Genomic DNA, 144,179 nt, shown 5'->3' with positions numbered 1-144,179 from the left:
CATCCCTCTCGTGTCAGTTTTCTTTTTCTGCTTTTAGCCAAACTATTTTCAGCCATAAGCAACTCAGGAATCACTTTCTTTTTTTCTACTTTAAAACCTTCTTTTGAGCAAAGAAAATATTTCCACTTGACACCAATTTTATCTTTTGTTTCAGTCGAACTACGTACACTAAAACCAACTGCATGTGCATAATTTTTATAAAATACTCCCCCTTCTACTAAAGTATCAAATACCTTGCCAATCACAGGTTTGAGTTCATCAGCACATACAGGAATCCATTCCTCCAATGTGTGTTCTTGATCATTGACGTCTTTTAACGGTGAGGCTAAATCAACATCACTATCATTCATCTCCATAAAAATATTCCTAATAAAAACAACAAAAAAACTATTGTAAATAACCTAGCAATTAAAAAAATAAAACAGTCTTCATGAATATAGTGTAAAGTGACTGAATGTCGTATGTAATTACTAGTATATATAAATTGACTAGTATTGTGAATTTCTAATTCATTTGCGAACATTTTTTGCTTGCAATTAATATTAAATTATGTGTTTGATCATGGATGTAAACAATGTTCAGGAGAGAATACCATAAAAGAAAAGTAGATATAGTATTCATGTGTTCTCATAAATCAATATTCATGGTGAATTAAAATATATTCTTCATAAGAGTTGTCTTTTAGTATTAGGTGAATGAGTAGTTTAATTAAAATATAGTATTCATTTCCTATGAATGAATAAAATATACTAGTAATGAGTAGTTCAATTAAAATATAGTATTAACTTATGAATGAATAAAATATACTAGTATGTAAAAATAGAAGAATCTAACAGATAGAAAATGTAGTACCTCTTAGACGAACAGTGCGAATGATCCAAAGATATTCTATGAATGTTGTACCTTACACATACACTGAAAGGAAAATGTAGTATACCTTACACGTACAGTGAAAGAATCAACACAGAGAAAGAAAATGAGAGAAAGTTGAATAGTGGGAACTACACGTAAAGCGTAACAGTTGGATGTGTGTTTCAACTTCTGTCTTGGAAATAGAATTGATTAATTAAATTCTGATCTCAACAATAGTCATTAATCTATTTTAGTTGAATGGCTGAGATTTATTCCTTTTATTCTCACATAAGAAATGTATTCTCATATGATATATTATATATATATATATATATATAAAATGAGAATGAGTAAGTTATATGAGAATGTGAGAATTTAATAACAATTATTGAATTTATATTTAATTTTTGAGTTTAAAAATATTTTTAAAATTTGATTAATAATTTATCTTTCTCCCTAATGACACATGATTTTGTAAAAATAACAATTAATATAAACCTTTCATTTTTAAATTTGATGATCCTTATTCATTAATATAACTTATAAGCGATGGATTTTTGTTTTTGTATGTCTTGTTACAGACACGGGATGAAACTTCGTTTTGGGAATCTCTCGTGACTCTGTCTAATGAGACGACAACTAACAACTAGCTAACTAGTAGCATATATATACATGTAACGTTGACAGAAAGGAACAAAACCTCGACTATTTCTCATCTGGCTGATGTCTTCATGGATTTTATTATGTTCCTGAGTCAGAGATTCCCCGCACAATAAGGCTAAATTGTTGTCACTATAGCATAGGATATATATACATAGCTATTTTTTGGCTACTGAGATTATCTGTTCCCAGCCCTTATATATCAGAATAATAGAAGCTCTATATTATTATATATAAACATATTTCAGTTTTATCTTATGGTTATTTAATTATGATAGATTATTAAAAGTTTAACCATGATATTTATTTAATATTTTTCTTAAAAGATATATCAATATCTACCATCCTTTAATCTTCAGAAATCAGTTTTACTTCATTATTTTGATTGAAGAAAATATGAAATATTGTACTTTTAGTGATGAAACGAAAATGAAAGAATATTGGACTTCATATGTCCCAATTATACATATATCCTCTAAAACACATAAATGATAAAACAAATCCTTGAATCTAATAGTTTAAAAATGTTTAAAAAAACAAAAAAACAAATACCACATATCAAATTATCAGAAGTTTTAAAAGAAAAATAAAAGATCCGGTATAATATTCATAGTTTTGAATTTTCTAATCTTTAGTAAAAATATTGGAGAAAAAAATTATAGTGACATGTCAAAATTTTCAGTAAGTCTTTTTATAGACAAAATTAGGGGTGAGTGAAACAAGATATATATATTATTAATATTTTAGGAAAAATATCTTATCCTTTCTTTTGGATCTCTCACCCACCATGCGAGTTGTTAAAATTGTTTCTCTGTTTTTCGTAGATGTATTTCGGAAGGATTTTTTTTTTAAATTTAGTTTTTTGCGTAGGTGCATCTACGTAAGCGTTAAAACATAGTGAAATTTGGAAAAATCTCAAATTAATTAATTTCATGAAATCTTCCGTAGCTACATCTACGGAAGATTTTGAAAATAGAGTATTCCGTTTATGTACCTACAAAACATTATGTTATATTTTCAAATCAACTATATTTCACTCCTAAACTTCAATTTTTTAAACAAAAATGGAACATCAAATTATAGTAAATCAAAGTAATTGGAAAAACTCAATTGCACACAACTTTGATTTACTATAATTTGATGTTCCATTTTATTTTGAATTCAGTTCTAATAACGAAGTATAAAACAAGAAAATAATAAAGAATAAGAAAAAAGAAGAACATAAGAATTGATTATAACTGCTATTCTTTTACTTTCTCTTAGAAAACAAGATTACAAGTTTACAAGAATAACAAATAACATCTCTCACCATAAATTAGGATTTGCAGTGCGCAATAATGAGAGACTAGTATGCTATTTATAATAAAACGTAACATTCTAACTAATGGGCTTTTTCCACAATGCCCATTACACAAGCTAACTTAACAAATTAGAGTTTAAACACTAAAATCTAATTTAACATGCTAACAACCCTAGCATCTTCGACACCTGCATGCTAGATCCATCTTCGACTACAACATGCACATTTCGACACCAGTTATCTTTCGACCATACTAGAGTTCGATCTAATATCTCACACATTTTTGATATAAAAATCGAGTTTTGGAGTGAAATGTAATTGATTTAGAATATAACAAAATATTCCGTAGGTATATCTACAGAACACTCTATTTCAAAACCTTCCGTAGATGTAGCTACAGAAGATTTCATGAACTTAATTAATTTGAGATTTTCCCAATTAATTTGGGATCTTTTCAAGTTCCACTATGTTTTAACGCTTTCGTCGATGCACCTACGGAAAAAATCATTTTTTTATAAAAAAAAGTTACTTTCGGAGATACATCTACGTAAGTAGAGGATATAAATGGAATTTCACCAAATAACTAAGAGATTCAAAGGGTAGATTGAGAAATTCTCTATTTTAATTATGTTGGCACTTCAATGAAACATCTAACCTCCAAAAATATTTTTAATATGAAAAAAATATGAAGGCATAGACCAAACCAAACAAATTATTAGTGAAAACTGAAAATGCTTAATTTACTTTTAAAACTTATTTCCTTAGCACTACTAAAAAAATATATTTAATTTCGGATGTGAAATGCATTTAATCTCAACTACAAAAGCGAAGTAACGACGGACGTCATAAAAAACTGTTACTTTATCTCTCGGTTATTAAAAAAATCAAAGAATAAAGTTATATGCACATGAGTTCGATCCTTAATATTTTTTTTATTATTTTAAAATTAGCGTCACATACCTCTCGATTTATGAGCAAAATTAAGGGAAAAGATAATTTTTTAAAAAATAAAATACTAATTACATTGTTTACAAAGAGTATTAATAAATTAATTTGTTTACAAACTACATTGTTTATACATAATATTACATTATTTACACAGAATATTAAAGTCAAAATTAATTTGTCAGTGAAGATTAGATGTTGGATCTTCGAATCATTGAATCTTGGGAATCAAATGCTGAATGCGAGTATATTCTCAATGGCTTTTACTTGAATTAATTTTTTTCTGATATAAAACAAAAAAATTAGATAAATAAAATATAAATATTCAAGTTATATGATTTTTTGCTCTAATAAATATTTAAGAACACAAACGTTAAATCCAAATAATTTCCTGCCATTGCAATCCAACATAGAGAACTTTTCCAAGCGTCTTTACGTTTCAAGCGCTTCATGTTTCATTATCAAATTTTGATATTCGATTATATGACTTTTATAAAGGATGTTTTTTATGTTTCACGCGGATCACTAATGGTAGTGTCTTGAGCGTTGATACTCGTTAAATGGACGACAAAGATTTGTTTAAGGACGGTGAATTTCCTCAATAAACACGCTTAAATATCTCCTCGGTTATGGCAAAAATTGAGGTAAAAAGGTTTTCTTAATTTCCACATACCCCTCGATTTCAGTTGAAAACTGAGATGAATAAGTTTTTTTTTTAATTACATTGTTTACATAGAATATTTAAATACATTGTTTACAACAAATTATGGTTTCATCATTGTCGATGTTATCCTTGAAGAACAATAAATCTTTGTTGTTATCCAGATTTTGTTGCATATCCTTTGTTTGAAGTTCAATGGATTGAATGCATCCAATTTCTGATAAGTTTTCTGTTCCAACCATAGAAAAATGTTTTTTCTGCACTTGCAATCCAAGTTTCTTTAAGTTCCAACCAGAGAACAATTCCAAGTTACTTTAAGAATGTAGATTTCATTATCTTAAGTAAATACTTTCACAAGAAAGAGAACAAGATATATAGTGGTGGATGTAGATAGTTTCTTGTGGATTGATGTATTGACAATATCTTAGGCGTTGTTCCTTTATGAATGTAGAGCATAAATGTGTTGTTGTAGTTGTATAACAAAACCACTCAGTCCTGTTTTAAAATCGAGGGAAAATGTATTTTCTTTTTTAATTAAAAAAATAAAATAAAATAAAATAAGGAAACCCCCTGGTTTTAGTAAAAAACCGAGGTAATACGTTTCAAGCAAAAAATGGTGAATGACAAAAAATTGAAAGTAACATGTCATGTTTTCATTTTTTTTTACCATTCACCATTATTTTTGTGCTTGCAATTTATAGCATGTTTAGGAATAAATTTTTCAATATTGTCAACCGAGGAAAGCAATGTTGTTTTCTTTGATTGATAACATAGGAAGGTTATTCCAAAAATATAACAACAACATCAACACTATTATGTGAGATAGATTGCAAGGGTAGAAAAAATATTTTGTTTAAGATAGAAGAACACAAAACATTGAAGATTTTTTATCTTACAATCCATCCCAAAGAATAATGCATAAGAGTTTGGACGGCTACATATAAGTTAAGATTAAGGTAAAATATATTTAACGAGTGGTTTCATAGTAAAATCTGATTATTTTATCCACTAGTTGTTACAAAAATCAAAGTGATAGATCATTTAATTTACATATAAAAAATAAATTAAAAAGAAAAGTTTCACTTATAAGAAAATAAAAACATAAAATACATTAACTGAGATTATTTAATTCACAGGTATTACGAAAACTGAAGGAATAAATCATTTAGTGTACAAATAAAAAATAAAATAAAAAGAAAAATACCTCAAAACGGATAGAATATATGTTATATTTATCTATGTTTTTTTTTTCATGTTACTAAATGCTATTGTTGGTGTACATAAGATTAGGGGAAGTTAGCACCTATTTTCAAACTAGAGAAGATGTCTGTGTCATTTTAACATATCTCGGAAGAGGTGAATGTAATTTGTTCAATTTATTTTTCATCATAAAAACGATAAATAACCGTATAAATATCAATTTCTTTTGATACCGTTTTATCACGGTCGTTTTTGCAATAGCATATTATTTTTTACTTTTTAAAACTTCAATTAAATGTGAATAACTATTTTAGCCTGAATTTAAACAAAGTTGATTCTCTCTTTTGACAGTCTAATCTTCAGCTAAACTCAACCTTGGTGATGGTGAGTTTCATTTCTTCCTCTAAACTCAACCGCCATGAATGGCTTTTTTTATAGCTGGGACCTTCTATTTAATTAAAGCATCGAGAATTTACACAACTCATTTAACATCTAACTTAGGTCATTCCCCTTGAAGAGGTGGAAGTGGGACCATTGCTATATATGCCATGCATGAACATATATTAATTGCAAGAGCAATGCTATACTTACACCTCAATTTTACACCAATACTTACACCAAGCACTATTCACCGTATTTATACGGTGAACAGTATTTTTTAAAATAAAATAATAATATTTATAAAAAATATTTTTTATTTTTAAAATTACGGACGACACTGTTCATATAAGGACGTGCATTAACCAACTTCATTACTGCATTAACCAAGTTTTTACACTGCATTAACCAAGTTTGATGACTGCTAAAAATTATTTTTAATACTTGGATGTTGCATTAACCAACTTCATTACTACATTAACCAAATTTTTACACTGCATTAACCAAATTTAATGACTACTGGAAAGTACTGTTCATGGGTGTAAGAATAGCATTACTCAAATTTGGTTAATGCAATGTAAAAACTTGGTTAATGCAGTAATGAAGTTGGTTAATGCAACATCCAGGTATTAAAATTGATTTTTAGCAGTCACCAAACTTGGTTAATGCAGTGTAAAAACTTGGTTAATGCAGTAATGAAGTTGGTTAATGCACGTCCTTACATGAACAGTGTCGTCCATAATTTTAAAAATAAAAAATATTTTTTATAAATATTATTATTTTATTTTAAAAAACACTGTTCACCGTATAAATACGGTGAACAGTGTTTGGTGTAAGTATTAGTGTAAGTTGGGGGTGTAAGTATAGCATTATTCTAATTGCAAAGAAGGAAAGTGTCAGAAAGGAGGTAATTTAGGTCATTTGCAGTAAATAAAGTTGTGTCGTTAAACTTCTTCAATCAATAATGGCTCGGCCTCATACCCTTTGGCTCATGAAAAAAAATAAGAAACTTAGAATATGACACATGTGTGGCTCTTTTGATGGAATCACCAACTAAGAATTCAGAAGATGTATTGAATGAGTGGAGCCACACTCGTACAAGGCCCTGTGGCATACCCTGACATTAACATGGAACTAGTATTCAGACATGTAGTTTTTAGGACAGTACGTTATGGTACAATAAGGTGATGTCGTTTTCTTCTACCGAGATATCCATCAATTCGCCTCAACTACACATTCGAAGAGTAATCATATTCAATGTTTTCTCTTCTTTGTTTTATTAAATAGTAGAAGTAATGGTAGAGCTAGTGTTGTACTATGTGCATGGATTGAAAATGAGATGGACGAAAATCATGGTGCTCAACGAAATTCATCTAGAGAATTGTAGTTGGACAAATTCAGAGAAGAAGTTTCATATTAAATTTACGGTGAGCCGTGGCCAATATTTCAAAATTGCTTAAAGGAGTAACTAATATTTTAAAAACTGGTTCGAACGAACTAGTTGAATCGGCCGAACTGAGAACTTGAGAAATGTTTTAAACTAGAATAAAAAATATATAGAGATCGAATGGAACACATTATGGTATGGTGGAGCGAGCTTTTGATGTGATACTGAAGTAGAAAATTAATTTGAAGTTGTGAATGAGAGCATATATGAAATTAGCGGTGTTTGCAAGTCGGTTTGGTTCGGTCTAAAATTCGTTATCCAAACCGATCAAAATATGTGGATTGGTTTGGAGTGACTTGTACATTTTAGCGATAACAGTCAAACTGAATCAAACTTAAAAACAACGAGTTAGTTTTGGTTGAATTCATCGGACACGAAAAACAATTGTGAAAATAAAATTTTAAAAAATAAATATTTTCATCAAATAATTTTCTATAATACTACGAAAATATTCATAATTAGACTAGCAAATTTTCTATAATACTATGAAAATATACATAATTAGACTAGCAAATTTTCTATAGTATATTAAAAATATGAAAAATATTTAACATAAAACTTTATGACTCTGCAATCTTTTGGTGTTTTAACAATGTCACCATCGCCTTTCGGGATAAAGGCCCTTTGGTAACTGCTACCCATCGATTTTTCTCGATTGATAGTAAATGTACATCTATGTTCTCTTTCCAATAAGCATACTCTCGTCTATAAAAATAGGTGCTCTATTATACACCAGAATGTATAGTGGTTCAGCTCTATCTTCCTCGCAGGAGCCTACTCCACTCTCCAATGGTTTGCCATTGAAAGTAGATCTTCCAATATGTTTTAACAAATATTACACAAGTTAATGGAATCACTAATCCACAAAAATATTGAGAAAATAAATCTCATATCTGGATCTTGACTTGTATACAACTTAATGTCAAACTCTTCTGCAAAATCTTTACTCGATTATCGCTTCTTGAATCTTCCCACCTTCACCAATTTACACCAAGTCTTTGTGTGTGGCAATCACCCTTGATCCCACCGATTTCTCGAGCGATGAGTTGTCCGAAGATTGAGAAAAACTCATATCCTGTCTGTAGGCTTCCACACAACACTATCAAGGTCAACATGGAGATAAGAACCTATTTCCATTCTCTAGAATTTGTCACTATCATTCATAACAACCACAATCTTGCAAGCTTCCTGAAAATCTTAACCAAACCTTCAAGAACGGTTAGTTTCAAGACACATCTTTCTCAGCAACTACAAATCTCCATGATCAAGATCTGAAATCAAAACTAGAGGTTGAAGACGAAATAAATTATGTTTCCAAGAGATTTTAAATTTTATAAAATGAGAGGTTATTGATTTCACAAAATCACAATGTAGATTATGAAATTTCTTTTTGAAAATATGGTGAACAAATCACCGCACCTACGGTTCATCCAATTGGGAGGAGAATCCATATATGTGTTGGAGATTATGCACAACAGTTGGTGAAAAATGGTTGTTAGATTTGAGTCAAGAGCTTTTGTTGATTTGAGTAAAACGAGCAAGTAGAGTGGAACAAGATCAACATAGAGAAAAGTGACTCATTTCCTATTATTCGATTCGTGTTGGACATTGCCAAAAGGAAGATGTGAAAAACTTTATGATTCGAGTCATGTACAAAGTTTGATTCAAATCAAATGAGGCAGTTGCTAACAACATATCTTTGATTCGAATCATGTACAACTTGTGATTCGGGTCATAGTGTTGCATGATTCGAATCATGTGTAAAATGTTATTCAAGTCACATACACCAAAATCTTCATGTTATCCTCTCTTTGATTTGATTCGAGTCATGGATTGTGAGTGACTCGAGTCATACACAACAAATCTATTTTTTTTTTCAAGTTTTTCAAAATATAACTTGAACCAACTTCAAATATGGTTCTTGTTCTATTAACTCAATAAACTTGACTAAAAACATAATGATCATACTCAAATACAAATAATTTAGTTTATGCATGCTAAAAATGAATGAATTGTAATTGTGAAAGAGACTCAATCACCATGATAAACGAAACGAAATCGACAAGACAAGTAACAAAAACGTATTGGGGTTCTCCCCTAAAAATATTAGAGACAGGAAAATTCAGTCGGGACCACTGAAAATGGCGCATGTTAGGCTTTATATAGTGTTTTGACGGTTAAAATTGTCATCGTGTGATATGGCACCTTGTGAAGGGGATTGTCCAATTACATCTGAAGATGGGTGATCATCTGAGGGCAAGGATCAAATGTGGGTCTCATGGTTTTGGGTACCCTGAGTCCCCAATGACTTGGTACACATGTTCTTATATTGAGACTCGTCATTATTAGACTTTCCTACCTTTGGACCCCCATGAAAACGTTATTATCCCTATAAACATGATCGAGAGTATAACTCGCCTAAAAAAATAAACTAAGTGAGACCCCTTGACCCAACAATCATCTCGCCTCTTCTGTAGAATCTACGATCTCGTCATTTAAATTGGTGGGAATCTCCTCAGTAGAAACTTTATCTAGTGGCTTTATCTCTGTATTTGTACTCACATTGCTTATACTTATTGTTCTAGCCCTCTTAAACTTTAAGCTTTTCATATAGCATTTTTTGACGACCTCTTGGTTTCCCAAGATAACACCTACCTGTCCATCAAGGAGCAAATACTTCATGCACAAATAAAAGGTGGATAGGGCAAATCCTAACTAGTTACATGCAAGTTGACTTATGATCATATTATATAATGAGAGTGCATCAATGACCAAATATGTTACCTTGACCTGCCTGGCTTTTACCCCTTCTCCAAAGGTAGTCTTCAATGTTATATAGCCCTTTCACTTTTACCGATTCGCTTGAGAAACCCAGAAATGATCCTTCGAATGGCTTTAGATCCTCCACATTCAGACGAAGCCTCTCAAATGCATCCCCATAAAGGATATATGTGGAGCTCCCCAAGTTGATCAACACTCTTTTAAACTCCTAATCGTTGCATGGAACACTGATAACCATGGGTTTATTGTTGTGAAGGTGAATTTCAGCGACTTCCTTCTCATAAAAGATGATCTTTTCCTCTAGAGCATTTGCCTTCCAGAGAGTTAATGTGCGACCCATCAACAGTCGGGACCCAGAGAGCTTGCTCCTTATGGGAGGAACTGGAAATATTGCACTCAGCGAATCCTCCCACGACGATGTTGAAGGTATGGTGAATGGATCAGTCCGTGCATCATTTAACTAGATCTTACATTTCTTGGATCTAGGACTGTCTAATGAATCTCGCATATGCGAATTTAATTCCCCCTGTCCTCTAGTGAGGATGCCCTTGATATATTTCTTCAGATGACCTTCTTGGATGAGACACTATATCTCCTATTTAAGTTAGTAACAATCATCTGTTTAATGTCCCTTGACCTAATAGAATTTTCTCCAATTGTGAGGATCAGCTCCCATGACATTCGTATTTTGAGGTGGCAGATGGGGGGATATTATGCATATGTAGAACCTCTCACCATATTTGTTTATGGCACGCATTCAAAGGATGACACTTTTGGTGGACTTTTCATTTAGCTTGAACGTTTTTTTGTCTCTCAAGGGCGATGTGTAGTAGTTCCCTTGCGAGTTGTCTGCGCTTGGAGTGTGCTCCATTGCATCACCATATTTATTCTCGGCGTTACTTTCCTCTCTCTTGATATAATATTATGATCATGTAACTAATTCAGCTAAGGACACTGTTGTTCTTTTGACGAGAGACTCGTTGAAGTGTCTTGCCATGAGACCGTTATGAAATGCTCCTACGAACACTTCTTTGTTTGGATATATTACCTTGATTATTACTTTTATTGAATAGGGCAAGGTAATTTCTCGACGACTCTAATGGGTTGTGACGTATATTGCACAGACTAGTGGCAGTCAGCTTCCCGTGCTTGCTTGCGACAAATTGGTGGACTGGCTTCTTCACGAAGTATTGATAGTTGGTAATGGAGAACATAGGGAGACCCACATATCATCTAAAAACCGTGTCCCTATTGGTGTCGGACAAGAGCTTGCACTTCATGAAGTCAGATGCCCTAACGATGTCCATCTGAGTGTTGATGGAGGCCACATGCCCATACGGGTCATTACGTCATTTCCTTATTGACGTTACTGAATATGAAGAATGTTATGTTTCGAGGTTTGGTTCTGGCAACGAAGGCCATCCATAGTGACACACATCTTTGGTATGACACTTTCCTCGCCGTCAGATTCTTCGATGGCCGGAGTAGTTGTCTTCTTGTTCACCATGATGTGGGATGAGCGCAAAACAATACTTTGGTTGAATGTTGTGAGGGTGACCCAAGTCAGTTTTACCGGGGTCCCACGGTGGACGCTAATTTTATTCGCTAAAAGTACAAATACTTGATAACTCTTATTGGATAAGAGCATTCAAAGACTTTAGAATTGTTATGGTATCGAGAGCTACCTGATGTGAGGTGAAAACCTACAATATCTGTGGACTTCTCTGTGTTATTGATTATCTCCCGGGTATTATAATACTAATCTATTTATAGTCCCAAGGATTTGAAATCAGGTCTTTCTATAATTTAGGAACCACTCCAGACATGAGTGATTGATTTCCTGCAATCTAGAAAATGAGGTTGAATTCCATAATACCTTATGCAACGTTCTTTGACCTCGTACACATTCCACACATATTTGCACATTATGAGAGAAGATGTTAAGGATTAATACGATACATCTGAATAAAGGATATTCAAACTGAAAGGAGGACACTCGAAATAATGAAAGGGCAAAATGGGAAGGACGGGGCTACACGTGTAACTTTTGCCTGCCCTCCAAACCGTTTTTATTTATACCTCTACAATTTTTTATAATTATCATTAAAAATATAAATTAAAGTAAAATAAATGTTTAAGTATAATAGAAAAATAATATTAATAATTTATTAATGTTACATGGTTTATAATTTAAGAGTTTTTCTTTTAAAAAAATACAGTAGCATATAGTAAAACAGAGAGAATATATAATTAACTTAGGTCTTTTAGGATTCTATGATGACCCTCACGACTCTCTTGCCTCTTCTATTTGGCATTGGGTTGCTAGGTTATGTCCTAAAGTCGTAATTATTAAACAAATTTTTTCACCAGCTCAATTTTATACTCAGCAGTCAGCACTTTGATTTTGAGTTTTGAGTAACCTTAAGGTTAACATTCTCTATAAATTATTAGTCCAAACTAAAATTAAATGCATTGAGTGGACCAAACTAACTACAGTATTTAAAGGCGTGGACCGTCATCAATGTTTAAATGGATCATTTATACTCATTTGTCCGTCTTTCCTTTTCACATGAAAAGTATAAGAAACACTACTTCTATCCTAAATTATATTACCTTCATCTCTAAATATACTATTTCCCCTAAAAAAAATCATGAAAATTAATAAAATTAGTTAAAATAATAAATTTAAATAATAATTTTTTTAAGAGTGAATACTCATTTTGATTCCTCACAAAAATTGCAAAATTCAAATTAATTCTCCGCAAAAAAAGACACGATTTAATCTCTTACAAAATTTAACCGGATCATATTAGTCTCTCATAATATTTTCTTCAAACGGGCTTACCATTAAGCCACATCCCACACATTTACCACTAAGTCAATGTACATTAGTGACAAATATTTCTCAAGATTTATAGTAATATTAAACAATTCTAAATTTAAAACAAGAAATGTAAAACATGTAACCGTGGGGTCACAAACCCAAATCTCTTCAAATTAAATAATAGTCACTGTATTGTAAATATGAAAAGTAATTAATCTAAGAGGAGGGTGAATTAATTAGATTAACCAATATTAATGAATTTTTCTCGATTATGAATGTTATAAATATTGTTCTTATTTTTCTGTAACTGTTAGGAATGTTAAAGCACCGAAAATAAATCTAGAAAAATAAAGAATACCAATATATATCCTGGTTCTCATTTCCAAACAAGGGTACTATATTATCCTCATATCTGTGAGAGATTTCACTGTGTCATATACGTTATCATCGATCCACTTAACTCTCTTAACTATCTAACAAAATCACAAAGGTATACCACTTTTTGATTTTACAACACACACGAAAAAGCACACTATTTTCACTTGAATACAATGATCACTTCCACTTAGTGAACAAAATAGAATTTGAATAATAGATTTGTACGAAGTTGTTGCATTTGTATCAAGCTCTATACAAAAAATGATCTTCTCTTTCAATGACCAATTCAAATGAATATAAGTTAGATTGCTCAAAAACTTTTTTAGAATATGATGCGAAAGTTATGCAGTAAAATTTTCACTTAAAATTTTTAATGATGAATACTTAACTTAATAATTTAGAATATACAGTTTTGTTAAAACTAACAATATTTTTGTTTTTAAAATGACAAGCTACTTGTTAAACATGTCAAATCATCGTATATAAATCTATTATTGAATTTTGTAGATAAAAATGTAAGTTAAAAGGTCCTAGGCTTAATATAACTACACATCATGAAAATTGTCTTTCACTAATGTTCATTTGTCTAGTGGTAAAGACATATGATTTGTCTTAAGGGATTAAATCAGGTCTTTTTTGTGAGGGATTAGCTTGGGGTTTGTAGTTTTTGTGAGGGACCGAAATGAGTCTCACTCATTTATTAACTATTAATATGATTTTACAAATTTATTTTTATAATAGAAAATTAATTAATATTTATATACATTTTTTTATTGCATACTCTCATAAACATCATTCTTTGAAATGAATTGCAAGACAGAATAATACTTTGGTTATATGTTGTTGTTCTTTTAACATCAACCTTGAACAAAACATTTTTTTGTTATTGTAATCTATCTCACATATTGTTGTTGTTTTTATTGTTGTTGTTGTTGTTGTTTCCACCTCTTGCTAATGTTTAAGAGTAAAAAGAAACATTGTTATATTTTGGAATAACTTTTCAATATTGTCAACCAAAGAAAACATTCTATAATATATTGCTTTCTTTGGTTGACAAAATTGAGAAATTTATTCATAATCCTACTGCAATTTATTTTGAATATAGTCATTTGTTTGATTATTATAACACACAAAGAAATTGGTGAGCGAAAAAAGTTGAGAAAAAAAAAACAATGCAAGTTTCTTTCATTTTTTTTCATTCACTAATTTTTTGCATCAAAAGTAAGCTATTAGCTCGGTGGATTTAAACACCAAGGGGAAAGTCCTCTTTTATTTAATTTTTTATTAAAAAAACATGTTATCTTGGTTTTTTTTTGTCTCAACCGACGGGAAAAATAAGTCAATTTTGTCTCACTATATATTTGTCGTCTATAAATAAATTTTTATCACCCATTTATTGAGGATCAACGCTCAAGGCACTACCAACATGTACATTAACCTACATGAAACCGTCACAACAACCATTGAGAATGCAAAAGCTATACTATATATTTGAATCACAAACATTTATAATAAAAACATTAAGAATGAAAAAAGTGAAACTTAAAAGAGCGTAGAAACAATCTTTGTTATGAATTCTAATACAAAAAATAGTATTGGTGTAAGGTTTGTGTTCTTTACATATTCTTTTTATTTATGTATGATTAATTATTTTTCCTATCTAACCATTGTTAATTTTATGACAAAAACAAATAAATCAGAAGCAATAGACAATATATTATAATGTATGAATATGCAATATATTTTAGCATTTGATATTTACCTAAATTATCAAGGATATGATTAGGATGGCAAAAAAAACACATATTCATGGGTATCCGCGGATAAAATCTATTACGGATACGGGTTTGAGGATTTGATGAATATCCACGGGTAAAATAATCGGATATTTAGTTATTCATTTTTTACGTGCACAGATACGGATTTGATGTATCTGTACCCACGGATATTCATATCTATTAATACTTAGTAAAATTACTTAAATATTAATTTGTTTAATATAAAATTATTATTATTATATATTAATAGAATTATTTAGTTGAATATGTAATTATTATTATTTTGTTAAATTTATATATTTGATAAGAGATGATTCATTTTTGTTATTATTATTATTATTATTATTATTATTATTATTATTATTATTATGTGTTAAATTTATAAATATTTTTTGTCTTTAATAGGGATAAAAATAATAATTATTTATATATTTTAAAAATATTTAAATAATAGTATCATGAATATCCGTTTAATATCTGTGGATATCTCAAAATTCAAGGATACCCATTTGATGGATATCCACACAGGAATGGACGGATACAAATATTATATTTTCTAAATAAAACGGGTAGAGGGAGACTAGTATCCGTATCCACGGATACCCATTACCATCCCTAGATATGATAAAAATATTTAAGATTCGTCTTCAAAATTATATTTGTAAATTAAAAATATATATATAAATTATAAAACATTATATATATATATATATATATATATATATATATATATATATATATATATATATATTGCACCTTGATTAGTTTTATTATTGAAATGTTAAACCTATAAAAAGACAATTATTTTTGTTGGAGTTCGAATCCATAGACATTACACTATTTTTTGGTTGAACCATAATCGAGAAAAAACTAAAAGCTTTTTACGAAATTCTTTGCTATAAATTGAAATAAAACTTTTTTTTAACTGAAGTAAGAGTAATTATTTTTAGCCAAGTGGTAAAAAAAAGATTTTTCTTTGTGGTTATAATTAGTTGTATTATTTGCTAGTAGTTAATTGACCTAATTAGTTAGATACATTTGACAATTAGTTAGGCAGTTGGAACAAATTTTCCCAGGTAATGTTTAATTCAATATTCATCATTCTAATTCAATGTTCACGTGTATCATTATGTTGATTTACATTCTCATAATAATTCAAACGCAAAGACATTGTAATTTTGTGAATTTCTCTCATTTTATTCTCTCAACTTATAAATATTTCTCTTCAATCCTTTATTATTAAAAAAATATACAAAATTACATTAAAGTCAAGATCTCTTCTCCAATTTAAACTACTGAATCTATATAGTTTTGTAGGGGTAGAAGTACAGCTTCAGCCTTGGGGTAGCATGTAAAATTTTCCAAGGTGAGGAAAACTTTCACTTAATGCAGCCGTTTGGACCATGACAGTAGTACTTTTTACCTTTCTAAATACTCATAAAATGGTACTAATGTGAAATCTAATGGTACTATCTACCTTATAAAATACTCATAAAATGGTCCAAAGTCTTTGTGTGTGTACAAAACAAAACCATTTTACACGTTTACAAAACCATCCATACAATTTGATTTCCCCACAAATGCATTAAAACCCTTCCATCAATTGCTATATTTGAGGTTGAAGCCACTCTTACTCAAGCGTACCTCTCACCTAGAAAGCAAATGAATTGGCAAATAGTATCCAAGTGTGAGTAAAGTCACCATCAATAAAGTAGAGAGGGTCTAGTTTAGGGATTTAAACATAGATCGAGATAGGTCGGTCTAATGTTGTATTTAGAGATTTATAACAAATTTTATAATAAAAAATAAAATAAATAAAATAAATGCGATTTTGTTAAAAAAAATTGTTGAGTTTAAAATTTAAATCTAACAAAAAATTAATAAAAAGATTATATATTGTAATAAAAAATATCCTTATAATATCTACTAACAACGCTAAGAAAGACAAGACACTTGTATTATCGCAAGAGATCTTACGTGATTGACATCTAATTCAGTAAAAATATTTAGAGTTTTCTTTATATAAAAATCATATAGGTATAAATGTCCAATTCTTATTTAGATAATTTCAAATTAGCTTTAAAAATTTAGTCTATGAAGATATTTGGATAGTTCTTCGCCACTAAATGAACGACATATATGGAGTTAGAAAAACACATTGTTTTCTTGAAGCATGCGCCCAACAAAGACTAGGCATATTATGTGGATCAACTAACAAAGTCTTGCATATTCTCAATGTCCATGTAACATTATCTTCTTTCTCAAATTCCAAAAAAGCGAATCCAACCGAAAATGTCTTACCTGTAGAGGTCAGACCAACAATTTCTAGAAACAGAAGCATATGCTTGTTGGTCTTGTATGTCGAATCAATTACAAGGACAGTTGAAAATGTGTTGAACAAGTTGATACTTTTGGGATTAGTCCAGAATATGTCACGAACAGTAACATTGTCCTCACAAGATCTGTACCTTTAAACGTATTGGTTATCCTCCAAAAGTTTCAAAAGTTGTTGCATTTCTGACCTCTGACCTTTTTTCGCGATGTTCAGTATGTAACGTTCATTGTATACCTGTTTGATATTTGAAACACTTTCTGGTTTTTTTCGTTTCAAATCGGCAAGTATGTTTCTCTGTGCAACTTTGATTATCGATAATTTTGCAATAGATTCCCTCTCTTCGGGATTTAGCCGACACACAATTGGATGTTTGTGTAGCTTGGTGTCCAATGCGTGATTATGAAGTCCCCAAACGACACTAAAAAATGCCACAAACCATCAACCCTACAACATACGCGCAACTTAAACGGACACACACATTTTCTCGATCCCCGTGTCATCATGTTTTAATTTCCAAATTTTTGGAACATATTTCCCACCCCTCTCGCATTTTATCACAACAAATGCTTGCCTTCTACTAGTGTCATTGTCGGGCATTGCTATCACAACGCCAAATCCAAGTTTACTAGTTTTATTCGGATCCACTCAAGCAAATGTTGACGAGAAATGAAAGTCATTTCGTTTGTAAATTTTTGTCGAACGTCTATCACTAAGACAATCATTTTAACTTCTTCATTCACCTCTTTTGCCTTAGCATCTTCGTTGACCTCCACTAGAACTTCTACAACATCTCTGGCAATGTTGTCGGGGTGCACCATTCCTAACATGTGCGTAAAACATACATTTTGTCAAAATTGTTTTTTTCTGTAACACACATTATTTCGGATATGCACTTCCAAAATAAATTTGGTGGATTTCGGAAGTGCATATCCAAAGTGACGCGGGTTTCTTCTCCAACAAATAAGCACCAATGCAAGGAAATAAGAGATGAAGAGATGAAATGAGGAGACTTTACCTCAGATTGCAGCTTTCTATGCTCTCTTTGTTATGATCAACCACTTGAAACTTAGTTTGGAGACGAAAAATGAATTGAAAATGGTTGAGGTTTTGGAGAGAGTTTTGGTTTTTGAGTGGAAGAAAATGAATTATGAAATAGTGAAGGTGGAAAAAATGTATATGAAAGGTTTTTTTTCTTGGATATGCATATCCGAAAAAACCTCAGACATTTTAAATTTAACGTTTAAACAAAAAAAATTAAAAAGATATTTTCGAACATACATATCCAAAACATCTTAAAAATATAAAAATAATACGTTCGAATAATAATATCCGAAGGATATTTAAGAATTTTCAAAAATGTTTATTTACCTATTTAGATGCACAAAGAAATTTTTAAAACTTACACAAGTTTTTTTGACCGTCTTGACCCACTTGGTTTATTATTATTGCTTAGATTCTCTTACAAAACGCATCTAGCGAATTAACAACTTTAAGCCGCCACTATTCCATAAGATTCTCTCTTCATGTGTGCTTGTTTTTTTTTTTTTTTTCATATATTTTTAATTGTGTGAAAATTTTACTGGTTGTTTTACACCGGTCTGAATAAGATGATTTATAATGAAAATATATTTTCCTTAATTATAGTGTATTAAATATGCCTGTTAAGTTTGTAGATAGCAAGTATCTAAGTATATGTGATATGAGATTCAATCTAGCCCAATAAATAAAACTATTTTAATAAGAAAAATAAAGAAGAAAAACAATTAAAATAAAATATCAATACGAGGAATTAAAAGGATGAGTACGAAATAATTGAGTTAAATTAATATCAACTACAAACTAATGATTTATAGTTTGATCATCTGAAGGCAACATTTATTTAAATGTGTTATGTAAAAATAATTGTTTATTTAGAAATTAATAATTAAAAAAAATAAAACATATATTTTTAAATATGTTTTGTCTTTCTTTTTATCTCCCATGTATAGCACCATGTTGTTTTTGTATTTCATAAAAAAAAAATTTCTATACTAATTGTTTATTATAATAACTTTTCAAAAATCATATCAATAATTATTAATATTAAAAAGTATGCATTTTTTTTTTCTTTTTTCATTTCAATTTACTCTTTTTAAAATTAATCTTTAATATTATAACAAAAATACTGTTAATGCTTTATCAAAATAAAAATATTTATTCCTTTAACATTATGCTTATTTGTAATTATTAATCATTACTACTACATTTTTTACATTAAGAAACTATTATTATAATTTGTTATGTTACTATGCATAATATTATTAAATAGCTAAATTATGCATTATTATAAATTTAATTTATATAAAAAATGCATAATTTAAAAAATCCTTATAATAATTGTTTATATTAAATAGCTAAATTATGCATGTTATATAAAATTTCTAATAATGCAAAAAAAAGTAAAATATAACATTTTTATAATATAAATTTATTATTTTAAAAAAATTCTATTTTGTATCTCTAAATATATTAGATCGCTCCTGAACATTATATACTATTTACTTTTGTAAAGAACTCGCTCGTATGCAGGTATTTGATAACAAAATTAAAAAAAAAAAAACATGTTCTTATCAAAATCAATTTTATTAAATGAATCATCACATACTAAATATAAACACTTTTTAATGGATGTTTAAATAAAAAACACATACTTTTTTTCTATAGAAAGAATTTAATTAACAAATAATACTCTTATATACTTATTATAAAAAAAAATAAATATTTTAAATAATTAATGTACCTAGACTATAAAATGGACAATATACTAGTTACTTATTATACCCTACAAAATGCCATTTTTTTCATATAATAAAGACAGGAAGAAATACTTTCCAAAAAGATTAAACAATGTACTTTGAATACTACTGTAGTTATTAGAGTCATTTTCTAATAGGTATGGTTAAGGGTAATTTAAGTACAAGCTAGATCCACTAATCATGATCTATGGTTGTACCATATTTTAACAATAAGACTTAAAATGGTCGAATTGCCATTATTTTGTCCAACATGAGTGTAATATCATATTCCGCATGTGGGGTTAATAAAACACATAAAATCACCGCTAATCTAAGGTTCGACAAATCTTAGTCGGTTTGTCGTTTATGACTTAACCAAATTTAGCCATGTGTTATGCACGTACTTGAAATTAATGCTCAATTTATAATCTTCATAAGCTTAATTATTTGTTAAGATTTGTGAAATTGCATGTTAATTGTGAGAAATGCTTGGGGTGATCATGATTTGCAATAGATCTTTTAATTTGTTGTTGCATATGCTTATTTGTATCTGACTGTACTGCGAGATCTACAAATTGAATAAAATATGAAGTAGTCTGAGATGTATTAGATTGTGTTATATTTAAGGATATTTATGATATACGTAGATTTCTCAAAATTTAAATTTAATAGGACGGAGAAAACAGGAAGAAAAAAAAAATATTTCCTCCATCAAAAATTGATTCATATATACATATATTCATATATACATATAAATGAGTGCAGTTACCGTACATAGATAAAAATCTATGCACCATGCATAGATTATTATGGACCTTTGGATCATTGGATCAAATTCTAGACATTCATTGTTATTATTCAATACTCAATACTCATCACTCAATACTCAATACTCAATACTCAATACTAGATTAAAAACATGATTTAATGGCTTATATAGACTTATGCATGGTGCATAAGTAAAATCCTTATGCATATTAGCCAAAGTCCATATAAATAATTAAAAGTGGTTAATAATAAGAGAATAATAAGGATTATAGGAGGTGGATCAAATCTTTTGTAAGATAGAGATTTAAACAAATCAAATCTTATCTCAAATAATAATATAATTAGTTGTCTACAAAAATATTTTTATACATTTTGCAATTAAAATTATGAGCTATATTCAATTTTGTGGACAGATAAAGAGTGAATATTTTAAAAAGATATTGTTGAAGATTATAATATTAAATTAATTGATATTCAATGTTCTATTTATTTAGATTCAAAAGAAATATAAATCAACATCAAACTCATTAGTAATTAACTTAATAAGAAGAAAATAATTCCATCAATTTAAAAATTAGGTCAATTAAATTTTTTATTTACACCTAAAAGTAAATTACATATTAGTCAAAATTGACATGACAAATGACTAATAGAAAGACAAATTTTTCTCAATCAATTGCAAATCAAGTGAATGTAAATACATACGAGCATGAGTTAACCGAATATTTTTCAAGTCTACTCAAGTCTAATGTTGTTAACTTTAGAACACAATAGAAAGAATAAGGCAACGAGTAAATTCATGACTTCATTAATCTATATTCTATAATAATGCATTGTCTCATAACAACGAGTAAATTTCATTTGCTATTATTTTTCACCTATTTATTCTTTTTTAGGATTTTCATGTCTCATAATAACTTCAATCAGTAAAATTATTTTTTCAATTTCATTTGCTACTATTTTTCACTTATTTGTTCTTTTTTAGGATTTTCATGCCTCATAACAACATTAATCCGTAAGAATTTTTTTCTAATAACTATTTATAAATTTGTTTATCTTATTGTTAAACTTCATACTCATTTATTCTATTTTTATGTAAAATACAATATATGTTTTTGCAGGTTTAACGAAGATAAAATATTGCAAACATTTATAATAAAAATTATATTTACTTTGAAAAACCTATATCAAAAGTGATTCGATGGGGGCATTATTGTGGGTGAACATTTAGATAAAATTTTCTGGAATCTCAGAATTAGAGGTTAAATTGTAAGCCACCAAATAAATCTTCGGTATATAAGAATAGTGGTCAAATTGTAAGTCACCTAATAAATCCTTGGAATATAAGAATAGTGGTCAAATTGTAAAGTCATTTAATTAAATCTTTAGGACATAAGAACAATGGTTAAATTGTAAGTCACTTAATTTAAATATGGTTTATTTACTTACATACAGTTAGACATAAATACACTGACAAATTCACAAACCAATAACATATCCTATAAAATTTTACATGATACATACTTAGATTTTCTAATTCACATTTTTATATTTTTCATCTTTTATTTGTTTTTTTTATTTGTTAATTTAGTGAGATAGATCACGCCCTCCCAATATTAAAATTTTTTTATTAATTTATATTGGATTTACAATATACCAAACAATATTATAAATTTTGTTGATAAGATGTATATGAGTTTATTATTAATTTAAATACAAATAATTCACGAAAAATATTGATATGGTATAATCAGTTTAATAAATAAAAAATTGTATTACTATAATTAATTCATAGTATTGAAGATGTTTGTATTAAATTATATTTAAAAAAATTATTCACTTTTTAAATTGATTGTATTGTACATAATTATATTATTTAACTTATATATTTTTTGTGCTTATTTTTTTAATAAATTACATTAAAATACATATCACACTAAAATATTATATTGTATAGGATAAAAAATTGAAAAAAATATGTGATTTTATTTTATTGTTTCATTTATTTCATTTTTTTCTTTCATTTGTTTATTTAGTGGGATAAGTCATGCCCTCTCACTATTGAAATTTTTTTTTTTTTTTAATTTATATTAAATTTATAATAAACCAAACAACATTATAAGTTTTGTTGATAAGATATATTTGAATTTATTATTAATTTAAATAGAAATGATTCATGAAAATATTGATATGGTGTGATCAATTTAATAAATAAAAAATTATATTACTATAATTAATTCATAATATTTAAGATGTTTATATTAAATTATAATTAAAAATTAGTCACTTTTAAAGTTGATTGTTTTGAAAATATTTATATTCGTTAACTTATGTACATTTTGAGTTTATTTTTTTAATAAATTGGATTAAAATACCTATCACACTAAAATAATTTATGGTATAGGACAAAAAGAATTATTTGAAAAAAATATTTGATAAAATTTTACGACAAATACTTGAGATCTATAAATATTATTTATTTCATTAAATAAAATTTATACTCTATGCTCTTTTATTTTGTTTTTAAATTTAACTTTTAACAAATTTGTCATTAAATTTTTTCTACAACTTATTGCTTTTATAAATGAGACATTATTATTCATTCGTTTTAAAAAGTAAACAGTATTATTCTTAATTAAGATGGATCACTTACTTATTAATTATAATAATTATAATTGATAATAAGATAAACAAATCATATTATTTACTATTACAAAAATTTAATTATTCTAATAGACAAAAATAAATATCATTAGTAGAAAATAAAAATACATTTTATACTTTTATAGTAAAAAATTTTATTAAGTCCTTCTCCAATTAAATTCTTGAGAAATAATATTTGAAGTAACAATTATAATCATACTCGTGTCACGCACGTGCCATATATCTAGTTGAATAGAATATTAAACATATGTAAATACAATTGAATAGACTATTAATCAAACATGCTCACTAATAAAATGTACTTGATGGTAATTATAATTAAATCTTAATAACTAATATTCCCCCAAAAATTGAACTATGAAGATCACACATGTCAAGTTTGGAAACCAAATAATTGACAGTTAGAGACATAAGTGGTTTTGTCAATAAATTTGTTATTTGAGCAGAAGATGGCACGAGTAACAGAAGAATGATACCACTTTAAATTCTTTCGTGAACAACATGACAATTAATCGTGATGTGCTTTGTTCTCTCATGAAATATTGGGTTATGGGGAAGATATATTGGTTGATTTATTGTCACAATATACTGAAATTGGTAGTTAAAAAGTAATGTGAAGATCTTTGAACAAATAAGAGAGTCATTGTAATTCACAAGGGAGGTTGCCCAAAGCTCTATACTCAAATTCAAAGTTGGATCAAGAAATAGTAGTTTGCTTCTTAGACTTCTAAGAGATAAAAGAGCCAAGAAACGCACAAAAATCCTGGTTTAAGGCAGCTAGCCCAATCCGAATTAGCAAAGTCTACAAGTTTAACAAGATAAGGAGAAATAGAATAACTCTTTGGCTATAGTGTTCTTGAGATACTTCAGATTATTTGTGGCAGCTAGAAAGTGGACTTCACGGGGATTGGAAACAAACTGACTAAGTTGTCGGACAACAAAAGCAATGTCAGGCCGAGTAAGTGTCAAATAGAGAAGTCTACTAATTAAACTTCCGAAGGAGAATTTATCACATGGAAGAGAATCAGAATTATGCAACTTTAAATAGGTATCATAAGGTTTGGAGCTATGCTTAACAACTATGTGACCACTATCTTCAAGAAGCTTGAGAGTATATTTGCGTTTATTCACAAAAATTCCATTGTTGGATCAGACTATTTCCAAGCCTAGAAAAAATCTCGGCTTACCAAGGTCTTTGATGCAAAATTTTGTTATCAAAGAATTGTTTAACATGCTGAATTTCTACATAATCATTTTCTGATAAAACTATGTCGTCCATATAAACTAATAAGAAAGTAAAACTGGTACCTTTTAGCTTATTGAACAAGGAAAAATCATAAATAAAAGGAGTATATACAAGATAAATCAAGGTTGTAGAAATTTTGGCATACCATTGCCTACTAGCTTGCTTCAAGACATAAAGACTCTTATTTAACCGACAAACTTTAAGAGCATTAGAAACTTAACTTTGAAGCTTCATGCCAGGAGGTAACACCATGTAAACTTATTTATTTAATTCACCATGGAGAAATGCATTATTAACATCAAGTTAATCAAGAAACCACCCTTTGATGGTTGCCAAAGAAAGTAGTGCTCTAATGGTAGTCATTTTTGCAACCATTAAAAAAGTATCAAAGTAATGAAATCCTTAAATTTTAGTATAACCCTTTGCAACTAGTCATGCTTTATGTATTTTAAGAGAACCATCAGAGTGGTATTTAGTTTTGTAAACCCACTTGCATCAAATTTAAAATTTTCTAGGTGGTAAATCAATAATTCACCAAGTCTTTGTGGCTGCAAGAACGTGTAACTCAGATTTCATAGCTTCTTTCCAACATTCCAACATACAATCTTGAATATAGATCTTAATTTTATGGCTAGAATAAATAGTCAAGTAAATTTTTTTATATGATGAAGTGTCATGATCATATGTAAAAATAGAAGAAAGAGGATATATAGATTTACCTGAGTTAGAGAGTAATTGTGATTCAGCAGAAGTAATGAGACTGTAGCGATAGTCTTCAAGAAATTTTGGTTTTGTTTTAGGCCATGTAGATTGACGATTAGGTACATACGTTGTTGTGTGATCTAAAATAGTTGCTGTATAAAATGTAGCATCACTAGGAGCATAATTATGTGTTGCAGAAGTAGAGGCAACATGTATTACTCAAGTATCAGAACTTTCAAGGTTTTAAGAGAGGTGAGAATGAGAATTCTTCATAGTAGATGATTGGATGGGTTTATGATAGGAAGACATATGAGAATTATCAATAGAGACATGAGGTGTAGAAGAATCAGAGGAACGTTGTTCATGTAATGAAGAAAATGGAAAAGATGATTCATAAAATATGATTCATAAAAGATAATATTTTTAGATAAGAAAAATTTATGTGAATGAAGATCAAAAAGAGGGCAATTCTTTGTACCTTATCTATATCCAACAAAATGCAAGGCAACCAGAGAATTTTAGGTGAATTAAGGAAGTTGGTTGTTGGTGAAAGTATTCATATGGGTATTAATTTTGTCAATAAAGAGTTAGGGTTCTATTAACAATATGGACTTCTTGTTGATTTGAAAAATGTTAAAAATTGGTAGGGATATGGGATTGAAAAGATAAGGCTCGAGCCACATTGAGGATATGTTGACTCTTCCTCTCAACTATACCATTTTTTGAGGAATTTAAACACAAGATCTTTGACGAAAGATGCCTTTAGAAATATAAAATAAAGGAATGATAAACTCGAGTTCATTATAACTTCTCAAGCATTTAAGTTTCTTATGGAATTAAGCATCAATAAAGGAAATAAAATTCATGAGATGATTTATTATTTCACCATTACTTTTCATAAAATGACCCTTGTAAATCTAGTAAATTTATCAATCAAGGCTAAAAAATATTTAAAATCATAAACATAAGAGGTAGCATAGGATCCCTAATTATCATAATGTAATATCTCAAATATTTGAGTGGAATGAGTAAGACTATAAGGGAATAATGTTTTCTTATGTTTTGCATAATGGCATATATCACGAGGATGGATACTAGTGTATTTTACAATATGGAAGTGAATGGTAATATATTTTTTGTATGTAATCGTAAATATGACCCAGTCAATAATGCCAAACATTGGCAAAATAATTTGACTTAGAGGATAAACTTGGAACAAATGAATTACAAATTAACGTAGAAACTAAACGTATATCTTAAGATTTATTTAGCCGTGAAGAATCCAACAAATGCAGTCTTCCAAACCTCTTAGATGTACCAATCATTCTTTGGTTCAAAATTTGCAGACTAGAATGTGTATTAAGATAAAATAGGAAATTTGCATTAGAAGTTTTCAAGAATTGAGATATTGAAAATAAATTAATGTTGAAATCAGGAATGTAATAAACATTATGAAGGATAAGTGAATTGGATAAGGATATTGTGTCTTCTATGGTGATCTATTTTACTACCACTTGATAGTGACATAGAGATATGTGGAATGTTATAAAATGAAGATTTATTTTTCTTCAAATAGTGAATGATATGGTCAGTTGCTCCTGAGACTATGACCCAAAGAGTATCGTTATTACCAATTATGGGAATGGATATGGAAGTAAAGGTTGCGAGATGGGAGATAACTAAATTGACAGTGGGCTGAGGCGTAATAGAAATTGTGTTTGACTTTAAAGCTTGTGAACTTGAATGTTGTAAAAATTGTAAAATCTGATTATACTGCTCTTAGATAGAATTCAATTAAGGAGGTTTAGAACTAGATGCAACATGTCCTTGGTTATGGAATAATGAAGAAGATTCATCAGATGAATCGATCAACGAGATGAATTGATGAATGAGATTCATAACTGATACTGTGTTAACTTTTAGAACACAATAAAAAGTAGAAGGTAGAGAAATCGACAATCATGGGTACTTAACATTAAGTCAAATTACAGTAGAACTCGACAATTAGACATTATGGCTATGTTTTGCATTAATAGCGCCACAAATCAAAGAAGGCACAAATTCAGGAATTATGATCTGTAAAAATTATACACATAAGGTTGTAGTCAATAAAAAACACCGAGAAATAAATTATATTATGACGACCCAAGAGAATACTCATGCAACACTCGCGTAAATAGCCTAATTAGGTAGCATTTATGTAGGTCATGGTTGTGTTCATTAAAAGAGTTTTTTCATTAAATACCATAACTTATAAATTAATTGATACATCTAATCAATAAAGATATTTCACTTTTTATATCTTATTTACTTTATTTTATTTTTATACATTTTTAATAGAGTTCAAAATCCTCACAGATCATAATTAACACTCTATGTCGTAGTTAAGGAAGCCATACTTTAGGGATATTGTATCTTCCTCACCGTAACCGCTTAAAGAGAATAAAATAATTATTTAAAACTAGCGTACAATCTTTGACTAATTATTAGAGCTTGACATCAAATTTGCAATGCTTGGTGGGACACTACGGCCAATACCATTGAAAACATCAATAATTAGTTAAAGACTTGTTTGGCATATGCACATATAGTCTTGAAAGAGCCATTGAGTATGAAAAATCCTCACCATCATCTATGAAAAGATCAAGCTAACAACAATCAAACGAGCCTCTCTTCACACAATGGAATTTTCAACAATTATATCTCTTTCCACCATTCAGGAAGTGTACCAGGTGTTTTACATAAAAAAAACCAGTGTTCATGGTAATGTATTTCATTATTCAACAATTAGACATGGAGATATATGAGATCATGTATCTGGTATCACAACAACTTGTTCAAATTGCAAGACCTATGATTCATGATGAAGTCCAACAACTCAGGAAGTTGCATATCGAATAAGTCAATTTAGATGACAATTGAGTCGCGTCAATCATGAAAGGATTTCAAGGATACTAAGGTCAATAAGGTGTTGCAACTCAAAGCTAGTCAATTAATAGAACTATAGGACCTTTGCAAGACCAGATGATTTTGTTGCAACATGTACCTTTTTCTCTTGGAAATTCATAGCCATAATTTCTCCATGGCAAATCTTGTGAAAAATCCAGTGGAGAATGATACATATAATCACAATAATAATTTAAACATTGGCATATGGAAAGGAAGCCACATAAAAAAATGAGATAACTTGATATGCGACAACTACAGTCAAAGCTAGACCTCATAGACAACGATTGCTAGACCCCAATCTCATAGATCATGTACTCAAGAGTAGTTTTGGATACATCTTAAACCCATGATATGCCAATGTTGACTAAGTCATACCCTTATTAGGTGGACAAGTTGATGCCTCTTCCCCAAGGCTATTAGATTTTGCTACTTTTTTTCCTAGAAGATGGCAAGTTAACTATAAAAGATATTGAAAAGTTTATTGTAGAGTAGAATGGGGGAGATTAGAACAAACTCCATGAACTAAAGTCGTACTTTTATCGATTTACTTGAATGTACACTATTTCCATGGTATTCTTCTCTCCTATGAAACTCAATAGAAACTTAATAATATATGGAAAAATATTCTCATAACTGTTGAAAAAGAATTACAAGTGAGAATAGTGTGGAGAAGTCTCATATTGATTAGAAATGTGGATACTTAAGCATTTATAAGTGGGAGAATCCACTCATCTATCACCTTAAAATGTTGGATCATGTGTCTCTTACAAAAATGTGTTGCTCAATAAAAATCCCACAAAGTATAACATGTACTTGAAGCAACATGCAGAAGAATTGACATTTTTTTATTGTTGAAAATAAGAGCATGAAGGACATTATTTTAAGAACATACTCAGCTTTAAGACATCTATCTAAAAGAGTAAGATAAATATGAATCCTCCACCCCCTCCTTCACCTTTAGCTTTACACGGTTGTTTCTTGTTGGTGCGATGGATCTTTGTTAGTGTCCTTACTTTCCCACCAAAAGTTACATATAAGGTTTTCAATCTTTTCATAAACGCTTTTAGTTTAGGAATAAACAAACAACTCGTGATATATAAGTAGGTAAAGCCCGGGCAGCAACTTTTATAAAAATAAAAATACTTATGCGTGCAAAAGATAAGTTTTATCTTTCCATCCCTTGATTTTAGACCAAACTCTATTTCTAATGACCTTAAATACTTCATTCTTAGCTATATATTATTGGTGATACAGATGGTCAACCATTATTTAAACCTATTGTTGGCTTTCGTAGTGAACATATAATAAGCACGTAAATAGTAACTCATTCTCAAATTAGAGTTGACAGTTGACCTTGACACGACTCACGAGTGCAGTCGTGGGTAGGTGGTTCTCCAACTCCACGAATCACGCAGCCATTTAAGAAAATTAACAATAGCACCATGACCGTAAATTACCACTATTTCTCTAAACATGTCCCATTTAAGAAAAGAAATGGTAATAGTAGTTATGAAAGTCCAAAAAATCAAAATCAGAGGAAGCAGCAAAACAAAGTACTGAAAATCACTACACTGAAGTACTACGGAGTAGTAGATTTATTAATCCAAAACAAGTTAAAAAAAAAACTGATCTTAATACAAGTTACAACTTACACGTCAAAATAATACAGCTAAAAAAGACCGTTAGCAAGAAACTAACGGCGTAACCTTACAAGGACTAGGTGGTAAACTAGACTTTCCCGTAGCAACAAGACGTTGCACAAATCTCTCAATTCTGTTACCGTTTGTTTCTTCTAGTAACCGCTTCCCACCAAACGGCAACGACTCCAACACTCTCTCCTTCAACACCTCCATTCCCTTTTCTCCTAAATTATAAGCCTGCACAAAAACACACTGTTAATTAACGCCGTTAAAAATAAAATTAATCAGTTTCAGTTACATTTCCTTTTCTAGTTCCTCTGTTTAATTCTTTTTAGATAACCAAACAAGGCAGAAAGAAAAAGAGCCATTGTTGTAGTACCTGAATTCTGGCGTAGTCAGTACGGTTCCAACTGAAGGCGTTTCCCATCATCTGATCAATGGTTTCCGAAACACCGTCGAGAGCAATGTCAACCACCGTCGACGTCGAGCATTCACGGACATCACGCACTCTATTCGCCGGCGCTCCGTTTCCGATCGACAGAACCATCAGATCCTCCACGCTGTTCACCGATGGAAAATCACGCTTGTTGTGGAGAACATGTGTGACAGCCGCTGCCGCCGGATTGTTCATCACAAGACCACCGTCCACGGCTGAGCAAGAGGTTTTACCGTCTACAGAAGCGAACTGGAAGGGTTTGAAGAGACCTGGAGTCGATGACGTGGCGCGACAGACCTTCCATAGCTCGAAGTTGAAACTCGGTGACTCGGACGCGTCTGCTCGTGAGAAAACGAACGGTGCTGAAGTCTTGAGATCAAAGCAAGGGATAAGCAAAGGCTTACACGTGTCCTTTAACGTCAACGATTTTCCCTCATTTTCTTTGCTTTGAAACACTTTCTTCAACAATCTCTCCATACTTCTGGAAGAGAACCCTCGTCTCCGGCGGAAAACGCCTACAGACTTCGGTTTGTATAGTTCATCATTCTTATCGGCGATGAAAGTAACAGCCTCTCTAGCAGTGTAGAGAGGCCTACCAAAGCCGTCATCAGCGGTGATCATAGCAGCGAGTATGGCGCCAATGCCAGTACCTGTGATGATGTCAAAGTAATCAGTGATTTGAGCGTGAGGATCTTTGGTTTGTGAACGGATCTGGTCCTCGAGATGGATTAAGGCCGCACCGGAGACAATGGCGGTGGTTCCTCCGCCGTCAATGCTTAGTATGCGGGTTTTGGAAGTGGCTCCACATTGTGAAACTGAAAGCCATTGTTGTTCAAGTTTTGTGAATATCTCTAATGTCACTTTACTAAGCTCCATTTTGTGAATCGCAATGTTTTTTTAGTAAGAATCAGATATTTCTACTTTCTACACCCCCTATTTGAGTTTGAGTTAGTGAGTGATGAAGCAGAGAAGTGAGAGTTGCAGTTACTCTTGGTTTGGGAATGGGGTAGTTATATGGACGATCCTTTTGTCTTTGTCGCTATTTTTTTAATTGATTTTTATTTTATTTTTTTAATTAATAAAATTAATAATTAATTTCCACTTCCCACTAACATAAAGTACAGTTATAGGACCGTGAGTGTGTTTACGTGTGAGGAAGAAGGGGTTGCACGTGCAAGTGCGCGTGTTGTTTAGCAAGAAGCGAAGCGTGAAATTCGGCTTGTCAGCCGGCTCGGCTAGCGCTTCTGAGAGTTATTCACTATCACTGTTCACTACTAGAGTGAAATGCTGTCACTGCCAATCTGTTTGTTTTTTGTGTTAGCTCTATTGTGTTTTTTTTTTTTTTTTAATTATGAAGGTTAGTACGGAACTGGTATTTGGGATGGTTCCAAGTTTCTTTCCTTGAATTAAATTTTTGGTCAGCTTATTTTGTGGTGTTTACTGCTCGGTTATCTAGGTAGGGAAGATTACTGGGGATTTCCAGTTGTGTTTCCGAGAAGGGAAGTTAAGGATTTTGAGGAGGAAAACAAGTGCATAGCTTGGGGATTATTATTTTTAATGGAAGCAAGTTGCACGAGTTCAACCCTCTCACACTACTCCTAAGGTGTTTAAAAATAAGAGTCTTGCTAACCAGTATTTTCAGAACAATAATTAAACATTCTAAAAAAAAGAAAATATTATATAGAAAGTTTAATATTTCAATTTTTAAGACATTAAATACGTAGATTATCGAGATAAATTTACTATTTTGGAATGCTTAACTATTGTCCTGAGGGCACTTGTTATCATTTTTCTAAAAATAATATAAATATCATAGGAGTTAAAAGGTAATGCATTCGCATTGTAAAATAGTTTTACATTATTAATCAATAAAAAGTCATTTATCTGTCATATCATTAATTTTTTTAAAATAAAAAATAGTTTAATTGAATACATAGTGTTGATTGATTGCTATCAGTCAATACCCCTTTTCTCATATCATAATATGTAAATATGTTATATTTGATATATATTACGGATAAAAGTGATTAATGTTGAAATTAAATTCAAACATTTGAATAATTTGTTATTGTTACACAATGATAATAGAAGATGGAAGATTAATGTTGAAATTAAACTTAAACATTTGAATAATTTGTTATCGTTACACAATGATAATAGAAGATGGAAGAAAAAAATTTAGAAAGAAAGGTGAATTAGGGTTTTAATAAGATTAAAAGGAGAAAGAAGATGGTAATTTTCTGCAGAGTTTCTCTCTGCCTACAAGTCTCGTTACAAAAATAAGAGTTACTCCGTCTATTTATAGTTTTAGATAGCTTTCTCCCTAAGTCAAAGTCCAAAACTACAAAAACAAAGAAAAAAAATACATATTTTGGTCTAAGTTGAAATCATGTGTGAAACAACATGCTTCGACACTTCGACGTCTAATACAACTCGATACAAATTAAACTATTTCGACACAACTTTCCTTCTGTCGAGCAACATGTTTCAACATAAGAAATTACAATTTTAACACACCACCTAATTTATTGTGTCTAAGCTATCTACATTCATCGTAGCTCTTAGTTTTTTAAATACTTCGACCTACACACCCTTAGTCATGATATCTACAATCTGATTCTCAGCTCTGCAGTGTTTCAATTGCATTGGGCTATAAACCTAACCATTCGGACATTAGGAATGTTTGGTCTATGTATTCGACAACCGTTATGGTGGGCTATCAACTCGATCATCCGGTCTCAAGCAATGTCTGATCTATGTACTCTACCTAGGGGTGGGAATAGGCTGGGCCGAGCTAGGCTTTGCCAAGCCTGAGCCTGGCCTGCTATAATATTCAAAGCCTAAGCCTGGCCTGTAGCCTATCATAGCCTTATTTTTTTGGCCTGGGCCTGGCCTTTTTGAAGGCCTGATTGGCCTATTAGCCTACTTAAAAGCCTATTTCATTTGAACATTTGTAAATAAGTCATTCAACTCGTCTTTATATAGACTAACAAATTAAAAGATCAATGAGATTAAATGTTTGTTTGCATTAGTTTATTTGAGTTTACCTAGTAGCATAAATTTTGTGATATTATTTGTTTGAGAGAACTTATCGAAACAACTTATGACGTTGTTCATAAGATTCTTTTCATCTAATTTTCATAATTTCTTCAAGATAACTAAAATTTATTTTTATATTTTTAATTCAAAGTAAAAACTATAATATAATAATAATAAAATTATTCATATGTATTTAAATAGGCTGGCCTCTTAGGCTTAAAAGGCTTTTTATGTGGCCTGTGGCCTAGCCTTTTTAGCTAAATAGGCTTATAAAAAAGCCTAGGCCTTTTCTATTTATCTAAAAGGCCTGGCCTGACCTAGGCCTATGTAGGCTGGGCCGTAGGCCCCTGTTAGTCGGCCTGGCCTATTCCCACCCCTAAGTCTCTACCTCGGGCACATACTTGACCAGAGCATACGGGCAGCAACTTGGTTTTTTTCTATTTAGGGAAATGCTTGCACCTCAAGTCAATCATCTCGACCAATACTCATAGAGGTATCTCGACTGAGCTAAAAAATTTGGGATGTATATAAGTCCTGCAAGCATAAAGCTTGAAAAGATGAAATGTTTGGAAAAAGAATTCTGGGATATATTCAGTTTTTGAGATTCTGGCGTGTTTGACTAGTAATGATTTTAAATATCTTACACATTTTTTTCTCTCCTCGCAATGATGGCTTTTATGGGAAAACTAATTTCAACATGATTCTGAACCGACACCACTTATCTAGTCGTTTCATAACATTGATTGAATATATATACCAAACATTCCATTTCCCATTCTCCATTGCTGAAACTTGGATTTTTTTTTTTAAGTTCTCTTAAAATTTGTCCTTGAAATCTTACGCTTTCAACAATTGACTACCAACAACTTCAAGCATTCTTGTTTTTTCCTTACATTCTTTTTGCTTACATTTTTATAATGGTTATAATATGTGAGTGTGATGATCAGGGAAACTCACCATTTCCTTGAAATTCATAAGAGATGAGAGAACTTTGGAATTTATGCATGAGAGGATGCAAAGATCACTCGGGACCAGTTGAATTTGATCAAATTATTAAGGAAGTTTATGGCGATATTTTTGTATCTGGTAGCAAAACTGATTCAGAATATTCATCATCAGGTTCTATAGAAATAATGATAGAGATAAGTGGATCTTCAATTGACCAATAAGTACTAAGCTACAATAAGAGTTCAGTCAATGACAAGGACATTTCCACACTCCGAGCTGAGAGGAAGATTCCCTCCATTGGTAATGTAAAAGATGTCATATTGGATCCATGTGTTCAAGGTGAACGAGTTTGCATTACTCGGCCGCGAGGAGTATAAGATGAATACTTCTATTTTTACTCTAGGGTGCTTAAGGATTTCAATATCCGTATCCCATTTACCTGTTTTGAGTTTGATCTTCTCAAAACTCTAAATATCACATCCTTTCAATTTTTCCCTAATAACTGGGGTTTTATTAAAACTTTTGAGACAATATGTGTGACCATGGACATGGATATGGGTGGATCAGATTTCTCTACCCTCTCCCACTAATACCATCAGCTCTACATATCCCCAAGGGCGAGTGGTCATCCAATTAAATACATGTAAATCTGAACCCTCGTATGGTATTAAGCTTATTCGGTCCAGACCCATCTTCTCGAACAATAATGAGTAGATAATGTTACACGAGCTTTCTCCATTTATCGGAATCCATGAGATGTCAAACAATCCTACACTAGTTATGATTACCAAGGAGAGAAGTTCGTTGGGGATTCCTCAAACCGTTTTGGAGTGTCAGAACCCCAACATAGATCAGTTTGAGGTGCTAGGAAATGAGTTGCCCCCATCCTTGTAAATGGAAATCATCTCAGTAATATTTCTATTGATTATTCCCTTAGAATGGGGCATTTGCACGAGGTGCTCTACCAATGATGACAACAATATACAGTCGTTTACCCTTGCTAGTTTTTCCTTTTCCAACGCCGAGACCAGACTCGGGAACTCTTGTGAGGGGTTTATTTTTGGGGCATCCTTATAGGTCCCGCTTGTTTCCTTGGACATATTTGGATAATCGTCCTCTTTTGGTCAAAGATTTGATCGCGTAAATGTAATCATCAATGTTGTGGCCATGTCCCTTTTGAAAACGGAAATACTTAGATCTATCTGTCCAGGAAGATTCTCACATGGTGTTAGGGGGTCGGATTCCTGCCTTTCTAAACTTGGTATTCACACACTCTTGGTAGATTCTTCTGAGGGAAGTTTTTAGGGGAGTATACCGATCGTACCGATTATATGTTCCTTTATCGGTATCCTCTCTTTGCCTACGTAGATCCTTTCTCGACGGACGCTCAAAACAAATATCGATGGATCAGGTTGTATTATCGAAGCGGCTGTTAAGTTTCTCCTCCAATGTTATATATGGTTGAGCCAAGTTCAACATCTATTAAGTTGTCCTTACCTTTTTCTTTCATAGTTTGGTGCGGAAAGGATGGTTACGAAGAAAGCCATTCTCGAAGATGCAACACTGAATAGATTCTTTGTTTCCTTCAACTTATATTGAGACTTGGGTGAATCGGCCTATGTATGATCGCAGACTCTCTTTTGCTCCTTGCATGATACAACTAAATGAGGCTATATTAACTGGTTATCTTTTCTGCACGGTTAAATGCATGGTGAGTCGATCACAGAAATTTGTCCACGACTTGATGCATCTGTCAAGAAGGCCGTTGAAGCATAGTTGCACTGGTCTGAAAACCGTCAATGCAAATAACATGCATTTGGAGGCATCTTCTGTTCAATAGTAGTTGAGTCGATCATTCATAAGTTGCACGTGCTTGTCGATAGCTTCTTTCTCACTGTACTTTACAACTTATGAGGTTTTTGCATGGATTTAGGGATTTTTGTCTCTCTAAAATTCGAGCACATAGAGGATGCTTAGGTTGTGTTCAGTTTGGTTGACATTCGTTACAGAGTGTAACTTCCCTTGTCTCTTATCCGACTCATTAGAGGAGAATTACGTTTACTACCTTTGGAGTGTTCTTTCGATTTATGGACTTTCCTTTCTTCTTTTGTTGCCAACGAATCCGGCCGCTCAGTTCGATTTTTTTTAAAATTAGCTTATTGCACTGTATTTTCTCGGGGTTGAATGTGTTGAAAGCTTTCCTCCAAACGAATGAACCTTTCTTTCATTGCCTTAGAGTTTTGTTTGTTAAACAATGTTGTAAATGTCGTTAATCAATTTGTTCATGCCTTAAGATTCGAGGTTTTCCTCAAGAATTCCAAAACCTCTCAAAATCCCAAGTCACTCTATATGACTTGTAGATGGAATCTGAAGTAGCGGTGTTTGGGTTGTTCCCGCCCGTGGTAGAGGAAGAATCAAGTTTGGTTGCTAAAGATCATTGTTATTGAGGTTTGCTTCTCCGGTAAGAGAAGTTGTGTTCGGTCGACTAGTGGTTGACAACGCCACACCAGCGGCTGCCAAAGCGGCTTCAGCATGGTGGCGGAACGAGTGGTCATCGATCCAGCTATTTCTTTGAAATCAATGACATTCAAAAGTATTGAGTAATGAAGATATCGATAATCAATGTCTCTTTATCGGCGTTGAACTCGTTTTATCGATCGTAACCGTATTTCCTTCGATCCAGGGTGTTATGCCTGGTGGTGACTGACTTAGAAAAAGGCGCATGCCCGTATCAGAACAATCCGATTAGTTCTTTCCCTATGGTGTTAGAATCTTTAAAGATCGAGCTAGATCACCGAAGATATGGCCAACTCATAACATGTTATTGTTAGTTACCAAATTGTGTTAATATCTTGGGTAATTTTTGGTAATTTTCAAGTCTTTTTGTGATTAATAATAGTATTATATTATCATTTTATATATTTATATTCTTATATTTATATTATTGTCAAATAGTGCTTATCTTTGCAATTGGTGTTGGATTTTATAGTTTTTGCTAGATAAATGGAAGCTTGGGCCATGGAAAATGAATAGAAGATATTTCAAGACCAAAAACCAATGATTGCTGGAACAAGGTACCGCGCTAAGCGGGGTATAGGCGCGCTAAGCGCGGTTTTGAAGAAAAGAAGGAAGTTTTGGCAGAAACTTCCGCGCTAAGCCCGGTATGGAGCCCGCTTAGCGCGGTTGGGCGGTTTAGCCATTTTGGGATAGCGCGCTTAGCCGGCTGCACCGCGCTAAGCGCGGTCTGCGTAATTCAGTTTGGTTTTTCTAGAGGCCAGAAGTGTTATTTTGGTGTGACATAATCCTAAGACCTAAAAGAGCATATTCTACTGTAGCAAGTGAAGAATTGGAGATTCGAAGCTTTGATCGTCGATTAATCGTCGTAGATGCTTGTTGATCTTCATCCTTTCCTTCTTGAGCAAGCTACCATTTTCATGGATAACTAACTCTCTTTTGTATCAAGATAAGATGTAATCTTCCTAGCCTTTTGTATTATGTCTTGTGAATATATTGTGTATGAACAAGTGATGATCAATATAGATGGTTTAGTTTGTTTATTAAAGCTTTTCTATGATATAAGTGTTTGAGACATCAATGTTTGTATCTAGACCTACCTTTATCATCTATCAAACTATAAGTTGCAGACATGGATTTAGCGTTTGATGTTTACTTAGTATCGGTTTTAAAACGTTATTTGTATTGTTTAAACGGTGGAGAAATCGTCGGTTAAACAATACGGTAAATCTAGCTATATCGTTGCGGACACGGACGATATAGACGTCGATACGTAGTTATATTGATCGTTAACAAGTTCATATACATATATTTATAGGAAGACATGCAAATTTAGGTCGATGAAATCGAATCTTGATACATTTTCTTTAACTTAGAACTTTCATTAATTTACTCTTTGCTACTAAAGTGATTGAATGAACTTTTGCAAACTCATAACTAAAGTAACATTAACTCAAGACAAAATAGGCTATAGAACGGCGGTGATATCGCAATAATCTCTGTGGATACGATATAAACGAAAAGTACACCACAATACTCTTTCAACAGGTATGTGTTTTATTTAAAAAGTTAAATTAATTTTGTTAGTTAAAGTAAAATAAAAGTACACATTTACATAATTTTTTGAATAGATTTATAGTTAGATGAATTTACGATGGAGAAATTTATTTACATATTTTATTTTTGTATTAAAATTTTTGTGTCAACCTATATTTATTCGATCAAAGTATTATATATTTATATAATACAAAAATAATTTATAAAATTATAATTCCTAAATCCTAGATTCCTAATTTGAATAAATACTAAAAATAATTATATTATATATAAAAAAAATTAATCTAACCATTGTAATAAAATTATACTTTTAATTTTTTTTTTATATTTACTATAAATAGCAAAATATATAAAATTTAATCTTAAAATATATATGTTACGTTTACTATATATTTTTTGTCATAAAATATAATTTTATATATTATGTTATAAATAAATACATTTTTTTCATTGTCTTTTATACAAAACTAATAAAAAAATTTAACCAAATAAAATAGAAAGAAATTAGAGACTAAAATGTCCTGATTAATTTTTTAAATAAAAAATTGAATACTGATCTTACTAAAAAAAGTATTGAACAATTTTATTATAAAAAATTTAAATATGCAAGAGTATGAGAGATAAGTTATAGAATAATTATTTTATAGTTTTATTTTTACTTATTTTAGAATTTGTTGGCCTCTCTAATGAAAAGTTATGGGATATATATATATATATATATATATATATATATATATATATATATATATATATATATATATATATATATATATATATATATATATATATATATATATATATATATATATATATATATATATATATATATATATATATATATATATCATATGAGAATGCAATCTTTATATGAGAGTGTGAGAATGAATCAGAACCATTGGAATTTAAAATAAATGGTGGAGATTATGTGTGAATCTTTTTTCTCTCTCCTACATCATTTATTTCAAAATGTAGGAGAGAAAAAAAAAAGATTCACCCATAATCTCCACCTTTTATTTTAAAATCCAATGGTTCACATTCATTCTCATATAAAAAAGGCATTCTCATATGATATGCCTTATTTATATATATATATATATATATATATATATATATATATATATATATATATATATATATATATATATATATATATATATATATATGTGTATATATGTTAAAATATTATTTAAAATTTATATATTAATCAAGAAAAAATTTAATTCATGGATTGTATTGAAATTATAACTAAAATATATTATTTATTCTTTTACTTTTTTTAAAGAATAATCATGTTATTTTATTAATACACTTTGTTCTTGAATTTTTTATTCATATCACAAAAATGAAAAAAATTTAATCTGCTACAATCTGAAGAAAAAAAAATCAAGGCTTAAATAGTTTTTTGGTCCTTGTAAGTTGGCGTGTTTTTATTTTTCATCCCTGTATTTTTATTTTTGGGGATAAAGTCCTCAAATGTTAAATTTCATTTGATTTTAGTCTCTAAAGTGAAAATCCGCAAGAAAATCTGCAAGTATCCTACGAATTTCCCTTGGAATTTTCCTACGGATTTCAATTTTAAGGACGAAAACTAAAAGAATTTTAACATTCAGGGACCATTTTCAAAAAAAATAAGATACATATATGGACGAAAATAAAAAACACGCCAACTTACATGACCAAAAGACTAAAGCCAAAAATCAATCTGCCACCTTTTGAAGTTAGGTTTAGGCTAATGGTTGCATTTTTCTATGTTGGGGTGCCGGCCATTGGTTAACGAATCTATGAATATTAAAATTATTTCATAAAAATTGGAAGAAAAAAAAAAAGAAGAAAACACTCTTTTCATAGGTTCGGCCAATCAATGACCGACTTTAGTATTAAAAAAGTGCATGCATAAATTCAACCAACCATTTATCAAACCCTAATTTTAAAAGGTGGTTTCAAATTGTGACAGACTTTTTTTTTTTGGCATATGGGTAAAAAAATCTATGTTCTTATCTTTTAGTTTCATTTTCTCTTATACAAAACAAATAAAATTTCTCTTGTTTTTTTCTTTGTTTTCTTTCCTCTATATTTCTTTCATGAAATAAATAAGGTAGAGACTAAATTATTTAAGTTTATTTATTTCAAAAACTTAACAGTGTTTTTAATTGTTTGAAGAATTAAATTTCATTATATTTATCTCAATATTAACAGTTTGACAGCATGTGTTTGCATGGTTAAATAATATCTATACTATCTGTTATTTATAAGGGTAATCCTAACAAGTTTTATAAGAATACATGTTAAGAGTTAAATGTAGAAAAAAAATTAAAAATTATATATTATTTTAATTAAAAATTGATAATTAATGTGTGTATTATATTTTTCAATATAAAATTTCTATCTTTTAATTTCTTAATATGTGCTGAGCCACCGCATAAAACCTCAATCAGGGACGATCTTAAAATTCACAATTATCAAAATATGAAAAACATTTAATCATGTCGATGTTATAGATAAGATGAGCAGAACCACCGCATAAAACCTCAAATATTAAGAAACTTCGCCTTGAAAAGTGTTAGTCTACAATTACACCAAAAAGAAATTATTGTTCAAATGTTAAATTGCTTAATCTTTATTTATTAATGACTATTCTTTTATTTTTAAATTAGAGCCTTATTTTCAAAATAAAAACAAGCTAATATATATTTTTTATGGTAAGTGTAAATAATATCTATACTTTCAGCTATGGGTGCGAGATCAAAAGCCATAATATAGACACAATCCTCTCAGCTACTAAAAAGTAGGACATTTGATCCTTCTATATTTCAGAAGCTCTGGCAGCGAAATGGACATTACAGTTGACCTTGGACCTAAAGATGGATTAGGTGGTGTTGCTTTCTGATATCTTATCAGTTCTTGATTGCTTAAACAATGTGACCTTTGATGTTGTGTTCAAACCTATAATTTTGGATTATTTGTCTATGATTAGCAGGTTTCAATTTGTTTCGGTTGTTCAAGTTCACAGGTCATGCAACCAAATTGTTCATCAATTGGTTGACTTAGACCATAGAATAGATTCCAAAACATGGTTACAGAGTTTACCCCCAAACCTGAACTTATCTCATGTAACATACTCTTCTTTCATCTTCTTTCACCTAATGAAATAATCTTTGAATTAAAAAAATGGATAGTTTAGATTAGTGGAAGTTATTATGTTGCATTCTATTATAATGGATAGTTTAAACAATGTGACCTATTCATCTTTCAATTATGAATGCAAAATGATTTACCCATCACGATACTATGCATGCGGTATCAACACAACCAATACGGTTTAATTATATGAACTTGATTTCCGTCGGAATCCTAATAAGTCTTAGGTGTTTCCCCGAATTACGACTTATCTCAACTCGACTCTACCCCGAGAGTCCGGACGAGACTAGGCACCCATCATGGATTCCCACCTAGACCTATCTTCACATACTATTATATGAATGTATGTCATACCACAAACATAAACATTATGACATTATGCATGCCACGATCCTCATTAATCACTCATGAGTCACATACTCACCGTAATTCTCCCTTCAAATTACTCCATCACACAAGAATATTATCAAATTCAAGTTATTACAACTCACCATAGAATAATTGCATATTCATCAAGTAAACATCACAAGTTCATCACATATTCAAACGAGGCTATTTCGTATTCCATCCACATACGCGTCGTAGTTCAACAGTTACGGAAACACACATTAACGTGTCTAAGAGTTGGGATTCTGACATGAAAATAATTTAAAATAAAGTTGAAATACCCTTTTGGTCCCTTAAGCATACCCTTTGGTTCACTTTGGTCCCTCAATTATTTTTCGTGCCAAATTGGTCCTTTAGCTTTTTAATAGACGCATATGAGTCTCTCCCGTCTACTCCGTTAGTCAAAGTCTGTTAAAAACCTACGTGGCAGTGACTGGTGGATTTGACCAACTCTTGTGATAGAATTAGCGTCTGAAAAATCGACGTTAAAAGTTATTTTTGGATTTTGATTATTGTTGTTCATGTTCTTCCCCAAATTTTTAATAGTGAAACCCTAACCATTGAGTCACCCACAAATTTTATAAATTTTACAACATTGAAACAATTTTACATTTCAACATTCGATAATTCTTGAAAAGCAACACCTTCAAATTTGAAACCTTAGAGGGAGATTAGAAATTAAAGGGTTGGATTTCCTGCGAAATAATGTTCAGAGATTGAAAAAGTACTTCTTGAAAAGCAACACCTTAAGCAATTGGAATTGCAGTGGGGGTACAATGTGGGTTTTGATGAGAATTTTTGTAAATTCCCATTATCCCCCAAAATTGACGAACAGGTAAACAAAAATTGGGTGGAAGGTGAGATGATTTTACAAGTTCTACAATCACACCAATCATGGAGTTACTTATGAATCTACTCTTATTTCAATCAACATTTTGACATTAGGATGATTGTGCAAATTTTTGTGATTAGGTAACTTATTCTGTGATGTTTTGAACTATATATGCCTTGATCTTATACTTACAGACTATATGCAGTATTAATATTTATCATTTGTTTTTCTGCTGGTCGATTTTACCAATTGTACTGATCTTGCTGCAAACTCTAGCAGAATGTCATTGACTACGAACAAGATCTCGACCTTTCCACACTCATGATTGGTTACTTTTGATAGTATAAATTGTTTTAATGTTGTAAAATTTATAAAATTTGTGGCTGATTCAATGGGTAGGGTTTCATTGTTAAAAATTGGGGGAAGAACATGAACAACAATAATTAAAATCCAGAAATAGCTTTTAACGTCGGTTTTTCAGACGCTAATTCCATCACAAGAGTTGGTCAAATCCACCTATCACTGCCACGTAGATTTTTAACAGACTTTCACTAACGGAAGGGACTCGTATGCATCTATTAAAAAGTTAAAGGACCAATTTGGCACGAAAAATAATTGAGGGACCAAAGAGAACCAATGGGTATACTTAAGGGACCAAAAGGGATATTTCCCCTAAAATAAAAGTACGTTAAATCAACCTTTCAACGGTTCAAACGATACTTCATTCGGACGTTCACATGCCAAGTTATGGATTTTTGAAGTTTAAAAATTTTCTTTCCGACTCAGTGGAAACCAGTTTCCTCAAAACTGGAAATTGGTTTCTGCACTTCCAGTAACCCAAAAACCTCTGTGTTCACTCAGGAAATCGGTTTCTCCTTCGCAGAGGAAATTTTCAACATAATTTTCAATTACGAAACCAGTTCTTATTCATCCAAAAACTCCATTTTTCCAGATTAAAACACATATTCGAATTACGGGTCTATTTCATATGAACATACAATAATCTAACACACATGTACACATCAATTTCATAATTCCTTGCATCATATACACATCAATTCAAACACACTAAAAGGAAACAACATGAATTTGAAATACAACAACACATTCATCATACTCATGCAATCCAATTCAAAATTTCATCAATCGATTATACAAACACACATACAATTTTAGAATTCAAATATAATCTCAAAATCCTAAGAGGTGAAGGAACCCTCGCTACCCTCTCATATTCAATCACCATTAAGATAACCCATTATCCCCCTTACCTTATGAAATTCTGGTATTCAGATCTCAAATGTCCTAAGAGATATCGAGACATTGATCTCTGAACAACATATGATGGCAAGGTAAACATGATTTAAAAATAAGACTGAGAAGTAAACAAACGCACAAAATTGTTAACCCATTTTGGTGTACAAACCTACTCTAGGGGCTACCAAGCCAGGAAGGAAATCCACTATTAGTAATATCGATTCAATGTACTATGCAAACAACCTCCGGTTTACTTCCTTCTCACTTAATCCCTACCCATTTCAACTTCTACCTAGAAACCTCCTAGATATGAGAAACCCCTCTCACTTCCAATCACCGCAGTGATGTCTCACAATAATAATCTTAGTTACTAATATTGATGGATCTTTACCTCAATCTTCAATTACAAGAAACATTATATTAAGATCCTCTTAATCAAGAATACTTGATCTTGCTTAAAAGCTTCGATCTAAAATAATAGCTTGAACCACAAGCAACTCACACTTAGAACAATGTATCAACAATACCTAAGTGACATGCATACATTCAATACCTAACAACTTATGAATGCATCTCAAAACTTACAACTTAAAAAAAATCATACTCTTCTATCAAGAATGATATTAGAGATGCTCACAATTTACACACAAACCTTAACATATCCTCCGTAAGTTCTAATCTTCAATTAGGTCTGTAATCTTCTATTTAAAGAACATATCTAGACTGAATTTGGGCTTCAAAATGCAGCGAGGAGGTTGCAAAAAATCTGCACAAGATTCTCCATAAGAATAGGTCTTCAATCATTAGTTTCCTAAATAATCTCCTTATTTAGAAACTATGAATACATTTGGAAAAACAGATAAAAAATTTTATCCTTAAATTAAGCGTCATATTGGATTGCATAATATTCTCCAAATATTTTGCATCTATAACAACTTAAATAGAATCCAAAAGCTCATCTTAACACTCAGTCACGATGTTGGATGATCCTACACAGGATATCTTATTCGACTTGTTATACCAATTGCAGTTGATAGAACCTCTTGTTCAACTTATATTTTCTGCAAGTTGAAACAATCTATCTAACATGTTGATGTCTAATTTGTTTTACCAAAATTAATGTCAATCATACAATCAGAGAGTTAACACCTTAGTTTTGAGCTTTGAACCTTCAAGATTGATAGAATTCCTTAGTCTCCCTGTTGCCTTATCTCTTCTTCCTTCTCTCTGTTTCTTTTTTCACGTGTTCTCTATTCTCCCTAAATCCCTTCTAACTTCTACCTAATATATTATTCATTATATTATCATTATAATATTATTATAAGCTTTTTATTTAAAATTAATACATTAAGACCAAATCCTCATATCCACCCTTTATACATACCCTTAATTATGTTAATATAATTCACAAACAAATACACAATGACTAAATATTTAAATGGGGTGTTACACAACATCCTTGGTTACGACTCCCTTAAATGCTTATAGCAAACCCTGCTGAATCAGTAGGGTTTGTATCTTCAAGCGCCACAAACCAAAATCATTAACACCGGTGAATTTCTCAATTTCATACTTTGTTGACGATATATTCTTCTCCACGCTCATCGCACCAGTTTGTTGTGTCGGAGTCCCGTTAAAAACAAATCAAAAACTATGAGAAAGATTGAGTTTCTTGAACAAACACGAGAAACCCTATTAGGTTACACGGAAGAGAGAGAAGAGGGAAGAAGAATAAATAATAGGATTGGTTGTAACTGTTTTTCTATTCACTTTCTCTATTAGGGTTTACACATTACAAGTTAATAAAAATAACCATCTCTCTCAACAACCTGAGAGAACAAGATTATTCATAGACTACTAAGCTAACTTATGCTACAAGCTAACTTAAATAATTAGGCTAAACAAGCAGACCCAATTCGATATGATAACAAACCTAGCATTATCCACTACTGCATGCTAGAACATATTTCGATTATAACATGCAGGACTTTGATAACAATATATGAACAGACTTTGACGCCATGCTTAAAATTTGTCGAACCAAAAAGCTATCATTGGCGAGATACTAGAGTTCGATATAAAATCTCACAAATCTCCACCTTAGAACAAACTCTATAACATCAAGGGAACAAACTGGATTTCTTCATGCAGCTTTATCAACTGCATACAATGGAAAAACTTGCAACTTGGCAATGTCTTGGTGATCATATCATCAATATTATCTTTTGTCGAAACCTTTTACATTTGGACTTCTCCACGCTCGGTTATCTCTCTGACGAAATGCAGCCTCTCATCGATGTGTTTGGTTCGCTCATGATAGGTTGAATTCTTCAACAGGTGTATTACATTTTGGCTATCACATTTAACATTGATTGCTTGACTTTGAAGTTTCAACTCCTTAACAAAATCTTCAAGTCACAATAGTTTTTTCAGAGCTTCAGTGAGGGCAATATACTCCGCTTCAGTGGTTGATAAGACAACAATCTTCTAAAGTGTCGCCAACTGATTGTTGTGCCAAACATATATATCCAAAAATAGCTTTTCTAGAATGCATACAACCTACATAATCAGAGTCGACAAATCCTTCGATTTCTGCTTTGCTATCATCACCACAGACTCCACCATAAATCAGAACTCTTTTTAGAGACCCACTTATGTACCTTAGAATCCACTTCAATGCTTGTTAGTGTGTGTTTCCATGATTCGTCATATACCTGCTTACAAGACTCACTACATATGTTATGTTTGGCCTCGTACAGACCATGACATACATCAAAGAACTTACTATACTAATATATGAAATGCAATTCATATAAGCTCTTTCAACTTCAGTACTAGACTTTGAGTCGTACACATACTTAAGCTCTATCGAACTAAGAAACTATCCATATCGAAATATACTAGAGTTCGATCCATAGTGAGTTTATAAAATATTTATTGTTTTTTTCTAATTTTTTTCACTTTCATCAAATGGTATTTTTGTCATTTATTAAAATTTCTTTAATTTTTACTTTTACTTTTACCAAACAGTCATTTTTATTTTTGTAAGATTAATGAAATTGTTGCGTCAACCTATCCTATCCTTATCCCTTTAAGTTTTATATATAGTATAATACCAAAACTAATTTCTTAAAATTAGAATTTCCAAATACCAAATTCCTAATTAGAATAAATACTAAAAAAACAAATTTAAAATTGTATAAATTAATTAACAAAAATGTTAATTTCTATATTTTAATGAAATTATAATTGTAATTAATTTTTTATTCTATTTAGAAAATGAATGTAGTCAATTGTACAGTCAAACGTATATCCACTTACCAGATTAAGTGAGATAATTTCAATGTCCTAAACCCAATAATATGGTAGAAATGCATGCAGTGGTAATGTTAAATGCACCTGTTTAACAACTTCCATAATAGTTACATTCCTTCACACTATTTAAGAGACACATCGATAGTTTGAAAAATCACAGTGAATCACAAGAACCAGTGCATCAAACAACAAATCTCTCTCTCTCTCTCACACTCAAAAAACAGTGCTCAATGGCTTCCCAAATCTCAGTTTGCGCTAGTGCCATGCTTCCTTTTTATGCTGTGAAACTCCCAGCAGCCAAGTCGAACTATCCTTCCAACCTATCCCTTCAATCATCCTTTCACTCCTTGAAAGGTATATTAGTTCATATCTTCAACCTATCTGGAAAATGTTTAACGTTGGTCTGCATGTCAACCATATTTACGACATGCAACGTAATATGTTTTGATGGTGTTTTCTGTGTGCTGAGATCTAATTTGTGTCCTCATAGTAATGAAAAGAGTTTTATCGTTTTGATCTCTTGTTTTTGTTGTTGTCTGATGATTGGCTGGTTGATATCATATATTTGTGGTTTTTTATTTTATTTGTTGTTTTTTTGTTTGTTTTGTACCTACTCGATTTCGTTTTCACTTATATCATTTTGATAAATTTTGTGCTAACGGATTATAATTTGTTATTTTATTTGTTGTTTTTTAGTTTATTTTGTTCTTATTCTTTTTTGTTTGGTTTTCACTTATATCATTTTGATAAATTTTGTGATAACGATTATAATGATATGTTCATGTATTTTGGTGGATTTTTTGTAGTCATTTATTTAATTATATACATATAATATATTTGTTGTTAAGAAACGATTGCATCTATTTATAAAAAATCATTTTTAGTAAATAATTAAATATTTAATTGTTTATTATAAAGTTTTAACTGTTTAAATCAATGAGTATTAGTTAATAACGAACCTTTTCTTAGATAAGATTTTTTTAAAAATTTAAATATGTATTGATTCATTTATTTAATATTTGGTATAGGTACCCGTCCCGTTGGAGCCATCAAAGCACAACATGATAAGAACTCTGAGAGTGGATTTCAGCCCATGCATTCACAAGGTAAAATAATAAGTACTCATTTATGTGTATAATATTATTGAATTAAACTTTTTTAATACAACATCAAATTAATGTAATTAATGACTATTTATCAAAATATCTTAATGAAGCTTCACAAGACAGTGTGCTTTCTGACGAGGCTGTGAAGAATGATGGATTTGCTGAATCATTTCATCAGGTATGTCATCACTACACTAGTTCTATAAAGAGTGATATAATAGAATATGAATGTCTATGAAATAATTAGTATTTAAGTTTATTTATTGCTTAGATTTTACCCTAAATATTGTGCTTGTTTTGACTATATTGCACTATGTATCATTTGATACTTTGATGAATCTATGATCCTTTCATCAAATAAAATTTCTAAAATGATTGAATATTATGTATATTTATAACCAAGCAAGATCTCGAGTATATTTTGGACTTGCTTTTCGGCTAATCATTCGTGCTCATGTAGGTTATGGTGACTAACAAGATTAGGGCACAGATCAATGAGGTGAAAAGGATGCTGAGGTCCATGGAAGATGGGGAGATAAGCATTTCAGCTTATGACACAGCTTGGGTTGCACTGGTGAAAAGTGCTGATGATGAAAATAAGCCACAATTCCCAACTTCTCTTCAATGGATTGTGGATAATCAACTTGCTGATGGCTCATGGGGAGATGAACTATTTGTGGCCCATGACAGGATTCTGAACACCTTGGCTTGTGTTATTGCACTAAAATCATGGAATGTGCACCCTGACATGTGTGACAAAGGTATATTTATACATGTCAAATTATATGCTTTTAGTTGTGATAGGGACTAAAAAGAACTAATTATGAATATATTGCATGTTCATATTTTACAGGAATGGAATTTTTTGTGGACAATCTAGACAAAATTCAAGATGAGAATGCTGAGCACATGCCCATTGGGTTTGAAGTTGCTTTTCCTTCTCTTCTCAATATTGCTAAAAGTTTGAATATTGAAGTGCCTGAAGATTCTCCAATCTTGAAGGAAATATTTTCTATGAGAGACCAAAAGCTCAAAAAGTATGTATTCTCATTCTTCAATCCAACAAACATTGTAAATAGAATTATCATCTTAGATGTAACTGATAATTTTGATCTAAATGACAGAATACCAAGAGATGTGTTGCACAAGGTTCCAACCACATTGCTTCATAGTTTGGAAGGAATGCAGGACTTGGATTGGAACCAACTTCTACAGCTTCAATCTCAAGATGGATCGTTCTTGTTCTCTCCATCCTCCACAGCTTTTGCTATTATGCAAACGGGTGACAAAAATGCTCTCAACTACCTACAGAAAATTGTTGAGAAGTTCAATGGAGGAGGTAAAATTCTCCAACAAAATAATATTTTACCACGTTTCTTAATCTATGTACAATTAGTTTTTTTTTTTATGATTAAATTTGGTGGAAATGTTTATTTTGCCAGTTCCAAATGTCTTCCCGGTGGACTTGTTTGAGCACATATGGGCTGTGGATCGGCTAGAATGCCTTGGAGTTTCGAGATATTTTAAGCAAGAGATTAAGGACTCTATGAACTATTTGTCAAGGTATACTCCACATATGATAAGTTGATTTAATTGCAAATACTCGATGAAAAATGTGTGAATTTGAGAAAATATACCTGCATTGTCTTCTATATAATTGATTATTCACTTGATTGATGTAATTTGTAAATTTTAGATACTGGACGGAGAAAGGAATTTGCTGGGCGAGAAATTCAGAAGTTCAAGATATTGATGACACGGCAATGGGATTTAGACTTCTCAGGTTGCATGGTCATCAAGTTTCGCCTGGTAAGTTCGATATCTGCATATTTTTCTCATATTGGTTTGAAGAAATATATATAATATCTCCATAAATAAACTAAAATGTTCGAATTTGATTCCTAATTTGGCAGATGTGTTCAAGAATTTTGAGAAAGATGGTGAATTCTTCTGTTTTGCGGGACAGGTGAACCAAGCCGTGACAGGCATGTTCAATTTGTATAGAGCTTCTCAAGTGATGTTTAAAGATGAGGAAATTCTTGAGAATGCCAGGAGCTTCTCTGGCAGTTATTTAACGAAGAAACGTTTTGCAAAACAGCTTTTCGATAAATGGATCATAACTAAAGATTTACCTCGCGAGGTAAGTTCTAATTTTAGCCGAATTAACCTTAAAATTTAAGCATTTTATATGCATATAGATCTATACAGTAACACACTTTCTAAATCACTATGTGCATACCAAACACTGCAGGTTGGTTATGCTCTGGATGTGCCGTGGTATGCTAGTCTACCCCGAGTAGAGGCAAGATTGTACCTTGAGCACTACGGTGGTAAGAATGATGTTTGGATTGGCAAGACCCTTTACAGGTAAGAATCTTAGTTTCGTCCCCCAATCCGTACTGTTTGATCTTTGTTTCGACAAATCGAAAAAACTTAGAATCTCAATTTTGATAGGATGCCGTACGTGAATAATGATGTTTATCTGGAACTTGCGAAATTGGATTATAATAAGTGTCAAGAAGTGCATAAGAAAGAGTGGGAAGAAATCCAAAGGTAAGACTAATAACCAAAGAACACTCTCTTACATGATTCATTCAACGAAAGCAACAATTAATAAACTTTCCAATATTTACAATTGCTTATTTATATAATAGGTGGTACCTGGAATGCGAACTAGAAGGGTTTGGAGTGGACAAAGATAGACTCCAATACGCTTATTTTGTCGCAGCAGCCAGCATATTTGAGCCTGAGAGGTCTTTAGAGAGACTTGCATGGGCAAAAACAAAAATTTTGATCCGGATAATGAAGGCGAAATGTAAAGTTATAGAAACTACAGATGAATTTGGAAATCAGATAAACGAAATCAACAACTTGAATAAGTAAATATATCATTCATATACTCTTTACCCTTCTCATGCCCAGTACTGGACATTTGATATCATTTGAAAATTTGAACTCTGGTTAATAACTCAATGTGGAAATTAAATTCCACGACCGATGCAACAAAATATGTTTTTGAATATGCATGTGTAATTTGATGCAGGTGGTTAAAGGACAGGTTAGATGAAAAACTCATGGGAGTTTGGCAGACAACCCTTGATCTCATTGGCTTCCAAATGTTTAAGCGCCATGACCAAGAAAATTCACATTATTTGACTCGAATGGTGAGTGAAAATCCTCTTGAGGCTTGTAACTTTAAATGCATTTGTAATTGTAACTTCTATGAACACAACTTAAATGAAACATGTAAGTGAATAGCAAATAGAAAGAACTTGAGAGTTTTATGCTAAAGATTTTCATTTTGTTAAATGATCAGTGGCAAAGTTGGTTCGCAAGCAGGCAGAGTAAAGGACTCAGATCCCCAGGAGATGCCGAATTAATTGTGCAAACAATAATTTTAACCTCTGGCAATTGGTCAGAAGATCTAGAGCTTGATCCTCGGTACCAGAAATTGCTTGACGTCACTAGGAGAGTTTGCCTGAGCATCTATAATTTCGAATACAACTGGGTTAGTAATGAATACTAGTTTTATGCCTAGCTTCCGTAAAGAGATTTAGTGCAAGGTTATTTTGACTTGGCTCATTCAATACTCTAACATTCAGATCCTGAATATTTACATTTTTGTTATCTTCAGGTACAGGTTGGCAGCGATTGCAAGGAAGTAGAGGCGGGGATGCAAGAACTGGTGCAATTGGTGGTTCAAAGTTCTCCAAATGATCTGCCCTCAAGTATCAAGAATACATTCCTCATGGTGGCCAAGAGTTTCTACTATACAGCTTACTGTGATCATGGGACCATTTCCTATCATATTTATAAAGTTCTCTTCCAAAAAGTGATCTGAAACACCTAGATATTAGTAATGTTTTAAAAACACGTTCACCATGTAATTGATTATTTTTACCTTTCTGTCTAGTCTTTTTATGATTAGAACTTTTAATAACCAAGATGGGAATGCCATTGCTTGGTGTCAAATACAACCATCTTGATTTTGTAAGCGGCAACGCAACAAAAGTGAATAAAAAAAGTACATCATTGTTATATTCTTGGTATATCGGTTCAATAGTAGGGATGTGTTTTCATTATTGTACTCGAAAAAGTACATCATTGTTACTCCATTGGTGTATGACCAACGAAGCTCGATCAATTTGTGAATGTCTTTTCCTCTCTTGCGTTCTCCTCCTTATATAGCAATTTTGGTCCACCTTACAGGAAAACTCATTAGAGGTCACTCAATGCCATTGATCTTCATTGTTATAACCTCTTAATGATGATTGGGAATCATGCTTGATTGTCCCATATCCCAGGTCATGATATCCTCCATTAGTAATAAATGTCTTCTCAATCATATCTTCATTAGATATTGACCTATGCCAGAATAGGGTTGGCATAACCAAATATTGACCCATTAGTTATTTCAGCCCGGTCATGCTCTTGTGGACAAATTACTTCGAGCAGGGAGAACTCTGCTGGATAAATCATTTTATCCCGGTCATTCTCAAAAAAGTTGCAAGCATAAGAGATAGTAATGAGATATGAATAAATTCATGGTATAGCAATCTCGAAGCGCAAGGGATACATCAACAAGATTGAATAACTTACACGATATCAAACAAAACTTACTAGAGGCATGGAATTAACAAGGATTGAACCCGTGTCTTACATTACAGAAGATTTTTATTTAGCAGTCTATTGGAGATAAGAAGCCATATTGAGCTCTATTTCTTCTTTGGCCTGTTTATCAAACGATTCCTCGCCAACATATAGATCTAGGACTGATCTACATAGGAGTTTACTCTGGATGCTTCCCACTTCTTGTCCGTCAACTACAACAACCAGGACAAAATTAACATCAAAGACTCTTGTTGCAATGTATAACAAGAATAGTATCAAGCATAAGCGACTAAGTGCTCTAAAGATTGGCATGGTTCATGAAGCGCAAAAAAGACTATACATACACTGCATTATAATTCTGAAAATTGAGAAGATGAAAATGCAAACACGGGGAAGGATATCTTACTCGTTGTACGAAGAACATGGCCCTTCTCCCTTACGAGATGAATTACAGACCCGCGAGGTATTTTGATTTCATCACTAAACTGTGAAGTAAACCTACATCAAAGCATCGCAGTCAAGTATAACCACAATACACAACATGAAATCTTCAATCCAATTAGATTCAAATACGATTTAACAAAGCATCTTACAAAGAAACTAAACAATCGGAATAAAATTTACAACGGTTTATTAGATCTATATACAAGTAACACAAGTTGAAGAAACTTTTTCACCTCTGAAGCAATTCCTTATTATCCGGTCCCCCATATTTTATCAGTCTGCTTCCAACAGACTCTTCAAACGCGCTACGCACCGAACGAATGCTCAATTTTCCATAAACAATCTGAAGCCTTACTGTCATATGTATATCATTCTCCAGAAGATCTTCAGTAAACTCCTTATTGCCCTTAAACTGATCCTCCGAAAATTTCCCATACTTGTCAGAAAGATATTTCTTTATTTCATCATCATCAGCATAAACACCTTCAACAAAGATCACAATTTTACCCAAATTAGAAATACAATAAAAGTTCAAATTTTTCCACATTGCACTAAATTGAAATCAATGATGAATAAGGAAGAAAACTGATTATGAAGTAACATATACCATATGCATACACATCAATGTTCTTTAAACCTAAAACGCACTTCCTCCTTAAACCAATTCCGCATAGTTTCTGAGAATCTTCTAGAATCGAAGGGAACGAGGATCCGGTCTTGGAGTCAACAACTGGAACCCCACTGTCAGCTAAACTGAGGGAGCCCCAAAGAGGCAGGGAATTGTTTGAAGAGAGGAACGAATTCAATGCATTCTGGAGAAAGAGGCGGTGGCGGTCATTGGAGGAGACGGCGATGACTGCGGCGGTGGCTCCGGCGGTGGCAGCCGCGGCAGCGAATTTGGAGAAAGGACGTGGGGATTGAGGGGGTTTGGGGTTGGGGAAGATGAAAGGGAAGCGCAGTGAAGCCATGTTTGTTTCGGAAGTTTCGATGTGTTACAGAGTTGGAAGACATGTTACACTGGAAAAATACTGACAATAAAAACAGTTGTCAGTTTCCCAATACATTCTAGTTCACGAGAATTAAAACTTGGTCAAAAAATAATTTAAACAATGAGAGAATAAAACCACCTAGAAAATTTCTTTACCCACCTCCGTATGGGGTCACCCCAGTGAAATTCTCCATTTGCCCCTACTTTAGAGATGCATTTCTGAAGTAATTTTTTTAAAGATTTTTTTAGACTTCGGAAATACATTTCCGAAAACACCAAAAAATTGGTGTTTTCGGAGATGCATTTTCGAAATGCATGAAAATTCAAAAAATACGTTGTTTTTTACAATCAGGTAATATTTCGGAAGTTCATTTCCGAAAATAAATCTGCATATATAATTTTCCCTCCTTCACTATTTCATCATTTTTCTCCAAAACTCCTCCAAACCCTCTCCAAAACTCAATCAATCTCAATCCATTTTTCGTCTCAAAATCAAGTTTCAAACCGTTGATCACATTAAAGGGAGCATAGAAAGCTACAATTTGAGGTAAACATCTCTCATTTCATCCCCTATTTCACTACATTGATTGAAGAAAATTGTGCTGAAAACTGCGATGGTTCGGAAGTACATTTCCGAAATAAGTTACCTAACAAATTTCGGAAATGTACTTCCGAAATAAGCCCTGGCGGTAAAAAAATAGTTTTGGCCAATTTTGCTAATTTTTGCATATGTTAGGTATGGTGCATCCGGACAACATTGGCAACGATGACGTAGTCGTTTCGGAAATGATCGGAGCTTCGGTAGTCGTGAACAATTGCTTGATCGATGCGGTTGATGTACGACAACAATTTACAAATGATCAGAGCTTCGGTAGTTGTGAACAATTGCTTGATTGGGTTCGTAACGAAGCTAGTAAACTTGGATTTGGAATTGTTATTTTAAGGTCCGACAATGGAAATAGTAGACGGAAAGCTTTTGTCGTTTTGAATTGTGAGCGGGGTGGGAGTTATGTACAAACAAACCGGGTGTTAAAACACGATGACACGGGATCGAGAAAGTGTGGGTGTCCGTTTAAGTTGCGCGTGACTCGGAGGGTTGATGATTTGTGGCGTTTAAGCGTCATTTGTGGAATTCATAATCATGCCTTGGATGCCAAGTTACACGGGCATCCAATGGCGTGTCGTTTGTCCCGCGAAGAGAAGAATGTGATTTCGGATTTAACGATAGTCAAAGTGGCGCCTCGCAACATACTTGCCGATTTGAAGCGGAAAAAACCGGATAGCGTTTCAAATATCAAGCAAGTTTACAATGAACGACGCAATCTTAAAGTCTTGAAAATGGGCCATCGGTCGGAAATGCAACAACTTTAGATTTAGGCGCCACCGATTGGTTCGGCGAATTTTAGTTTTTACCGGGCTGTTTTTTGTTTGTAATGACTGGTGTGTGTCTTTTTTGTATGTATTATCGTTTACCATGTAAAATCGGACTGATTCAATACATATATAATATAAGTATGTTTTATGTTGCCATTGCCTATTTTATGCCTATTTTGTATGCTTTTGGTATTGTGAACACAAAACAGAATGCAATGCACAAAATGCAAAATTCACCTCTGTTTCTGCATAATTCGGAAATGAACTTTCGAAATATACATGTTTTCAGACCAATTTCGGAAGTTCATTTCCGAAACTTCCACTGAATGCAGGATAAGGATTGTTAGGCCATTATTACTCCAATAAGTCTATAAATACAACACACTCTTCTTCATCCTCTTCACACCACAAAACACAAATGACACAAACCTACCCCCACCTAGCATTCGTCTACTTCACCAGTGGCTACCTGATGTCGTTCCAATTCCGCTTCTCGCGCGACACGCCGTTTGCAGACTTGATAACGTCGCTCAACACGCTATTGCAATATCTGGAAAATCGAAAGGTTGTCAAGCTCGAGAACCGCTCGCCATCGCTTAACGACGACGGAGACGTTGAGTTCACACCTTTTGAGATCAAGAACGACGAAGATTTAGCGGTTTTATGAACAACTTTCGACCAATTTTCTTCGAAGGGTTCGATCGAGTTGGATGCGAAACTTCAAAGATCGGGGGCCGACGTTATCAAAATGTTGACTCATCCTCACCTACCCGTGTTTAACAATATGTAACTTTAATCTTATGTAACGTGATCGATGTAATCTTCATCCGTTAAATAAATCGAGTCCTCGTTGTTTGTTATTTTTCTTCTATTCAGACCTTATTTCAGAAGTACATTTCCGAATTCACCTATTTTCTGGAAAAAAATATTATTTCGGATGTACATTTCCGAAATCAGTTTTTTTCATAAAAAAAAAACACGTTTTTTTCGGAAATACATTTCCGAAACCACCTTTTTTTTCAAAAAAAACACGTTTTCAAAAATGCATTTCCGAAACAGGGGGTATTTTGGAGATTTCACCGGGGTGACCAAGAAAGTAAGGAGGTGGGTAAAGAAAATTCCAAGTACCTAATATGCAACAAAATTTTGTTATATTAAATTCAACATCTAAAGAGTGTGAGTAGGAAAGAAAGTTGGTTGTTACTTGTTAGTGTGTCAATTTTTACGGAGAGTGTCCTAAAAAAATATTCTTTTTTTATTTATGAATATGTATGTACTTATAGATTGAGTTAGATCGAATTTGATCTAATTAGTTAATTAATGTTTGTGAAGAATTAGAGTTAAAAATGTTGGGTGAGAATATGGTCACAAAAAGTTTAGAAGGGGAGATTGAATATATCTATCTTTAATAAGATAATTTCAAAAACATTTTAAGTTCTATAAAACGAAATTAGAGATTTTAAAATACGTGGAAACAAATCACCACACAAAGATAACTTGGAAGCATCTCAATAAATTAATCTAATAAGAATGCTATAAGATATCACTAAACGAATGATTATTTCTATTGTAAATCAATTACAAGATAACCAAAGCCTTAAAAACTTTACATATAAGATCATTCAAAACATAATTGGATTTATGATTATCCAATAAGTTTGATGCATCGCAAATTTAAGCTTACATAGTAAATCCCTATAAGCAAGATCTAACTTAAATGACATACAAATGATGCAATGATGCAATAACTATAGTAATGAATGCAGAAAATTAAAGGAGATAAGGGAAGAAAAAAATGATACATAGATATATATAATGATTCGTTGTTAGTTCTCGCTTTGCCTATTCCACTATTCAATGGTATTAAGACCATAAAAAAATAATCATGATCTTCCACTATTTCATAAGTTTGATACAAGCATTTTGATTACAATGAAATATCACGCGGTAATTTCCTCTGTAGATGCATATACTCAAACTGCTAACAAAAACAAGATCCTCAATTATCTTGATCCAATAACCTTGTTATCCACAACAACTTACTCCAAGTCTTCGTATGTGACAATCTACCTTGATCCCACTGATTTCTTGTCTGAGCGATTGCCATTAGTCATGCGTTCAACTGGACAAATCTCAACTTCGTCTTACAAACAGTCTTTACCATACTTCACCAAAGTCTTCCATGGAGTATAGTGAAACTCTTATCTTGATATATAACACAACGTCCAACACTTATTTAAAAAACTAGATTATATAGTAGAACTAGTTCTCTTCTTCTTCTTTGGTTCCACAAACTTGTTTTCATACACCTTCCTTCCAAATTTTCCCAAATAGTAGTAAACACCATTTGAATTGCAGTAATGCCTCGTCATGTGGAGACAACAAATTTTTCCATAATTTTTGGAGCTTCCACCAAATCAACTTCCTTAGATACAATACCATTCAACTCAAAAATTAACTGAACAAAAGAATTAGAAAGACCTTTTTGGATTATCCTTGTAATGAAACATCCTCTCAATGGTAAACTTCACCCAATTGATGTCGTTGCAATGGAGAAGTTTCCACATCGAATACAAATCAAATTTATCATCCCTAACCGAATTACGTGGCTTTTGGTAGAAAGACTTTGACTATTATCTAATAAAGGATTCTTATTTCAAATTTAACTTGGCTTATGTGAAAGTTAATCATGTCAAGATGATCACCAAAAATAGACTTAGAAATAGATTGCACAAAAGATGTCTTATCATATTGTGATAATTTTGCAACGCATGCACTCATACCAACATACTTCAAATCAAAGTGAGCAGTGGAATTATTGTAATCAAACTTAATTACACGGTCTTTAAATATACTTGTTAAAGTAGTAGGATCTAACTCTAGGTTTCAGTAGAAAGCTTTGACGTGATCTGGATTGAATATCTTGTTCAACCCGATAAACTTTAGCAAACTATGTTTGGCGAAAGGTTGAAGAAATTTCACTTTTAAATCAATTTCAACACGCTTGTCAACATAGTACTCCGACTTAATCGGATTGTTCAGAAACTTTTCTGCAAACACATTCATATTTTATTCAGGTATCATATGGTTGATCTTGTTGTAGATGGCAGGAAGTGTATGATTCCGAGTGGAAGACTTTTTGCAAGCATTTTGAGCATCTGAACTTTGTTTAGACTCTTACATCTTTGTTCTAGGCCTCTTTGGACAAGGAGCAATGAGAGATGTAGAGCTTTATATTATCTTGAATTTTCCTTTGTTAGATGAAGTTGAATGCATGGGGAATGGAGGAGATAACACAAATTGAACTTGTTGATGAAAGAAGAGGTTGGGGCCAAAAGGGTTTTGATGAGATATGATGAAATGTGATGACGATTGATAATGGATGAATGATATTAAATGATTGATAATGAAGAGGTGATTTTCAAACATGGGTTTTAAATGAGAGTGTGAGTGTTTTGAAAGAAATTTGAAAAGAGTTATGATGAAATGAAATGAGTGGGAAAAAATAGGCTTTGAAACATGTTAAAGCAAGTGTGACCTTCGGTTTCATGTTTGAATCATGTATTAAAAATTTAAAGACAAAGAACTATGATTTGAATCATGTACAAGTACTGGCTCAAATCAATTTTGACAGCCCCAAATCTAAAAAAATTTAAACTTTGTGTTTTGAATTAGGTTATATTTGTGACTCGAATCATGAAGAAAATTTTTGAAAATATTTAATGGATGAAAAAGATTTAATTGAATGCAAAAAGGATTTTAATGGAAGACACCTTTAATGAAAATGCCAAAAAATACTTTTAATGTATGAACTAATGAATAATGCAAATGTAAAAACTATGCACGGACAAAATAAAATATAATCGATGCATGAGATAATTGAATGAACAAAACATGAAATGCACAAACATGTCACACACACATATTTCAAACAAACAATACACTTAAGCAAAGAAATAGTTACAAACATGTATACAACAAAGAGAACAGAGGAGGGTTGAAACAATCATATTAATTTAGACGACCTGGGCTTCATTTGTTGCACACGAAAATGATTAGTAATCAACAACAAGAATAACATAAGCTAAAGTACAATCAATAATAAATGAATTGGATACAGCTCTTCTTGCACGTATGAAAGTCACAATCAGAGTCTCCTTCATAAGAACTTGTACGATGAATGTTCTAATTATTTTTTATTGGCATATATTGACAATCTCAGGTAATTGATTCAACTCTTTGACGATTATCAGCACTTCAAGGAACACCTTGTAACCCTTGAATCTTTTGTAATTGTTGAGAACCCAGAGAATATTTCCAAATGTCACAAATTGTCTTCATCTTCTTTTTACGATAACCTTGGAATAATAGGTCACTAGAAGACTTTTTTGCTTATTTCTTTAATCTCCCAAAAACTTCAAGCATGTTTACATATGAATGCATATCCATCTTTAAGTAGGATTAATCAAGAACAAAATTTGAGAGATAGTGTCAGGTTTTCGCACTGCATATACCTCAAAATTTCGTCAGTTTAATTATGGATGAATCAAAACTTAAAGAATATCTTAAATATAATTGATAATTGAAGGAAATACAAATAAGTTTTTACTTTAAGTTAATATATGTAATGCATGCAATGAATGATCAGACATTAGGAAATCTATGTAATATTATTGGGATTCATTGAATCACATAAGCTTCTGAATAAATAAAAAACTCATACGATCAAAAAGGAACCATGTCCTCAACTTTTGGAGTCTCAAGACTTTGATCAAAAGCCTCGCTCTAATACCAATTGTTGGATGATAACATGGAATCAAAAGGTCTAGAAAAGAGGTTGAATATACCTATCCTTAACAAGACAATTTCAAAAACATTTTAGGTTCCATAAAACGAAATCAATGATTTTAAAATACGCAGAAGCAAAACACAATACCAAGAGAGTTTGGAAACATCTCAATGAATTAATCCAATAATAATACTACAAGATATCATTAAAGGCATGATTCCTTCTAATGCAAATCAATTACGAGATTTGCTTAGAGCTTATGTTTTGGAGCATGAAGGTTATTGGGACAATTACTTGTCATTAATCGAGTTTACCTATAATAATAATTTACATTCTAGTATTGGAATGACATTGTTTGAGGCTTTGTATGATGGGTGGCATAGGACACCTTAATGTTGGTATGATTCTAGTGAAGGTGCGGTGCTTGGACCTGAGATCGTTCAACAGTCTGTTGAGAAGATTAAGATGATTCAAGAGAAGATGAAAGCATCGCACAATATAAAGAAGAGTTATCACGATAACCTAACAAAAATTCTTGAGTTTCAAAAGGATAATCATGTGTTATTGAGAGTCACTCTGGTGACTGATGTTGGACGTGCATTGAAGTCTAAAAAACTCACGTCTTGTTTCATCGGTCCTTATCAGATTCTAAAAAGAGTAGGAGAAGTGGCCTACAAAGTTGCTTTACTACTGTCTCTTTCGAATCTTCACTATGTGTTTCATGTGTCTCAACTTCAGAAGTGTGTTGCAAATTTGTCTCATGTGATTCAAATGAATGATGTGCAAGTGATAGATAACTTGACTGTGGAAGCATCGCCATTGCAAATTGATGATCGAGAGGTGAAACACTCGAGAGAAAAAGAGATTGTGCTGGTGAAGGTAGTGTGGAGAAGACCTGCCTGAGGAAGCACGACATGTGAGCTGGAGAGTCAGATGAAAGAATTATATCCAGAGTTGTTTCATTTAGGGTATTTCAAGGACGAAAAATCTCTAAGTGGGAGAAAGTTATAACACCCTGAACTTTCAATTAATAATTTGATTGAATTTATAAATTTTTTATTTTATTTATTTTGGGATAAAATGCTTTATGTGATTTAATTGGTGTTTACGAGGTTTTATTGAGATTTATGAAAGTATTATTTAAGTAAAATAATAGAAAATGATAAATTTGTAAGAGATTGGATGGAAATTGGAATTTATTAAAAAAAAAAAGGATAAAATGGTGCTGATTAGAAAGGAGTTAAGGCCAAGGTGTAATTATTAAATTCAAAAATTAGGTTTATTATTAAAAAGGGATTAATGGAGCTTATTTGAGTCAGTACATGAATTGAAAATTAGAAGAGTGAGCTTTTGTGAGAAAGAGCAAGAATGAGGGTTAAAGAAGTGAAGAAAGTCCGTAGCTAGAGCTTGAATTACTGCTAAATAATTAAGGTAGGGAAATTACTCTAATATTGGTGTCAAATGCATGAAGGATAGAAAGGGATCCTCACCATCCTCTAGGTTTTTCCATCTTTTACCAATGTTGATGTCTATGTGTTCTTAAAGAAAAAATCGATGATAAATATATTGTGGTTGATGTTGTTAATATGAATTTCGTGCATTGTTTTACTTATGATTTATGTGTGCGTCTGTATGTTCAAATTGATTGGATTGTTATTCATGTTTAAGGTTTTTGGTGTGATGAACATATTCTCAGATTTGAGATAAATTGATGATTTAGAGATGAAAATCAGTGGTTAATTGATGTAATAAACATAGTATGATATATATGTAATGTTTTCTATTTGGTTTAGGAGATTGGGGGTCGAAATTTAAGCTTTAATAGAGCTTCAATGGTGGAATCGTGTTCTGATTTTATTGCAGGCCTGAACGCTTTCACTTAGGAAACAGGAGCTCACTTAGGGATTTTTGCTTGGCGAAAGAGAGTCTCGCTTATCGAGACAATCAAAGGGGTAGATGGTTATGGTTTGAGATTGTCGCTTAACGAGCTATGGCTTCGCTTAGAAAGAGCTCGCCTAGCAAGCTGTATGGTCGCTTAGCGAGTGATGGCAGTGGCAAGTTGGTTGTTTTGATTTCAATTTTTTTAGCTCTGTTCATCTGCGGTTGATGTTTGTCAGTTGTTTCGACATGTTTGATGAGTTAGTTTGTTGTAATAGAATAATGATGAGTTAAACAATATTCGATATTTTTATATAATTATATAATGAGTTTATAATTATATGTGGTTGATGTTGAGACATGTAGTTCGGAGTGAGAACTACTGTGATTTCCTTATATGCTATTGTGTACGGTTTGAAGTGGACATATAGTGTCGTTGCATCTGCATGTCATGCATCATGTGTTATGTTGAAAAGTGACGAGTCGCTTAGTCAGAAGTGGGGATCGATGATGAATTTGGGTTCGAAGAGGAACCAGGTTCGAAGAAGAATCAAAGCGAGTAGATGAATGTCAGTAACACAACTTCGATGTCCATAAAATTGTACTACATGCATTAAGTCGAGAGGTTTTTTGCATTGCAAACATAAACGCATGTGATTGGTTTATTGTTATGAATAAAACGTGTGATTGATGATTGTGTTGAATATGTTACCCTTGCTATATTTTGCACCATTAATATATTTGAGCGTATTCTCACCACTCTTTTGTTTGGTTTGTGTGGTGTTCTATATGCTATGGTACAAATACTCAGGGAAAGCAATAGCTGTTGTGAGTTGGAAGATGACATTGAGGCTTTTCTTCATTTATTTATTATTTTCTGTTATTTTAATTTTCGATTGCTTTGTTCTATAACACTAGGGATGGGATCGTTGTTTATTTTAGTCTGCTTATTAGTTGTCATTGAACTAATGTTTTATTTCAATTAAAGCTAATTCCTAATTTTGAGACCATGAGAAGATGTTAGTTATTAAATGTCTTAAATTCTGATGTGATATGTTAAATGATGAAAGATGTTTATGTTAAAAATGTGTGACACTCTTTGGTAAAAAATATACTCAGTTTTATTTTATAAATTGTGCGTCGGTGTCAAGGTGTTACAATCAAAATTTTAGAAATTTAGAAAAAATTTAAAACGATGTAGAATTCAATTTTGTGCCTTTTCCATGAACCATTATCATCCTAATGCCGCGCAAACCTTCATTAATCATCTTAAAACCTATGCATATGATCATAAAGGTTTCTTAGCATATATTTAAGGAACAATTATCATAATTACCAAATACCTCTTTTATTAAAAAAATTAATACAGTCCAAATCAATTTTTTAAGTATTCCGTTCATTTTTAAAAATGTTAAAACTTTGTGCATAACCTTCAAATCATTAAAAAAAGTTTCATAATATATTATGAGCACTTCAAGTTTATATATTATTGAATTGTAACATTGTAAGGGAATATCAATCTTCATCTTGGAATTCATTCAGGATTCAAATACTTAAGATTATTCAAAATAGTATGTTGTAACTTAATCATCAAGTTTGTTGTGATAAGTTGTTTGTTGTAAAAGGTTATTTGAGTTGGTGTAATTCAAATCCTAACATATTGTTTGTTGTTTTATGAACAAGGTTATTTGAATTGGGGTCATTTAAAGTCCATGATAGTGTTGGTGTTTATGTTAGAAGATTGTAAGAGAGATCTTGGTGTGAGATTTGTACAAAGATCTAACATAGAGTAAAATCCTTCAAAGTGTGAAGGGACTAGATGTACCCTCGGTTATAATGGGAACTAGAATAATTTATTGTATTCATTTATTTTCTGCAATTTATTTTTTGCACCATTCATTCTAAGAACCATTAAAACAAATAGTTACCTCGCTTTCAAAATCCTTCAATTAGCAAAGTAAGAAAAATCCAGCGAATCTAATTCGCTCCATCTTAGATTATACTTCATGGTTACAAATTCATCTATTTAGAAAATTTAGTAGAATGTTTGAATCATATTGACGTGCTAGTGAAAACTTTGTTTTGCCTCTTTGAAGCTTTATAATGCCATTGGGTTGTGGAGGTGAGCCACTATTGTCTGTCTCATAAAAAAATTCTTTGATTTTCTTCTTTTCTCCGTGTGCTAATCTTCTCCTTGCCTCTTCATCATAACCTTCATGGTGAAATACTATAAAATTTATCGGGTTAAGATGATTTTGACTTGGGTAGGTCTTTTCCACAAATTTGCATAATCTTCATTAAAACCATACAAAATAGAAATGCATCTACAGTAAAAGTACTTAAAAACAACGAAATTGGATACTAAAACATAGTGTGAAAGACTGTCGTCAATGTCATTTAAATTAAAAAATGCATGGGAAACTTACCAAAAAAATGGATGGTGATAGACCATTAAAAATCAACCATAGTTTGAGTCAGATTGGGATTTTCGGCCCGAACTCGTCCAACTTTATTCTTAGTTACCTATGAATTTTTGTTGGGTCAGTACTTTTTTTGAGTCACTGCATCTTACTGGAGTTGAACTTAGTTAAGTGAAGTCAGAAATACATGATTAATGGTAACCAACCAACCTAGTAGAGAAATTAGCCAATACCTTTTTTTCTATATATATTATATATAAATCAACTTTTAAGATTTCAAATAATAAATTCATTAACTTGGAATTAAAAAATATTTATTCTGTATTTTTAAAAAAAAAATTGTTGATTTATAAATATCAACAACTTATTTAAATTAATGTATAAATATAAATAAATACTGTTATTAAAAACTAAATCTTAGATTAACAATGTACACCTTGAACTATCTCACCTATTCCATTTATCTCTATCCTATATGGCTTGCTGAATTCATTTGTTCATAATAACATATTTCAGTATCCACATCCACTAAATGAATAATATAAGACTAAATCTAAGCATAAGAAATACCCAAATAAGAGTGAATCACAATACACTCCATTACACTTGCATCGGAAAAAGAATCCAAAAAGATAAAAAAGATATGAGATTTGTTTTTTTTTTTGTAAGCAAGGATTTAATATAAGGGAGAACTAAGAGTTCTTCAACCTTTTTACTCATAAAATCAGAAAAAATCGGTCAAAAAAGAAATTACAAACTAATTCGGTCTACGATAAAAAACCCATCGGGTCTTTGCAAAAATCATAAAGACAACAATTGGGGTGAGTAATTTCCCCACAAAAGGATCACCTCCAAACCAACAATTTAATATTCCAAATCATGTTGTTAATGCTCCAACCCTCATTCCGGAAACAAATGCCATTTCTAGTCAACCGTATAACCCAAGAAGTAGCAAGCCAAAAAACACCCAATTTGCCATCTTTTAACTTTTTTACACGACAAATTGAGTACCATCTCATAAAATGCGGAAGACACTCATCCTCCTCCATGACCAAAAAACCTACCCAAGAGGCTATCTCCCTCCAAACTTTCTTAATCATAAAACAATTTAAAAAAGTATGGCTCCTATTTTCTAAGTGAAATCACAAAAGACACACTTAATATTTGCCAAAGGAAAATTAATACCTCGAAAAATCAAGAGATCCTTGGAAAGAAGTCTATCCACAAAAAGCCTCCATCCAAAAGCTTTAATCTTGAAAGGTATTGATAAATTCTAAATAATATCCAAAGCCACATCACACCTATTAGGAGGTTTGAACGGAAGACAAAAAGAAGCATAATGAGCATAACACGATGACACCGAAAACCCCCTCTCCAAAGCAAGAGACCACGACACCTCGTCCTTTAATTCCGCCATACCCCCAAAAAGCTCCAAACAAGCCCGCAACTCCAAATAGAGGGGCAAAAGATTCGGTTCTTCCAACATCGCCAAGGGAATGCCCAAATCGCTCCACATCCACACACCATCACACCACCCACCCATTTCCGTCACTGAAACCTTCTTAAAAGAAGATGCCAAATAAAGATTCGGGTAAGCATGTTTTAAAATGGAATCCTCTCGTCAATTAGCTTTCCAAAAGAGAATGTTAAAACCATTGCTAACTTTAAAGCCACAAAAAGAGACAATAGGATCCAAATTCACAATACTCTCAATCTTTAATAAATCACTCCACCAAAAGGAAGAAGAATTATTAGAAACTCTTCCACACAAGACAAGGGTAGACAAATCACCATAACGAGCTTTCAAAATATCATACCACAACATTTTTTGGACTTGAAGAATTCTCCATCTCCACTTATTTAGGAGGGATAAATTAAAATCCGCTACATTTTTAATATTTAGACCCCCTTCAAAAAAGGTAAAGTGACAACATTCCAACTAACCCAATGGATCTTTCTCCTCTCCTCCGCTCCTCCCCATGAAAAATTAATTTGAAGACTTGTAAATTTTTTAATAACTTTTGCCGACATCTTGAAGAAAGACATTGTGAAAATAGTGAGGGAACTCAAAATAGATTTCAAGAGAGTTATCCTACCTCCAAGATTGAACAATCGATTCTTCCATCCCAATAAACGATTCTTCCGCTTGATTGATACATTCTAATATAATTATAAATGTGTTTAAATCTAAACCGGATCAAATTAAAACTACAAACTTTTAAAAACAACTGAAAAATAAAAAATAATTAAAAATTATGAATATCTTTTTTGTAAAAGCCATTTAAATTGGATCCGATTTTAAATTCATTTAATTGTTCGAAAAATAATTTTAAATTCAATTTTTAAAATGAGATTAAGGTATTGCACTTGTGTAAAATAATTTTACACCATATTCTAATAAAATTTATCATTCAATCATATTATATCACTAATTTAAAATATTAATATAAGATTGAAAATTCATTTTAGTTCTTCACAAAAATTATAGAATTCAAATTAGAGTATGTTTGGTAAGACATATTTTTGAGCTTGTAGCTTATAAGCTCAAATGATAATTTAGACCCGTTTGGTAATGTTTTTTCATGATAAGCTTGTAGCTTATTTTGCTAGCTTATCGTTTATTTTTCATACGTTATTTCAAATAGCGTTTTACCTTTTTTTAATCCTCATTATTTTAACAAAAGTCCACTTTTATGCTTTATAATTTATTTTAGTTAAAAATGAAATTATTATGTATTAAATATCTTTTTGTCATTTTATATTTATAAGTTAGTTGAACCGCTAATTTTACCAAAAATTTCAATTAACTTATTAGCTATAAGCTATCAATCATCAGCCATAGCCATAAGCTATAAGCTATCTGCTAACTTATCAATCAACCGCTATTTTACCAAATAGACTCTTAATTCCCCTAAGAAAAAAAGTTTATTTAATCCCTTGCAAAATTTAACTAAGCCATGTTAGTTCCTCTCTTAATATATTTCTCAAATGAGTTTTTTTTCCTACTTTTGAACCATCACTACAACATTTTAACTATACGACAACGATAGAAAAGTGTTGCGAAATCTAAAAAAACCGTTGCCTTTAGCTATAAGAACGGTTTTTATGCCGTGCCCGACTGAGGCGTTGCTGAATCTTTTCGCAACGGTTTTTTACCCAATGACAACGCCCTTGAAATTACCGTTGTTTTAATTTTCTTTAGAGAACGGTTCTCAACAGCAACGGTTCGGCACCGTTTTGAGATTAAAACCGTTGCAAGTGATGTATTTGTAGGAAGGGTTGATTTATTTAATACAACAACGGTTTTTAGTCGTAGTGTATTTTAAACCGTTTTGATAGGCATCCATCTAAATTTCTTCTTCAATGGCTGCAACAACGCTTTCTGACCGTTGCAACAAATGATTTGTTTTAATAAATATAAAATCAATTTATTTATAAACTTGGTAATTAACGTCAATCACCATTCACAATTTTTTTATATAATAATATTCATATACAAATTTTATTATGATCTTACATTTTAGAAAAATTACATAACAAAATAAAATATTCAATATACATATCATAATGTAAATCATTTTTAATAATCAAAATAACATCTTTAATCCATAAAAATAAACTAAAAACATCTACATCTCTACATCTAAGTATTTTTATCTTCGAATGACTGAAAAACCTTCATTGATATCATCATTCGGGATCCACAAAATAAAAATAATATAATTGAAATAAGATAATAATTCGAAAGCTCTAAAGTTATAATGTAAAGCATAAATCAGTTCAATCTCTATGGTTTCGAGACTCAAATCTCAATGGATAACAAGAAGATGGTTGGTCTGCAAGTAATTCATTCCCTTGGCCTAACAAGACGGCAGGAGATTCAGATCAAATATATGAACCTCTTCGAATGAGGGCCAATAATGATCTAGTTGATAGTCTTTTATTACAAGAGGTGCTTCACTTGGGATGAAGGTGTACTGAAGTATTCTTTCTCCAAATTTTGTTCTCCAAATTTTCTCTAAATTGCAAAAAATCGAAACGAAAGTAGATTGTACAGCATTTAGATTAATCCCATATGTCACAGCCAATCCCACAATGCCTTCACAAAAACAAAATTAATGTTTTAAGCCTAATGTCATTACGAGTGAGTATGATTAGTTAATGTATACAAATTAAAATAGAAAGACTCACGAGGACCGACTATTGAACTTGGAAGAGATACCAAGAAAACCAAGCTGAAAGCAAATATGGTAGAGGATAAAAGATCCAATATGAAACTCAACCACTTCATCACACTGGTGCTGTATAATTTAGGTTGTGAGTATTTGTCTATCAATTGCATATTTGTTTTCTTGCTCAAAACAGCTTATGGTTGTTGATCCAGAAATTGTTTCGGAAAAATGTTGTATAACTGGAGCTTGACATGTACCAGTTAATCGCGTCAATTCCCGTGTTGATGCTGAGTAGTATCACTGCATAATATGACATATTTATTTACAATGGTACTTTAGTAAATGAAACGAATTTTATGGTAAAAGTTAGTACACTCAATGATTTAGAGGGAGTACCTGGTAGCATATGCAAGCAGCCATGACAGGAATCAATACTATGAACACCTGCCATGCAGCTTGAGACATCACAACAATAATTCCCAAGAGCTGAACCAGATTGTAGGTCAATCCTCACACTAGATTTGAAATATTCATATCTACTGTACTTTGGTCTGTCAAAGCCTAAAACAAACCAGTAAAATTAAAATTTAGATAAGCAACAAATACTGTAGTGACTGTGAATCTGTAACTGCATTATGTATTTACTACAGCGAATCTGTTTCTGCAATGATGAGGTAAAAAACTAGTTTCTTCAAAATAAACAAGCAAACCAAAGAATTATCGACATGTCAAATACTAAATACCATTAAACATAGACATAATTTCAAGAAAATCCCCATAATCCTTAATCAATTTTTTTCATTAGATATCTTGAAGAACTTAAAGAAAATAATTTTAAAACAGCTTAGACCATTTACAATGGGGGTGTTGAAAAAATTATTCAATAGTTGAATGTCTACAATGGTTTGTTGAATGAGGTGTTTAATGTGATGTGGATTAATTGGTGTTGAAAAGATTCAACATGTTGAATGAGAAAAAAGTGGGGCCACATGCAACACTTTACACAATTTTATTGGTTGTTGTGATTATTTAGATTTTATTTTCTTTTAATCATTTAAAATTAATTATTTCATAGTAAATAAATTTTTTATTTATTTTTATTTTTATCAAAATTCATTATTTTTTTTCCTCTATAAATAGAGACTTGGTTCATTTGATTTGGACTCATAAAAAAAAATTCACTTTTAATTGATAATAGATATTAATATATAATCATAAAAACAAAACTTTAAAAGAAAATAAGAATATGATGTGGGGTAGGGTGTTGAATTTTATTAAACAAAACCATTGTAGTGAAAAAAAATTGAATAGGTGTTGAATTATTAGGTGGAAGAGAGAGAAGATGATGTGGAAGATAAAAAGTGAAAAAGTAGGGTGTTGAATAATGTAACCATTGTACATAGTCTTATGAATGTGTAATAAGAAGGTTCCATAAGATTAATAAAAAATTCCTACAAGTTTTTATGCTAGCATATATAAATTTTAATAAGTCAGTCTAAACAAACTTCAATGACATGTTTACTTACCTGATAAAGTTCCAAAAACTGCAACAAGCTTCCAAACAAGAGTGCAGTAATACAATTAAGGTCATTTGTGTCCCATCTCTTCAAACCTGTGATGAAGCTAAAACTATTATCATGTAAACTAAAAACTAATCTACTTAAACTAAATTACTAAAAATGATACATTGAACAGTTTGTACATAAGCAACTTAACTCTATAAATGTCGGACCTAAGTCACATATCAAACAAATTAATGGTCAAGTACATTTATTTAAAACATAAACCAGATTTACAGAGCAATCACTCATAAGTCTCTCACCTTGGTAGGCTTTAAATGGACTATAAACCAAATTCATAATAGTTTACACAAAAAGGACTATAAAGGGGTCCCACTATGAATCATCAAAAAGGAAATATCACAAGAGTTCTAGTGGTAGAAACATATGCTTTATTCCTCACATTTACCAATGCTTATGAATAATATATGTGGTTATGGAGTATGGGATTAAACTGATTTTTTTTATTAGCTTTTGATATCTTAAGTTTGACCATTTACACAAGGAAAATATAAACCTCAAAAAACTCAAACTTCATCTTGGGGGAGCCTTTGTGTTTGAGTGGTTACTTATCATTGAAATTAACTGAAACGTAAGAAAAAGATGGCACCTTATCAAACACAAACGTAAGTAATTTATAAAGTCAAATGTCAAATACTTTACCCAAAAATCTTGTCCAATAACTAGCCAAGATGTTGTCCTGCTACTAATGAAATTGCTTCAAATCAAGTTGTGAATCATCATGAAATCGTTCCTGTGATTTGAAAGAAACAAGTTAGTTTTATAAATATAGATATTATAACACAATTTGATGTTACTTTGTGAGTGTCCTGATCAATTAATTAAGTGACCAATTAGCTCAAGTAAGATTGTCCTAACTATTGAGAGAACTCTGTTTGTGTTCTTCACATCTTACTTTATGTTCTTTTTAACCATTGCACCATCGCTGCGGTTCTTGCCATTATCACTTATATTTCTTTTTACGCCATCACCGCACCGTACCTTGCTTGGTTATTGTTTTTGTTTTCATCAAACTCTTCTTACATTTTTGTCCTCTTGAAAAGTCTCTCTATCACCATTCAACACTTGCATCATCACTACCAGCCCTCAGTTTTACGTCACCTCTAGATTTGAACTAAGGAACCATTTACCTTCACCTTTAGATTTGTGATAGAAAACCAAGAATTGTACTCTATTCACAAACTTTCTCTTAAATCAAATTCAGATTCTCTACCAGATGATGTTGTCTCTATGGTTGGGGGCTTCTCCAACAAACCATCACCTTTACCTAATCCTCTAACTATAATTGTCATTACAAAGTCATAAGAGTGAGTGAAATAATGTAATGTTTATCACCCGATGTAAAGACAAAAAGTAATACCAAAATTCAAGCAAGACATGCACACAAAAAACTCACATGAGAACTCTAAATCCTCATTTCACATACATTAAGCATCTTGAAAGTTGGATAACATTATACCTTTCAGTAAGATTTGAATTTAAAATTCAAGATATGCACTTCCAGCAAAGATGAAATGTACTCTTGGAAACAGTTTGATAACTCATTAATGAAAATAGTTATATATAATGCCAATTGCAAGTAACATATAAGCAAGATGAAACTAACCTGTACTTGATGGTTCACGAGTAGTCTCGCGGTATCTTCTATGTGCATGTCTGCGAAGCAACATTCCTACTTTCCTTTAACAACAGAACACACCAAATTCAGATTTATTTTCATCTTCTGTAGCAGCAACAATCGATGTGTTTGTTTCTTTTGGCGTTTGAATGCCCCGTCACTTTGAGACCCTCCGTGTTTTATAATGACAAGCGTATTTAGCCCTGTTAAATTCAATGAAAACATAAAGACACAAAACCGTGTATGACATGAACAACCAATATAATTAAAACAATGAATCATCTTTTAAGATTTAAAATAAATACAGATAGCAATACCAAAACAAACAACTAAAACATGACATAATATAAGTGAAAAAATTGAATTATCCTTTTAGATTTAAAAAGAATAGAGAGAAATACCAAAACAAACCATGAAAACATAAGATACAAAAGATCTGGTACCTTCAACATGCCTAAAACATTTTAAACCTTAAAAGTTAAGGAAAATAAATGGGTTTGTGAGTTTGAGAAGAAGCAATTGAATGAAAGGTTGGTGATAGAGAGATTGTGCGATGCTCCGTCAAACCTATCTGCGTGAAGCTGAGGATCTTTGCTGCTCCATCAAACCTACGTAAAACCGTAGATCTGTGTTGCTCCGTCAAGCCCGCGTGTAGCCGACAATCTCTGCTGCTCCATTAACCAACAAAATTTTGTCACTCAAAGGTTGGTGATAGGGATATTTTAGCCGATAAACCTTACGGTTTTCACAAATTTTCTTCACAATGAAAACACAGTGACGAAATTAAGACGCGGATTTTGGGGAATTTCTGATTTTAGGATGAAATTGAGTTTAGGGTTTGGAAATTTTAGGGGATATGGGAGGGATGTTTCAATATGGAGGGAAGAAAATTTAATTTGTCGTAATTTTTGAGAGTTTTGATACACTGATATTGACCAATTGGGAGGGAAGACTAAGAGCTTCTCTTGTTTTAGCGGTAGACTGAAAAATTTCACAGATATATAGGAACAATTTTATTAGTTTTTTAATGAAATATACTAATAGTATAAGAGAACGGCCTTATTTATATATATTTATATATATTATATTAAAATAAATGAAAATTATATGATAACGGTTTCTACGCGTTGCCAAATTAAATAGTATAAGACCGTTCTCCTTCTCATCTTAACGAATGGTTATTGACCGTTGTTTAATATTTTTAAAAAATATATATGCTACTACAACGGTTAATAAATTTTGTTGTATATTAAACTCTATGAGAACGGTTTTTTTACCTTCTAAAAGTTAGGCGTTGCCGTAGAGTCAAAATGTTGAAGTGCATGATTGTACGGTCATATATATTATTATTTATATTATTTATGACATGGACTAAATTTTGCACTATGTAAGAGTCGAACCAAGGACGAGGCAATCTTCTCTACCATTAATCCAATTTATTTTCATGTTTTAACTTACAAATAACACTTATATTAATATATTGTCTTAATATTTTTTTAATTATTAGCAATACTTAATATATTTTTATAATAAATTTTCAACTAAAATTCACACCCACTAAAACCTCATTTAGATTAACAAAGGAAACACTTAGTGCATATGTCTGATATAAACAAACTTGGTGCATAATTTTGTTACAATTGGAACATACCACAAAATGAACATAGTACAAAAGCACAAAATGAATGTTAGAGATCCATAAAGTATAATACATAGGGCTATTACAACAAAACATCTATTCCTTAATCTCCATGTTTCTTTGTCTTCCATGTCTTCAAAGACCTTGTTGAAACTCAAAGCTTGACATCCTTTGAACATGGTTTCCTAAACCTCTCATACTCGGGCCTTTCATCATCACAAGAATCATCTGGATCAGAACTATTCAATTCATCACTGTAGTAACCATCTTCATCCACACTCTTATTGGGCTTACACAAAAGCCCAACCAGACTTGCATCTTCATTGATAGGCAATGTTACATCTATTCCTTCAAAGCCATCAACAAGAGCAGTAGCTCTATCATCTTCACTGCCGTCTAATCCTTCAACAACCTCCTCTTCTAACCCTTCAACAACATCCTCTAATAAACCATCCAATTCCTTTTCCTCATTAACACAGTTAGGTTCCCTATCACCAGGGTCCATGTTTCCCAGCGAATGTTCGACAAATAAATCTCCAATAACATTTATTGCACTAAAAAAAGAAGCATAATCGACAACATCATCATCCCTTTTTAGCAACATATATCCTTCATTAGTTTCTAAGACTTTTGCCCATAACCTAAAACTACCTTCTTTATACCCCAACCTACTCACCACCTTACCAATACTATCCATTGTCCAAGACGCAATATGAATCCCATTTACAGTCGTATCAACCCCCCTCTATAAATAATTTCATCGTGATTAACCATAATGAATTCACCCCATGGTGAAATGTAACACTAAAATGTTTCGAAACCTGTGAACAAATCATACCCACATATCAAATATGCATATTTCACTCAAATAAAAATCCAGAAACACGATTACCATTGATGAAGTTCATAAAGCAAGTTACCCGAGACATTAGTAGCTACTGAGAGTCGTACTCATCTTTTACCTCGATTATGACCGCCGTATTCAGTGTTTCTTCGTCTTCGTCGCCTCGCAGCAAGTCTTCGTCTTCGTAGTATCAAGTGCTTGTTGGAACTGAACATGAACCCTAATTTCTTAAGGGGGTATTTGAGAAGTATATATTGCCATATGCCAACTAAGTTAATTCAAATATTAAACCAAATTAACATGTGTGTAATACAATTAAAATAAAATGTCACGCGTGAAACTGAAGAGTAATATTCCATTCCACCTGGCAATCAGGGGGTTGTATGAGGGAATCTATAAAACATAAAGGGGTGCTTAAGAAAAACATTACCAGGGTCTAAAACCAAAACTCGCTGACATTATAGGGGATTTATATATTTAACCCTTTTATTTTTGGACAAAACTTAGGTACAATTCTTTAGTTGTGATTCTTACTATTTCCTAATGAAAATATGACAAATATATTTAAATATGATTTAGTGAGTGAAAATATGAGAATTTTACATACGTGTAAGAGGAAATTATACACTTGTCATATTTTTATTGAAAAATAGTAAGAACCACACCTAAAGAGTTGTACCTAAGTTTTGTCATTTATTTATAACACCAAAAATCTCCTAAAATGGAGAACTCTAAAATTGTATTGAAGGAGGGTTTTAGAGGACTTACATAAATTTTCTAAGTATCTTTTAGGTTGTTATAGTATTCTGAAAATTAAAAATATAATAATAACAATAATAATAATTACTCTTTTATCTTTCTAAAGAAAATCATTTTTTTAAAAAATATCAAATAATTTCCTATGTTTTTTTAAAATTTTCGTTTTCGGAAGCCTTCCCCTCTCTTTCCTTCCAAACTCGTAAACAAAACCTTAGGTACCTTACGAAATTTCATTTTTGCCCCCTTACTTTTGGAGGTGTATCTCTGAAAACGCTCTTTATTTAACGTTGAATTGTTTCGTAGGTGCATCTACGGAACCGTTTAAACAACGTTAAAAAAATTCCATAAATGCACATATGAAATAATTCAACATTAAATAAGAAAAATGCTTCCGGAGATATACCTCACAAAATATGAAACATTTTTGAAAATTTACATGGTGCTGAGGTGTGGGATGAAAGACTATTATTATTATATTATTATATTAAATTATACGATATATTTTTTTGGCAAATTTTTTAGTACTCTTTAATTTTAATTTTAGTTGGATACCAGTATTCTTAATTGATTTAAAATTTTAATTTTTTTAAAAATAAAAAATATATTAAAAAATGACATGGTATTGAATATCTTATCAATTCAGAAAATATATATTAAAAAATGACATGGTATTGAATATCTTATCAATTCAGGAGAACCGGATTTGTTCAATTTTTTTAAACTTTTATATACGCACTTCAAATAAAACGATACATGATTTTATTTTTACAAAACAGCGTCGTTCCATTCAAGTCTCCATCACACACCGGATCTTCAAAATCCCTGAATATTGAACCAAAATCACCACCGCATCGTCGTGCAAAACCCTAATGGACCTTCTGAAGCAAGAGCTTCTCAAGAAGCGCCAATCCCTAGCCGAAGAAACCGGCGGCAAGAGAGTCTTCAAACGCTCCGAAATCCAACAGAAACAAATCCAAAAGCTCCGCGAAGAAGAAAAGCGTGAACTCGAAGCAAAATCCAAAAAACGCAACTCATCTTCCTCCGACACCACCTCCTCCGTCCCAACCTCATCCACCACACCTTCCTCCTCCGTCACATCCGCCGCCGCCTCATCCAGCGCCTCCCTCCCGGACCAGCAGAACATCGACAGCCTCGTCCTTCCTAAACAGGAGGTCATTCGTCGTCTCCGGTTCCTCAAGCAGCCGGTCACGCTATTCGGCGAAGACGACGATGCTAGACTCGATCGTCTCAAGTATGTTCTCAAAGCTGGATTGTTTGAAGTTGATAGCGATATGACGGAGGGACAGACGAATGATTTCTTGAGAGATATTGCGGAGTTGAGGAAGCGGCAGAAGACGGGGATTGGGAGTGATAGGAAGAGGCAGAAGGCTGAGGATGGTGCCACTGAGGATGGTGATGGTGGTGCTGGTGATGATGATTTAAGTGATTGTGGTGGATCCAGTGGAGCTGATAATGACAAGGATTTGAAGCGGATGAAGGCGAATTTTGAGGATTTGTGTGATGAAGATAAGATTCTGGTGTTTTTTAAGAAGCTGTTGAATGAGTGGAAACAGGAATTGCGTGAGATGGCTGAGACGGAGAAGAGAACGGCTAAAGGGAAGTCCATGGTTGCTACCTTCAAGCAGTGCGCGCGGTACTTGAACCCTCTGTTTAAGTTTTGTAGGAAGAAGGTGAGTTTTATTCTTTTTTGGTCTACATCATTTCAATTGAACATCTGTATATTGATTGTTTATGCATTTAGCAACCTACTTTCCTTGTGTTTGGTATTAGTATAATAGGAAAACTTACATGCTAGTGCTGTTCACCCGTAGAATGTGATGGGAAACAGATTAGATAGGCAATCTTATAATTTGCCAAGATGTTAACTGCTTGGCAAAATGGGAACATATTGAAGTTTGAAACAAATTGAATCAGGAGAGTTGGAAACATAGGTGTATTGTACTATAGTATATTTTAAGGCAAGTTTTGGGGAAGATGATAATAGATTTAAGGTTAGATTCAGAGAACTTTCTAGCTTCATTGCATTTGCTTTCATATAGATGTTGTGTTTCTGTTGGAAAAGTGAGATATAGTGTTTCAAACGACACCGTTTGAATTTGAAAATATTCTGGAAGGGAGTGAAATTGCAGATTGTCAATTCGGTGTAATAGGACTCTCACGCGGTGAGTGAAGGAAAGGATCAGACCTATTTACGATCTATTATATGCAGCCTTACCTTGCATTTGTGCGAGGTTGACTCCACATCTTGAGCTTGTGACATTCTAGTCGCACAAATGCAACTCCAGTTGTTGCTTTATTTACTGTTAGGACTTGGGAGCATTGGACTTGAGCACCACATTTGAAGTATATAATCTTGATGCGGGCCTTATATGACCTTGGGATCCCCTCTACTTTTGTGGTGTTGTTCTCTCAAGATTCATAGTTGTCCTTTCTAGTGGAGGAATCACCCTTGTTGGTCGTTATTTCCATTATATCTTCCAGGGGAGAGTTCTGACCCAGGAATTCGGCTGTGTGTTAAGAATGCTGCACAAAATCTAACTCTTAGGATAAATGCTTCCTAAAACAATAAAAGAGAATCCGTTGATTCTTGAAACATGGCTCTCCCGCTTAGATTTTTTTGAAAAAATCGCGTTAAGGCATCATCCTATTTATCAATATAAACGATGCTCAGTCTACTAGCACCAATAATATAGTGTATACAGCATAAACCAGAGGCATTTGCTACACCAAAAAATGTAGTATGCACAGAAGACCAGAGGCATTTTCCTACTCCTACAGATTGGATATTTTTATAGCTAATTATGTACTGTACTCTGGTTCATAATTCTCAATATTAACACCTTGTTTAGAATAATTGAATAGTGTACCTTGATTGAAATCCAACTGCAGCAATGCTAGACGCGCGCTTGTTGTTTATTTACACCTTTGTTATTTCTGCATCCTTTCTCGGAATTGGAATTTCAATAAATTGTTGAGCTGATTAATTTTTATTTATGCATCTTGAAAACTTCCCACATTCACGACTTTCCTGTAGTTTGGTTGACACAAAGTTTTATACTACATTTATATGGTTTAATGTATGATTGCCAAGCCACGATTCTCTCTGGTCATGTGAATTTATGATATACACATAGTTATCACAAGAGCACATCTGTTGTAATCAGTTTCTGTTTTCTCAATTAGAAATACCTTCGTCGTCGGGCACTCACAACCAATTTATGCCATGTTCTCATTCGCAATCAAATATTTTCAGACATATACATGATATAATGCTAATTGAGAAAATAGAAAACATTACAAGAGTCTTTTGATTATTTAGCATATCCTTCTTTGGATAGAAGATGGAGCCTTTTTGGAGAATCTTAGAATTGTGTTTGGGCCTAACTCAACCATACAAAACTAACTCATAAGGTGAGGATTGCCTCCACTTATAAACATATCTTCAGGCCATATATTGTCCGATGTGGGACTTAAACACACCCCCTCACGCCCAACACTGTTGGGCTTGGTGCGTGAATATAAATATGGGCTGTCCGATAACAGAAACTTGATAGTAGGTGACCCAACAAATTTTAAACGAGACTTTGATATCATCTTTGAATTGTAGTTGAACTTGAGCCTAACTCAACCTTACAAAACCGACTTGTAAGGTGAGAATTGCCTCCACTTATAAACATATCTTCATGCAATATATTGCTATATGTGGGACTCTTAACAGAGAAGAATGCATAGCTTTGTAGCAGTGGAGCACAAAGTTCAAAATAACCTCAGACCTCAGTTTTATAACGGTTTAGGGTTTTTTAAATGCTTTTTTTTTGTTTTTTCACTCTAAGATTAGTTTTAACTCCAAATATAAATAGGACCGACCGACTATTTTTCTCCAACGTAAAAAAACCCACAGCACTGTTTTTATGGACCTATTTCTTTGCCGCGAACAACCCCTGGCTTGGTACTTGCTTCTTAGCTAGTGACTATTCTCAATAGTTTCCCTGTTCTCTGCACCAACATTCCCATCTTTCCTGCAACCATTTTTCTCTTCTCTACTCTGTTCTACTTAGCAACCGATGATCTGCTCTGTTTTTCTGCAATCCTATTACGGCATCATCTCAGTCTCAACCTACACAATCAGCTCCTTTGAGGATGCAGAACTATGACTTGGAGGGATATTGCTAAATGCAGCTGGAGTTGGTGAGCCAATAGTAGTCATTAGGGGCCAAAGAAGACTGGGGAACCAAGCTGCCCCCGTCTACTCAAACCAAAGAGGAAGATGTGGTCTCAATCTTTCGAGGGTATTAGACATTGAATATTTAACACACCTTTCAGTTTCAGAACTCTATATTCTGTGTCTTAGTACATACTGTTTTGCTTCAAGTAGTAACTTCCGTTTAAGCATAAAATCATGTTGATATGAAATGTGTCAGGGTTGCATGTTTTCTGAAGCATTTATAACTAATAAAATGGACATGGTGCATGATATTTTCAGGTTCTTCAGGATGACATCCGACAGGCACTATTGTTGATGGTTGAATGCTGTATGAGGCGAGATTATCTGGCTGCAATGGACCACTATATTAGGCTGGCTATAGGCAATGCTCCATGGCCTATTGGTGTTACTATGGTTGGTATTCACGAAAGATCTGCCCGTGAAAAGATCTACACAAATAGTGTTGCTCACATCATGAATGATGAAACAACTCGCAAGTACTTACAATCAGTAAAGAGATTAATGACATTTTGCCAACGGCGTTACCCGACACTGCCATCTAAAGCAGTTGAGTTTAACAGTTTGGCAAATGGGAGCGATTTGCAATCACTATTAGCAGAAGAGAGATTTAGTGGGGTCAATCAGGCATCTGAGGAGAGGCTTAGGTTAATGCCTGCTCCTAGAGAAAGTTAGTTATTCATGTCCTTTCCCTGAACTGACAACATCTTATCACATGTTATTTATTTTCAACTGCTAAATACTGTCTGCTTCTGTTTCTTTCTAAGTGATTGTATAAAAGGAATGCATCTGTGAAAATGGATAAAACTTGTAAAATTGTGATATATTCTATGCTCCCCCTTGGTTTTATGTTAATGTTCCACCTCAGTGTTAGTTTTTCTAATAGTTAGTTCAGGTGCTGTCTCAGTAAACAACATATCTGGGTTTTGGTTTTAGGTTTTGTGGCCTGAATATCTTTACAGTTCTATTTGCTGTTGTCTGAAAAGTTAATGAAACATTTTGTCTCTACTCCATTCTTTGGTCTTGATTTTGTTTCTCTAGTAGTCAAGTATTCCTTTTTTTTTTTTTCCGGGACTTAATATGCTTTCTGAAAATTTTCAGAGAAGTCAATTTCAGTTTGTTGGAACATCTATTTTGGAAAGATATTATTGAGTTTATTTTTCCCTTAAATTTCGAAGAGCTCAATTTAAAAGGTATCTGATTTATATTGTTCATTATGAAAACTCCAATTTACATATATTTTGTAAAACAAGAAAATGGTGGAGACATTAAATGTTTTGAATAACAATGAATGTATTTATGTATTTTGAATGGAAGGAGAAACTATAATTTGAAAATATGTAGGAGTGGGAGTGTAGTACTCGGTTGTAGGGGGTGGCAAACAGGTATACCCGTCCTGTTTAGGTCCGTCCTGCAAAAGCCTGCAAAAAAACGGGACGAAGCGGGGCAGGCATACTTGAGGTTGCAGGTTTAAAACCTAGGTCCACCCTGGAAAAAAATGAGGGCGGTATGGGAAAAGCTCGCGGGCACTGTATCTTTTAAGTATAAAAATACAAAAATTAATGTAAATGACTGTGCCTGCAAAAGCCCGCGAAAAAAACGAGGCAGGGCGGGTACATTAGAAAGTTGTGGCCTAAATCCTTGGGGTTCGAAAGTGCGGGAAAAATGGGCGTGCCCAACAGACCGGACCCGTTTTGCTGCCCCTACTTGATTGTTTTTTTTAGAGTTAGCGTTTTGATAGTAAGAATCACTTTTCATAATCAATGGCTTAACCTCAACAAAACCATATTCTGTTTATAATTTTGTCACTTATCATAGGTTATCTTTCAGTCATTCTCTTTTTGTTTCTATAATTTTGTCACTTATCATAGGTTATCTTCCAGTCATTCTCTTTTTGTTTCTGCCTTGTCTTTTATTACCATTCCTAAGAATGTCCAAGAAGCATTTTCTCATTTAGGATGGAGATAAGAAATGATTGATAAGATGAGTGCTTTAGAATCCAATATTACATGGACTCTTATTTCTCATCTAATTAGAAAATCACAATGGATTTTCGATGAGCTTTTTTGGCAAAGTTTGGCTCAAGGGGCATATGGATAGATTGAAGGCTCGATTGATCGCAAAAGGGTATACTTAGATTTATGGCTCGGGGTTGGGCCCGAAGGGCATATTGATTGATTGAAGGCTCATTTAATCACAAAAGGATATACTCAGATTTATGGTTTGTATTATGGCGATTCTTTTTCTCTAATTGCTAAAATGGAATCACTTTGTTTGTTCTTCTTTATAACTACCATCCGTCGTTGGCCTTTATACCAACTCAATATCAAGAATACCTTTTTACATAGTGATTAGGAGTAGGAGATATATATTAAGTGTTGATTTCCATCATACTTAATGTTAATGTTCGAAGATGTTGGTTAACATTGAGACATCTGAGGCAAACATAAAATTTGAGAAGATTCTACAAGTTTGGATTAAAATTGAGTTTTCAAGATAACGAAGAAGGATGAAAAAAATGCCATATGAATTAGAGTTGTCACCCCATGTGTAGTATGCTATCCTAGTACTTGTAGTATTTCCAAAGAAAGGGGATATGTTTCATTCTTTGGCCAATGTCTATGAATAATTCAAAAGGGACCAAGGATTAAAAGAGGATATTTAAATAGATATAAAAATTCTACTGCAAGTAAGTTTTCACCTTTTAAGTAATCGGTCACTGAAAGGCGTGACACTAAGGATCATTTGAGAGATTATCGGAGAAACATTCGGAGAAACATCGTTTGTAGAAATTAATTCTTTTGAGATATTATCGTGGTGCACCATACCTATTTGTAAACAATAACAAAAATAACACAAAATCACAAAACTGTTGAAAAAAACAGTACATACATGTTCTAGAGATGTACCTACGGAACATGTTCATCTTCAACACGTTTCTGAACTGTATACGAAAACAACGTTACATTTTTTTTTATAAAAATTTGATGCTTAATGTGAGCAATGTAATGGACAATGTTGAATCTTTATCTGAAATTCAATCTTCTCTTGCTCCCTTTGATTTGTCGCACTAAAAAATTGGAGTTTTGGAGTGAAAAATAATATTGATGATGTAAGGTTTTTAAGTTGGTGAAGTTGAAGAAGAAAAACAACAATGGGGGAGTGATCATGTTGATTCAAAATATATCAGATAGTTCCGAAGCTACATCTACGGAATATTTTGGCGCTAAGACGTTCCGTAGATATAACTACAGAAAAACCCCTGAACTGATTTAATTTGAAGTTTTTTCCAAAGTTTACCAATTTAAAATACTGCCGTAGATGTAGCTTCGGAAAAAGCCAAATTTTAGCCAAAAAAAAGATAGTTCTTGATGTGTATCTCTGAAATCAGGGAACATAATGGAATTTCACCAAATACCTAAAAGTATGAAGGGGTAGAGATATTCTCAACAAAAAAGCGTAAAGTTAGTGACAGTGTAACTATGATATACGAGAAATACAAGAGATACCACTTCCTTTATTTGCAAATTTTTTATATCCCAAATTATAGGGTCCAACTAAAAAATATTACTTTCACTTTATGTAGCATGACACTTTTTAAAAAAGACAAGCTTGTGTCATTGTATAAGTCGGACACTTATATCAACACTTGTTATTACGTTTAATTTATTATTATTTTTTTAATTATTGTTGATGTTAGTGTGTGTCAGTGTTAAAATCGTATTTAAGACGTCCGCGCTTCATAGCCTCCAATTCACACATACTGTAATTTCCCTAATATAAACTTACTTTTTCTTTTCACTTTACTATACTTTTTTTCTTCTTTTCACTTTACTATAACGCATGATTTTTCTTGTTCTAAGAGAAATTAATGGAATTGTTTATTTCTATTTAACTAGCAACGTATTGGATAATCAAAAGAGAAAAATTTAAGACCACAAAAAACAAGAGAACATTGTGAGTGTGAGTAGAGGAGATTAAAAAAAGAATAATAATTTTTGAAGTAAAAAAAGGAATAACTTTTTGTAGCTTTTGTGAGCTACTAATGAGAGAAGTGAACGTGGAGAAACATCAGCCTTGAGATCGTACATGTAGCGCTACAAGACAAGCACCGGCACTAAAAGGCAAATTAAACAAATATGGAAAGAGATGGTGTGGCTATTATTTAATTTCACATTGTTTTCTTCGTATCTCCTGTTTATTCCTCCCCCCTCTCATTGTCTAATTATATTTATCATTTTAAATTATTTAATTTACATTTTAATCTAATCAAATGATTTAATTTAAGTCAATAAAAATTTGATATAATTTTAGTTTAAATTTTAAATTTTTCATAATTTAATCTTTAAATCAACCATGGTAAACAATTTTAAATTTATATAATATTTCAATTTTGATTTTAAAAAATACAATAACTAAATAAAAATAATAATACTAAAAAATTTGTTCAAAATATTTAATTATTTTTTAATACATTCAAAAAAAATTTGTTTATAATTTTTAACTATAACTATCATTTTTTTTTTTAATTTATATTGATTATATCACCACTAGAGATTGAATCACTCATTTAATTAAATTATCATATAATATTTTATATAACCTTAATTCTAGTTTTGCTCACCCTAATTATCATAATCAAATCTATGCAAGAAGATCAAACTTTTCATCAAAGGACTTCAAAATTAAAAAATATGATATAAAAAATCTAGATAACTATACTTAAGTTTATTTTTAATTAATATATAATTATTTTTTTATATTTCATTTTTAATTATTATAATTTCCTTTTTTTAGTTTTGACCCATATTTTAAATTAAAACGAATTTCTGGATTGATTGGTCTGGTATGCTAATTATAAATGTCATTTATCACAAAATTAATTAATTAATTAACAGAATTTTTATGAACTATAATACTATTAACATTAAATATGGATTTATTTATAGTAGGAAAGGAGGAACCCCTAGAAGTATGCTGCAGTTAGATTTACAGAAAGCATATGATATGGTTGATTGGAATTCTTTGGAAACTGTGTTGAAGGAGATAGAAATTCCCAAGAAGTTCATTAATTGGATTATGTTGGGTACAACCATTGTTAGCTATAGATTCAATGTGAACGGTGAGTATTCTCAGGTCTTGGAGGCAAGGAGAGGTATCAGACAAGGGGATCCTATTTCCCCACTCCTATTTGTGATTATGATGGAATATATGAACAGGGTGATGCAGAAGATGACTAGGAATCCCGACTTTAAGTTCCATAGTAAATGTGAGAAACTAAAAATTACTCATCTGACTTTTGCTGATGATGTTTTGTTACTTAGTAGAGGTGATGACAAATCCATGGAGATGATCCTTAATGCTTTCAAAAGCTTCTCTGATTCTACGGGTCTTGTAGTCAACCCTAATAAGTGTAAGGCTTTCTATGGTGGAATGGATGCTGATAGGAAGGTTCAGGCTGGACTGATAACATGTTTCTCTGAAGGAAAGTTCCCTATTAGATACCTTGGTATCCCTCTGGCGAGTAAGAAGTTAAGTGTTAATCACTACTTGCCTTTGATAGACAAAATTATGGCCAGGATTAGGCATTGGTCAGCAAAGCTCCTTAGTATTGCAGGAAGAATTCAACTTGTCAAAAGCACCATTTCTGCTATTGCCCAGTTTTTGATGGCTAGTCTGCCTATCCCTTCTAGTGTCATTCACAAACTGGATAGTCTCTGTAGATCATTCATTTGGGCAAGTTCCTCAAGTGTAAGCAAGAAAATCCCCGTTGCTTGGAAGAGAGTGTGTAGCCCTGTTAAGCAAGGAAGGCTGAGTATCCTGAATCTGAAAGTATAGAATCAAGTAGCTTTGCTCAAATGCCTTTGAAACATCTGCATGAAAGAGAATAACTTGTGGGTGAAGTGGTTTCACACATACTATCTGAAAGGTAGAGATGTGATGAGTGATATTCAGAATAACAATTGCACTTGGATCACAAAGCACATCATGGCTTCGAAGGAGGTGATGGGGAGCCTTGGCAATCTCTGGATCTGCATGAAGGCTCAACAAAGATTCAGTATGATGAAAGTGTATGAGCTACTGGTTGAAGATAACAACAGGACTGATTGGTATCACTTGATGACTCACAACTTTGCTAGACCTAGAGCAAAGGTGATCATGTGGTTAGTATGCCAAAATAGATTACCAACCAAAGTTAGGATGAAGAACATGGGGTTGCTTTAGCATTCTACATGTCAGCTGTGCAACGATGAGGAGGAAGATATGGATCACTTGTTGTTTAAGTGCTCTGAGACTACTCAAATCTGAAAAGACACTTTGATGTGGATGGACATGGATATGAGTCAACAAGTGAACCTTGAGTGGTTGAAGAGGATAGCTAAAGGTAAAGGATGGAAAAAACAAGTGTTCAAAGCTGTAGCAACTGAAACTTGTTATGGTATTTGGATGTATAGAAACTCCAAAATCTTTGGAAATAAAGGGGTATACAGTGATACACATAGTGTTACTAGAAATATAGTTGACTCTATAGTATATAGGGGGTGGATGAAGCATAGGTATAAAGAGCACATTGTAAATATCCTTATGTAATTTTGTCAAGTTATATGGTGTAATGACTTTGAGTGTATTAGCTCTTTGAAATAAATAAATTCTTTTATTTAAAAAAATGGATTTATTAACTTTTACTAATATTTACTCTCATCTCATGACTAGACAACATGTGTACTTAAATGCAGCAAATTGAAACACTATTTTTAGAAAAGTTAATTATTTATATTTTTAAGAAATTAAATACGTATATTTTTAATCTATTAAACATTGCTCAAGTTACCTTTTTAATCTCTTAACCATTATCTCAGACACACTCGTTAGCATTACTTTTTTATTTTACTAATATTTACTTACATGACGAGACAAATACGTGGAATTAAATCCAACAAAGTAAAACACTTTTTTTATTTATAAAATAACATCTTTTATTTCTTGTTATAAATTATAATTTAGTATACATATTAAATTCTAATTTAATGTCATAAAAATATATATCTACAAAGTGAAGGTATATTTTTATTTTTTTATTTATAAAATACTATTGTCCTATTTATAATAAAAAAATGATATTTTAAATTTATTGAATAATTAATATATATAATTATTCAATTAATTTAAAAAAGCAAATTTTCTCTTATCTTAAATAGGATAGAGGAGTATTTTTTATTTCTTGTTATAAATTATAGTTTAGTATAGAAATTAACTTCAAATTAATGTTATAAAAAATATATATGTATAAAGTGGAGGGAGTATTCTATTCTCCTTTGTTAGTGTGTGAGTAATATTTTACTGTATTCTCCTTTGTTAGTGTGTGAGTAATATTTTACTGTATTTCTTAAAAAAAAAAAATTAGTGTGTGATTGAAGTCAAGTGAGTGAGTGTAGAATGTGAAATCAATCATTTCATATCACGAGACAGTAATATGATGATGCCGCTGATAATGATATTATATTCTCATATGTAAAAATAATGTATTGATGCGGGTATGGATACGGTTGAGGAAGTTGAGATTCCAATTCCATCTTCTTCATCTTCATCTTCATCATCAATGGCGAAAAGACCTTGTCCATCTCAAAACCCTAAAATGGAGGTCGAAAATCTCCTCGACGAGTTTCTCTCTCTTTCCGATCGTCCTTCTCTCTCCCTCGATCTCTCCCTAGAGAATCTTCTCCAATCAATGCCTCCTGACTCCGATCTCATCGATCGCGCTCTCAGAATGGGTTCTCTCCTTCTCGATGCCGCCAAACACTCCTCTCGCAAACGCTCTTCCAATCATAATTCGATTGTTTGGCCTTTCCCTCCCGATCTCACCTTCAAGGTTAGAGCAATTTTCGATTATACGCTTCCTCTGCTTTTTGCGATTCCGCGATTGGATAGTTGTTATGCTTAGTGGATGCAGTGTTTTTAGTTTCGATGATTTTGATTTGCTTTTTCACTGTTAAGCTTTGGCTTGGTTGTGTTTTTTTTGATGAATTAAATCTGATACTAGTTTTTCTTAGTGTTTGATCCAAAAAGATGATGTAGTTAAATTGAAATGTGTTTGTGGAGTAACATGCATGTGCGCGCACGCGTTTATGTTTTCGTACTTTCACTTTACTCAAATGATGATTGTTTTTGCTTGATGGTGCTGACTGCTGAACGAAGAGAAACTTTTCGGTTGCATGTTACTAGTACTAGTGTTGTAAAATATTGTAGCTGAAATTTAACAAATTTTTAGTGTTCTGCGATGCACACTTTAGGACATAATGTAGTCTAATAGCCGATATAATGTAACATCCCTAAAGCACTCCAGCGTAAACACTATTTTCTGCGATAGGCGGATGAAAATACTGAGTAGTACTGGAGGAAACTGTTATGTAACATGTGGAATATGTTTTATGATGTGCAGATCTTCTCGATGCTTGATACTCAGAGCCTGTGCTATGTATCTGCTGCTTGTTCGTTTTTTAGCAAATGTGCTAAAGATCCTTTGTGCTATCAGCATATTGATTTGACAACACTTGTTCCTAAGGTTAACAATGCAGTAGTTGCCACTATGATTCAGCGAGCTGGAAAGGCACTAAGGTATGGAATTTTGGGTTGTACTGATGCTTTTATTTCAATGTTATATTTAATGTTTTTAAGTAGCTAGACTGCTGATCATTTTGAGGGCATAATTGGTGATAATGTTAAATTGAATCATCACCTTCCAGCCAGATCATTTCCTTATTATAATTAGCCTTTACCTGTAAAATAGAAAGAAAAAAAAAACAGGAAATTCAGTTGCATGATGATTATTTTGTATGGCTGTTCTGCCTCATCTGAAATGTTATCCTCCCTCTATTCATGATTCATGTTGTATTATGACATAATACATTCCCCTAGGCCCTAAACTTTTGTTCTTGCTAAAAATAATGCATAATTAATTTTATTCTTTTATAAGTGTTCTTTACTGTGTAAACTTTGTTGGCGCTTTCAATCTGAAAAGTATTCAGCTCTTTCTATCTGGAAAGGGAACACTAACTTTCCATTTGAATTTATATTTACTTTTGTTTTTTTTTGCCTTGTTATATCCTCACATTAATCTGTTTTAATTTTTTAATCAGGTCTCTTAAGCTTGGTGTTGTCCCTGCTACAGTCTGTTCTCCTGGATTTTGTCAACCATTGGTTTCTCCAGTTAGAAAAGCTATGGTAGAGGCGCCTAACTTTTCATGGAATGATAAGAGGTCTCGTCAAGGGAGAGAATCTTCCATTCTTACAAGATGCTGTTTAAACCCTTTAAGCGCGGAGGGTGGTGCACCGGGGTATGTTTCTTATGGACTTTAATGTTCAGTACTTTTTCGGGATTTAAATTTGAATGACCTCTTAAATTCTATTTTTGTAGTGCTCTTTTGAGAAAGTTACACCTGTACAACATTGAGAGAATGGACAACGCATCTCTTTGTTGTGCATTGTCAGCATGCCCTTCTCTCCTTGATCTGGAAATTGTTGGAATGTAAGTTAGTCTGCCTCAACTCTCTCAGTCTTTCCTGCCTTTTTGTCATTACTTATAACTTTCTAAGCATTTCCCACTGCTAGTGGCTTATGGATAAGAGGGTGTTACTGTTTAATCATGAGGAAAATTGAACTCTTTCTTTATGTTGAATTTTATTTCCCGTGATCTGGAATATGCACCATATTAATTTCCATATGCCATAGTTAGCCTGGGAATTCTTTCTGCTATAAGATTCCATGGCTTCAATTTTGGTTTGTTGATTTTTTTTCGGGTACAATTGGTTGGTTGATTTTATTACGGTATTTGTTTCCTTTCCTTTTAAGCTTTGATGTTGATATGCTGTATCTGCATATTTATTTTTAATAAAGAAAAGTGTATTTTAATAGTTTTTAGTTTCATTTGCAACATGTGATTATATGATGTGTATGTGTATTCCTGTTTCCTCATGTTTTCCCGTGATGGTAATTTTTTTAAACTTCTAGCCATGTTGAACTGAGGCAAACTCTAATGTCAGTAAGTGCAAACTGCCACTTGATTGAGCGTTTGTTTTTCGAGTCTTCCAGAACAGGTATGTAATTTTTTCAATTGTACTTTTCCATTGAGAATACTTTAAATCCATGCTTATCTCTTTTTAATTATCAGGTAGAGATGACAGCTTGAAAATGCAAACCTGTTCTGAGCTAGTAAACAATTGTCCTCATCTAACTTCTTTATCTCTACGAGGGTTTAAGCTACATGATTGTAAAGTTCGCATACTGGTTAAGGTATGTTTTCATTGTTTGTTTTAAGTTCTCATTTCCAACAGTCTTTCCATTGTGTGCCCATTGGAGGTTTTGATGAACTATGGTAGTGTCTTATAATGTTAAAATAACAAGTCCCACATCGGGTAAAATAGATAAGGCTAAATGTTGACAAGCAAAAGAGATCTAGTGGCCATTGGTACAAACTTTTAGACTATGTTTTGACCACTGAATTGCAGTCCATAAACACTCCACCAATTGGGCATATGCACTAAAATTTCAATGTAGTTCCTCGAATTAATTGAAATATACTTCCTCGAATTTCAGTTTAAACAACATAAATCACTAGTTTGGTAGTTCAAAAATATAAGAAAAATTCAGTTAATTGTACCCTTCATCTAATTTATATTTTATTTTTGAAAAACCTCTTTATTTCTATGAAACAAGTCACTATGAAGGACATTTTGCAGACTACAATTTTTTTACTACACCAATAAAGATAAAAAGAGAATATCATCATAATAAGTGCAAATGCGTAAATTATATTCTTTGCTGCTTGTATTAATAACTGGAGGGGATATGTGTTTCCCTCAATATACAATGCTGATCTTACATTTTACTTAAGTTTGTTTCATTTGGGTGGGAAATGGAGAACAGTTGTAAATGGACTAAGTATTCGAGTGAAGCAAGTTATTCAAGCACTCAGTTTGTTTTTTTGGTCATTTTTGCTCTTTTCTGATGGGAGTTTCAAGTTACTGATTTCTTTTCACCTGTGAAGTACGGGTACTCCGTTTTGGGTAAAGTACCGGTACCGGGTACGTACCGGGTACTGGTACTCGTACCGTACGCGTACGGTACGCACCGAAGCCGTACCAATTTTTTTTTATTGTTTTTTGCTTTGGTACACTAATTGGTACACATTTGGTACACGTACCCAATTCTTTTTGTTTTTTCCGGTTTTAAATTTTTTGGATAAAATAATTTAGGCTTAAATAATAATTATGTTATTTATTTATTCTATTTATAAATAAAAAACTGAAAGAAAAATTAAGAAATAGGCTCATTGAAAAGAAATTGAAGCCCATATGGATTCATTCACTCAATGAAAAAGGATAGGCTCAATCCAAAAAGAATTGAGGATTTAGTTTTTTTTCATACAAATCTTCTTCTTCAAGAAATAGTAAGATTTATATTGAAGGAGTAACAAAAATGTGGGATATTGGTGGAGATGAATTGGATTTATTTGATGGAGCTGGTATGCTGGTATTTTTGAAATTGCTACTCTTTCTCTCGATGAACCTGAACTAAAGTTGCATTCAATGGAGAAGAAAATATTGATATATTTTATGAATTATTAATACAAGTGTGATTTATTTTAAGCAAACTATTTTTTAATTATATTATTTTATCGTTATTTAAATAATATAATTGTTTAGTTATTTTTATAATTATATTTTTAAAGCATTATACTAACGTACCCGTACCTTAGTTTTTCTAAAAGTGCCGTACTCCGTACCAGTACCCGTACCGGGTACGTACCGGTACCTATGCAACGCAGCTTTTCACCTTTTAATAGTTGAGATGCAAATTCTGTGATGCAAGTTATTCAAGCACTCAGTTTGATTTTTTGTGGTCATTTTTGCTCTTTTCTGGTGGGAGTTTAAGTTACTGATTTCTTTTCACCTTTTAATAGCTGAGATGCAAATTCAATTTGTCTGAATAATAATTTTGTAATGGCACACACCTGTGTTCAGAAATTTCCTCAAATCAAATAAGGAAGGCGATAGTAATTTACTTTATTTTCTCTTTCCTCATTTGAACCAAAGAGTCTATTAGGGGAAAGATGTGGCAGATTTATCTTCTAATATTAGTAAACTATTTGGTATTTTCTTAATTCTGATTTTTTATCTGAGTAAAAGTAAATCCCCATATAATTTGCAGGTTTACTAATTTCAAATTGCATTTGCAGGGATTTCGGAAACTGAAATATGTTGATTTTTCAACATCTTATTCAATCACTGGGAATTTCTTAAGGTTAGTTGTTTCTTACAATTACAATATTTTGGAAGAACCCTCAGATCTTTCAGATCCTATCCTTCTCTTGAGATAGTTGCTTACTTCGAAAAAAATATATAACCTTGATTTGTCAGAAACCTTGGAAACTCCAACGGTGGGAATTTGCTCGAGGTCTTAATTTTAAGGGATTGCATGCATCTCAAAGAGGTGGGGTTGTAATACATTTCTGATTTCCTTTATTTTATTTTTAAGCCTGTCTTTGAAATGCTAATAATTCACGTGCAGATGGAAGTTGCTAGGATGTTGGCAGCAATTCTTGAAGGAGATTTCAAATTGCTTATACATCTTGTGGGTACATGGAAGAATTTGAATTTCTAAAATAGAGTAGAATTTCTTCTTGGTTCTCAATTCTGATTAAATTTTTACTCTTGCGATTAAACAGGACATATCCAATAGGGAAGGCTTAGCATGTGAGGCTGACTGGTATCACAGGTGCTACAACTCTAGGTATTGATTATCAGATGTGATTCTTTAATTTTCTGAATGATTGTTGTCGTTTCTTATGTATTTAATTACATATTTGGGGTTATGTGTTGCAGCATTATGCCTATTAAGCAGGTTTTGGAAGCAAGGCCTGATATGCGTGTGGTGGCAGAATATCCATCAGAAGGAAGGTTAGATATCTTTCAAATATGAAGGGTTTTCTTTAAAAAAAATTGTGATTCTGAAAGTGGCTAATTGTGTTGCAGCTATGTCGAGACATTTGATACTGATATGAATAGTGATATAAGTCTCTTATCACAACTTAGCAGCCCCTTATCAGATGGATCAATTTTTATGAGTACATCTGAAGGAAGCTACAATAGCGATCATGGTAGTGGAAATGAGGAAGGACAAGATGCGGTGATTTATGGGGAAAGTTCAGATGAAGACAATATTCTGAGCCTGTAACCAATCTTCAATGCATGGCATTAATTGAAAAGGACAACAATATAGTGAAGTTGGTACTCTCTCTTTTCTATTTATATACGCATGTGTGGAAAATGACAAGTTGATTTTTATTTCACAAAGCATTTACAAAAATAGACACGGTGTCTTTGGATTTACATGTGGTACAAATTTTCTTAGAAGATTGTGAAGGAATAGATGTGGGACCTTTTGGTGAATAGTAAATCTGTCGGAAAATAGATAGGGATGGCTTAGTTTGATATTTTAAAGTTTGATCCTTCTGATTCAATGTTAATTAGTAACTATTTCATCAGCTTTGTTCAACTCTTGCATATCCTAATAGTTGTTATATTTGTGTTTTAATTTTATCCACCAGGGGAGCAGTAGGAGAGGAAGGATATGCCGGCGTCGGACCCCGGATTTTTCAGCTTTTGTTCCGGCCTTCACAGATTCTGTTGAGGATTGGGGTTTGGTAGCAATTTTGTTATTGGCCTTTGTTTCCATATTTGCATAATGTTAAGTATATGGCCGCCCCATCCCGGTCTACCCAAAAAGAGAGCTGATTTTTCCTCAGCATTATCAATCCATATCATATGACATGGAAGATTTTGTTCTCTCTTTCCTTGGATACTAGCTATCTAACTTGCAAAATAAAATATAATAAACTATAATTTGTTCACATTATTATGACAGAGCCAGGCATGTCATTTATTTCGAACAAAAGAAATGTGAACTGATTTTTTTCAGGTATAATTGGTGGGTAATGAAGTTTTGATCCTGTGATCCCATGAGTTATTTATTTTCTCCTACTTTAATCTCAATAACCTAAAGAAATTGTATCCTGCGCGGTCCATCATCACCAGTTAAAATAAATTATAAGCCTAGTCCTTGAATTGAAAAGAAAGATTTATAAGCTAGAACATACTCATCACCCTAATCATTCAGAATTGGTAGTAATAATTTTACGACAAGTGATTGTAGGGGTGATACTAGAATAGTAGTTTTCATTTCAGCTACTATTCTAAAATATGGGAAGCTTAACGGAATATTTGTTTGGCAGTGTATTTTGACAGAAAAATTAATAATGGAAGTATTTTTTAAAAGCATATTTGGACAGATTTGAACATTTAAAGTTGAATTGATAAATTTTCAACTTTTGTTTTATATATTATATTTTGATATCAAGAACTTCATTTTAAAAAGGAAAGGGCATAGACTATAACATGCATGGCATGTGATACTTACGTTATTTAAAAGTCTATGAAATTTGATAAGTCGGTCTTATATATTAAAAATAGACTAAATAATATATAAAAGGTGGTATAATCGATTTAAATCTTTGTGAATATCAGATTCAGAATTTCTAATGCCTTCAGAATTTATTCAAGTGAAAAATTGTTCAAACTTTTTACTTCTTGAATAGTTGTGAGCTTCTGTTTCATCTCATCGGTAGACTTTTCAAAATCTTCTTTACATAATTAACAATGGTGTATCGGTTAACTATTAATTTGAATCCAGAGACAAGAGTATGAAAATCTGGAAAACATGGTTTCATTATCTTCATTCTCCTTCATTTTGAACAATTTATATTATTGAATCAAGAGCCCATTTTTGACTTCTCTGATTTGTTGATGTCATTCGTATGTGCTATCTAGAGAGTCAAGTAGTATTCATCATGGTGGTTTTTATCTTGTGCTAAAGTTTTTAAGTTTTCTTGTCAAGGAGGGATAGAGTATCTTTGTGTGTATAAATTCTTTGTTTGTCACCAACAACAATGTGACTTTTTTTTAGCCATGTCCCATAGTTTTTCATTTTCATCTTGACCTACGAAGAAACCATATAGTTTGTCTTTCCACAAGATAAATGCTCACTATCTCCAAACCACATAGTTTGTCTTTCCCCAAGATAAATGTTCACTATCTCCATTAAAAATTGGTGGTTTAGAAAGAAAAGAATGTTTATAACCAGAGGTTGATTCATCTCCCGAGTCAAACATCTTATTTTCTTAGAAAATCGTTTACTCTTGCACGGTTAAGTGATATTTAGAACTTATTGGATATTCTCGGGCACAAAGAGTGTAGCAACGAAAAAGATAAAGATAATATGGATAAAGGATCACTCACAAAGTTTATATTGATTCACCCTATTAACGAGAGGTTAGTCAAATCCTATCAATTGCAGGAGCTTACAATCTGCCAAAGCCAACCAATATTGACCTTGAGCAAAGCACAGTTTAGAAAATTATTTGGACTTTAAGCTGTTCGGAGCGTATTAGAGCCTTCATATGGTTGGTCAAGCATGAAGGTCTTGTGACAAATTTGCGTCCCCACAAGATGCAAATTAGCGAACCTTTTTGCCCAGAGTGTTCCATTGAGAGTGAAAGTGTTCTTCATGCTATGAGAGAACGCATAGATGCTAAACAAATTTGACCATCTCTTGTTAGAGTAGCATGCTGGAATTTATTTTTTGATGCATGTTTACAAGATTGGATTCACCTAAGCTTATGTAACAATGTGGGCAAAGGGAAGATGGAAGATTGGAAAGCATTGTGGGCAGCAATCTGTCACTCACTATGGTATTGGCGCAATAAGTAGATTCATGATGACGCATTTGTGATGCCATTCAACAGGGAGATGGATATTCGTAACAGGGTCAGCTTCTACTATACTAGTCTAAAACTGCAAAATAATGTCAGCATTAGTAGCAAGGTCCTTGCTCATATGAGGTGGGAGCCGCCATGTGAAGATATGATCGTAATCAACGTTGATGGAGTTTTTAAGATCAATAGTAGAGCTAGATGTGGAAGGCTGATTCGTGATACTAGAGGCATATGGCTTAAAGGATTCTCTAAAAATATTGGTTGTTGCAAATAGTCTTAGTCTTAGCAACGATCAATGTTCATAATTGAATACCATTAAACTTGTTTGGATTACATAATTTTTTTTATTAAATATCACGATATTACATTTTTTATTATACAGAATCTTAGTAAAATCTTGACCAAATACACCCCTTAAATCTCTGCAACACCACCCCCATAAGGCTCATACCTTAACTTGTTTTCATTTAGTACTGAAGACAGACCCACACTTTAGCTACACTTGAAAGGATCATATATTGGCTTAAATAATTTTCCTAACCAATTGAAGTTGAGGATAAATTCAGAAAATAATACACTTTTTCAGCCATAGTATGTAGACCAGATAATACAAAAATCAAATTACAGTAGAATAAAAAGAAATATTAACACAAACAGTAGAATAAAAACAAAGACAAGCATGGAAGAAAACAATTACAGATACCAAGACTATACAAATCATCAGAAGAAAATGATCAAAAATAGTAAATAAATAAAAAGGACAATATAGTGGGAAAAAAAACTGTTTTTAATGTTGATTCGGGAAAATAGTTCTGCTACCGAGCTACTATGCCCAATACGACTCGACTTATTTTCACCAGCAGTCTTCATCTCCGGCAACAAAGTAAACTCCCATTGATTATGTTCCTTCCATATCTGATGAGAGGCTCTGATTTCGTAAACATGGTACTGCAGAGCTTTGGTAAAAACCAGATGGAGCAGAGTAATAATTATTGATCAACACCATAAACTTTCTACTTCAAAATTGTAAACCTTAAACAAAATAGTATTCCGAATTTCTAGTGTAATATGATTGTTTAAAAACTGGACCGGTTTTCCTTTTGGAAGGAACACTATAGCAATGGATGATTATAAAACCAAACCTATGTTCATGATTCTATTTAATTTAATTGACTGATATAAAAGTCATTGATAAAATCCAACCTATACAAAACTGACTAAATATCAGGAGACCGCTGTTGCATTGGACATTATTAAGAAAATTGATCGCGCACTGAATAAGTACAACTCATCAGCTCGGAAAGCATTCAGTCAAGGAACAGCAGGGACCGGAACAATTCCCAGTTTTCTGCGAACATCTTCTAAATCTTCATGAAAATGCTGCTCATAATACACACACATTAGATCATTGCATTGTGTTCCGGCACGAAGAGCCCATGGGAAGTAGTGCTGAAAAAACAGTTTTCTCTGTTTATCACTGAATCTTGCTGTGCCCCCTACAACAGACATCATGCACATAGGAAGATACATCTGTTGAAACTCGATTACTTTCAGCGCTGACTCCCCAATCAAGTTAGTAGGAAGGTCAAAAAGGGTATGCCAGAAGTCATGAACCTCACGAGCTCGCATTGCAACGTAGGCCAGCTCATCTGTATCCATGAACCGCACAGGAGGTCGATCGTCTGGTGAAAAGTTCCTGGATCCCATAAATCTAGCATAGGCAGCACCAAATGTATTTTCTGGCAGGTCCCAAGCATGTCCTACATTTGCCGATACAACACGAGGGCGCTCCAACAGTACTGCCTGTTAAACAATATTATATAAGAAAAAGCACTCAACATTTAACCTCAACAACAAGAACAAGAAGATGGTATCACAACATAATGAGCAATGAAAATAGCGAAAGAGGTAATGAGAAATGATTACCGACCCTTCCTTCAGGGGAAGATTTCATCCTTTGAAGAACCCTTTCAAAGGCAGGTTTTCCAGTTGTTTCACCAAGAGCAGCTATCAAATCAGCTCTACGTGGATTCAAAAGCGCTCCGACGGCCGAACCAAATGCCACCGCTGCTTGCTGCCATGTTTTCAGCTTGATTCTACCGCCGTCCACCATTCCAATTTTTTTGTTAAATCTAAAACATAGCAAAATACATTAATATCCATTTTGATTTGATTCGCGAATTCGGATTTCCAGCGCAACCATAACAAGAACAAGTGAATTGAATGAAAAAGCAAGCAAATCGAGCCAAAATACAATAAACATGAATGAATGAATACCTGGAGATGGAGAAGACGCGCTAGGGTTCGTGTTTTGGCTTTGGATTCGAATCAACTACAAGTAGCGACGGTGTTTCTGAATGTTTTGGCAGCAAAATTCTTTTTGATAAATCTCTTTTTCCCATTCTCATCAAATAAATCAAATTAAAATTGATGTAACTAATCAATTGAATAATTTGATTCTTAAATTATTAAAATTAATTAAAAGTATTTAAATTGTAATTTTATTTGATTTCTTAAAATATAGTATATCTTAAAAAATTAAATTAAATAATAATTAAATTTTTTTAATTGATTTCAATTATTAAAAAGCTTAATTATTGATAGTTTATAGATTAGATTGACCTTTTATTATTAAAATAAATAAATAAATCTATATTTCCCCCTTTAATTCAAATTTAAGTTTCACTTTTATTTTTTGAACATTTTATTTCATTTTAATTTCTTAATTTAAAATCAAAAACACTTAATTATCCTAAGTAATTTATGTTACATATCTCAATCCTTCAAGTCACAAATATATATATATATATATATATATATATATATATATATATATATATATATATATATATATATATATATATATATATATATATATATTTGAAAGTTTTAAATTAAAAGTGATTTTAAAGATTTAAAATTAGTTTTGACATGTTGAATTCCTTAATAGTAAATTTGTTTGTTTCACTCTTACATAAATATATTTGAATAGAATCATTTTAGACTTACCAAAACAAGGAATTTAGATTCCTCCTCTTTTAAATTAAAATCAATTTATTTAAAATTAAATTTTGTTATCGCATATCTAAATACACATTTTATCTCTTAAGTTATAAACTATAGTGTATGTTTAATTTCACTTTTTTAAGGAAACAAAAGTGGTTCTAGAGTGTAAAATTTATTTTTATATGTTTGATTGAATTTTTCTAATGTTAAATTGATTTTTAGCTTAAATTAATTATTTTTTAATTTTATAATTGACTTTATATTTAAATTTATTGTTCAAATCACTTTTAAATAAATTTATCTAAATATTAATAACTCGAATCTAATGTTACAAAATAGATTATGGTTTCTGCAGAGTAATTCTCTGCTCATAGATTGTGGAAAACTTTGTTATTCACTTGCAACTGCAAATTCTGTGAATACAACCTTTTGATTTGATTTCAAAATAATGAGTGTTACTCCCTATTTATAGATTTAGCTTAGCTTGCTCCTTAAGTCAAAACCCAAAATTATAAAAGTCCAAAATACCTATTTTAGAACTAAATCAAATCAAATCTATTTTAAATCTAAATTAAATCTATCTAGATCTAAAACAAATATGTGTGTAACAAACTGTTTCCACACTCTAAATCATATCTAATCTTTTCGACACAAGGAATTACAATTTAACACACCACCTAATTTATTGTGTCTAAGCTATCTATGTTCATCATAGCTCTTAATCTTCTGAACACTTTGACTTGCATTCCATTCGTCATGATATCTGCAATCTGATTCTCACTTCTGCAGTGTTCCAATTTCATCTTTCCTTTAGCTACCTGCTTTTGAAGATAATGGAACCTCATTTCAATGTGCTTGCTTTGACCATGTGTTATCGGGTTCATGTTTGCCAGACCAACAACCAACCTGATTGTTTCGATCTTGGCAAAAGGTGTAAATACTTCATCGAAGTCGATTCCTTCCTTCTAAAGAAATCCTTTCACCACAAGCCTTGCCTTGTGTCGAGTCACTTCCCCTTGGGATTACACTTCACCTTGTATACCCACTTGACATCAATTACCTTTTTTCCTTGAGGTAATTTGACAAGTGACCAAGTATTGTTGTCTTCGATGGATTTTACTTCCTCATTCATAGCTTTCACTTCACCCACTTTGATTTTTTTAATGCCTCAATTGCATTGACAAGTTCGACATCTGTGTAGAAAGTGTACTGTGCTAACTCACCTTTATCATTGACCACATCATCTGATGTAATCACACAATCTTGCAACCTTGCAGGCATGTGTCTTATTCTCTGAGGTCTGATTGTACTTGGTTGATCTCTAACCTCCTCTTGTCGAACTTCTCTTTCGACTTGAGTTTCTAGTTCTTCGAGTAAAATTCCCACTGAATCTTGCAACCTTGCAGGCACGTGTCTTGTTCTCTGAGATCTGATTGTACTTGTTTGTGTTGTTTTCTAGTACTTATTTCTTGTTGTGTATACTAGTTAATTTAATGTTTATTTTTCACATTAGGTATGGTGCATCCCGATGTCATTCTCAAGTCTAATGTATCTCAAGTTGTTTCACCTCTCATAACTAAGGCGGCAGATGTTCGGTAATATTTGAATTATGTTTAGAAAAATCCTTAATGTATTGCTTATGTTATGTTATCAACATTTGAATTATGATATTATGAGTTTGTGAATTTGATGTATTTTTAGTCGGTTTTTTCTGCTTTCTACGTATCAATATACCGAAAATACACTTTCGGGTGCGTCCCAAAGAATTTCTAAAATAGAGAGTAGAATTTCTTCTTAATTCTCAATTTGTACTAAAGGTCCTGATACCCAACTTAGACTCATGAGTACCAAAGAATTTATCATATTAGTTTACAATTGCATCTCCACCGTCAACCAGAGAAGAATTGAAAGGGGTGTCAATGTTCAATATATAAGATGATCTACTAATTTAGTAGGTTCTAGAAATAGAAATACATTTTCAAATACTTTTTGAAATATATTTTCAGAATAAATTTATTCTTAGAATTGAGAAGTGATTTAAAAATGAATGAATTATGGGTTTTTTTTCATCCGAAGATGCATCCCGGAATTTGAAAGTATTTTTAAAATTTCACGAGTGCACTAGAAAACCAAAGGTGCATTAAGAAATTATCTAATGGTTTTGAGAAGAAAAAAAACTTTCATTCTCTGTACTGTATATAGAGATTTTAAGACATATAAACATGATTTTTTTTTTTTTTAACGATGTATCTAAATCTATAAATAAAGAATGTCACTATTTTTAAAGAATTTTAAAAGTGTAATGCTCCCATTGCGCTTCATATGTATCACACCCTAACAAAAAATATACAAACAAAATATCTCCCGTATTTTATATAATCTAAAAATATTCACAGAAATAAGAACTTCATTGTTACCAACCGGAGCCTAATTGGTTGGCTAAAATATATTTTTTAATGTCAAACACTGAATTGGTGAGTAATAATAGTTAAGATGATTTTTCTTACATTCAGATCAATAATAGAAGATTACATGAAATTATGGATGCAAAATCAAATTTGCTCATAATATACATATACAAAACCACCCAACAGGGTCAAGACCAAAAATAACAATATATCACAATAACAATAATCTTAATTACCTGTTTCCTATTAGCCCCATCAAGAACTTAATTCTGCATGGCATAAAACTTAGGAGCCAGTTCAGTTAACCAGAGGTGGTCAACTCTGGTTAAATTGCGAACATACTTGTTAGTAGTTTGGATCAGTTCGTTAAATATAATGCACTCTGGTTTTTTCCGGAACAATACAGAAGAAGGGTGGATCTGCACCACTTCACCACTTGCCAAAGCCCTGTTGTAAGGGTTCCAATTAGCGGTCATAATACCGATAAAAAATTTGAAACAAAATGATATTTTAATCGGCCAAATTTGTATACCTGTAGGTTCCATCTGGCTGCTTCACAGCTGCATTGAGGAAAAAGGAAGCAACAAGGCATCTGCGAAATTGAAGCATATCATCTCCACAAGAAGCAAGTTTCAGACCCATTTGTTGAGCATGTCCTTTTATCTGCCTGAAAAGGGAATTTCAGAAATGAGAATAAATCAAATGTCGATCTCATATTTCATAGATACTTTGAAATATAGTTTAAGCACAATAAACAACCTATGAATGTCACGAGCATGTCTAAGAGAACGGCTATTGATAAAATTTTCTTTGCACCATTTTCGTAAAACTTTTTCGCTTTTTGCTTTATTCGTGTCCAATGTTCTCTTCTGCAATAATTCAATAGCTGCTCTATACACATTAATCAAAGTAATATGGTCTCCCTCTGGACTTGCGAAGCATTTAGTGGCAGCTCTTACCTGGTCATAATAAATTGGAGAAGCACAATAAGTTAGTATGGAGAAGAAAGACAAGTTGATGTAAAATAAAGACTAGAATCTTCCAATGGCCATTACCAATCACATGTATTTAAACCATCCATAAAATGTTTGCAAATATTGTTAAATGGTCAATATAGCAAAGAAGAGGCATAGTACATAATCATTGATTCATGTTTGCATTTACATTTCACCATAACACCTAATTAGAATATGACAGGAATGAATTAAAATAAGAATTCACTCTTCAAACCTCTTCATACTGGTCACGCGGAGTATAAAATATTGATTCCACAGAAAGCATTGCAACAGTTATCAACATTTCTTCCAAGCAGTCATACTCACTAGCTAAAATAAGAGCTTTGGAATAAATAGGATCCAAGGGTAGTCGAGCCATTTGCCATCCAACTGGATCAGATAGTTGACAGTCATCTGTTAAAGCACCTAATAAAAATAGCTGCTCCAGTGATTTTACAATAGCTGTCCTGTTAGAACACGTGAAAGGTACAATGCATGAGATAGCTCAGAATTATAGAAGTTTCAAATATTTGAACTCAATACTGACTGATGCAAAGGAATAGACTCTCAAATGCTTTACACAACAGTAAGTGGAACGGAAGTGTTTATTAACTCAGGTACTCTTATAAAGAGCAGTTAAATGCATGTCTGTATTATTTTCTTATTATATTTCCAAATTATGACCTGGGTAGAGCCATCCAATTCCAAACAAAACGTAGTTAATCTAGTACAGGAACTTTATTGGTTGCTCATTCTCTCCCTAATGTCTTGCATCCTTCAATTTCTTGACACTTGCAGAAGGCTGCTTAATCAGACATACTTGCTGCAGAGATATAACTACCTATTTTCAGCATTAAAAACACCAACTACTCTATCTCAAATAGCAATTTGGAATAATAGATTATGATGCATTTTATAAATATATTTTGGTAGGATAATTCAAAGCTTTTCATTATATAACAGGACTTTTAGGAATATTTATACACTCATGAGATTTATCTTTATAGATATGTTTTAAGGTTCAATTTCATACTCCAAGCAAGATTTTATTAGGTGCTGTCTATGAATTCTTCGTAGTTACTTCATGAGTGTATAAATATTCCTAAAAGTCTTTCTGCATTAATATTATATGACATTCTTATTCTTATTGGTTTTTTGTTATTTGTCAAAATAAATGCCATGACATTCTTATTCTCTGTATATGAATACAATAGAGCCAGTCCTTAATGATTATATTTTTCAAGAGAGATAAATTGAATTGGAACACTTGATAGTAATACTCAATTGGAAATTTATTCCCAGGTTTAGAACACTTGATAGTAATATTCAATTGGAAATTTATTCCCAGGTTTAGAACACAGCACAGAAAGAAAAAAAAAAATCAAAGGTTAATGAAAGGACCTATATAGGGTTGAAGGAATCGTCTCGGTAATAATAGCATCTTCCCAAGTGAATTGTTAAAAAACTTCTAAAGATCCCTATATTTTAAATAGGTTTTATTATTTTGCAGATCCCTGTAGTTTCATGAATTTTCAAATAGCTATAGGTTCTTATAGTTAAAGCAAATTTTAAAGATCCAGAATCCCTAATGGTTAACTTTCAAATTGGTCCTTATAATTAAGCAAAAGCTAGCAGAGTCTTAATAGTATTTGGTAGTTGGCACTTATTCAAAAATCTTTAGAAACATAGAGACTGTAGAAAACTGTGTGGAAAGCTATTTAAAAGTATAGAGAAACTTTAAGAATCTAGTTTACATAGTAATTTAGCCTTAAAAATAAGCAACCACAATTTTTCCGTAAATGGGCATATGTAGGGAAGTTGCCAGGCCAATATTTTGAAAAGGTTCTCACCTTGAAGGTTTCTCAATGAAATCGAATCCTAATATGTCGTCAACACCCAAAGCCTTAAGCTGCAAAATCACGTTAGCAAGGTTGCAACGCTTAATTTCTGGCATTGTAGAGTCCTCAAGTTTCTCGAATTCATTTTCTGGATATAGACGAAAGCATTTTCCAGGTCCTTCACGCCCTGCACGTCCACTTTTACCAAAATACAGATAATCAATATGCACTTCTATTTTTGAAGAATTAAATATATTACTTTCATAGCTACTTAGCTACATATAGATAATCAATACATTACTTTCATATTACTTTCATACCAATCATTGTAACTAAAATATGATTTAAAAGATAAGATAAACATAAATTATATCAAGAAAAGCTATACTTTGAGCCCAAGCAGTTTATTTTAGTTCTAGATGTGTTTCCTGATCATATATACAAGAGACAGTATCATGGTGCAACGCGCATGCTTCCTGTAGATGGTAGATACTAATATACTATAGTTTTGGTTGGAGAGTTAATACTTAATAGAAGAAATAAATGAGAAGTTAAAATAAGGAGACATGTCTAAGAAACACAGAACTTCGGCCTAAGCAGAAGTAAAACGGAATATATGGAATGCAAATTTAGCAGGAATACCCAAATTATAACTTAAAGGTGGCGCATAGAGAACATATAATATCACAAGTCTCACGTTTTTAAGTACCTTGAGTACATTGTACAGAACATAATGACGGAAGTAGAGAGATGTCAACAAAACAATAACAGGGTGGGTGAAATGGAGGAATGGAAGTTTTGGGCATGATTTACGATAGCAAAATACCACTCGAAGAAAAGGAAAATTTAACCTCACAATGATAAAACCTGGAATTTTTAATGGGGCTAAATGTTGGGTGACAAAGAGTCAACAAGAAAATAAGCTTAGTGTCACATAATAAGAAGGTTAAAATGCATAAGTGGACACACGGCACTATGAAGGAAGGTTTACTCGGTGAAGGATAGTCCAGGGATAGTTTTCTTCTGTAGATGAATCCATCCGTTCAAATTCTCCTCATCAAAATGATAGTCCTAGGGTAGTGCAGGTAACTCCAAACACAGATGTAAATGTTGAACTTCAGATTGACAATGGAGATAAGAATCACAACAAGTACAGTGTTCTTGTTCAAAATGAGCTATGCATTCTGAGCAAGTGTTGGGGTGATGAAATTGAGGGTGATATGATTTATGAAATTGAAGACTTTCCTATCACAGCCCCAGGTAATGGCACCAATTGTGTAGTAAAGGGTGATTCTAAATTCATATCGATTAGACCAAAAAGCTCGGAAGTATCACCTAAAGTTAAATAGAAAGCATAAATTTAGATGCACTTGACTTTTTAGCACATGATAGAGAATTATGGCGCCATATGATTCATATAGCCGACCCCAACTAGTGGAATAAGGCTTTGATTATTGGTGTTATGTCTTGGCATGCATAACAAAAAAAAAAACATGTATGAGACAGAATGATGCTAGATTCACGTCTCAAAAGTCTTTTTTGTTAGGAAATTGCATTTTATTTTGAGGAAAATCAAAGGTAAACATACATCTTCGGTTAAACTGAAACAAACTTACATCATTTTCATTACATTAACTAAATCAATTCAACCAACAACTGCAGCAACAATTAACATCAAACAGAATCAAACACTAAAATGACTGAAACAGAATCCAGGACCATACCTTCTTTGCAGTGCCTGGGACTTGGATGTAGGTACTACGATCAAAGATTCCATGCCTTTTCCAGGATCATAGGAACGCGCTTTCACAAGTCCAGGATCAATTACATATTTGATTCCAGGAATCGTAATTGACGTCTCAGCAATATTAGTTGCCAATATCACCTAACAAAACAACAAAGTGTCAATGTTGAATACAATCTAAGACAAGCTCACATTAAAGACTTACTTGGTGTTATTGTTACACACTAGCTCAAATTAAATGGGGATGCCCAAGTGTTGAAAAACAGTATGGTTCCTAAAGGAGAAGTGTTGACAGTGCAATAAAACATCAAAGGTAGTATAGGCGATGGCAAACATGTCCAATTACAGATCTTTCATGACAACAGATTACACAATGCCGGTTTTAAGTAAAGGCGGATCTGGCATTTTGGGTCAGTGTGACGATACAAACAAATTATACAAATGGTACATTAGTACATCACAACCAAACTGACTCACTGATAGAAGCAGCAAAGAAAAAGACAATATTGGAAGAAAATAAATGTTATTTCTGAAAATGATATCAAAGCAGTGCTGTCCATGGCGGATGGCGGTCCGTGGTGGAGAACAAAAAGGATTTGGATCATAATGGCGAGCCCAAAAACCTCAACGTATATCCGGCATAGCGCCGCCATTGCGGAGATTTTATAACAATGTATCAAAGGATTTGGATCATAATGGCAATGCTGTTATATGTAAGACAGAATCCATTACCAATTTACCATCCATCACAAATCATGAATGGAAATAGTATAGAAGATGTCAAGAAACCTCCTAATAATAGTTATATGTATCCAAGAGGACATGTTAAGAAACCTCCTAAATGAGGCAACCAGGAACCAGCATTTACTCTGTAAAATAACAGGATCAGATGAGACAGTGCTTCGAGAGAATGAATAAAAACCAAGACGAAAAATGTCAACTGTTTTAAGTTTAAAACTACAAAAAGAATGAACAGTTAAATTAAACTTACTTTCCAGATTTTTCTATTGAATTCTATGCAAAAGTGATATAATAATTGACCAAAATATATATTACATACATAGTCACGGGATACCTTGCGAAATCCAGATGGAGCTGGTGAAAAGGCTCGCATTTGCTGCTCAGATGGAAGAGCTGCAAATATAGGCACAGGTAGAAGCTTCTGACTTCCTTCAGGTAACTTTGTAAGTCGCTCATTGATAAGCCTTTCAACAGCTTCAATCTCCTCTTGCCCGGTCAGAAATACTAGTATATCACCAGGGGCCTCGCCTAGATGAACCTATAACACATCAAAGACATGGGACTATGAGTGTCAATGATATGAATTTTATTTCTAATCTACCGCCACAATGTTATAATCTTGTGTGTGTGTGTAAGCAGAAATATGCATGAATGACTGACGCAACAGGCAAACATGGATGAAAAAATGACAGGCATGAGACATGAAACTACATGTTATAAATGCATACACGGAACACTGCCAATTAGGATCTAAAGATCTCATAAAACAAACTAAATGTTAAACCACGTTATTAAACTATTGCATGGACTGATTTAAGCCAATGACCTGGAAAATCGTTATCAAGGCAGCATCTAAATAATCTGTTTCTGGAAGACGAGTATAAAATAAATCCACAGGAAACTGTCTCCCTTGGATGTGAACAGCTTTGGCATCACCAAAGTACTCAGAGAAAGTGCGAGCATCAAGACTTGCAGACATGATGATTAGCTTCAACGGAGAACTCTTATTCCCATTATTAAGGTTCCGACCATCACCGATAGAATTTGAACGAGCAACTTGCACACGTTTTAGCAATCCCAACAAGACATCAGTGTGCACGGTTCTCTCATGTGCTTCATCAACAATTATAACAGAATACTTAGAAAGATACTGATCCAGTAATGCTTCCCTGTAAACACATGTAAAAATTGCTGTCGACTCTCACGTAAGAAAAATTGTACTAACAAAACATGACAAAAAAATAAGATATTTTAATTTGAAACTCCTCAGCTACTTGATTTAAATAAAGTAAGACAATATTCTTTGTAGTTTGACATCAAGAATGGAAGAAAAACAAGTATGGTGTTACGTCTCGATAGGAAACACTCCCATTAATCAAAGCTACAAAAAAATTGTACCTCAGAAGCAATCCATCGGTCATATATTTAATCCTTGTTGAGTTCGAAGTAGAATCATCAAATCTAACAGAGTACCCAACCTTTTGGCCCAACTCAACACCACATTCGTCAGCAACTCGTTTGGCCACAGTGACAGCAGCAACACGTCTAGGCTGAGTTATTCCAATAACTTTTCCGTCGCGACAAAATTCAGCATCAAATAAAAACTGTGGAATCTCTACAAAGTACAATGCAGTAGAGTCATAGACATAAACATTGAAATCCGCTATCTCTAAAAGCCCGTTTTCAGTTTCTTTTCCTAAAAAACTAAGATTCTGTTTGGATAAACAACTTAATTAAGCAGTTATAACATAAGTTCTTATCATGTAACATAAATTATTCATAAACAAAAGATCAAATAAAGTCAAGCAGTTCTCTTGTAAACTACCAAGTTATTTTCATAAGCTATAGGTTGAAAACAGTTTATAAACATGTCATTTAACTCATAAGTTGTTTCAATAAACTCAATAGTCTGACAGGTGATTATGCCAGTAAATAAGTTCAAATAAGTTAATCCAAACAGACCCTAAATTACATAGGATTAAAAGATATGATCATAATTCATAACCACATTGATAAAAAGGATAAGATGTAACCTACGTGTAGTTTTTCCACTTCCAGTTTCACCAACTATAATCAAAATATCGTTCTTCCGAACCTCTTCAATTAATCTCTTCTCAACTACAATAAAAACAATGCGAACATCAACATATTGTGAATGTGAAAGTAAGAACATCAACACACAACACACAAAATAAAACTAAAAACAAAGGCATTACCCGAAGCAATAGGAAGAGACTTCCTCTGTTGCGCAATCTTTTGTTTCCTGTAAGATTAACAAATTGCAATCAAACCAATAAACTAAAACCTATGATTATTTTTCTTTGATGTGTTTTGAAAAGAGAATGAAATTGTGGATGAATTAGGAGAAGTGGTACCAGGGAGAAGAATGGTTTTGCCTATTCCGATTAGCATTGGAGAATTTTCCGTTGTCGTTGCCATTAGCATTGGGATGGTGATTTCCACGAGCCCCCCAAGGCATGTTATGAGCACTTTCAAGTAACACAATCAGTTGTTTATTCGAGTTGAAAATGGAAGAACAGAGTAAGAGAGAGAGTATCTAATTAGTTTCGGTAACAGTGTGTTTGATATGACTCCGGGAGCGTCGAGCTTGTACTGTCGGAAACGGCGGGGAGGAACGGTGAGAGGAAGCGGAAGTTGGTGGCGAGGTTAGGAGTGCTTTCGAAGGTGGGAAGGATGCAGGAGACGGCGGTGCTGAGAAGTATGGAAGAAAGATGAATGGTCGCCGTTTGGAGCAGTGGACTCTGCAAGTTATGGACGAGGGTAATAGGTTAGGAATTGTTCATAAATTTATTATTATTATTATTATTATTATTATTATTATTATTATTATTTTTATTATTATTATTATTATTATTACTATTATTATTAGAGCTAAAAGGTAGTGCACTGACAGTGTAAAATAATTTTACACTGTCATCCAATAGAAAATCATAAATATGCCATGTCATTAAGTTTTTTTTTAATAAAAAAATGGTTTAATTGGATACATGGGTGGTGATTGGTTGACAGTGTAAAAATATTTTACACTGTCAGTGCATCACTCATTTTCTCTTATTATTATTATTATTATTATTATTAAAAAGACTAATTAATTAATTAGTTTTCATTTATTTAAGTTGATTATTCAATTGTTTTAAGAAAATTAAACAAAAATAAATTCATTTATTTTTTGCATTTTATGGAAATATAAGAACACTTTGCATATTAGAATCCTAACAAAAAAACGCGCGAAATTTTGTCATGAAGTTCGGCCAAGAATGCATACAATTTCAAATGCATAAAAGAATACTTTGTATGAGCGACAACAAAAAAACGCGCGAAAGAATGTTATAAACTTACTTTTGACCCGTGCAACGCACATGTTTGTTATATTTTGTTATATTATGAAAATATTTGATTAAAATTAGATTTTCAATATGTGAAGCATTTGATTAAAATTTGTGTAATTGTATATAGATTTAAATGTGTCGTATAGAAAAAACAACATAAAGATGCTTATATGATATTATCATTATTTATTTATGTCACAAATTAGAAAAAAACTTATTTGTATAAAACGTGTGATGTCAATTTAGCACAACAACTTCAATCCTCCTCTTTTGCGACTCTTAAAATTATAATATTTAATTGGCCATGTGAAAACACTTGAGACGGAATATATATACTCCAACATGCTTAAATAATTGACCTTGACTTCAATAATTGTCATTGCTAAAGGAATAGTCAATGAACATTGTATTTGCTGAAACTTGAAAGGAATTCTCCCATTGAATGGTGTTAAGGACAATCGGGAAATAATGACCTTATTCCCGATATTACTCCCTGGAATGACCTTTCCATTAAGAATATGGTTTCCCATCTTTGTAATTATCAATTAAGTTCTGTTGCACAATCCTGAAGGCGGGCAATATTTCTTAATAACATTATCGATACCATAATTTCAAACTTCAAATTTCAATATATGTTATTGAAGTCCATAAATATTAACTTTGTTCATGAATTATAAGGTGTGAATGTCATCGATTAAATTGCTATGTGTGAATTGAGTGAATATGAACTTTCATAACTCAAATATAGTTTTGCTTTCTTAAGAAATAAATCTGAAAAATAGTATTTAATCATATTAATTATTTATTAATTGTTTAAACCATAATAATGTTGTCATATTTGGACATAAATGAAACTTTCACTCTAAAACACAATGAGGGTGGAGGGATGATACACTTTTCCAACACGAAACATATTGGTATCTCATGAGAATGACATAAAATTGAGGTCTAACTGTTGAGAATCAAATGTGAGAAAGAAGTCCCACATTGGTTAGAAAAGGGACGAATTAACACTTTATAAGTGAGAGAACCTACACACATATCACCTTAAGGTTTTAGGTGAGTATGTGGTGTCTCTCTTATAAAGTGTGTCCCAAATGTAATATGCTCCCTCGTTGACCCCTCCGAGTTGCCTCCAACAGTGGTATCACGAGCCTTTGATTCGAGAAAGGGACCGACATGTTTTATGTTTTTTATGATAATAAAAATAACATATTTCGTCGGTTTTAAAGAAAAACGAGGGGAAAAACAAATTAGGACACGCTTCAAATCACATCTTTTGCAGTTTATGTTTTTATTTTGTTTATAAGTGTAAACCAAATGAACTAACCCTTCGATTTTTTGATATAATCGAGGGATCAAATAATCATATTTCACTATAAAAACACTCGTCAAACAGATTTTAACCTAATCCTTACTTATATGAAGTCTTCTCAAACTCGCACGCATCATTCTTTGGGAGGAATTGCAAGATAAAGAAAATCTTCAATGTTCTTCTATCTAAAACAACACAATTTTTTACCCTTGCAATCTATCTCATATAATGGTGTTGATGTTGTTGTTGTATTTTTGCTCATTTGATATATTGCAAGTGCAGAAAATCAATCTTGCTTCAAAGATTTGTTGTACATTTCCAACCAAAGAAATAGTATGACATTTCTTGTGTACTCCTCTCTCTTCAAACAAACATACTGCTAAAAAATGGTGAATTTAAATGCAAATATAACTTTCAAACACCATTCTTTTAGAAGTTGAAACTTAAACAGAGAAGGGAGCTTTAACTTACACAAAGAAGAGAGCTTAACCTTTGAAAAGATTTGTTGTAAAAAATTTATCTTAATATTATGTGTAAACAATGTAATGTTAAAAAAAAGAATTATTCACCTCGGTTTTAATCCAAAACCAAGGTGATAGTTTAAAGGAATTGATAATTTACTTAGGTTTTATATTTAAATCGAGGGGTATAATAATCATATTTTATTATAAAAACACCCGTTAAATAGATTTTACCTTAATCCTTAATAATATGAAGCCGCCACAAAGAAAATAAATATTTACCACCGCTACAACATATCTCTCGGATGGATTGCAAGTGCAGAAAATAAAAATTCCCTTTGGCCTTGAATACATATCTCTAGCATCTTGCATGGGAGCTCTATCACTAAATCTTGATATCATTGAAAATTTGTTGCAAACAATGTATTTTTAATATTTTTGTGAAAAAATGTAATTAAAAAAATTAAAATGCGCATTCACCTCGGTGATTTGTCATGTCAAGGTGATAGTTAAGCGTTTTTTCTATACTATATACACCAACCTTAACAAATCTTTGTCGTTCATTTAATGATTATCAATGCTCAAGACACTGTCATTAGTGATCTGCGTGAAACCTAAGGGACATTCATTATAAAAGCATGTTGAATATTGAAAATCTAACCTAAATGAAACATATGAAGCGCTTGAAACCTAAGGACGCTTGAAAAAGTTCTCTATGATGGATTGCAATAGCATAAATTTTTCTGGATTCAAGGTTTGTTTTCTTAAATATTTATTTGAATCGAAAATGATTTGATTTTTTATATTAATTATCTTACTCTTTTTTTTCATCAAAACAATTGCATGTAAGATCTTCCCCAAGATTCAATAATGCGAAGATCTAAAATCTAAATCTTGAAGGAATTTGATTTTTTTTATATAGATCCCTAGAAAATTTGATTTTTATCTTGAACTCTAGAGTATTTGACTTTTATTTTATTTTTAATATTAGGTGTAAACAATGTAATATTAGATAAACAATATAATAATTATTATAACATGTTGGACACAAATCCAAAGGTTCTAAAATGAAATAAATATTTTGATATATAAATTATACATAACATATACGAGCTAGCATAATTATTTAGCAAATTATAATGATTTTAAAGAGGTTTTGAATTAAACCCCCAAGGTACCGAAATGCAAGAGTTGTTTCAATTTTGTCAGTTGACATGCCGACCTCGCAAAAAAAGTGTCGAGATTATATATGAAAGCAAACACATTTGTGGCAAATCGGTCATAATAGCTTTGTAAATATGTATCAACTTTCTATATTGGGAAGTGATCTATATTAGAAATTGACTGTTTGCATTTGAATAATTTATAAATGAAAAACTAAAAGACATATATGAGTGTCCACCTTGATAAGCACGAAACACTTATCCCAAGGACTCATTGTCATTGATTAACTTACGAATTTAAGTACTATAAGAGCTCACATTTAACTTGTTTGTGTCTTTCAAAATCTTCAATGATATAGTTATTTAATACTCACTTCATTCCTATTTATAAGCAAATTTAGACTTTTTAGATTCATTGAATGAATATTGTATTTGGATGATATAAAGACTAGATACAATCTTTATTCAATGAATATCCAATGAGTATAAAACGTTAAATTTTGCTTATAAATAGGAATGAAAGAAGTATTGTTTTGAAAATCCAATCTCATTAATTCTACTTACAATCATCTTTGAACATTATGATAACATCAATGAAAAAATATGCGACATTATTAAGTGTCCACCTTGATAAGCTCGAAACATTTATTCCGAAAATAGAGTAATTGAATATCTCATAATTTAAATATCACAAAGAACTCACATTTAAGTGTTTGTGCCTTTTAAAATATTCAAGGTTGTTTATATTCCACTTAAAATTTACATCCAACTTCATTGTTATTTGCCTATATGCATTGAAAAATATTTTAAATATGTTCCTTCAAGTTTAATAGTTGTAATAAAATATCATTTAAGTTAAGATTTTAAGAACATAATTCTACAACTTCATTTTCAACCTTTAAATTTAGTAAAATAAAAAAAACAATTAAAATCTATTTTCCTATTTCTACTCCCCAATTTTTTTTTTTTTAAAGATGAATACATGAACAATTCTGTAAGAGCAGTGATTCATTTTCTTTAAAGAATAACTTCAATTGATTTTATAGAAAACAGAAAACAAAGAAAGTCAAATACAAATTTAAAGTGCTTTTGACTGATACATCTTATAAAAAAAAACTTGAATCCTTTATATAACATTAGACTTTCTCTTCCTTCAAAAAACTAAGCAATGTGAGACTTCTTCAACTTATATATTTTCAACCAAACCCAACAATCTCCACCTTGTTTGAAAATAATACATTAACTTTCATTGTCTTCACAGACAATCATACTCCACTATAAAGAGTATCAACATGTATATTCTCAACCAATTTGAACAATCTCCACCTTGATTGAAAATAATACATCAACTTTCATTGTTTTCACCAACAATCATACTCCACCATAAAGAGTATAGTCACTTGAAGCTACACCACTCAAAGAATTTTCACATTGTCTTCCCCGACAATCATAGTTTTAAAAACTATCATACTCTCTCATGAAAAATATGTTTCACTTGAAGCTAAACCACTCCAAGAATTTCACATTGTCATTACCAACAATCATATACTTTATCATGAAGAATAAATTCCACTTGAAGTTAAATCACTCCAAGAATTTCACATGCTGAAAACTAGGTTAAAACTTTATGGTGTAACTTCCTTGTTGGCAGGAAGCTCTTCAACCACCGACATATTCTTGAACCTTGTGTAATCTTGATCGTATAAACACATCTTTGACTTGAACTTTCTACAAGTCAAAAGTAATTCTTCCATCAATTTTCTCTAATCCAAACTGCATAGCGGAACTTGTGACTGCAACTCAACAACTCTTTCACAACATCACCTTTCTTTTCTGATGTGGAAGATAAGACAAAGCTGCCACACAGAGCATACTAAGAACTCCTATCACCGGATAGAACCAAAAGCTCTGATACTAGTTGTTGGGAAAAATAACAAACATAGAGAAAAAAGAGGAACAAAGTAACAACACTAGAGATTAACGTGAAAACTCCAAAATCAGAGAAAAAACCACGACCGTTGTCAATAGACAAGCAGAGAATAACACTATGTGAAAATTGTTACAACACATAATATACCCTCAAATATCCCATGCCCCTAATACACCCACACATTCCAAAACAAATATTTAACTACATCTCACAACACTCTAATACATGGGCATAAGAGAACAAAGAAAGTCAAATACAAGCTTAAATTGCTTTTGACTGATGCTTCTTGTAAAGAAAAATTCGAATCCTTTATATAGCCTCAGACTCCCTCTTCCTTCACAAAACTAAACAATGCGAGACTTCTTCAACATATATATTTTCAACCAAACTCCACCATCTCCACCTTGATTGAAAATAATACATTAACTTTCATTATCTTCACCGACAATCACACACCACTATAAAAAATATCAACATGTATATTCTCAATCAATTTCAACACTAATCTCTCGAACCAAAAACTAAAGAGAACCGCAACAAATCTCCCTTAAAAAAATTTAACACTACTACTTGTTGAATAAGTTTAAGCAGGAAAATTTTTCTTCGAATCTCATCCAAATATGGTAAGTGCATTTAACCTATAAAGTAATATAACTATAATCATAGTATAGATAAATTATAAATTTTAGAGGAAAATATCCAACCCACACAAGTTAAAATAACAAATTAATGATCTCTTATGTAAAAGAAACAAGAAGATAATAATTGTAGTGACCACTTAACATGGCGACTATCCCTTTGTTAGTGTTACCAATTTCTCTCCTCCACCGTCAACCTTCTTCTCCTCCAACTCTAACAACTCACTCTCACATCCACAATTTCCCTAACCCCATTTTCACAAACTCCTCAATCAACAAACCATCCCCACTGCACGGTATCAATCCCAGTGACTCAAGACGAGACAATCCTCTCTTCTTGGACGAAAACAATGCGGTGGTCGATGACATGGACGGTTACCTCAATAACCTTTCACTCGAATACGAATCTGTTTGGGACACCAAACCAGCTTGGTTTGTCATCATCATTATTTCCTTGTCATTTTCAATTTTCCATTTTTTTTTTTTTGGAACTAACTAATTGAAATATGTATGTTTTGTGTTTTGTTTAGGTGTCAGCCATGGACAATAGCGCTAACAGGGGTTTCAATTGTTGCTATTAGCTGGTTGATTTTTCAATCTGTTGTTGTTACTTCAGCCATATCATTGCTCATTTTCGCTTGGTGGTACATTTTTCTTTATTCTTATCCTAAGGTTAGTTCCCCTTTGTCTATTTCAATTCAGTCACTGTAGCGCAGAGATGAAGATGTTGCGTTAAATGTGGGAAGATGATGCAAAATAGACTTAGGTGCTTTTAACATGTAGAGAGAAGAACTAAAGGAATAGGTAAACTTAGAAAAACTGTAATGTAAGAGAAGTTATTAAGAAAGATTTCGAGATTGACAATTTGACTAATTGAATAGAAATATGATCTGGATAGGCAAAAATTGATCCATGAAGCCGGTTCCACTTAATAGGATAGGGGTTGATTGTTGATTTAATTGCATATTTAGAAAGTTTGTGCCGATAGACTCATTCTTTGGTAAGTAGACTAATGCTCCGGTAGTATAGTACTTCCCTCTGTTTCACAATGAGTGTCGTTTTAGCAAATAAATTTTGTTTCAAAATGAATGTCATTCTCACTTCTCGTTTTTTTATTTCCCGACTTAGTGTGAAATAGAAATAAAGGATTTGAACTAAGATTTCCAGATGCATAGGATATTTTCCAATTTTATCCTTCAATTGTTACTTAGTACACTACTTCCAATACATTTATAAGGTTATTTAAGTAAAAGTACGATATTTTATAACAAAATTATTACATTTTTTAGTCTGTGTGCAAAAACCTTAAACGACATTCATTTTGAAATGGAGGGAGTAGTATTTAAACACTAAAAGTTGCATAGTAGAAAAATCACAATAGTTACTATGCTATGTTGTCAGAGACATACACACAATTGACCGAACTTTGTTGCCAATCATCGTGCTCTTATGCGTTTATTAAACTGTTTAAACGCAACTGTACTATGTAACTCTAAACACTGCATAATAGAAAGACTACAACGCTGTTGGAGACACTCATACACAATTGGCCAAACTCACGAGTCATGAATGTTCTGAATTTGATTATTGATTGATTCTTTAGCTTTGAGTTAGCATTAGTAACCTGGTAGTAGGTTCTGCTGCACTATATTCAGTTGACACATTGCAAAAACGAAAGCAAAATAATTTGCATTTGAAGTTAAACATGCACTATTTCTTGTTCTTTGTCAGGCATATTCAGCTATGATAGCCGAGCGCAGAGAAAGGATTACAGATGGTGTTGAGGACACGTATGGTCGTAGGAAGTAGCAAAATTCAAGTCCAAAATTCAGACGTGTTGACCGTGCAGAGATGGCGTAGTTTGGCAACCACCACAAAATTTAGATCCATATATATTTTTTTTACATTGTCTTCACATACTTGATACTTTGGTTAGAACTTTGAGCATTGTCCATTGGATTTGAATTTGTGAAAATGAGTAATTTTCTGTAAATTAGCAGCACTTATCTGTCATATAAGCTCTGTCTATCCTATAGCATCCTGATACTGAATTGTGGTGTGCATAATTTAGAAGAGAGGATTTTTAAGAGGGAATTTTCACCAACTAAAAGTTGCTACTAAATGCAAAAGAAGTTGCAATCTAAAATTTCAAAGTATTAGTAACTTGCAAAAAGGGTTAGAAACAGTAAAATAATTTATAGCAGAGTCCCACTATCATGATTGTTCAGTCTCACACCATCAATAGAGTGGAAGGCAAAATCATTTCCAACCATTTTCATTCTTCCATTTATTGCTTTATTGAGGGAAACAAATACTGGAGATTTTTACAATTCTGATATGAATATCATGTTGTCTTTTTCTTTGTGAATAAATCAATTACATTTGGTGTCAGGGCCAGGGTCGTCATAAATTTTTTAAGGCCCTGTATAGATTATTTATGGTACAACTGTGAGGAAAAAAAAAAAAAAACCGGAGTCCTATTTTGCCATGGTTTAACTGCGACAAATATTTTAAGAGGCATTATTTAATTACCATTTGAACGCTGAAAATTTTGAATCTTGAGCGGTAACTTACCTTGCACACCTTCAAAGAGGACTCTTGTTGTTCATGTTTTTTCATACAGAATAGAGTTAGAGTTTCTGTTAAAATCTGTGTAGATAAAACACCTAAATATTGAACTGTGAACTACTAGGAACAATAGTGAACACAATCTGTTTTGTGCCTTAACTTTCATGGCATGAATAGAAGAAAAGTCCTCCAAACTTTTGAAAAAAAAAAGTTGATCAAAACTGAATTTCTGTCAAAGAATTCAGTCTTGTTCAAAGTCAAATATCATACTAATAATTTTAGAGAGATTATTGAAAATAAAAATAGAAAACAAACATTGGAATGATAGAATAAGATACTAAGAGCTAAAAAGGTAAAGTATTTAACAGATTTATATAATAATCTGATCACATAAGTTGTTGAAAACTGTATCTAATAATCAAAACATCACTTCAATTCATCACTCTATAATAAGATTCAAGATTCAACTCATGTATTTAACTACTCATTTTTCCAAGCATACAAAATAAGAGAAAATCCAAGACCCTGCAACTGAGAATCTCTAAACTGCTGAGAATAAGCCCAAGTCATCATAACAGAAGGATCCGAAACAGATTGACCAGACCACAATTTCTCAGCAGAAACACAAGTTTGAAACATGAAAACAGCATTTCCTGCAACATTCCCAAACAGCCAATTATGAACATCCCAAAACACTTCCACCGGAAAACTATCCACCAAAATCGTCTGATTACCGCGAAACTTCCACTTCAATTGCTTCACCTGCATCACTATCTTGCTATCAATTCTAATCACAAGACAAGGATCATCAGTACTCCCCATAACCGTATCACACTCAATTCTCACATCATGTATCTTACCCTTGTCACAAAATTGAGCTTTCGTAGAGTAAAATCTCTTGCCGAAAACATGTTCTCTCTTCGCAATAAAAACTGCATCAGAATTATAACCACCAACATTGTTGTTGTCACTGTCAATCTTCTTGCATGCTTCTTTTTTCAGATCTCCTAAAAGCAAAACCATCTTTTTGTTAAACAAAACAACTAAATAGTACCCTTCCAATGGTTCTGGCCCAGAACCAAATTTAGCATAACTCAAATCCCAAAGTATAGCAATTTTACTAGACTCAACTTCCAAATTCTTGCACCCTTTTCTCTTTGAAAACAACCATGGCTTTATATCAACCTTACACAAACAATGATTACCCAATTCCTCAATTCCAACACTCAACCCTTGGCCCATCAGATTCTTTGTCCATGAAACAGTAATCAAACATGAACGACCTCTCAATTTACATTGATAGATACATGTAACCACATTCTGTGCCCCTCTTGTGGAACCTGAAGAGGATGAAGATGAAGATGAATCTGCAACCTGCACACCATTTTCTCCAAAACAAGAAGGAAACTCCTTCATGACAGAATCACCAACAGCAGAAAAATCTAAACTTTTTCTTAAAAATCTGATCTTTAACTGATTTTTGATCATACAGAAAGAAGGGTCTTGTTATATACCTCAGCTGATTCAAATTTTCAGGTGAACCCAACAAACCCAACAAGAAACCATGGATGGAATTCTTGAATATGAGGTTCAAAAGACTTCATTTTTATGCATTTGGAATGAGATGTCAGAGGAAAAAAGCAAGATTTGCTTTACCTGTCAATTCTATGATGAGATTGATAAAGTGATAAAGAAACCAAAAGTGTGTAATTTGAAAAATTTGTTAGAAAGAGAAGTTGCTTTTAGCACATGGGGTAGGAAGAAAAGGGTAAAGAATGGATAGAGTGTAGAGAGAGTTGAGAAAATTGGTCTAAGCATGAAGCATGGGAAGCTATTGGGTATAGATTTGTTGCATAAAGACACAAAATGGTGTTTGTTTTATACAGATTTCACCTTGCTGTCTTTGTCTTTTTTTTTTTAATATTAAAAAAATGTTACAAACCAAATTATGAAAGTTTTATAATTATGTACCTGGTAAGAGGAGACATATAGTGGTTAAACTGTTGAAAATAATTACTGTAAAATGATTAAAATCATCAAATTAACGTAATTTTTAAGAGTAATGTTGGGTGCACTATAATGGTGTATAAAGAAACAAGATTTTTGTATATGTTTTTAAGAGTATTGTTAATACTAATTTATGGTGCAATATGTGTATAGGGTTAAAATGGGAGTGAGATTGACTTAATCAAAACATGTGTGTAATAGATAAATATTCCGTTTATGGTAATATAAAAAATGGAGGTATCTCATCCTTATTACTACTTAGGGGTGTTCGCGGTACGTTTGGGCGGTTTTGACGCTAAAAACCATCCGAATCGTAAGAAAAAAAGATGTGCAGTTTGATCTGGTTCGGTTGGCTTTTAGAAAAAAATTGAACCAAACCAAATCAATGCGGTTTGGTTCGGTTCGGTTGGTTCGGTTTTTTACAAATATTTTATTGAGTCATACATACACATATAGATGACAACATAACTTTATATTTAGTCATTCATACACTACCAAATAACAACAAAACTTATCATATTTGGATAACAACTTCTCATTTAATATGTATAAATTAGATTAGACAAAAGTGAAATAATAAACATAAAATAATAGCATAAAACAGTATCAAAATATTATAATGAAACAAAAAAAATAGAAGAGATGAGAGAAGTGATGATGAAAAAGAAAGAACATAAAAGAGGAGAGATTATAGAAGAAGATGTGCAATAAAAACAAAATTGAAAGAGAGAGCATTTGTATAAAAATGAGAAGGTGAAAAAGAAAGAATATAAGATAGTAGAGATTAGAGAAAAAGAGGTAAGATGTATGTGGGGAAGATGGCGCGATAATTCTAAGAGAGATTTGAGAAGACTGAAATTGAAACCATAAGCGTAGGAATGAGAAAGTTGTTCGTAATCATAATGATAATGTATAATATTTTTAGGTTTGATTTGAATGTGAGCTAAGTAACTGTAACATAATGCGGTTTTATTCGGTTTGGTTCGGTTTGTAAAATATAAACCGTAAATCGAATCAAACCATGCAGTTTTGTTAAAAGATGACCCAAACAAATACGAACCAAATACAATTTTTTGCGGTTTCTGTTTAGTTTTATTTGGTTTGCGGTTTTCTATTGTGTTGGTTTGGTTTTGAACACCCCTATTACTACTTGTGAAATGATTATGCGATTTCACCAATAAAAAATTAATTAAAAAGTAAAATAAATGAACTAATTTTATTTTATTTTTTTTAGACATTATTTAATTTCATTTGAAGATTATGGTCTTTCACATTTTTTAGCATTTAGTTTATTTAATAAAACTAGTATGCGCGTTTTTTTAACGATTTTTTTTTTAAAAAATTGAATAAAAAAATTTCAAGGTTGAAAAAAATAAGAGATATATTATTTTGCTATATCATATAAATGATTTACAAATTTCAATCTGATTTGACATAATACACGATGATCATTGATTGAGAGTATAAAATAAACTCACACTGTTAATGCATATCCTATTTTCTTCAAGTATTTAGTCTTATAACTTCACTTAGCCAGGATTAGACTTGAGGTTTCGTTGGCACATATTCCGATTTGAACATAAATACCATAGTTTAGAGCCAAATCTAAACAAAAATCTACAGTCATAAAAGACGTTACATATAAAATGTTCACAAGCTAATAGAACACGAACAAGTTAGAAGCAAAAGCGACAACTTATCATCCAGTCGACCAACCTCTTACGAACACGATCAATGGCAAGCTAGAAAAGATAATCCACAATCTTTTTTCAAATTCAATTACAGATGATTTCCTTGACTTGTGTTTGTGCATTTTGACTATCTTTGGTCTCAATATTGTCCACTTTTATCGAATGTTCGAAGGTTAATAGATGAATAAAAAAAATGTAGGCGTTGCTCCAGGACACAAAACACTTTTGAGGCTTTTTTCCAAACACCATGAGAGCAAACTTAGACCTCTAAAGACAAAGACACTAAATAAAAAACACATAAACATAAATAGAAGTAGACAAATTTGACAGAGGCTGCAAGGTTTAGAGAATTTATGACGTCTTTGGAGGTGGACAAATAGTAGTTGACATTGGAGGTGAAAAAGCAGCTATACAGGAGAGAGGTATCTTCACAGTTGTTAAGCTTGAGATGTGAAAATATACCATTGCAAACTCCTTATTTCTTAGTGGTGTTGGCTCCGGTGGCGGCCGCATCACCGGAAAGAAAGAGCTGACGATGATTCGCAGTGGAGAAAGGGAGTAATCGATGAGTGATTTGGTTTTGGTAAGAGATTATGGATGTAGTTAAAAGGAGCGGTAGTGCTCTCAATAGAGAAGGAGGTGGCCATTATAAAAAATGGGAGAGGAGAGCAACCATAAAGGTGTGAGGCGACCACCAAACCCTAAAAGGTTGGGGGAATTTCTAGAGAAAAGGGACAACATCTCTCTCTAGAAAACATTAAAATAGCATAGATATGTAATTTGAGAAATGATTTAATCATGAAAATAATTTTCTTCTTAGAAGAGGTGATGTATTTGGAAATATTTCAACAATAAAGTCAATATAGATAATGAATAAGAGACTTTAGAGTTTACCAATTGTATAATTAGATATGAGTCATAAGTTAAAATTTATAGAAGGAGAATTAGGATTTCTAGAACAAAAAAACTTAGATGGACAATTTTCTTGGACAATTAGACAAGTTATAGATGATCTTCAAACCAACAAGTGTTGTCTATGAGATCTAGCCTCGACTACAACTAGTTGGTGCCACACTTTTTTCTGGGGGGGGGGGGGGGGGTTTAAAAGACTTGTTGAAATTGAATCTAAGGTGAGGGATTCCTCCATGGTTGCTCTTGATTTGTTTCAACATTATTTCTCGCAGAAGTTTCAAATACCACAAGTGCGTTACATTAGTAAAATAGATTTGTAGTGTATTGTTGTTCACCAACATAACCAATAACAAGTCTAGGTAGAGATGTAAGTAGATCAGATAAACTGAATCAATGGATATAGTTACACTCTAAATTTTTTATTCCACCCATCTTTAAGTCTAAATTTTGTATATGTCCAACCATTGCCCATCTTTGTTTACATTAAGCAAAACACATATCTAAAAACAAACTCCAAAACATAGAAAGTAGAAACCATAAGTCACTAACACTTGCTTTCACTGAATTGCTGCTCTTGCTGTCCACCACAACTGTTGCTCTCTCTAATCGTCGTTCTGATATGTTATGGCCGTCTTTTTCGTGTTCAAGTTCTCTTCGTTAATTTTTTGTATCTTCTTCTTCAACAAATTTTTTTCTAGTCTTGTTATAAAATAGTTTTGATGTGTGTTTGAGGTGTGAAACATATTAATTGATGTGTGTTTTATTGTGTTATATTTGTTAAGCTTTCAAATCCCTTCTCAACCTTCTAACGCCAAGTGTTAGCTTTTATATTTGATAGTGAACTTATTTCATGATGTAATGAAAATCATGTCATTGTTTCGTATGAATTAAGAGAAACTTGTAATTTGTTTGAAAAAATAGGGCGTGGAATAAATTACATGAAATGTATTATTTTAAAAATAATAACATAAAATACACTAATAAACACGATTTTGGAGAGTACACAGATAAATATAATGTTTGAAAAATTATTATAAACCAATCAACCGAACCAAACTAAATCGAACCACTAAATCTAAGTATCATCCAGGGGTGGCCCTGAGCACGGGCTCGTGGGGCGGGAGCCCAGGGCCCCATAATTTTATGGGCACCAAAAAAAGTTTTTTTTAACCCCTATATGTATTAAAAGAGAATTTTCTATTATAAAAATACTTGCTAGAATTTTTTTTTGAAAAATACTGGCTAACAAAATTATAGGAGCACTACAAAGTCAAAATTAATAAAAGAATGTAATTTCCCAAGAATAAAATATAGAGTAGAATAAAATCAATTAATTCCCTTAAAATAAAATCAATTAATATATCCATAATTTTAACAACTAAAAAGTTTAATTGAGGAACTAAAATTAAAATAATGATATAGAGAATATTTTATATTAATAATAATCTTACTTAGGATAGTTTTAGTTACTAGATATCCTGCTGAGCAAAATTTAGCATTTCGTGGAAACAAAAAGAGAGGATTAATGTGGATAAAAATGAAAACTTTCTTTTTCTGGTTGAAATGATTGCATAATGGGATCCTGTCATATAGTTTTTTTTTGGACGTATTAAGAATAATGAAATTCATTATCATTATCTTAGTTATAAGATTCAAAATGAATTGATTAACATGTTAGGTAATGAAGTCAAAAGCGCAATAGTCGAAAAAATCAAAGAAGCAAAACATTTTTCTGTAATTTTTGATTGTACTCTTGATGTAATTTATCAAGAACAAATGACTCTCATTATACGCTATGTGAATGTTTCTACAAGTCCAATAAAAATTGAAGAGTTTTTTAAAGAATTTTTTAAAGCCTATGACACAATAGGTCAAGGATTGTTTCAAGAATTACAAAATGTATTAGAAACTCTTGGTCTAGATACTAATAATGTGAGAGGACAAGGATATGATAATGGATCAAACATGAAAGGTAAATATCAAGGTGTACAAAGAAAATTATTACATGTTAACCTTAGAGCATTATACACAGCATGTGGTTGTCATAGCCTCAGCTTGACACTTTGTGCTATTGCAAATTCTTGTACTAAAGCTAAAATTTTTTTTGGAGTGTTACAACGTATTTATAATGTATTTTCTCATTTGACAAAACGTTGAAAAATTCTTATAGACAATGTGAAAAGTTTAACTATTAAACCATTGTCACAAACACATTGAGAAAGTCATGTGAATTATATACAATTAAATCTCAAACTTCAGATGTAAGAGAAGCACTACTTCAACTAGCTGAACAAGATAATAATCCCAAAATTAAGAGTGAAGCCTAATCTTTAGCAACTCATGGAATTGAAAACTTTGAATTTTTAGTTGTTATGATTATTTGGTTTGAATTGTTAACTGTTGTTAATGAAGTTAGCAAAAGTTTGCAACAAAAAAAGACATGTGTGTTGATGTGGCTATAGAACTAGTAAAAAGTTTGATCTAAGAATAATAAGTCTCTTTATAGTGGTTTATGTTTTGATGTAGTATAAATATTGATTCAAAGATCCATACTTGCGTTCTTTTTGCATAATGTTAAATGAAAATGTGTTTTTTATCCGATTATTTCTTTTATCCTTGTGTATTTATTGTTAAAAAAAATATAGGGGCATCACTATTTTGATTCGCCCAAGGCACCCAAATTCGTAGGACCGGCCCTGGTATCATCAAATCCATTAGGAGTGAAACTGATACATTAAAGTGTGGCAGGTATATTATGGGATAAAATGATACCGGATTGGAACTTTACATTAGCTTTTGAATCGAATAATTCATACTTGGTCTTTGGATTCTGGCTACTGGGCCAAAGACTTGCCCTCCAACATAATGTTTTTATAAGGTAATACTTGTGATATACCAATTTGTCTTACTCCTTAAAATGACCTCCTTGCCGTATGCATTTGTCAAAATTGAAGATTAGTATGATTAAGATATTCTTTCATCCCAAGATGCTCCCTGGGGTTAGTTGTGGCAAAAGTATTAGGTTGAGAGTTAGAAAGAATAAGAAGTAGATATTGTTTATGAATTGTCTATACCATGGAAGGCCTTATTGTTGCATTGATCAACTAAATTTAAGTAGAAATATCTTCCTAACATTGATTCCCTTGAACTCCCTGCATGGTAGACATGGCATAATTATTATCTGAATTAATTTGCTTGATCGCCACTTCTCTGTCCTGTCTAACCTCACTATAAACCATATGTCTTACAATAACAACAAATTATTGAGAGGCAGATGTATGATATAATGTATCCTCATATTCAAATATTTTCTAATAAAATACGCTTTCATTACATGTGGTTCCTCAGGTGGATTAATCGACACACCTCCAAAATTAGTGGAAAGAGGCACAATTGTTGGCATTTTCATTGTTTGTGGAGGTCCATGAGAACCTTTTAAGTCTTACCTCTTTACTTATGACTATGATGGTTGATCCATGCTACTAAAATTATTTTAAAACAACATGTGCATATGTCAAACGTAGTTCTAACTTGGTGAATGTAACTTCGATGATAGATGTAGTGCACCATAGTGTGGCAAATTTATTGTCGAACTGTAAAAGTTAGTCAACGATCGGTTAATAATTTTCAACAATGATTATATTAGATTCAAACAATTATGCAGAGAAATAAATTATGTCTCTTAATTGTTGGTTATTTAACTATTTCATAGAGCGTTAAGTACGATGTATGATGATGTTAAATTAAAAAAATATATAAAAGATAAAGTGAAGCAAAGACATAAAATATATAAAATAATTTAATTTTAAAATTAAAGGTTGGTGATTCTAACTTTATAAAAATAGAAATTCAAAGATTACATATTAGTTCAACAATTTTCTAAAGTGTTTATCTATTCTTTTTCAAGGATTTTTAAGTCATTGACATTTTTGCTAATTCAAAATTAAGATTTTTCCAAATTTCAAGTCTTGTAAAAGAGAAAGAGTCCTGCCAAATCAGAGATGGAAGTCATAATTAAGATCTTAACTAAATGGGGCCCTTCTCATTCGAAATATCAATTGAAAACTAAATATACATCTTCAGATTCAATGCTCCTAAATCACAACATGTTATCAAGCCCCTAAGTGTGACTTTTTCATTAAGATGTTATTAGGAATAATTGTATGTTTGATACCATCAAAGTTAAATTTGGTCACAGTTATAGTTAACTATCTATTTAATCAATTCTTGTAGCTTTTCCCCTGAAATTTAATAAACCACTTTTCATGTGTGGAAAAAGTAAACCACGGTTGCTTGATCAAGAAACTGATTAATAATTTTTTTTCTCATATCCATTGCAAGTTGCAATTGACTTTAAGCCTTAAGGGCCAATTTTGATCTACTTTAGCATTCAATTTTTTGAAAAAAAATTGGTAGAGTGAGTTCCATCATATGTTGTGAGACTTGGCAAATTGAGAAATTGCAGGCCGCTTGACCATCATGTTCAACAATTAATTTCATGACATAATTGGTCATCTTTGCTTTAACCAAACCATGAATTAGGTGCCCCACCAAGGGACATTTAGATTATAGACAGGCCAACTGCTTGGGACTTTAGGTACTGTTTGATTAAGCCAATCTTTGATTAATTTTTTTAATAACATGTATTTAAAAATTAAAAATGGGTCGGACCATATACCCAATCACCAATTAACCTTTATTTCGTGCATTTTATTTATTTATTTTGTCATATATCATTAACAAGACTAGGTGAGGCCGTCTTAAATAAAGAATCAAAACAAAAAACATTGTCAAGCCGACAAACATGGTCAATCGATGCATGTGTAAAAATTGAAAGACAAAGTTTTATAAGTGTTGAAATATGCATTAAAATCTTTAAGTGATGAACAGAAAGAAAATATATTTTGAGATTGTCACAAATCAAGAAGTCGAAGAACTTCAAGAATGTCCGGTTCGGGTGATTCACAGATATTGAATTTGGTCGGTTCAGTTTGCGGATATGTTCTTTGATGTTAAAAAATTAGATATATATTTTATATTAATTTAGAAATAGTCTAAATTAATATAAAATATATTATATGATATTTATAATATTTTATTTTAACAACTAATGGGTTTGTTTTGGGTTTTGTTATGGATTTGTTGAGTTTAGCTATTATAAATATGTATTTTTTTTATTATTCAAAGTGATAATTTTATAGCTTTACAACAAAAGAGAGAAACAAGGGTTTAAGATTTAGAGAAACCTTTTAGAGTTATTTAGAAGGATTAGACAATACTTTTTGATACATTGGTTTTGACTTATTCATATATTGAGAGTTGGAGAGATTGAGAAACACTTCGGTAGAAAATATGGATTTTTCCTTGGAAACTTTCAAGACAAATGCTATTTTCTTGTAAATCATTTGTGATCTCTTGTAACAACTTTATGAGTATAGTGAATTGGAGAGCTGCTCTCTCCCCCAAACGTAGATCTTTTGGTCGAATTGGGTAAACAAACCTTTCGCCTTTCTCGCGTTATTTTCTTCTGTTATATTTTCTACTTATTGGTTATTATTGCTGAAGACCATTTATTTTGGTTGCTACTGTTCTTTGCCCCCACACATCAAATTTCTTGGTGTGATTGAACTGTGAATAGTTTCTTATGATTAATTATTCTATCAATTTCACAACAATAAGAAATAGTTAAAAAAGGAAAGCAATTGCATCAACGGTAAAAAAAGGCACATGACATCCTTTAGAGGACGAGTGAAGCCCATAAATGATCACCAACGATGGCAAGATGACCTATCTTCTCGATTAGACATCAACAAAGTCCTCCAAAGCGATCCACCCTATGTTCAATGCTATGACCTGGAAGAGAGGAAGACAAAGGACACCCATTGGTGTGGATGAAGCTTCTATTGAAGAGATACACAAGAAAGTCAAACATGTCAATATGATAGAAAACAAACATACAAATAGTTTCCTTTCAAAGGAAAAAAGACAAAGCACGTGCATAATGTAAAGAAGAATATTATAAAGGTAAAGTCGGGTACAAACACCATGGTCCACTTTAGATTAATTGGTAGAAACAAAACAAAATAGTTTTTTATAACTCCAATACTTTCATTCGTTTCTTTCTTCTTTAATTTGGTTTTTATAAATTTTGTATTTGAGACTAGGGCTTGGATGTTCATAATTCAATTTATCATCACTTTGCTTTCAGGGTTATCTCCAGATAGATAGTAAGAATTCCTCTTATTGTTTACCCGCTTTACTTTAAGTTGTATGTATTATGGTAATTGTTTTGGGGAAGGTTTAGTGACGATATTTTTAAGTTCTACTATTGTAAAAAAAAATTCTAGTTTTACACATGTTGGTTTAAGATGACAATTCTCTTTTTATCTGCCATACAGGTAGGACATAGTTTCTTTTTATGGGTTTTTTTATTTAATCTGATTTTGGTGCAACATTTACTCGAATGAAGTGTTACTAATTTCCTCTAGCTCAAAAGTTGTTTGACTGAGGTAATTATTTTTTTCTACTCACAAATGGGCGTCGAATGTGTTCATTTTACCAATTTTATTGCCTAGATGGATTTGATTAATCTACCTCTTTTAGGGAGGAATTTCACTTAGTTTCAACGAAATGGGGGGGGGGGGGGGGGGGGAGGGGAACTAGTAGGCTTGATAGGGGGAACTAGTAGGCTTGATCGAATCCTTGTGTCTAATGGGTGGTGGGATCATTGGGGGGGGGGGGGGGGGGGGGTATCTCAGTGGGATATTTGTAGGGATGTCTTAGACTATTGTCCTATTATTCTCAAGTATTTGAATCGGTTGTGGGGATCCTAAGCCTTTTTTATTCAATAATCTCTTCGTGTTGGTCCTTTCTTCTTGGTATGATTTTTCAATTCACGGTTGGAGAGTGAATGTGATTATGGAGAAATTAAAATCTCTTAAATCGACTTTGAAATTTTGGAATAAATAGGTGTTAGGTGATCTTGACTTTTAGATCGAGTCCTTTAGCAACGTGGTGAATAGTTTGTATTCCTTAGTCTATCAAAGGAATTTATCTAAGGATGAGATAATTGAGATATAATGATCATGTGCGGATGTTTGGTCCTTACTTACCTAAGATTCTATGTTGTTTCGAAGATCAAAATCTAAGTGACTTAAGGAAAGTGATACGAACTATGGTTTTTTTTTCATGCTTCTGTTAAAAGTAGAAGTAGGAGAAATATGGTCTTAGCCTTCAAGGTTAGTGATGATTGGATTAAAGGTGTGTTTGAATTTCAACACGAGACTTTTTTATGGTGTTACTTCCCGAGCTCTTTTTGTATGAAGATAACTTGGGTCTGACTAGCCCATTTATTTTTAGAAATTAAACAAGTTAATGGCTGACTGTGATGGTAATAAGCATCATGTTCCTAATGGTTTTAATTTCTCCTTATTGATAAGTTTTTGGAACTTATTAAGGGAATATTTAGGGGTTATGTTTGATCAGTTTCATTACTTTGCTCCGTTACCTAGTATTTTTGCATCTTATTTTGTGACTTTGATCCCTAAAGTTAAATACCACTCTTAGTTGGGAGATTTTATGCTTATCTATCTAGTGGGATCTTTATATAAGTTAGGGGCCAAAGTGTTGGATGCAAGCGTATGAGTGGTGATAGATAAACTTATTTCTCCAAATGAACTATCATTCTTAAAAGGTAGAATGCCGGTAGATGGAGTGTTGTTTATGAATGAGGTGGTTGACTTGGCTAAGGGATCTAGAAAGCATTCTCTCAATTTTTAAGTGAATTTTGAGAAAGCATATGATCCAGTTAGTTAAGATTTATAGACTATATGCTTATCAAATTCCAGTTTAACGATAAATGGAGATCTTGGATGAAGGCTTGTGGTTTAGTGGAAAAATTTCAGTGTTAGTGAATGGTTGCCCAACCCAAGAGATAAATATTTAAATAGGTCTAAAATAAGGTAATCTACCAGCTCCTTTTTCTTGCTTGTGGTAGAGGGGCTTAGTGGTATGATTAGTAAGGTTGCAGATTTGGACCTTATTTCTGGTTATAGAGTGGAATCCACATATTTAGTTGTGCATCATCTTCAGTATGCAAATGATACTCTTATATTGGTTAACCCTTTAGTTGAGAATATATGGAGTATCAAGGCTATCTTTAGGGGTTTTGAGCATACTTTGAGTCTTAGGGTTACTATTTTAAAGTAGTTTGATAAAGTTAGAGTGAATATTTTTTCTTCGAATTCAACTGATGAACTTCTCATGGGTTAAGTGGGAGACTGCTTGTAAAGCAAAGTATAGAGATATCTTGGGGTTAGAAATCTCTGTTTGGTTAATTTAGATATTTTGGCCAAATGGAGGTGGAGAATAATCTCAGAAGCTACTAGCCTTTGGGTTGATATTCTGTCAGCTAGATATGGTTGTCATGTTGTTCCTTCTTTAAGAGGTTGTAGGGCTTCGGGGTTCCATTCCTCACCCTCTTGGTGGAAAGGAGTGTCTCTCATTGGAACCAAAGAGGACAACCTTTGTGATTGATTTGGTGATGGTATCATTAAGAGAGTGAGTTCAGGTCTCCTTACTTCTTCTAGTTGGATCCTTGTGTAGGAAATATTTCCCTTGTGATTAGGCTCCCTAGAATTTTTTTTACCATATTTTATTATTCAAAAGAAATAGTGGGGGAGTTAGGTCACCTGGTCGGTCGGACTGTGTTTATCCTGAAAATTGGTAAACACAGCTAGTCTCTTGTTAAAGGTTACTGATGAGACCGACTAGGGAGTCTCAAAACAATGTGTGTGAAGTTTCCAAAAAATGTAAAAAATAGTAAGAATGTGAATCGCTTTCGACAATGATCGAACTGACATTATGAAAATAAAAACAAGTTAACGTGAAATTGTGACTGAAAAAGTAAAGAGTTCGACCATGAAGAACACGAAAATGTAAAGTAAACTTGAAATTAAAGCTTTGCATAAATGAAAATTACTGATCAAACATATATTGCACTCTTGGAACTCATTTCGCTCTTTGCTTGGTACTATGAGTTTTAGTGAGCTTTTGTACTAAATTTGACACCTTTATTCTCTTATTGGAACTACTATTTGTATTAAACTCTATATAACTACTAAGGGCGGGATTTTTTTCACTAAGCGCCACATTCTGCAACACATGTCTCTTGTTTCAAAAACCGCTTCCACGCGTCATCCTAATACAACTAAGTGGTTATTCAACCACATTTATATCCTTTAACTATTTTGATCGAATCACCTGCCTTGGGTGAAATGTCTATATTGGCTACCTATAAAAAAAGTACTAAGTCCATAACTTTTTACTAGGCTAGACTTCAGCACCTCACTCTGCCACTTTCACGTCGAAATGCCACTAGCATGAGCGTCGATCACGCTCTTGAACATCACCCAAACCTTCATCCAAAATTTTCTCATCTTCCTCTGAGTTAAGCTGGACTTTAAGGCTTGTTGAAAATCCTAGCTAACAGACTGCCATTTGAGATTTTTGGCGGAGGAGACATTTCTTTGAGCATGTGCAACCTATGATGGATAACTTCTATATTGTCCTACAATGTTTGAATCAAACTCAGGAGAGAGATAAGTGTAGTTGGAAATATTAAGCTCTGGTTGGCCTTATTAACTCTTCTGTTCCACTTCATCCGGTATAGAACTTGGTCTTGCCATTTATCTGGGTTAGTTGCACCTCATCTAAGATGGTAGTATTTTCTCGGGAGCTTTTCCAAGATAGATTTCCATCTAGAGATGATTTATTTAAGCGAAAGGAAATTGTTGACATATATGAAGTTTCTTATACTATGGTGGAGGTTTGATTGAGACGACTTCTCATCTTTTTGTCACATGTGATTTAACGTCAGTTGTGTGGTATATGCATGATTTCTAATTGGTTGGAACGATAAAAAGTTCTTCCTAGGGATCATAAGCTTCTTTTAGAGTTTATTCTATCCTTAGGTGGCAGAATTAAGTGTAGGGGTGAGTATAGATTTGACATGCAATTATATGGTCTTTTTGGTTTGCTCGAAATGATTTTAATTTTTTTTTCATTCTTCATCAAACGCAAAAGAAGTGGAGGAAACATGTTTTTTTTTTAGCAAATGATTTTTATGTAGATTTGAGGTGAACCGATCATGTACTCACTTAGGGGTGTAAGCGGATCAAAAAAATCCAATTAAACCGACAATCCAAACCAAACCAAACCGAAATTAAACCGATTATTATTGGTTTGGTTCAAAAACCGAACCAAACCAATAAAAACCGATGTGGTTTGGTTCGGTTCTCGGATTTAGTTTTTAGGAACCGCCAATCCGATGAACCGAACCAATGGAAATAATGACGCTCTAAATATTTTATTCTACCCATCATTAAACTCAAATTTTTTATCGGTCCAACCATTATCCATCTTTGTTTACACTTCCTTCCTTTAAGCAAAACACGCATCTAGAATCAAACTCTAAAGCATAGACAGTAGAAACCATAAGTCACAAAAGTTATGCTTTCACATAACTGCTGCTCTTGCTGCCAACAACTATTGTTCCTTTCACTACCGTCATTATGATATGTTATGGTCGTCTTCTTCGTGTTCAAGTTCTCTTTGTTAATTTTCATATATTTTTGTACCTTTTTCTTCTTCTTTTTCTTCATCAAAACTTATTTAGACCTTGTTACAAAATAGTTTTGATGTGTGTTTGAGGTGTGAAACATGTTAATGAGTGTGCGTTTTTTTATATTCTATATGTTAAGTTTTGAAATCCCTTTCCAACTTTCTGATACTAAGTGTTAACTTTTATATTTGATAGGAAACTTATTTCATGATGCAATGGAAATCATGTCACCATTTCGTATGGAATAAGAGCAACTTGTAATTTGTTTGAACAAATATAGCATGAAACATATTATTTAAAAAAATAATAGTATAAAGTACACCAAAAAATATGATAATGGAGAATATACAGATGAATATAATGTTTAAAAAAATAATAGTATAAAATACACCAAAAAACACGATAATGGAGAATTTACTTATGAATATAATATTTTAAAAAATAAACATTGTAAACCGATCAACCAAACCAAACCAAACCGAACCAAACCAATTAGTTTGGTTCGGTTCCATTTTTGAAAATTGTTGAAAACCGAACCAAACCAAACCAATGGAAATATCATTGGTTCGGACCTTTTTTCAACCAAAAACCGGTCCAAACCGATCCGATTACACCCCTATACTCACTCTAATTGCCTTTAAAGTTCTACCCCGGCCTATGCCTTAAGCAATATAATCGATCAATAATTTTATCTTAGTATTGTGATTGGATAGTAGCAGTGGTACCTCTCTTTTCCGTTCTATTGATAATGGTTATGGTGGTGTGAAATCTAGCTTGTTTTCCTTTGAATTAAAGTTTTTAATTGTTTGAGTTTCTCTTATTTTATTTTGCCTTATCCTTTCAATTTTTTAGATATTTGTGTTGTTTCTTTGTTTTTAGTGTGCGCTCAACTTAACATTTCTTATACTTTCTAATCTCATTATTAATGTACTGTATTGAACTTTTATTTTAAATTTTTTAAGATATTATTTTGTCATTGAAAAAAAAAAGACAGGCCCACACTCAATCCTAAACACCAACCATGTCCTAAAAAATGGAGGTGTGAGTGATCAATCATCAATTTAATGTATGAAAGATGAATGCTATTATTCGTTGTATCTCTTAAATGATAAACATATTAGGCATAGCTCCACATTCTTGGAATCTTATTTAAAATTGTAATAAATAAATTAGGTTAAGTTGTTTTTGTGAACAAAGATAAGAAGTGCACGTGGGTTAATCCATATAGTGTTAAAATTTTCTTTATCATCCTCATCTCATTATTCACTAAATTAACGTAGTTAATAAATTTTTGTTAGTATCATATCATCATCGTATATTGTAGAGCGACAACACTTTATATGGTACAAACAATGCATGACACATGTGTTTCTTTCCCTTCAATTATTTTTCCATGTATTATGTATTTATGTCTGGTTCATATAAAGAAATTGGAATGAGTCTAGTGGTTTAGTTACGACAAATAAGCCATTAATAAAGAAAGCAAATGAGTCATGATTTGTACAATAAATAGTATTAAATAGCCAAAAGAGTAGGGTGTCCCAGGGGCAAATATTAGTAATTTGCATAGATCCCACTCTAGACGTGCCACACAACTGCATGAATATGATTCTCAAGACAATATTGCACTCACAATAATATAGTGTGAAAGATAAGTTACAAGACTTATTGACAAAGGCATGAGAATGAGAAACCAATCAAGACCATGACTTTTGAATAGTAATAATAATAATTAATAATCACTTTGAAAAAAAATTTGTACTTAAATATAAATCGTTTTACGATTCAAATACATAATTAATGATATTTTTTCTATAATATCCTTAAATATTAATCATTTTCTTTTATTTCAATTATATAAATTTATCTTCCACATGTCATTAATAAAGGATAATTTTATAAAAACATTCATAATTTTTCATTTTCATACAACAATTATTATTTTTCTTAATACGTGTGAAAAGTTTAAAACGAGTTATAATAGTAATAATTGCAGTTTTTTAAATGAAATAAATGAATAAGAAGAGGCGAATGTATAGGTGGATAGAAGGGAAACATATTCTTTTGTGGGATTGAGAATTGAAAATTTTAGTATGGAGTAGACAGCTTTGAAAGCCGATTCAAACAAATTGGCTAAGCCTAAGAAAATTTATTCTAACATTCAACATACTTTCATACAATTTATCGTAAACACTTTTGATTTTCTAGCACGCAGTAGATTTTACATCTCTTAAGATAATAAGACAGTGGATATACTTTTTAAGAGAATTGATTTTGTCATCTAAAAAATTCAATAACATTAATATATATATATATATATATATATATATATATATATATATATATATATATATATATATATATATATATATATATATATAAAATCTTAATTCCTTTAGATCAATTGCTATAGAAAAAAAAGAAGAATCATTCAATAGATCCCTAGCTAGTTGAGGACCCATATAAATTTAAAATAGGGTATGTAAAAGTGGCGTGGAATGATTAAAGGAGATGGAATAATCAATAATGGTAAAAACTATGAGACAAAACATTGCTTTGAAATTCAGGTTAATTATATTCCTTATGCAGTGCTAATGTTACTGTTAGTGAAAAAGATTTGGATTTTTGCTGAAATTATGAATTGCTTTCCGGCCCCTACCTTCATGGTAATATATTTTCAATTACTTTTTGACAACAATGTTGGATTTTATGCGATTTGTTGAACTGGATGAATTTTAGAATTGAAACTGATGTTGAAAGCTTTGATCAAACTGTCACCCTAGCCTAGACTTCCGGCCCATGTGATGAAAACTTAGAACTCATGAAGTCACTTGTCAAAATAAATTAATAACGATTTAGTTAGAAAATTTAGTGAACGAGAACCTATCAAATTAAAGTTTCAAACAAGTTCATACAAAAACATCAAAACATCACTTATTCTTTTTTTTTTTAACCAAACAAATATATTAATTCAAAAAAGTCTCAATACAATCAAGACAATCCAAATGATTCAGGCATAAAAAAAAACCTATATCATTAGATTTACAATATGCAATCTAATTTTCCTATTCCTCCAACCTCTATACACTATATTTTCAATAATTCTTTCCAATGTATTATTTCCATAAGTATCATTGTTAAACACTAAAGCATTCCTAAACAACCATATCTCGTGCACTGCTTCGGTAATCGTCATCTGAAAGAGACGAACTCTCCACCCTTTGCCTTTAATTCTAGCCAATATCCACTACAAATCAATGCTCCAAGCCTGGGGAGTATGACTAACATCAAGCCAATTCAAAACCCCTTGTCAAATTCCTGTAGTCTTAACACATGAGAAGAAAATATGATCAGCATTTTCCTCCTCCTTTCCACACATACTGCACACAGTTTCACAAATAATGCCAAATCTGAAAAGCCTTTCTTTTGTAGGGAGATGCCCATGATATAATAACCACAAAGTAATTCTAGCCCTTGGTCTTGCTAGATTATGTCTCATCAAATTATGCCAACTCACAGTACCACTGACCTCAATCAATCTTTGGTAAACTTTCCTCATGGAGAACTTACCAGCTGCTATCATATGGTTTCAATCTTGCTGCATACTATCCATCAGCATCCTCCCCTTGAAGATTTTCTTCATTTTCCAAGTCCAGTTTTACCATATATCCTTGTTCAGAATATTCCTCCCTTTAATGTAGACCTTGTGAATCCATTGAATCCATAGACTATCACTTTTTTTTACAAATATTCCTGAGACATTTCAATAAAGCCACTTGATTCCAAATAGTAAGATTAATAAGCCCTAATCCACCTTGATTAAGAGGGCTGCAGACTTTACTCCAAGCCACAGGGCTTTTCCTGCTCATGTCAATTCTCCTTATCACAACCTTAGGAAGAGGAAAATTCATCATCCAGAATTGAGTGATAAAATCTATAAAAGAATAGTAACACCCCAAAGAAAAAGTTAGATTTCACTTGAAAGAAACCACCATCAACATAAAAACTTATTTTTAGACGAACCATCAAAAACTCAAACTTCATAAGAAAAAAGATACTCACCTATTTATCTATTTAGACAAAGAATAAGGTTCTCAAGGCAAATAGAGAAAGTACACAATTTTTCAGTGTGCCTTTCAAGATATCATTTGTATGATATAAATATGTTCTTATATTCAACATTCTTCACACTGGTAGAAAATCTAGAAAAACAGATATCAATCTAGGATTTCCAAATCGAACAAACAACAAAGTGTCAAATCATAACTAAACACCACCACACCATAGCCCTACCACATAACTATCTAATGAACAAGAAAATAGAACTAATATTTATAGGAAACAAAGCTCCACATGGCCACCTAAGGCCACATACCTAACAATTGCTATCTGATCACAAGTCACAACCAAATAAGTAACTGATTCTAGTCTCCCGCCACACAACAAACAAATAACACTCTCAAAATATTCAATATTAATATATACTTTATTTAAAATAATAATGTTCTCGATATTATATAATAATCTGAATGTGATTATATTTATATAGAATTTTGAATTTGGATTCTCATCTTCACCTTTTCCCGCAACTTGATAAGCTCAATGTTTTCCCGCATTTCAACCAATTCCTACAGAGCTTCAGAATTCACCCGCTCAAGAGTATCACACTTCTCTTTAGTTTATCCCGCCCCTTAGCAAGGTCACCAGAAACTAATACACCATCTAGGTCGACATCCACCATCGAAACTAAGGATCCTAAACATGGTGCAAGATGACCGCAAGAGATTCCACCTATCAACCGCAAACAGGTTCTGGATGAAAGGTAGGTCCTCAGCAGCCACAATGACAACAAATTTCTCTGGGGTGTTGGGTACTAGAGAGAAGAACGTCAGGGAGCCGAAAGAAAGGAGTAAGAGCCTCCAACTCAGCATCTTCTGACAAACAAACGTGTTTAGAGGAAACCCCCTCGACAGGACTAGATGGGTATTCACTTCGATTCCTATTGATAGGAGAAGAGGATGGTGAAGGCTCACAGACAAAAAGTTTGGCTGTTGTAGTAGCCAGTCCACCTCAGGAGTTATACCCGGGATGGTAGTCACAACTGTTTATGGGGAAATAATAATAACTGGTATCTAAACCACCAAAGCAAGAGTAGCAATAGGAGCAACAAAAGTCCTCACCACCTAGCCCGATGAGTCGGTCGTAAGACCCTGATCCTCGGCGAGCATGAGAAATTTCTGCAACTAATCCATATTATCTGCAAGATAACTTGTTAAAAAAATGCCCTGGTTCTCCATCCTCACCTAAGAGTTTCTACCTCTTTATATATATATATATATATATATATATATATATATATATATATATATATATATATATATATATATATATATATATATATATATATATATATATATATATATATATATATATATATATATATATATATAGATCATGCAATATACCAATAATTAAAATTAAATTACATAACCAAATTAATAAATAAATTAATATATCAAATAAAAGGTATATGAATTAAAAAGAGATAATATAAATGCTACAATATTATTTCGTTATTTGATTTTAATTATTATGAAAAAATATAAAGAATATAATCTCTATTTTTTATTACATATTATTTTGATATTTTTTAATGTTTCTAAAAGTTTAATTAATTTTATATAAAAAAAATCCCAAGTGACTTTATAAAGAGTTAAATATGTCTGGAGTCCTCATAGATATTCTAATATTTAATTTTAGTTCCTCGAAAAATTCCCTCAAAGAATGGTCTTTTTAAAAAATTTCATCCACCGTCTTGGTGGGGTGTTTGCGGCGCAGTTTATGCGGTTTTGAGGTAAAAATCATCTAAACTGTAAGAGAAAAAGTGTGTGGTTCGATTGGCTTTTAAAATAAAACCAAACCAAACTAACGCGGTTTGGATTGTTCGGTTTTTTATAAAAAATTATTGAGTCATACATATGCATATAGATGATAACATAACTTTGTGTTTAGTCATTTATAATTTATCAAATAAGATTTCGAAGCATAAAAAAATAAATCAATCCACTATGGTACTAACAAGCATCTCCAACAACTATATATTTTTTGAGGATATTCTAACTTCACTCTCCAATGGATCTATTCCATTGCCTATATAAAGAGGATTTCAAAGCTTAGAAAGTGTAATGAATAACAAGAAGATTGAGAGGGAAAGAGAGGAAGTGATTCATGCAAAGAGAAAGAGAAAATAGAAAGAATTACTTATCACTTTAATTCATATGTTTCTTAAGTGTAAAATTTGTTTATCTGCTTATTTTAGAAGCAATTTTGTAAACACAAATCTTGTATTGAACAATTGTTAAATTCCATGAGAGACTGGGGTATAGTTAGGATTTTCAAAGTCTTTGACAAGTTGTCATTGAGGTTGTAACAAAAGTTTTGATTAGTGGATTAAGTCCTTATTAAGAAGGCAAAATCACCTTGGCGGGTGGACTGGAAGTAGCTTCGTTAACAACAAAGTAAAATCCTTGTGTCTTTTATCATATTGTTGAATCTTTGTTATTTGTGTTCTTGAGTTACGAAAAGAGTTTTAATCTAGAAACCTAATTCAAACCCCTCTTTCTTGTGTTTCTTTGGACCTTCACTCTTTTTTTTTTAGTACAAAACATAAATCCAGAATGTTATACCCATTAAATCTCCTAGTAATATAACCTGGTCCTTTTGCAAGCCAACTAATTTCAGCAGAAATATCAGGATGAACCTTTCTTGCAACCTATAATATTTTGAGAAGAATTATCTCACATGTATATATCATGAATATTTGAGATGAAAAATTAAATGAAAATCATTACATATCCTTATATAGTCTTGAAATCACTCTTGAAAATGTTTGTGAACGTATTCTATTCTTCCATAATTTCAAAAGAGTATATCTTTGCCAAGATGCATCTTAGAGACCTCAATTTTGCACTTCCTATATAGTATAATTTTTCATTTACAAATAAAGATGTTGAAGATGGTTAATATAAAATTAACACAAGTAGGATTATAGAACTTACTCTCAAAATTTGTCTACTAATTCACAATTAGTTAACATGTAGTGATGAGCTTGTATCTTATCCAAGCGTGAACATATATCAATCTTGATGGCTCTAATAGGCTTATCTAATACGGGAAAATAAATTTTGAAGGTGAGAAAAATGTATATAAGAATGAGAGTTGAATTGTGTATATTAGATTTTACTTCTTTTTCAAACTCCAACTTCAAGATCTAATAATAAAGCTCAAATTGTGAACATCAGTTAAAATTTGAAACAAATACACAGTTCAATTCACATCGAATAATAAGATGCAGAAGTAAAGAAGATGAAATACAATCTATTATGTTTCCTCTAAACTTAGAGTAATCCCCTTATTCCACAAGATTTTCACTATAATTAATCCTGATTAGATCAAAGCTTTAAGTTAGAATAAAACCTTTCAAACTAAAGAACTGGAAACTAGATCAGCTACCAGACACCATCTAACATTATTGGTTTTACGTCATTGTGGTGTGCCAATATAAATGTCCTCCTGTTTTTGATGTCTTGTTATTAGATCCCATGATTTTAGGTAAACATTGTCACGGTTTCCAGGCAGAAACAAGCTGGAATTTTTTTATTGCATTGATTTTATTTATGAGTTTCTCTATGTTATTTACAGAGTTTTTTTAAAAAAAAAAGGATGGTATTCTTTAAATTATTTATTTTTACTAAGCCTTCAATTTTAAATTACTTGTAACAATCCTAAAATGAATCCTTGCAGTGCCATTGAGACTTCAAAAATTGAGACTCAATTCGTTTCTTGACAACTCTTCAAAGTAGTAGCCATACATGTTTGTCACCCATATTTCAAACACCACATTGATATATTTTCTTTTGGTTATACTTTTAAAGAAAAAAATGTAGGTAAAATTTTGTTATAAAATTAATATATTTTTCATAAGTTTTCAAATAGATACATTTGACTTTTTTTAAACTCTTTTAATTTAAATTCCATTTTAGATAAATGATTATTTTAAAAAATCTCTATATAGTTACTTTCGCCCCTCGTATATTTATTCTTTTTTTAGTGATAAAATATTTATATAGTCATTTTTTAAATATTAAAATGAAATTTTTTTCTTTGACTCATTAAGGTGAAGTAAAGATGGCATAATTACTCTTCATATCAGTTTGAAAAATAAAATGCATATAAAATGAAGGGTTAAATCACTTTTGCTCCCCTGTCATATAGGCGGTGCTAGACAACCTTTTTTTATGTAAACTTTTACTTCTCAGTTGTATATCTTATATTAATCAATTATTATTTTATTTGATATATTAATAATAAATATATATTAAAATGTTAATAAAATAATATTGTTTTATGGTATAAATATAGTAAAATGGGTAGTATAATCTAAATAATTTTAGATTGCTTTTATTTTCGGTATGTTATATTAGTCAATGATTTTATTGTTTTGACATATTAATAACAAATATATATTAAAATGAAAATAAATTAATATTGTTTTATTTTTAAATTAGTAAAATAAATAGTAGAATCTAAATAATTTCAGTTTATTATTATATATTAAAAATTCATTTCAGTTTATTCAAATATTTTTATTTCAGTTTATTCAAATATATACTATATATTACAAATTAATTTCAGTTTATTATTATTTATAAAAATTAATTTCAGTTTATTTTTAAATATATACTATAGTTTATTTATTCAAATATAAACTATGGATTATATTTAAATTAATTTCAGTTTATTTCTATATATTATTTTAAAAACACAATTTAATTTTATTTCAGTTTATTATTATTTAAAATCCATGTAATATTTATTATATTTTTAATCATTTTAACATATAACGATTAATGAAATTATACTCTTTAATTATTTTGAAATAAACTAAAATGACTTTTTAACATATAATAATAAATATAACAGAATATTAATTGAACAATAAATATTATTATTTATTATTAAATATAATGATACATTACTCAATATAAAATAGTTTAAACATAATGAAAATATCAAATATGACAAACAGTTATTTAACATATACAATTGAGAAGCAAAAGTTTAAAATTTTGAAAACTTAAAATAAAATGGATAAAATGTCTACGTCGAATTAAAAATAATTACAAATAAAAATACATAATTCCACGTCAGCATATTGAATTAAATAAATAAATAAAAAGTAAAAAAAAACGAAATTCCACGTGAAAATTTAAAAAAAATAAAAAAATGCCACGTGTGCAGCAAATACACAGTAAGCACGCCCCGTAGGCAAGATTCTAAGAATCTTGGCCAAAAAAATGGAACATGGGCTTTAATGATGAAATCTTTTTTTTTAAGGTTTGCGCCAATTTTTTTTTATTAAAGGGAGTAAACCAAAACACGCCTATATGGAAGGGGGTAAAATTCATTTAATCCTATAATGATTAAAGACATATATTTAAATTATCAAAAGACAAATTAAGTCAAAAAGTTAATTGTGTTAGTCTGATGCAATTTATAGCAATATTGTTTTCTGGGTTATGGTTTCTTGCATCATGTGAGTTGTGAGGTTTGCCAAAACGTTTTAATAAAGACTTATAGGTGGTGGACTTAGCACAGAGCCTATCATCAACTACATCTCCTGTGCTTTTGATTGACTTCTAGTAGAATCAACTACCTAATTACTAATAAGACATACCACCAAACACCCTAAAACACCCTTAATGAAAAACAAAATTGTCCTTAAGAAAGCCCTTTCTTGTAATTTGCTAAATCAAAATTTTATTTCTACCAATTACATTTAACCATTCCTCCAAGTGGCACACTGTAATACGGTGAACTGACTTTAAAGAAATGTTGCGGTTAAGCAAGAGTCGCCATCGACTTTTATTTTATCCAATTTAAAGAAAGGCTAAAAGAACAGAAAAAACCTTTTTGAAAGAGATTGAGTTCGGGGGGTAAGTTATACAAAGGGAAGGTGTAAGGCACCCTTTGCATCCATGGTTTTCCATGGGCTCTTAATTGCTTAGCTCACTTGTTCGTTTGAATTGTTTGAAAAGATTTTGAATAAGTTTGAATAAGAACTTTAGCTTGTAAATAAGCGTAGTCCTTTTGAATTTGATTTGAAAAGGAGGTGTGAAAAGGATTTTTGAATTTAGAGCAAGCAATTAGTAGCAACTACCCTAAGTTAGAAAAAAATGTTCTTTTAGCTTTCGGGCGAAAGGGTCTATCCATACCATGAGAGGGTAGAAAGTCTTTCAATTGGATGTTGAAGGGTCATCGAAGTTATCGTTCGCCACAAGACTGTCCCTTGCCATAAAGAGGGCAGGTAGTCTAAGGGAAGGATATAATAGTCATTCTGTTTAGGCATCATGCGAGGATACCTTAGCATCGAGGGACTAGATGATTTTTATTCTTTAAGGCAACCTTGCTTTAGGTATCCTCGGAATCGAGGGACGTGACTATTTAGTACAATTAGAGGCAACAGAATCATTAAGGCAACAGGCAACAAAGGCAACAAGAGGGATTACCCTAAAGGTGTGTGTGCCACAATCACGTGAGTTCAGTTCAGTTATTTATCTTGTAATTAGTGAGCTATGTTAATTCAAGGCTTGCACTCCCTAAGATTACTAACCACAGCAGAAAGGTAAAACAGTTTAATAGTCCTACACTATTACAATAAACACCTGCGGGGATGGGGGAATTTTAAAAGACAAAAAATAAAACCCAACCTATTACAATAAAACCCTTATAG

At 32.0% G+C, this 144,179-nt stretch overlaps 11 protein-coding genes and 1 long non-coding RNA gene across 13 annotated transcripts in view; 5 read left to right on the top strand and 7 right to left on the bottom strand.

Annotated features, from left to right (window-relative positions):
* The window catches only part of LOC131621660 (protein FAR1-RELATED SEQUENCE 5-like), a 2,259-nt gene extending 1,903 nt beyond the window's left edge, over positions 1–356 (bottom strand). The window contains exon 1 of the mRNA XM_058892687.1: positions 1–356. This exon is cut by the window's left edge and continues 1,903 nt beyond it. Coding sequence (XP_058748670.1) covers positions 1–356 — 356 coding nt within the window.
* Positions 357–30,255: 29,899 nt separating this feature from the next.
* On the bottom strand, positions 30,256–31,710 carry LOC131621603 (probable inactive patatin-like protein 9). The gene is made up of 2 exons (XM_058892640.1): positions 30,662–31,710; positions 30,256–30,519 (listed from the first exon to the last, which is right to left on the bottom strand). Exons 1-2 carry the CDS (start codon positions 31,592–31,594, stop codon positions 30,325–30,327), a joined length of 1,128 nt encoding a protein of 375 aa, XP_058748623.1. The 5' UTR covers positions 31,595–31,710; the 3' UTR covers positions 30,256–30,324.
* Positions 31,711–47,935: 16,225 nt separating this feature from the next.
* Positions 47,936–52,652, top strand: LOC131621658 (ent-copalyl diphosphate synthase 1-like). Its single transcript, XM_058892686.1, has 15 exons — positions 47,936–48,059; positions 48,734–48,811; positions 48,922–48,989; positions 49,272–49,572; positions 49,665–49,848; positions 49,936–50,150; positions 50,254–50,374; positions 50,508–50,620; positions 50,725–50,951; positions 51,063–51,178; positions 51,266–51,364; positions 51,466–51,690; positions 51,855–51,975; positions 52,128–52,319; positions 52,446–52,652. The coding sequence occupies exons 1-15, from the start codon at positions 47,936–47,938 to the stop codon at positions 52,650–52,652; spliced, it is 2,391 nt and encodes a 796-aa protein (XP_058748669.1).
* Positions 52,653–53,416: 764 nt separating this feature from the next.
* On the bottom strand, positions 53,417–54,935 carry LOC131621602 (fatty-acid-binding protein 1-like). The gene is made up of 4 exons (XM_058892639.1): positions 54,474–54,935; positions 54,100–54,349; positions 53,829–53,920; positions 53,417–53,634 (listed from the first exon to the last, which is right to left on the bottom strand). Exons 1-4 carry the CDS (start codon positions 54,832–54,834, stop codon positions 53,498–53,500), a joined length of 840 nt encoding a protein of 279 aa, XP_058748622.1. The 5' UTR covers positions 54,835–54,935; the 3' UTR covers positions 53,417–53,497.
* A 6,295-nt stretch (positions 54,936–61,230) lies between these two features.
* Positions 61,231–61,920, top strand: LOC131621657 (uncharacterized). Its single transcript, XM_058892685.1, has 2 exons — positions 61,231–61,294; positions 61,433–61,920. Exons 1-2 carry the CDS (start codon positions 61,231–61,233, stop codon positions 61,918–61,920), a joined length of 552 nt encoding a protein of 183 aa, XP_058748668.1.
* A 7,409-nt stretch (positions 61,921–69,329) lies between these two features.
* On the bottom strand, positions 69,330–72,976 carry LOC131621601 (uncharacterized). Its single transcript, XR_009289635.1, has 6 exons — positions 72,674–72,976; positions 71,710–71,800; positions 71,014–71,099; positions 69,884–70,048; positions 69,507–69,787; positions 69,330–69,414 (listed from the first exon to the last, which is right to left on the bottom strand). It is a non-coding gene; the product is annotated as an uncharacterized LOC131621601 (long non-coding RNA).
* A 3,704-nt stretch (positions 72,977–76,680) lies between these two features.
* Positions 76,681–81,019, top strand: LOC131621720 (uncharacterized). The gene is made up of 2 exons (XM_058892761.1): positions 76,681–77,618; positions 80,432–81,019. Exons 1-2 carry the CDS (start codon positions 76,797–76,799, stop codon positions 80,843–80,845), a joined length of 1,236 nt encoding a protein of 411 aa, XP_058748744.1. The 5' UTR covers positions 76,681–76,796; the 3' UTR covers positions 80,846–81,019.
* Positions 81,020–87,570: 6,551 nt separating this feature from the next.
* Positions 87,571–94,183, top strand: LOC131621717 (F-box protein SKIP17-like). 2 transcript variants are annotated; one of them, XR_009289668.1, is made up of 13 exons: positions 87,571–88,040; positions 88,611–88,786; positions 89,308–89,505; positions 89,586–89,696; positions 90,179–90,264; positions 90,339–90,460; positions 92,406–92,470; positions 92,587–92,659; positions 92,738–92,800; positions 92,895–92,959; positions 93,052–93,126; positions 93,202–93,456; positions 93,777–94,183. XR_009289668.1 is itself a non-coding variant. In XM_058892759.1 (13 exons), exons 1-12 carry the CDS (start codon positions 87,708–87,710, stop codon positions 93,401–93,403), a joined length of 1,569 nt encoding a protein of 522 aa, XP_058748742.1. In that variant the 5' UTR covers positions 87,571–87,707; the 3' UTR covers positions 93,404–93,452; positions 93,777–94,183. The 2 variants fall into 2 exon arrangements, 1 of the variants encoding a protein (XP_058748742.1); XM_058892759.1 differs by having other exon boundaries at positions 93,202–93,452.
* A 2,460-nt stretch (positions 94,184–96,643) lies between these two features.
* Positions 96,644–98,412, bottom strand: LOC131621719 (ubiquinone biosynthesis protein COQ4 homolog, mitochondrial-like). Its single transcript, XM_058892760.1, has 3 exons — positions 98,277–98,412; positions 97,930–98,131; positions 96,644–97,802 (listed from the first exon to the last, which is right to left on the bottom strand). The coding sequence occupies exons 2-3, from the start codon at positions 98,110–98,112 to the stop codon at positions 97,311–97,313; spliced, it is 675 nt and encodes a 224-aa protein (XP_058748743.1). The 5' UTR covers positions 98,113–98,131; positions 98,277–98,412; the 3' UTR covers positions 96,644–97,310.
* A 3,064-nt stretch (positions 98,413–101,476) lies between these two features.
* On the bottom strand, positions 101,477–109,505 carry LOC131621716 (pre-mRNA-splicing factor ATP-dependent RNA helicase DEAH10-like). The gene is made up of 12 exons (XM_058892758.1): positions 109,107–109,505; positions 108,948–108,994; positions 108,769–108,849; positions 108,130–108,346; positions 107,558–107,900; positions 107,066–107,269; positions 105,971–106,131; positions 104,259–104,444; positions 102,644–102,875; positions 102,173–102,372; positions 101,946–102,080; positions 101,477–101,860 (listed from the first exon to the last, which is right to left on the bottom strand). Exons 1-12 carry the CDS (start codon positions 109,208–109,210, stop codon positions 101,677–101,679), a joined length of 2,094 nt encoding a protein of 697 aa, XP_058748741.1. The 5' UTR covers positions 109,211–109,505; the 3' UTR covers positions 101,477–101,676.
* A 6,179-nt stretch (positions 109,506–115,684) lies between these two features.
* LOC131621715 (uncharacterized) lies at positions 115,685–117,581 on the top strand. The gene is made up of 3 exons (XM_058892757.1): positions 115,685–116,020; positions 116,119–116,260; positions 117,320–117,581. The coding sequence occupies exons 1-3, from the start codon at positions 115,734–115,736 to the stop codon at positions 117,395–117,397; spliced, it is 507 nt and encodes a 168-aa protein (XP_058748740.1). The 5' UTR covers positions 115,685–115,733; the 3' UTR covers positions 117,398–117,581.
* Positions 117,582–118,474: 893 nt separating this feature from the next.
* Positions 118,475–119,989, bottom strand: LOC131621714 (uncharacterized). Its single transcript, XM_058892756.1, has one exon. It carries the CDS (start codon positions 119,642–119,644, stop codon positions 118,637–118,639), a length of 1,008 nt encoding a protein of 335 aa, XP_058748739.1. The 5' UTR covers positions 119,645–119,989; the 3' UTR covers positions 118,475–118,636.
* Between the last annotated feature and the right edge of the window lie 24,190 nt (positions 119,990–144,179).

The sequence above is a fragment of the Vicia villosa genome, unplaced genomic scaffold (assembly GCF_029867415.1).
Source record: "Vicia villosa cultivar HV-30 ecotype Madison, WI unplaced genomic scaffold, Vvil1.0 ctg.000010F_1_1, whole genome shotgun sequence".
NCBI lineage: Eukaryota > Viridiplantae > Streptophyta > Magnoliopsida > Fabales > Fabaceae > Vicia > Vicia villosa.
Note: the sequence above shows the minus strand (reverse complement) of the source record. Positions and strands in the feature narration are given on the sequence as shown.

Coding starts and splice junctions, on each gene's coding strand:
- LOC131621720 (XM_058892761.1), top strand. CDS start 76,797: ATGGACCTTCTGAAGCAAGAGCTTCTCAAGAAGCGCCAATCCCTAGCC. Junction 77,619..80,431: donor TTAAGTTTTGTAGGAAGAAG/GTGAGTTTTATT, acceptor TGATATTTTCAG/GTTCTTCAGGATGACATCCG.
- LOC131621719 (XM_058892760.1), bottom strand. CDS start 98,112: ATGGTGGACGGCGGTAGAATCAAGCTGAAAACATGGCAGCAAGCAGCG. Junction 97,803..97,929: donor AATCTTCCCCTGAAGGAAGG/GTCGGTAATCAT, acceptor ATTGTTTAACAG/GCAGTACTGTTGGAGCGCCC.
- LOC131621657 (XM_058892685.1), top strand. CDS start 61,231: ATGATTCCTTCTAATGCAAATCAATTACGAGATTTGCTTAGAGCTTAT. Junction 61,295..61,432: donor TTATGTTTTGGAGCATGAAG/GTTATTGGGACA, acceptor ATTCTAGTGAAG/GTGCGGTGCTTGGACCTGAG.
- LOC131621715 (XM_058892757.1), top strand. CDS start 115,734: ATGGCGACTATCCCTTTGTTAGTGTTACCAATTTCTCTCCTCCACCGT. Junction 116,021..116,118: donor TGGGACACCAAACCAGCTTG/GTTTGTCATCAT, acceptor TGTTTTGTTTAG/GTGTCAGCCATGGACAATAG. Junction 116,261..117,319: donor TTCTTTATTCTTATCCTAAG/GTTAGTTCCCCT, acceptor GTTCTTTGTCAG/GCATATTCAGCTATGATAGC.
- LOC131621602 (XM_058892639.1), bottom strand. CDS start 54,834: ATGGCTTCACTGCGCTTCCCTTTCATCTTCCCCAACCCCAAACCCCCT. Junction 54,350..54,473: donor CATTGATGTGTATGCATATG/GTATATGTTACT, acceptor TCTTTGTTGAAG/GTGTTTATGCTGATGATGAT. Junction 53,635..53,828: donor CCATGTTCTTCGTACAACGA/GTAAGATATCCT, acceptor TGGTTGTTGTAG/TTGACGGACAAGAAGTGGGA.
- LOC131621716 (XM_058892758.1), bottom strand. CDS start 109,210: ATGCCTTGGGGGGCTCGTGGAAATCACCATCCCAATGCTAATGGCAAC. Junction 108,995..109,106: donor CAAAACCATTCTTCTCCCTG/GTACCACTTCTC, acceptor TTAATCTTACAG/GAAACAAAAGATTGCGCAAC. Junction 101,861..101,945: donor CAGCCAGATGGAACCTACAG/GTATACAAATTT, acceptor CCCTTACAACAG/GGCTTTGGCAAGTGGTGAAG.
- LOC131621717 (XM_058892759.1), top strand. CDS start 87,708: ATGGATACGGTTGAGGAAGTTGAGATTCCAATTCCATCTTCTTCATCT. Junction 88,787..89,307: donor CGAGCTGGAAAGGCACTAAG/GTATGGAATTTT, acceptor TTTTTTAATCAG/GTCTCTTAAGCTTGGTGTTG. Junction 90,461..92,405: donor AAGTTCGCATACTGGTTAAG/GTATGTTTTCAT, acceptor TTGCATTTGCAG/GGATTTCGGAAACTGAAATA.
- LOC131621714 (XM_058892756.1), bottom strand. CDS start 119,644: ATGATCAAAAATCAGTTAAAGATCAGATTTTTAAGAAAAAGTTTAGAT.
- LOC131621658 (XM_058892686.1), top strand. CDS start 47,936: ATGGCTTCCCAAATCTCAGTTTGCGCTAGTGCCATGCTTCCTTTTTAT. Junction 49,849..49,935: donor AGAGACCAAAAGCTCAAAAA/GTATGTATTCTC, acceptor TCTAAATGACAG/AATACCAAGAGATGTGTTGC. Junction 50,621..50,724: donor TGGTCATCAAGTTTCGCCTG/GTAAGTTCGATA, acceptor CTAATTTGGCAG/ATGTGTTCAAGAATTTTGAG.
- LOC131621603 (XM_058892640.1), bottom strand. CDS start 31,594: ATGGAGCTTAGTAAAGTGACATTAGAGATATTCACAAAACTTGAACAA. Junction 30,520..30,661: donor CTGACTACGCCAGAATTCAG/GTACTACAACAA, acceptor GTTTTTGTGCAG/GCTTATAATTTAGGAGAAAA.